The 144,179-nt window shown below is 33.3% G+C and overlaps 13 protein-coding genes, 1 long non-coding RNA gene and 2 other non-coding genes across 25 annotated transcripts; 12 read left to right on the top strand and 4 right to left on the bottom strand.

Annotated features, from left to right (window-relative positions):
* The first annotated feature begins 8,145 nt into the window (after window positions 1-8,145).
* Window positions 8,146-8,685, top strand: LOC123922498 (agamous-like MADS-box protein AGL80). Its single transcript, XM_045975214.1, has one exon. The coding sequence runs from the start codon at window positions 8,197-8,199 to the stop codon at window positions 8,683-8,685; it is 489 nt and encodes a 162-aa protein (XP_045831170.1). The 5' UTR covers window positions 8,146-8,196.
* A 6,900-nt stretch (window positions 8,686-15,585) lies between these two features.
* On the top strand, window positions 15,586-22,011 carry LOC123882027 (trafficking protein particle complex subunit 4-like). 6 transcript variants are annotated; one of them, XM_045930809.1, is made up of 5 exons: window positions 16,850-16,866; window positions 17,107-17,273; window positions 18,564-18,644; window positions 19,228-19,396; window positions 21,675-22,011. In XM_045930809.1, the coding sequence occupies exons 3-5, from the start codon at window positions 18,585-18,587 to the stop codon at window positions 21,869-21,871; spliced, it is 426 nt and encodes a 141-aa protein (XP_045786765.1). In that variant the 5' UTR covers window positions 16,850-16,866; window positions 17,107-17,273; window positions 18,564-18,584; the 3' UTR covers window positions 21,872-22,011. The 6 variants fall into 6 exon arrangements, with proteins under 6 accessions (XP_045786760.1, XP_045786765.1, XP_045786764.1 ...); XM_045930804.1 differs by lacking the exons at window positions 16,850-16,866; window positions 17,107-17,273 and adding an exon at window positions 15,586-15,735; XM_045930808.1 differs by lacking the exon at window positions 16,850-16,866 and having other exon boundaries at window positions 17,119-17,252.
* Window positions 22,012-25,921: 3,910 nt separating this feature from the next.
* On the top strand, window positions 25,922-28,466 carry LOC123921808 (expansin-A8-like). The gene is made up of 3 exons (XM_045974490.1): window positions 25,922-26,110; window positions 26,582-26,894; window positions 27,995-28,466. The coding sequence occupies exons 1-3, from the start codon at window positions 25,972-25,974 to the stop codon at window positions 28,296-28,298; spliced, it is 756 nt and encodes a 251-aa protein (XP_045830446.1). The 5' UTR covers window positions 25,922-25,971; the 3' UTR covers window positions 28,299-28,466.
* A 2,219-nt stretch (window positions 28,467-30,685) lies between these two features.
* LOC123881962 (agamous-like MADS-box protein AGL80) lies at window positions 30,686-31,283 on the top strand. The gene has a single exon (XM_045930736.1). The coding sequence runs from the start codon at window positions 30,732-30,734 to the stop codon at window positions 31,239-31,241; it is 510 nt and encodes a 169-aa protein (XP_045786692.1). The 5' UTR covers window positions 30,686-30,731; the 3' UTR covers window positions 31,242-31,283.
* A 3,220-nt stretch (window positions 31,284-34,503) lies between these two features.
* On the top strand, window positions 34,504-37,861 carry LOC123921068. 2 transcript variants are annotated; one of them, XR_006813908.1, is made up of 4 exons: window positions 34,504-34,741; window positions 35,482-35,798; window positions 36,099-36,705; window positions 37,467-37,861. It is a non-coding gene; the product is annotated as an uncharacterized LOC123921068 (long non-coding RNA). The 2 variants fall into 2 exon arrangements; XR_006813907.1 differs by having other exon boundaries at window positions 35,482-36,705; window positions 37,467-37,625.
* A 1,293-nt stretch (window positions 37,862-39,154) lies between these two features.
* LOC123921067 lies at window positions 39,155-52,314 on the top strand. Of its 2 annotated transcripts, none has more exons than XM_045973463.1 (9): window positions 39,155-39,817; window positions 42,862-43,047; window positions 43,189-43,281; window positions 43,511-43,693; window positions 43,818-43,920; window positions 43,995-44,177; window positions 48,933-49,852; window positions 50,086-50,522; window positions 50,681-51,267. In XM_045973463.1, exons 1-9 carry the CDS (start codon window positions 39,569-39,571, stop codon window positions 50,739-50,741), a joined length of 2,415 nt encoding a protein of 804 aa, XP_045829419.1. In that variant the 5' UTR covers window positions 39,155-39,568; the 3' UTR covers window positions 50,742-51,267. The 2 variants fall into 2 exon arrangements, with proteins under 2 accessions (XP_045829419.1, XP_045829420.1); XM_045973464.1 differs by lacking the exon at window positions 50,681-51,267 and adding an exon at window positions 52,004-52,314 and having other exon boundaries at window positions 39,189-39,817.
* Window positions 52,315-54,978: 2,664 nt separating this feature from the next.
* On the bottom strand, window positions 54,979-56,762 carry LOC123922497. Its single transcript, XM_045975213.1, has 2 exons — window positions 56,414-56,762; window positions 54,979-55,166 (listed from the first exon to the last, which is right to left on the bottom strand). The coding sequence occupies exons 1-2, from the start codon at window positions 56,760-56,762 to the stop codon at window positions 54,979-54,981; spliced, it is 537 nt and encodes a 178-aa protein (XP_045831169.1).
* A 4,027-nt stretch (window positions 56,763-60,789) lies between these two features.
* TRNAG-GCC lies at window positions 60,790-60,860 on the top strand. The gene has a single exon. It is a non-coding gene; the product is annotated as a tRNA-Gly (tRNA).
* Window positions 60,861-60,867: 7 nt separating this feature from the next.
* On the top strand, window positions 60,868-60,954 carry LOC123882585. The gene has a single exon (XR_006799909.1). It is a non-coding gene; the product is annotated as a small nucleolar RNA snoR114 (small nucleolar RNA).
* Window positions 60,955-83,152: 22,198 nt separating this feature from the next.
* On the top strand, window positions 83,153-87,480 carry LOC123921142 (probable serine/threonine-protein kinase WNK4). Its single transcript, XM_045973556.1, has 7 exons — window positions 83,153-84,092; window positions 84,620-84,885; window positions 84,979-85,202; window positions 85,358-85,515; window positions 85,596-85,899; window positions 85,979-86,308; window positions 86,811-87,480. The coding sequence occupies exons 1-7, from the start codon at window positions 84,009-84,011 to the stop codon at window positions 87,218-87,220; spliced, it is 1,776 nt and encodes a 591-aa protein (XP_045829512.1). The 5' UTR covers window positions 83,153-84,008; the 3' UTR covers window positions 87,221-87,480.
* Window positions 87,481-91,705: 4,225 nt separating this feature from the next.
* On the bottom strand, window positions 91,706-92,942 carry LOC123921143 (transcription repressor OFP3-like). The gene has a single exon (XM_045973557.1). The coding sequence runs from the start codon at window positions 92,848-92,850 to the stop codon at window positions 91,804-91,806; it is 1,047 nt and encodes a 348-aa protein (XP_045829513.1). The 5' UTR covers window positions 92,851-92,942; the 3' UTR covers window positions 91,706-91,803.
* A 6,847-nt stretch (window positions 92,943-99,789) lies between these two features.
* LOC123882156 (transcription repressor OFP17-like) lies at window positions 99,790-100,978 on the top strand. The gene has a single exon (XM_045930965.1). It carries the CDS (start codon window positions 100,202-100,204, stop codon window positions 100,748-100,750), a length of 549 nt encoding a protein of 182 aa, XP_045786921.1. The 5' UTR covers window positions 99,790-100,201; the 3' UTR covers window positions 100,751-100,978.
* A 400-nt stretch (window positions 100,979-101,378) lies between these two features.
* LOC123922496 (protein GRAVITROPIC IN THE LIGHT 1-like) lies at window positions 101,379-102,713 on the bottom strand. Its single transcript, XM_045975212.1, has one exon. It carries the CDS (start codon window positions 102,711-102,713, stop codon window positions 101,379-101,381), a length of 1,335 nt encoding a protein of 444 aa, XP_045831168.1.
* An 8,392-nt stretch (window positions 102,714-111,105) lies between these two features.
* LOC123922495 lies at window positions 111,106-113,458 on the top strand. The gene is made up of 2 exons (XM_045975211.1): window positions 111,106-111,111; window positions 112,238-113,458. The coding sequence occupies exons 1-2, from the start codon at window positions 111,106-111,108 to the stop codon at window positions 113,456-113,458; spliced, it is 1,227 nt and encodes a 408-aa protein (XP_045831167.1).
* Window positions 113,459-113,730: 272 nt separating this feature from the next.
* On the bottom strand, window positions 113,731-114,937 carry LOC123923300. 2 transcript variants are annotated; one of them, XM_045975988.1, is made up of 2 exons: window positions 113,989-114,937; window positions 113,731-113,864 (listed from the first exon to the last, which is right to left on the bottom strand). In XM_045975988.1, the coding sequence occupies exon 1, from the start codon at window positions 114,848-114,850 to the stop codon at window positions 113,999-114,001; it is 852 nt and encodes a 283-aa protein (XP_045831944.1). In that variant the 5' UTR covers window positions 114,851-114,937; the 3' UTR covers window positions 113,731-113,864; window positions 113,989-113,998. The 2 variants fall into 2 exon arrangements, with proteins under 2 accessions (XP_045831944.1, XP_045831943.1); XM_045975987.1 differs by having other exon boundaries at window positions 113,731-113,869; window positions 113,989-114,935.
* A 19,712-nt stretch (window positions 114,938-134,649) lies between these two features.
* Window positions 134,650-137,502, top strand: LOC123882477 (EPIDERMAL PATTERNING FACTOR-like protein 5). Of its 2 annotated transcripts, XM_045931335.1 has the most exons (4): window positions 134,655-134,873; window positions 135,361-135,466; window positions 135,599-135,642; window positions 137,067-137,502. In XM_045931335.1, the coding sequence occupies exons 1-4, from the start codon at window positions 134,871-134,873 to the stop codon at window positions 137,307-137,309; spliced, it is 396 nt and encodes a 131-aa protein (XP_045787291.1). In that variant the 5' UTR covers window positions 134,655-134,870; the 3' UTR covers window positions 137,310-137,502. The 2 variants fall into 2 exon arrangements, with proteins under 2 accessions (XP_045787292.1, XP_045787291.1); XM_045931336.1 differs by having other exon boundaries at window positions 134,650-135,466.
* The last annotated feature ends 6,677 nt before the right edge of the window (window positions 137,503-144,179 follow it).

Genomic DNA, 144,179 nt, shown 5'->3' with positions numbered 1-144,179 from the left:
GTTGTGGGACCTATATTTTCACATACGATTGCCTATTTTTTTAATAATTTTTACGTGACTATATTTATACTCATATATTAATACATTGACATAAGTTTTTTGGTCATTTTTACAAGACCTATGTTTTTACTAATATATTAATAAGGTAGCCTATTTTTTTCATAATTTTGACATTATCTATATTTATATTCCTATATTAATACGAGACCTAAGATTTTTTGGTGATGATTTTACCATTGTTCTTTTTCTATTTTTTTTACCAAATATTATATCCCTTCTATTTTTTTTTATATTTTAATCTACTTTCCAATGAATTTCATCTTACCAAATGAGGAGCGGCAACGCCGCGACTCCCGTGCGAACGCACGGGTGTCATGCTAGTTTTATTTATATCCTACCACCAAAAAACAAATATAGTTTTTTTTTTTTTTTAAGAAAAATATAGGTTCTTTATGAAATTTTTAAATTAGGCATCGAAACTAGTATATCATTTTTTTAAAAAAAAAAAAATATTCATGAAGGGTATATGCCTGTGTGTGTACTGTGTAGTATATATGGGGTATGTAAAAACAAAAATTGTATTTTTTTTATTGAGAAAGAGTAATATTTATAATGAAGGACCAACAAAAATGAGATCAATTTTTTTTTTGGTACATAAAATGAGATCAATTTAATGGAGTTTTTTTTTAATAAAATTGGTGCTATTATTAATGGGTAATGGAGTTGTCATTTGAACAATTTAAATTATTTTTAAAGTATGGTTTTTTTATTTTTTTATGTTAGTTTTTTTCTCCTTTGCCAAGATTTGAACTTCGGACCTCCTGCTCTTTATCTCTTAGATCAACTTGTTTAATCAGCTGAGCTACTCATCTCACCCGATTTTTTTTATCTTTAATTATTTGTCTTAATAATGTAGTTTTATTTATTATAATTATATAAAAAAATTATAAAGACGTACCTTAGTTTTTCTAAAAATGATGTATGTTGTACCAATACATGTACATACGGTTGGAAATGAGTTGAGCTCATTCGAACTCGCTTAAGCTCGACTAGAGTCGGGATCCGTTGACACCAGGTGTCAAATTAAAGTTTGACACCAAATATTAACCATTGATTTCTTGTAATCTAATGGCTAATATATGATCGCTTAAAATATCAAATGCGTTTAATTCATCGAATCACTCTTTTATTATTATTATTATTATTATTATTATTATTATTATTATTATTATTATTAGTGGCTAGACGAACACGTTCCGTGCACATCTGTCTGATCCGATTTTATGAAAATAAAAACATGTTAAAAAACGTGAAAGGTTTGATGAAAACAAAAAAGTATACAAGTTATTTTTTGTTTGAGAGAAGAAGTTTTAAGATAGAATTATTAAAATAGAAGTTATAAAAAAAAAATAGAAGTTAAAGAAGAGTTTAAAAAAAATTGTTAGAATATTGTGGGAATTAAAAAAAAATGACTACATCAAAACTTAAGTATTCTCGTATAGATTATTATTATTTTCCAAACATCAAGATTTCATCCTTTCTCATCGGCAGAGATTGATGACCGACAAGAATTACGAGAGGAGTTTTCTACCGATAATTCATTTCAATTGATTAATCTCTTGGTAAATTCTAATATGGACCACTTCATCAAGTGATCCATGGTGGACCAGTCACAAATAACATTATAACGAATACGAATTTTACAAAATCCACCGTTGGATTGAAAGTTTAGATCATATAGATCATCCATAGAAAAATTTAGAAAAACTGAAAACCAATTGATATGTTATTGAAACACGTCAAGATTAACGGTTTATTAAATAACGTAAATCTTGATGGGTCTCAATAACAAATCAAATGATTTTAAAAAAAATTAAAATGCGATATAAACTTTCAATTCAATAGTGAATTTTGTAAAATTCATATTCGGTAGATCACTTGTTCACGGTGGACCACTTGTAAAGGTGATCCACAATAGCACTAGCCTTAATCTCCTCCCCCTTAATTCAGTGTCTCATTCCTCTAAAAGTCAATTGTTTATCTTTTTTAGGAGATGAAACATTCCTATTGATAATTCTTTGGGAGATTATTGCACCATATACCGTCCAATATCTTTTAAAAAATTGAAGATTTAACTAAGAAGATACACAAGTTATGGTGTTAGATGAATGTTAACCGTTAAACTTATTGTTAACAGATTCTAATTCATATATATGGTGGATTTTAAGATGGGAGCAATTAAGTTCCTCACCGGTGTACCATTAAAATTAACCCTTAGATTAAATTAGGTTACATAATAATATTTTTCACTGCCACACATAATTATTAATCACTCTAACTTCAATCTTCCTGTTCATCGGCTTCTCCCTTAACACCAAACCCAATTGTTTTTGTCATGGTGGTTCTCCACCACCATCTCCAACCCTCTAAAACATCTACCAATGACTCTAACCAGAGAATAATTAAAACAAGGAAAAACAACTTTATGAAAAAGAAAGTTGAACCTTCTCTCATCCTTTTCAACATACAAACATCAACACCAAGTCTAAAATCTAATAATTCATCATAGATGTCCAGTTTCCATTGCCGAAAAGTCCAATTCTTTTCCTCAATTGTGTTCATCTTTTTTTTTTCTATTTCCAATACAAATCCATGGAAAGCGTTACTTTAGGGAGAATTTTGGTCATCCATTTTTTTCCAAACAAATTATGTTAATAAAGCAAGGAATTCAATTTTATTAAAGAACCCTAATTATTAAAGACACGGTCCGATATAAAAAATGGAAGTCAGAGTTAATGACTTTTCATGTGGAAGATGAACCCCACTTATTATCTTTCACCTTGAAGTCTCGTTGGTGGCTATTTGACCATCAAATTAATGTGCAATTTTAGGGGTAATATCAAGGTTGTCAGAACCGGACCGGTCATCTAACCGGCGAGCTCACCGGTTCAAGGTTCAATTGGTCGGACCGGGTTCAATCGGGGTCGAACCGTTTTTAATTAAATATATTTTTTAATTAATATATAAATAAAAATATATGAATAATTGCTCAATATTTCATAATTTCACACATTAAAAAAATAAAATATCACAAGTCAAAATAAAATAAAATTTATAATTCAAACCAAATGAAAAATAGATAAAAAACAAAAACCTTTCTTATTCTTACGACGTCGTTGTTTTGTTTCAGATTTTTTTTTAAAAAAAAAAAAGTTAAAACGACGTCGTTTTGCTCTGTTTTTTTTAAAAAAAATAAAAAATCTGCAAAACCGCTTGAACCGTCCGGCCGGTTCGCCGGTTCAACCCAGTTCGACCCCGGTTCATGCGTTTTTTTGCCGGTCGGTTTCCTATCCGTTTTTTGCTCAAAACCGAACCGTTTTTATGACCGGTTCACAGTCCGACCGGCCGGTCCGGTCCGGTTTTGATAACCTTGGGTAATATATTTACGCTGTGATGGAAAAAATGTAGCCAGAGCGATGGTATGATTCTGGTGTAGCGACAAAGAGAGAGATCTGGGTGGAGAGAAAGAAATTGAAGTCTTATACAATATAAGTTTTTTTTAAAAAAAAATAAAAGAAGGCTATAAAATCGGGTGTGATAATGAAAAAATGGACCATTTAATCTAATGGTGAAATTGTGTGGTACACCGGTGAGAGACTTAGTTGCTCCACCTTAGACGCCACACACACACACACACACACACACACACACACACACACACACACATATATATATATATATATATAAAGGTGAGTTTGGGCTGGATTTTTTATATTGTCCAAATTACCCTTCATTTTAAATTCAAATAACACAATGGTTCTTTTTTATTAAGGTCTTCCAACTATCACAATTCTTGCAGAAATTTAAATAAGGTACATTTTTTAATTGCAAAACTTTATTAATCTTTGATTTTTAATTTCATAACATAAGAGTTTTTTTTTTTGACATAAGTTAGACACAGGCAGGCGCGGAACGCGCCTGTCTGGCCCGCTAGTATATATAGGGGAGATATTAAATTACACCAGTGTAACATTTGAGTGATGTTACACCGTTCAATAACGCTTTAACGAAAACAAATTTTGCAAAATTAACCGTTGGATTGAAATTTTATATCTTATAGATTATCCATGTTAAATTTTACAAAAATCTAAAATTATTTGATATGTCATTAAGATTGATCAATATTAACGGTATTTAATAAAAACGTATAATCCGTTAATTTTGACGAGTCTAAAATACTTAACATTTAATGATACAAAATATTTAATACGTAAAGAATTGAATTCACAAACATAACATTTAATGTTTACCACGTTTATCTTCTTAACATGTGCTATATATATATATATATATATATATATATATATATATATATATATATATATATATATATATATATATATATATACATAAAATCAAAAATATATAAATAAAAATTTATTTCTAACCCCTTCTTGTATTTTTCTCACTTTTAGATATAAGAAGAAATGAACGGTTATGAAACCACTTTTATTTTATTTTTTTTATTCAAAAATATGTACAATAATGATGTGGCGTGTTGATGTATTTTGATTGACTGTCAATGTAGAAGTAACAGTACACTGACAGTGAATATCTAGTGCGTTATTTCAATTTATCTCACAATAAAGAAATCTACTAAAGTCTTTACAAAAAAAAAAAGAAAAAGAAATCTGCTAAAGATATATTTTAATATGGAAATCCAATGAATTTACTTGCTCATATTACATAAATTCACAATTGGAATATTTCTACCAAAAAAAATTCACAATTGGAATAGATATCTGATTTCATATAAATATCTAATCTTTTATATTATAAGCTTGTATACACAAGCAAACCCTAAACCCTAATTTGTTTTCTCTGCTTTCCCTCCATTTTATCTTGCAATTTTTATTAAAAAATAATACAATTTTGTCTTGACTAGGATTCGAACCCGCAACCCTTCAGTGCAAAGCAATATTTCCAACCACTATGGCAAGTATACCAATTGAGATTAAAATTATGTGCACTAATTGATAAGCACCATCAATTTTAAAAGTATATCATATCGAAATTATTGTTGACTATATTATTCATCACGAAATATTTTTATGTTTTTCCTAATCAATGATTTTTTTTTTCTACCGGGTCATAAATTTAGAGAATAATTATCATGTGAGATTTGGAAAGTTATTATCACGTGTGATTTGGAAAGTTATTATCAAACTCAATTCTGCTAAATCAATTTTTTTTTGCAATACAACCAAACACAACCATAGTCATGTCACTAATCACATTCATTACTTTGATTTTAACATTGCAGATTTAATATTAATCGATGATCAATTGATACAATATGCACTAGCAGATATTGAGATGATGTTACGTAGTTGTGGGAAGAGTTTAAAAGATTATCCTCCAAAGCCTAGAGCAGACACATCATTAGTTCCTGATATACAAAATAGTTTAATACACGATGAATTGAATTATAACAGACAATCATTAGCTGAGGAACATGTTAGATTGATGTCAACTATGACTTCAGAGCAACGTAAAGTATATGACACAATCGTGACAAGAGTTAACGAAAACAAATCTGGTGTGTTTTTTCGTTATGGTTATGGCGGTACATGGAAGACATTTATCTGGAGGGTTATGTCAGCCGCATTACGCTCAAAAGGTGAGATAGTTTTAACAGTTGCCTCAAGTGGGATCGCTGCATTGCTTATACCTGGCGGTAGAACAACACATTCAAGGTTTTGTATTCCTCTAAATGTTGACGAGTTTTCAACATGTATCATAGTTCCTAAAAGCCCTTTGGCGCTATTAATACAAAAAGCAAAGCTCATTATATGGGATGAAGCACCAATGATGCACAAACACTGTTTCAAAGCTGTTGATCGAACTTTAAAAGATATTCTCAAGTCTGTTGATGAAAAAAATAAACACATTCTCTTCAGTGGAAAAGTTGTTTTTGACGGAGATTTTAGACAAATTCAACCATTAATACCCAAAGGTACAAGGACAAAAGTTGTTCATGCTACTATTAATTCTTCAGTTCTTTGTAATTTTTGTGAAGTTTTAACATTGAGTAAAAACATGAGGCTTCTCGGTGGTGCTTCGAGTGCAGACGTTGAACAAAGAAGATTGTTTTCTAAATGGGTTTTGGGTGTTGGCGATGGAGAAATTGGAGATGACAACGATGATGATTTAGAACTTGACATTCCATCAGATTTATTGATTCCAAATTCAGGTTATCCTCTTGCTTCTATCGTTGAAAGCACATATCCCCAACTTTTACAAAACATGAACGATATAACGTATTTCCAAAATAGAGTTATACTAGCTCCTAAAAATTCAATAGTCGACACAATAAATGATTATATGTTGGATTTAATTTCCTGGTGAAGAAAAAACATATTTGAGTTATGATACTCCACTCACACAAAATCTAGACGGTCAAACAGTGGATGATGTTCATACTCCCGAATTTTTGAACACGATTTCTACGTCGGGACTTTCAAATCACAAGTTGAAACTTAAAGTTGGAGTTCCAATTATGCTATTAAGGAATTTGAATAAAAAATTAGGATTATGCAATGGAACAAGATTTATTATTACGAGATTGGGAAAACGTGCTCTTGAAGGAAAAATTATTTCAGGAAGTAATATTGGTGATCAGGTTTTCATACCTAGATTTTCTCTGACACCATGAGAATTCATTTTAAATTTTAACGGAGACAATTTCCTATAATGATTTCTTTTGCGATGACTATTAATAAGAGTCAAGGACAATCTTTAAAGCATGTTGGGATATATCTCCCGTTGCCAGTGTTTTCACATGGTCAGTTATATGTTGCAATTTCAAGAGTTACTTCTAGAAAAGGATTAAAAATATTGATCATCGATGACGACGATGAAGATACGAATAAGACTTCGAATGTGGTCTATAAGGAAGTTTTCCGTAATATAATATAATTTTCTTTGTATGAATATTTATCCAAAATTATTGTTGAACTATCGTTTAATGTTATTCAACGTTTTTCATATACCTTACATTATTGAAATTATCATATCTTATTTAATCATTATATATCTTACAGCTAATCAGACCCGCGCACCGCACGGGTCGACGTTCTAGTTTAATATTGAATAAACTCACAATATAGAAATCTAATAAAAAGATATTTTAGTATGGAAATCCGTTAAATTGATTTCTCATATTGCATAAATTCACAGTTGGAATATATATCTCATTTCGTATATATATTTGATGGGTCTTGTTAACTGTGCCTTAAGGGCACATGTTAAGAATCCAAAAGTAGAAATATTTTTTTAAATTTTGTATAATTTTTTTTTTTAACAAAAAGAGGAGAAGCAAAGAGCTACCTCCTCAAACCATAAATTTTGTATAATTAATTTGTAATCTGATTTAAAAAGTAAAGTAAATACATTAATTATGATAATTTTTTTTTTTTTGAATCAGTAATGTGTGTCCTTTGGACACATTTTAGTTTTTCCCTTATTTGATTTCATATTGCATAAACTCATAATTAAAAAATCTAATAAAAATAAATTTTAATATGGAAATTCATTGAATTGGGTGCTCATATTGCATAAATTCATAGTTGGAATAGATATTTTGATTTAGTATATATTTATCCTTTATGGTAAAATATTAATCTTTGAATTTTTCCTAAAAAATACTCATTTCATTTTTTACAGATCTTCATCATCATTTTCTTTAGTAAAAAATAAAAATAACAACCAATGAGATAAAATTTAATTTTGATTTAAGTGTAAAATTTGATTGTTGTGAATGAAAGTAGAGGATCTAAGTTCTATTTTTTTTGTTTCTTTACAAGTTTTTTTGTTAAAACTTGATTAAACTAAGAGTAACAAAAATTTAATTTTTCAATAAAAGTAGTATGAATATAAAGTTAACTCAAATTAAATTATTTCCTTCCAATGATTCTATATAAATTAAGAAAATATCTCTAGAAGCTAAATAAATCAAAACTAATACTTTTCACCAAATTTGCTTTTTGGTAATAAAATTATAATTATATATCTCCCTAATGGCCCTATAAATTAAGAATAAATCTCTAGATGCTAATCACAACAAATAATTTTCACCCAATTTTCTTCTTGCTCATAATAAAGTTTTACTTTTTTTTTTTCTTTCTTCATACCACCATGGGTAAGAAGGTGAAGCTTGCATTCATAACCAGGGACACAGCCAGAAAAGCAACATACAAGAAAAGGGTAAAAGGTTTGATGAAGAAGCTCAATGAAATCACAACTCTATGTGAAATTAAGGCATGTGCTATAGTGTTCAATCCTGAGGATCTTGAACCACAAATTTGGCCATCCATTCAAGGAGTTCAAAGTGTGCTGACCCAATTCTTGCATGTCCCCGAATTCGTTCGGCATCGAAAGATGTTAAACCATGAGAGTTACTTGAAGGAAAAGACTCAAAAGCTGAATGAGAAGCTAAAGAAACAAATGAAGGAGAATAGGGAGATGAAGATGATTCTTCAAATGTATCACTACCTTGAGAAATGGAACATTCCTGAGGATTTAAGTATTGTTGATCATAATGATCTCACATATGTGATTGATGAGAAAATGAAGGAAATTAATATGAAGATGATGGAAATGGACATCAATGATCAAAGGGTATAGAGAGGTTTGTGAGTGGTAGTTAAAAATATGTCATTTTCATGTTCTTGATGAATGTTGGGTGGGATCAATTAAATGAGTCATGTGTTCTTGTATCTTATGTGTTCAATTTTACTTTGAGTGCGAACTAGTTAATTTCTTTAAGTTTTTTTAGATGTTGGTCATTTTATTAGTTCTCAAATTGGATAAGATGATCTTTGAGCCGGATAGTGAGTCTTAGAAAAGAAATCTTTGTGGGATTTTGTCCTCTAATTGTCCTTGTGAGGGCACATGATTCTCTTGTAAACTCATAATTCCTATAATAAACCATCATATATATCTTTAGTCTCCACGTTTTCATTTCCTATTTTCAAGATGAAGTGTTTCAAACCCACTTGGGGTTAGTCGAGTGGTGTTGGTTTGGGCCCTTGGAGTATGCTCCTCTCAAGGTCTCAGGTTCGATTTCCACTGGTGTCAATTTCGGTGGGCTAAGTCCATACAGAGCCAAAAAAAACTCTGGCTTTAAATGGGGCCCCCGCAAGTGGGCGGTGAGGATTGGTCTCCTTGGATTAGTCGGTCCTAAGGCCGGATACCAAGTTTTCAAAAAAAAAAAAATGAATTGTTTCATTGAAATTTTTTGAGCATATATTTAATCTCCAATAGATTTAAAATTATTTTGGACCAGACATATCACCAAAATAATTTAGAGAATAGGAGGTTTGAGGCTCATTTTAATTTCGGGCTCACTTTGATAAAATAAGTATTTTTCAAGGATTTATTCATGTTAAAGATAAATTATCTAGGTCAAATATATCTCTATATCAACGAGGGCAAGTCAAAATTCAACCTAGTAATAGTACACATGAGCTTGTCAAGCAACGGTAAAAATTACGACACAAATATTCAACCATATGTGATTTCATAAATACCGACTTAGTGAGATATGATCCATATATAATAGTACAACAAACGACCCGACTTAGTGAGATATGATCCATAATAGTGCAACAAACAAATATATATATATTTTTGAAAAATTTGGGCATTTTTTGGTAAAAAAATAAGAGTCAAAGTTCGTTGACTCCATATATTAAAATTTAGTTTGACACTGAATTTCATCCATTCATTTGCTTATTCTAAATATTTGCATTTATTCGTTTAATCATTAATTTTAGTCTAACTAAAAATAAAAATAATTAGACATATTCGTTATAATTTTGGTCACATACATTCGATTAATATCAACAATATTAGAAGTGGTGTTTTTTATATACTAAAATACTTCAATAATAATCATCCTCTTTTCTTTTTTTTTTTGTAGAAATAAAGAAATCTTTATCCGCAACAATCCCAAAAGTGATATATAATATATTGAATTTAGGGCCCGTTTGGTGCACATGATAAGAGACAGGATAGGATAACTGTATCATATCCTGCCGCAATCCAGTGTTTGGTGATACAGCAGGATATGATAAGTTAATCCTGAAGCTTATCCTATCATGTCTCTCTAGTTATAATTCTTATCCTGAATTTGAGCTGGGTTACCAGCAGGATAGGATAAGAAGAAAAAAAAAATTACTGATTTATTTTATAAAATATATTTAAAATACATAAAATAAAATTAATAAAATATAAATAATTAAATAATTAATTTTTAAATATATATGTGATTTTCTCATAGGGGTAATTTTGTAATTTATATATTCTAAAAAATCAAAATTTTACTAAAATTACAATATTTTAAAGTAAAATGATTATTAAAAAATTGACAAATAGGGATATTAATTTAAATTTTATAAAAAATTAAATATAATCCTTTTGCAATAATAGTTTTATTATTTACGTATGAGATATATCATATATTTATTTGGCTTATCTAACATGTATATATTATTGAGTTATTTATTTGATCATGATTCATATAAAAAATTAAACTTGATTATTTTCTCATGATTTTTATTTTGAATTATATAAAGTTATTTGATTATTTATTTATATTTTTTATTTATAAAATTCAAAGTATTACAAAATAATTTTAAAAAAATAACAATTGTTTTACAAGAGTAATTTTGTCAATTAAATATGTTATATATCTTATCATATTATTATGAGCAAGTATGTATTAAAAACAAAATATAATAGTTATTATGTTTGTTATCCTTTGTGCACCAAACATAGGATATGATAACTGAGTATAACTGTTATCCTGCTGTTATCCTATCCTATCCTTATCCTGGTTTATATCCTATCCTGTCACTATGCTATCCTGCGCACCAAACGGGCCCTTAGTGTTGATGTGTTAAGTGGGACTATAGCTGTAAAAAGGGCCTTAAGGGGCCGGCCCTTTAAGGAGCGGACCCACTTATTCCTGATTATTAATTTTATTTAAATTTTAAACAATTTCTCTAGTGTCGTGAACTTATTCTCGTTTTCTTCAATCAGCACTGTCCACGATCGGCACCATAAAAAAACTGTGTTTAAAATTTAAATAAAATTAATAATCAGGAATAAGTGGGTCCGCCCCTTAAAGGGCCGGCCCCTTAAGGCCCTTTTTACAGCTCTAAGTGGGAGTCATAAGTTTCATATTAGACCATATACAATGACAAACCAAATTCAACACCACTTTTTCACTTCACAACACTCCACATCATTTTCTCTTTCTTCCACATAATCATTCAACATTTATTCAACTTTTACCCTCTCCAATAGTTTTTTCATTCAACACTCTACCCCACCACTTTTTCTACCCCACCACTTTTTATTTCATATTATTATTTAAATTTATAGTTTTGTTTTTATGATTACATAAAATTACAATTATCGATTAAAATTAAATTAAAATAATTAACACTTAACGATTTATTTTTTAATTTTTTTGTAATAAAAACAAAATTTATTTAATGAAATTATACGTAATATTGTTGGGATCCATTTCACTAAAAAAAGATTAAAACTTCAAAAGAAAGACTAATTAGAAAGATAATAATAGATTAAGATAGTGAAAAACTTGGTTTTTTTTTCTGTGTCCAAATGAAATGAACGAAGTCTCTATTTGTAGAGAAAAAAAATCACGAATTTTGGTAAAAAAATAAAAAATTAATTTGCAATGAGATAATTGAGTTCAAAGGATAAAAATTAAAAAAAAAATCCAGCGAACCAATCAGCAGCTGACAAGTGGCACCCTTTTATATAAAAAACACATTATCTCTCCGCCCTCTGCCACACACGCGCCCTGTCCGCGCGTATGACACACGCGCCTGGCTGCGGAAATGAAGAATAGCCACGCGTCCCCCTTTATGCAGTTTCAACATGTTGAATTCTTTCATCATCTCCCTCCTCCACATAACATTAAACACCCCTCCTCCAATGATTTCAACATGTTGACCTTCATTCAACACCCCAAATTCAACACCACTACACATGGTCTTAGATGAAAGAGTTTATGTTGAACAATATATAATTATTCAGAAGATTCATACATGTATTAACATTTTGGATAAAAATGTGGTGTTCAAACTCACTTGTGTAGTTGGTCTTAGTCCAATCCAATGTATAGAGCCACCTCAATGTTGCTCACTAGAAAGTTCCAACTTTGATACTATACCCAGGTCAACTTGTTGGAGGAACATATGAGTGGTTCCTTGTGATGAATCAAGAACACAGAGAGTTTCAGACTTGATGGAGAGATATTGACGTGTCAAATTTGAGTTGTAAGTCCCCCAATGCATGAACCCATACACTTAATATTGTTTTAGGTGAAGATATGGTCTACAGACTCACTTGTATCAATCGGTCCGTTAATATTATTATGGTTGTTAGTTCCTCTTGCCTGGGCATGTGTTTCCCTTATGAACTCACAACATCCCTATAATAATATTGCAACTTCCACTCTTTTTTTTTATAAGCAATAATAATATAAGGGAGTACAAGGGGTACTCAATCCCTTGTACAACAAAGCAAAGAATCATATGCTTTGGAGACATGCCAAATGATCAAAACACCAATTAGAAAAAGAAATACAAGATTTATGACCATACCGGCCACTAACCCATGCCCAAGATACAACTTTGATGTCGTCCAAAAGAGAAGAAGTAGAGGGAATGACTCCATTAAAAATCACATTATTACGAAGCTTCCAAATATTCCACGTTGTTGCCAACCAAATCACCTGCCTAACACGCTCGCCATTTTTCATTTTAACCAACTCACCAAATAGTTTAAAATGGTGTCGGCCTTCAGCCCCTATCGACAAACTCTTCCCAATCCAATTAAAGATCACTTCCCATACCTTTATAGTAAAAGGAAAGTGGAAAAAAAGATGGGCACAATCCTCGTGAGAAGAAAAAAAAGCAAAAAACACGAGGCAAATCATGCGAATTAATCAAAATACCTCTATGGTTGAGCGTCGTCCTTGTGGGTAACCTTTTTAGTAATAATCTCCATCCGAAACACAAGACTTTGGACGGTATGTCATTCCTCCAAAGTTGTCTTATGGGTGTCAACAAATTAGGATCCAAAACCTCAGAATGTCGCTTTTCTAGAAGAACATTATAACAAGGCTTGACGGAAAAAAGTCCGGTTGAATCAGGCGTCCAACGCCATTTATCAGGATTGACAGGATGTAAAGAAATTCCTACCAACAGCTCTGAAAGGTTTGTTGCTTGTTGTATTTCACTATTTGACAAATGGTTAATCCACTCAAAACCACTAATCCTATCGATTATCATAACATTCGGCTGCACCTCTTTAGTAAATAGATTAGGATATAAATCTCTAAAAGGTTGATTCCCAAGCCACCTAAATTTCCAAAACCCCGATGTTATCACCATTACCGACTCACCCTCTCACATTCATCTTAAACAAATCTTCATCAGCAAATAGAAGATTTAGCTCCGTGCATTAAAAAATTCCCGCCCAGCAAATGTGTGGGTAAATGACTATATCTGAACCGTAATAACTCAGCCCACATTGCTTCATTGTCAGACAAAAATCTCCATTTTGATTTGCACAACAATGCCATGTTAAACAGTTCTAAATTATTTACCCCAAGTCCACCTTTCTCTTTGGGTAAAGAAATTTGATCCCATTTAACCCACCATAATTTTTTATCTTCTAACCCCCCTCCCCATAAGAAATTTCTTTGGATTCTCACTAATTGTTTCAAAATGCAGCTAGGAACCTTGAAAAAGGAAAAAAATAAATAAAGAGGGAGACTAGATAGTACTGAGTTAATGAGAGTAATCCGCCCTCCGAAAGATAAATGATGACTATTCCAAGTACTAAGTCTTTTAGTCATAGCATCGACCAACGGTTTCCAAGTCTCTCGCCTTCTTGGGTTAACACCAACCGGGATGCCCAAAAATTTGAACGGAATAGCTTCTGATCTACAAGACAGAACAGAGGAACCTGCTTCCAGAAGTCGAGGATTAACATTTATGCCATATATCTTGCCCTTCACAAAGTTAATTTTAAGGCCTAAGACCGTTTCGAAGCTTCTGAGTAGTGTTTTAATAGTCCAAATATTATCCCATGTACCTTCACCCATCAAAATAGTATCATCCGCAAATTGGAGTATCTGAAACTGGAGGTTGTTTTTAATCTGATACCCCTTGAATTTACCTAACTCAACTGCTCTTCTCATTAGACCTGCTTTTCTTAATTTTTGTTAGGCTAAATTACACTTTTGCCTCCCTAACTATCATAAACTTGCAATTTTTCCCTCTAATTTTCATAATAACACTTTTAACCACATAATTGCAAATCATTTTGCAAAAGGCTGACCACCACTGATTTTGACAAAGTCAACACACACGTGGGCAGTGGATCATATGTCATGTGTGCATTAACTTGTCAAAATCAGTGGGGGGTTAGCTTTTGTAAAATGGGCTAAAGTTAAGGGGCCGAGAGTCTATTATGAAAGTTAGGGGACCAAAATCACAAATTTGTGAAAATTAGGGTTCCAAAAATACAATTTGACCTTGTTTTAATATACCATCATATCTTTAGTCTCCACACTGTCATTTCCTAGTTTCAAATGAAGTGTTTCATTGATTTGTTTTGAGCATATTTAATCTCCAGTGAATTTAAAATTATGTAGGATAACACATATCACAAAATTAATTTAGAGAATAGAAGGTTTGAGGCTCATTTATATTCAAGTTCACTTTGATAAAGATCTTATGGATTTATTCAAGTTAAAGATAAACTTATCAGGTCAAATCTCTATCTTGATGAGACCAAGTCAAAATAAAGTTGAGTAATAGTACACGTGAGTTTATTGAGCGACCGTAAAGAAAGTGACACAAATTTGGTCCCCTGAAATGCTCCTATACCCCCCAAAATCCAAAAATACTCTCAATCTGGTTTGAGTTTTGTTTGGAACCTACGAACCAAAAATAGGCGATTTCGGAACCTACGTTCCGAAATGGTCTTACATGACCAATGTGCAGGAACCTAGCACCAGTTACGTTTTGGCTCGGTTTGCTCATAAGGAAACATGGTTAAAAACTGATTTCGGAATCTATGATACAAACATGCATAATTTCAAAATCTAGCTTTCGAAATTAAAAAAAAAAAAAAAAAAAACTATCATTTCGGAACCTATGTTTCGAAATTATGCGTGTTTGTATCCTAGGATATGAAATAACCTAAAGGGTAATTTCGTAAGTTTGAGGGTCTGAAAGTAATATAGAGAATCACAAGAGTGATTTTCTTTGATCACATCTCATTTCATAAACATCGACATAGTGAGATATGATCCATAATAGTGCAACAAACAAATAGAGTGTCTCTTTATTTCTCTATTTTTGAAAAGAATGAAGACTCGAAATAGATGATCGAAGAATGCGTTAAAACTCTGATGGATTTCTTACAAAAGAAATTGTGTGAGAACTTTATAGAGAGAAATGACAAATATACCCCTGCTTACCTTTTTTCCCCCCTCCCATCTCCAACTCGTGAGAAACAGAGCACGCGGATACACAAACGACTGAACAAGCGACCTAACACCACTGTGATCGCACCACCACTACCACCACCGATCAAGGACCCTTCGATTTCATTCTTGTTCTTCCGGTACTTCTTCTTTCCATTTTCCTTTTATTCCTTTTCAATAACCACTTTGCAACATTTAGGTTTAGTTTCTTACAGTAGATTTATGCACTATACATTTCAATCTCATAGAGTTTCTAATTTCGAGTGTTTAAATTAACTCTGAAACGATAACAATCATTATCAATATAGTTTAATTTGAACACTAGTTAGGTTTTGTTCTTGAATCTTGAGTTGTTAATGTTAACATTGTTAAGGTTGTAAAATTGTTAAGGTTGTATGTACACTTGTTCCTAAATGATTTTTGAATCCTAGAGAGTGTTTAGGTTGTAAAATTGGCTAAAAGGAGTCAAGTGGTGGCAACAATGTTCAACCCTCATGCTCTGATAAATAGCTGGGTGTGTGCTGTCTTGGTTATTTGTGTATATCAGTCAAGGGGCAAATTTAGGAGCTGGTGTTTGTGTTTGCTGGTGTAGCGGATTTAGAGCTTAAGTTAGCATGGACTCAGCTTAAGTTAGAGCTTAATTTTGTTGATGATCAACTTTAACTTTATGCTTATTAGTTGTTACAACTTAATTTTTTGGTATATAATATAATTTGCATTTTTGATTTATAAATTAATTTTTTTTACGGCCCCCCCCACTACTTTTGGCTAGCTCCGCCACTGAGAAGGTCACTAATCTAATCTGGTTGTTGAATCGGATTTGTTACGTAATTACTTAACTAATAAAAATCGGCGAAAAACCACGGGTTTATTTTTATTTATTTATTTATTTTTTCTAATTCAAAACACGCCGTTTTTTTTATGAGTTGGGACAGTGAAGTAGTATATACGAGGCTCAGAACTCGATCCCTACAATGTTGTCAAAAACTCCCTTCGGTTCCTATTAGGAGTATAAGAAAAATTTCACTTTTTAAGTTGATTGAATAATTGATGCCAGATACACAAGTTATTCAAAGAACCTGAAAAACGAATTTTTTCTTATAATAGATACCGGAGGGAGTAGTTGTTATAGGAGTGCAGTACTGCTATAGCATGGTGGAATTTGAACAAAATATTATTGTCCTGCGATAGGCTATTTAGGGCTGATATGGATGGGCTTATTTGAGCTTATCTACTGATATAAGTTTGTGAGGCTGTTTGGGAGAACTTATTAAACTAGCTTATGACATAACTTATGACATTGTTCATAAGCTGTTTTCAGCATATTTTTGTAAGTCCTCCAGTATAGCTTATGAAACAACTTATAGCTTATACTAAATTTAGTCAGGGGTGGAGCTGCATATGGGCTGGGCAGTGCTGCGGCCCGCCCCATTTTTAAATTTTTTAGAGGTAATTACTATAATACCGTTACTAAATATTGGGTAATTACAAAAAGCCCCTAAAAATCCTATCCTGTCTCTCAGATTCTCTCTCGTCTCAACCTCGTTCTCACCACCAGCTCTTCTCTTGCATCTCACCTCGCTCTGCCGCTCACCATCACCGATTCGCTTCGAGTTCGATAACAGCCGCCAGACTCTTCATTCTTGATTTGATTTATGTGAGGTTATTGATTTCTGAGGTTGATTGATTGTGAGGTTTGAATTTGATTTGATTTATTTTTACTGTTTTGTTTGATATATTTTCTTTGTTTTGGTAGCTTTCGTTCATAAGTTTATAAGAAATTTACACTTTATGATTAGTTTTCTGATTTTTATTGTCAATTATTTGCCAATGAAAAATTCGATAGAATTTGTAGTACTACTTTAATTGGAATTTTAATCAGAGATCTTAATTTCACTATTGGATGGAATGGTATAAAATAAAATATAGTGAAATAAGCTCAAGAGTGAATGGAAGATGATACAGCAGAGAAAGATGGAAGAAATACTTCACATATTGCACTCATTTTCATTCAGCCAGCCCTTGTTTGTATCCATGGGTTTCATTGTAATCGCAAACTTGCTGATTTTTCATGAATAGAGTCTATCTATACCTTAAAACAGGACTACAATTAAATTTAATGTGGAATATATCATAATTAAATTTAATAGGGTAGTCGAACTTTGGAAATTGGGGTTAATGACAAAAAACCGAGGCTTTGATTGTGGATAATGCTGTCATTGCCAGTGACATAGTTCACTATCTAATATGTAAACAAAAGGTTTGAAGGGGGATATAGACTATAGTTCTCAAGTTGGATATCAATAAGGTGTATGATCATCTGTGTTGAAATTATCTTGTTGAGATCATGTTTAATCTTGGTTTTGCCACTCAATTGGGTTAAAGTTTAATAGTAGATTTAGTGACCAAGCAATGAATTTTAAGGTGTTTTAAATCATGTAGTTTCATTCCAAAAAAAAATAAAAATCATGTAGTTTAAATTTTTGATGATCAAGTATGTGCTTATTACAACTTAATTTTTTTGTAGTACAATATTATTTGAATATTTGATTTGGTGGCCCGCCCGAATTTTATAGTCTAGCTCCGCTACTGGTCGCAGTACTAAAGTGTTGTCAAATAGTGATTATTCAACCAGTTTGGCATTGTAGCATAGTGGAATATGAACAAACTGCTATTTTTTGTGATCTCCGATTGACAACATTGGATACCCAATACTAACAAATCTCTCTCCCCTGCAAATTAACCTATAATTTGTCTATAAAAGAATTGTATTCATTGTAGTATCATGAACCAACTAACTACAATTGATTATACAAAATTTGTGTTTCTATGTTTTTTTAGAAGTAATTGTTAGAATAGTTTTTTATGCTTGCATGTATCAATGTGATGTAGCTGAAGCAGGGACAATTGGCCCATCAAGTTTTGCAACAGAATTTTAATGAAGTTCTCAATTGTTTATGGATTTCAGATTCTAGCAAAGGCTTTTGGAATGGCAGCGATTTATAGTCTTTACATCATCAACAAGTCTGGTGGATTGATCTACTATAAGGTTCCATTATTTCCTACTATGTACTTGAAATTCTCTTTTATTTTGTTTCACGAATGATATATTTTACTCAAAGTTGGTATCTTTGTTTTATGCGTGTGTTGGGTTGTTATTCAGGTCACATTGTAGAGTGAAATTCAGCTGATAATAAATTTTATTAAACATGACTAAGACACCTTTGTATCCATTGGTTTCTCAGTATATATTAGTGGTGTTAAGCTACGTGTCTCTTAGAGATTTCAGTATATTTATTTAAGAAATTTGTTGAATCGTACGATAATTAGGATATTACTTCACTTAGCACGATGGAAATAATGATGATTCAATCCTCCTACTTTGTATTAAACAATAGTAGTAATTTTAGTTATATTGGCAGACTTGCCGCAATTTTTTAGTTATCTTTGAAAAGCCCAACAAAGACTTGAAAAAACTGTAATAGCCGTTAGACAAATCATAATGGCATCATTTAATCCGTATATGTTAACTAAAAATAAAGCTTTGTTGTTGTTGCACTGTTGAGTTAGGGTAATATTTTTTCTTTTTAATTGAAAACTATGAATAATTTGTTAAACTCTTTGATATTTAGGATTATGGGTCAGCTGGACGAATGGATACCAATGATACCTTACGGGTGGCTAGCTTATGGCATTCAATGCATGCCATCTCTCAGCAGCTATCACCTGTGTCAGGTTGTTCAGGAATTGAACTACTACAAGCTGATACATTTGATCTTCATTGCTTCCAATCACTAACAGGTATTATTTTAAATTAAATAACTAATTATTATGTTAGGCAGTCACATTGTGAATAAAATGAAGAATGAATGCCAAACATAATGTGCATATTGATAAATGATATATCATACATCGAATAGCAACATTTGATTTTTACCCACACTGGTATATATGCAGCCTTGCGAGTACTTAGTGTAGCCAGGTTTTAGTGAAAGATGGTTTAGTAATATAAATATATCGGAAGATCTTGAATATAGATAATTTTTTGTGACACAAGTCTTACTCATTTATGGTGCTATGGAATTTCACCTATAGAATTACATTGTTATCTTCCAGGTTTTGACATGCTCTGCTAAGCTGCAAACACTTTGACATAGTTGTATATTTTATAAAGTTATATATCCTTATTTCAAGGAGGCTGGGACATAAAACTTGAGTGAAAAATTGTATTTGAATATGTAGGAAAAGGAGGCTTCAAATAAATAATTTTGTATGTAATGTCATTTTTCAGATAGAGGAATGCTAGGGTCACACTCACACTCACTAACACACCCCTTTAAACACACTCCAATATATTCATGCCATGTCACCCTTTATATAAACTTTACCTGATGACCGGATTGGCAAGTGAGAGACTATTTTATATTTTTTATTTGTATTATTAATCGGATTGAATTTTTCATCTTCTAGATCCAGATTTACAAGGTCAGAGAGACAATTTCATTTCTCTAGCTACGAGCTCTCTTTACATTGCCGCCAACTGTGTTCTTTGTTAGAATCAGATATACAAAGTAGAGAGAATAGAAACCATGACGGCTAGGGTTTTAATAATATGACAATGCTATTGATTAACTTGTCAAAAGCTTACAAAGCAATATATAATAATACTTAATGGGCTACTAACCTAAAAGCTCAATAACATAAGTTCTATTATCTAACACTTTCCCACAAACTCACGATGAGTCAACATGACATATCGAGAGTTTGTCAAACAAAAAAACGAAGAACATACTTAATGATAAAAAAATTTTAAACTTATTATTTTAATATTCTTCACTTGCTTGTTCTTTGCTAGAGAGAGCGATTGAGAAAAATGAGTAATAACCAAGTTGAATGCAGTTGTTATCTCCACCTTGTTATCTTGTTCTTCCTTATTGTTACGGTGGTTGTGCGGGTGGAAGTTCTGAACAGTGTGACTTGTTCACCGGAACTTGGATGGTGGACGAATCATATATATCTGTTGTATAAACCGGCTGCGTGTTTGGTAACCACTACAAGGAAGTTCATTTTTTTATTTTAAATTCTGCAAATTTTCTCATGAAGGAAGTTCAATTTGAAGACATTATTCAAAGTAAAGATTTGGATCGGAGTTGTTCGTTCACATTACAGATTTTCCATTTGTTGTCTTGGAAAACAAAATAGATGTTGAGCGAGTAGTTATTTCTGAAAAGAAAGCAAAGGCCTAGTGTCTTTTGACATGCATTAACCAAGAGACCAGGTGATAGAGACCAAATCTGCAGAGATATTGGTACAAGACTTGGAGGAGAGAGTGAAGGTGGAAGATGAGAAGTTCAATCCAAATAATCCAAATAATAATTTAAAAAAAAAAGTAAACTCTCTCCACATGCAAATCCGGTAATCAGGTAAAACTTAAAAAAAAAAGAGTGATGTGTCATAAATATATTGGAGTGTGTGGGTGTGACCCTAGCATTCCTCTATCAGATATTATACTAAGCACTCACTGCATAGTACAAATTTTCTGAATTCCTTGTTGAGATAAAAGAATTTTTTTTTCTTCTTTTGTTAAAATTATCAGATATTATACTAAGCGCTCATTGCACAGTATAAATTTTTTGAATTCCCTGTTGAGACAAAATAACTTTTTTCTTCTTTTGTTAAAATAAAGACAAGTATATGTTTGATTATATATTCAAGACAAGAGAAAATAAATTTATCTACACAATATATGACTTTCCTAGTCTATGTAAAGTTTGTAAACTAAAGTAAAGGTTGCAGGCATGTGCTTCTTCTGATTTTAATGATGATGAACTTGATAGTTTAGATATTTCTAGATGTTTGGCTTCTGTACTAGTTGTTACAACTTGCAGTTGAATTTTATGTAGCGCTGTCATCTTAATTGGCTCTTTCCATTCATGGTGATGAAGTACTATTCAGTTTAATATCAGTGGCAAATTGAAGCACTATTTACTAATTTCCTATTCCATACCCTTGTTTAGATTTTAGATTTTGATATAACTTGTTAATCATGCCATATGAAATTAATTCTTCTCTCTAACAGGGACGAAGTTTTTCGCAGTATGTGAGCCTGGCACTCAACAAATAGAAAGTTTATTGAAATACATATATGAATTGTATACTGATTATGTTTTGAAGAACCCCTTCTATGAGATAGAGATGCCTATTCGATGTGAGCTCTTTGATATCAACCTAACTCAGTCAGTACAAAAGGATCGTGTTGCACTGTTGGGTCAATAAATCGCTGCCCTAGGCCAAGTGTTGTTGATGACTGTCTTGTAAGAGATGCTACTCTGTTTTATTGTACCTGTACTATGTATTTTTTACAGAAAAACTTTTTATGATTCAAATTCAAATATATGATATTCTTCATTTCCTACCATGTTTTTCCCATACAAATTATCTGTATCACTACCTATTTGGTCATATTTTTTAACCATATGCAATTTGTTATCGATGTGATGGTAATGGTACATATTAGGTGAATAAAAGTAGTTTGGCAGTCAGTTAGTTAGATACAAGGTTAGATGGTTAGATTGTTGTTCAATATGGTGAATTAATTTAGTAAAACTAGTTTGTTAGTCAGTTAGTAATTGAGCCCCAAAGCTTATTAGGATTGTGATTTAAGTTCCAAACATCCTTAGCAAGAAGAGAAATATTGTTGGCTCTAGTAAAATGAATACCAAGACATCCCTGACCAGTGACCTTCTATGCCAAGTTAATCTATCTGGCATAGACTTGCTTATTGTTATTCCTGTATTTTTTTTCTTTCTTCTATGCCAGTTACTCTTATTGTTGGCTCTAAGAGTAACTGTTTACCAATTCACCCATTGGCTAGACTTGCTTACCCGAATAAACTGTGTTGCACTTCTGTCAATCTGACCAGTGACCACAAACACTTGTTTACAGCCACATATTCTGCATAGATTGAACTGGCATAGACGTGATGGCAAACTTGGCAATGGTCAATCTGCTATGGGCTTAGAGTCAACTTATCATTTCAAAATTATACATTTGTTTATCTATGAAGGTTATTCTGACATGGTTTCAAATTGGTCTATGGGCTTAGAGTCAACTTGTCTAAGAGTAAACTTATTGGGAGGTGAACGTGGATGACTCATTCCTCGTGATGACATTTATTTTTCCGAACTGCAAGACAGGTTGGTGCTAATTTGCAGCAGACATCTACTTGGAAGCCAATGCTAACTTAATTCTGTCATTAATTATATACATATCTTCTACATCTCTAAGTGAAAGAGGCGAGTCTTGGTGGATAAGTCTTCCGTATGAAAGGATGTGTTGGTGGCCAAATAAAAGGTTTAGGGATTGGTGGGAGTCATTACAGTTTAGGCATTCCTATATCTATCTCCTCTATTTGATAGAAAGATACTTGTTGGTTGGGACTGGCTTTAGGTGGGGAGGTGGACTGTGGATTGGTGCTTTGTGCGCGTGTATCCAAGAAGGTTGGGAATGGTAGCTCTATTTCTTTTTGGCAAGATATGTGATTGTCTGGCAGCCCACTAAAAATTTGCTTTCCCAAGATTAATTATTTGCATTTTCTGAGCAGATTTGGAAACTGAATAGATGAGTGAGGTATGGGTTTGGTAGTTTAGGTGGCAAATGCGCCTTTGTTTGGGAATAGGCTCTGTTGGACAATTTCCTCCATTTCTTGTCTCCAACCCATATATCTCAAGTAGAGGATGTCTGGTGTCAGTATTGTAAGGCTTAGGGATGTTTTTAGTTAAATCTAAGTAGAAGGTGTCTGCCTGATAAACTCCCTGTGTTGAGGGTCACATCTTTTGGGGTTCCCCTTACTCTTTGTAAAATTATTGTCTAGTTTTGCTCCCTCAAAGGTGATTACGTTTTCCTGAAAACTGTTATAGAAGTTGCTACCTACTGTGTCATTAACATGCATGTGGTTGAGTTTTGTGAAGGGAGAAGTCCCTTTATTTGGGCGTGTGATTTTTCTTCCTTTGTTAGGTATTTAACATGAAGCTTTTTTGTTGTCTTACCGACCATGTGCATGACTTGGCAAATCTCTTCTCTTTGTTTATAGAGTTGGGGGAGTCTTGAGAAGCGAGAAGTAGGGTTTTCTGGTTGGACACTCTGGTGTGGGCTATTAAGAAATAAGAAATAGGTTCATTTTCTCCAAAGTTGGCAATTGTTGATAGTTTCAATGTATTATCTTGTAGGTATTTTTTGCATAAGTCAATCTTCTCATTGTATGTTCTGTTTTATGAATGGTCAGTAGATCCTCTGGAGTGCATGCATAGAAAGAAGCTATGGGTGTTTCTGGCTTAGGGTCTTGCTTATAATTTTGGGATACTTTTAATTTGGTTTTTGCCCACTTCTCTCTTTCTGTTATACTTTGGCTAGTACTTCCTTTCTTCCATCTTATTGTTACATATTTTGTTGTTTTAATTATGATAAAAGTAACATTTTGGCTTATTCTAACATAATGAATAGTACAAATTTTGATAATTTTCTGTTTTTTTTAACCCAATAGTTTTCAGGGGAATGAGGTCACGGTAATCCAAAGTTTGACCGTGAGATAAGTAAAGGCTGGCCAATAATTGTTCCCACTGGAAATCGAATTCGGGTTCTCCTGAATGATTCGTTTTAGGAGAACTCGATAATCATTTACGCCCAATGTTCCGGTTAATAATTTTGTTTAGCATATGAATACAAATTGCAATATACTTCCTCTGATTTTAAATATAAGCAAAAATCAATTTTCGAATGAGTTTATAGTTCAGATACATGTTTTATTCAATGAACCTTTTTTTTTCTTCTTATATTCAAAATTGTAGTATATTTTTTTTTCTGATGAATTTAATTGCGAACACTTGAAGTTGATAATTACATATTTGAATCTACGTGATTTCATCTCTTGTATTAGTTTCAGACATTTGAGTTATAATCTTTGTATCAAGCATGTTGAATAATAATAATTTATTTGAAAGCTCATGCAATATATTTTCAAGACAACAAATTGTATGACTCCACATGGTTTATCCACATGCATTTTGGTTGTCATATAAATACATGAGTAGTAATCGAGTTTGATATTATGCAACAACTAATTTCCACAATATCTAATTAACAAAAAGATTAGTTAATAAGCAATGATTATATTTTCACACGCATGGGAATACCATAGGGCCACCGTGCACATTTCATCTTTGTAACATGCACAGACTGGACTGGAGGCATTAAATTATGATTATCATTCCAGCACTTTAATTATAGAAGAATGTTAACTTGTGCCCTTAAGGGCACATGTTAAGAAGATAAATGTGGAAAAAATTTATTGAACTTGTGGTGTATTCAATTATCTAAACATTAAATTCTTTGTAACATTAAATGCTATATTTCTATTTTTAAGTAGCTTAACATGTGCCCTTAGGACACAAGTTAACATGACCCTTAATTATATTCAAGAGCCACACAAACACATATACTAAAAGATATTATGCTCCTTTACATTACAATTTTTATGTTGAAAAAGTTGAGCATATATGATGCAAATGCCGTTTGTTGTTCCTGCTTTTGATTGCACAGATAAGATAGATACTCTTTCATGTGCTAAGATAATACTACTTAATTAAGACTCTACCCTATTCTTAAATCCAATATAGTGTAGAATTTTAAAATAACAAGCAATGAATTTGGATTCTAAACATTCACGCGATCTCACAGACGCTGATCAGGATTGTCGGATCAACAATCCATACACATGTTTCACTCTTGTATTTTTGACCTGTTTCCTAAAATGAGAATGTGAACCGTCTATTATTGATTAATGCAATCTACAGTCGCTAATCAAGACTCTCACATTAAGATTTCATGGCTCATGTTTCGCTTTATATATTGGACTTATTCACCAAAATGAGAATATAAACCGTCCAATTTTGATTCGACGGTCTGGATCATATAAATAACTCAAATGCATCCAAATCCCACATAATGATAGCTGGGTTGTTAACATTTTTTTAGAAGAGAAAGAAAGGATAAACAAACTCCTAAAGTAGTGCCTATACAAATAAAAAGTATATTTAAAATGTTAGTCTATAAAGTTAAAGATGGATAATTAGGGTTTGCATGTGCAGGGGTCTTGACCTAAAAGATTTTCGGTTAGGAATCCCAACAAGAACCAGCGCATGTGCACTTGATTTGTCACTTGTTCTATGACTTTAAGGAAAAAAAAGTCCCACCAATGTATGTTTATGTTATATTCACCAAATGATGCTTATAAATAGAGGCCCTCTAATTGCATTAAACCTCACATTAGAGCAAAACAAAAACTACACATTCTCTTGTCTCAAAAGGAAAAACATTCAATGGCTTGTTCTACTTTGCTAGTTACTATGTTCATTCTCTTCATTGAAATGCATTTTCATGGTGTTGCGGCTAACTATGGCGGTTGGCAGAGTGGTCATGCCACTTTCTATGGTGGTGGTGATGCTGCTGCCACAATGGGTAAGTTTAGCTTATGTATTTTAATCTCAATGTATTAGTAATAGCAACCGTGTCACCATGATTTTATGGTCTGAAACAGCAATTGCATCTGTATTTTACTGCAATATAAAAATTTAGTGTGACCACAAATTTAGTGTGTCACGATCCTTGATATTTTGAAGAATTCCGGTTAAATGCGACTGAGCAATCACACATATCTTGAAATTTTTTAATATTGTTGTTCAGATCGATGTCATAGACCATTTTTTTATGGAGTTGAGGATCGAATTCAAGACATCTAGCATACTACCCAAACTCATCACCACTAGACCAAACCTAGTGGTTTCGATGTCATAGACCTTTGTTCAATATTGGTTTGTTTATAAGAGAATAGGGTTATTTATTACTATTAATAATACTTATACTTATTTTGTGCTTTAAAAAAAATGATTGTGCTAATTACATATGGTTCTGTTTGATATATACATATAGGAGGTGCATGTGGTTATGGAAATTTGTACAATCAAGGATATGGAACCAACACTGCAGCTTTAAGCACATCTTTGTTCAACAATGGCTTGAGTTGTGGAGCTTGTTATGAAATGAGATGTGTTGGTGACACAAAATGGTGTAAGCTTAGCACCATTGTTGTTACTGCCACAAACTTTTGTCCACCAAACATGGCTTTGCCAAACAATAATGGTGGTTGGTGTAATCCTCCTCTACAACACTTTGATATGGCAGAACCAGCATTCCTTCAAATTGCACAATATAAAGCTGGAATTGTGCCTATAGCATTTAGAAGGTATGTGAGTGTGAAGCCATCAATTTGGTAAGGTTTTCAATTTCAAGGTTCTATATAAAGGTCTTATTGATTAATTCCCTTACATCTCTATAAATTATATATGAATCATCAATTCCTAGCCTCATTTGAGACATATAATAATCAAGAACCTTACCGTTAGCTAACTAGGAGTTACATAAGAACTAACTTGATTAACGCTTTGAAAAGTTAGAAACTGTTTAGTAATTTTAATAAAGTTGGTGATTGCGCTGAAATTTTCGTATAACTTGGGGACAAATTTGAATATTTTTTACTATTAATTCTTTTATAACAAATGAAATGAACTTTTCATCAAAAACTTATCTTCTTTATTATGCTTATTTTTGTAATTCTCATTTTCATTTATATAAGTTGAATAACATGACTGATATCTTTCCATTTAATAAATAAGATGTACCATCCTTTGTGATTTTTAATAACAAGAATGTCAAATTTGAGTATTGGAATTAAGATTGAAAAAGACAAAATTTATTACTCTTTCTATCTTATATGTCTTGTTTGGAATAATTGGGCGTCTCAAATTATTTATTATTTTATAAAATTGGATGTAATTGCTGATATATTTTTTTTAATATAATAATTGATGATTTTCATAAGGCATGTGCATTATTTTAAATGATATTTAATATGAAACAAAGTATGTAATCGGTACATCTAAAAAATAACAGTAAGCAAAAATTAAAGAATTCTACATTTTGATTTTATGCAAAAGTATGAAAATAAAAAGATTACAATAGAACAGCCTATAAAAAAATAAAGTGTAAAATAAAATAATATTTTATTTTATTTTTTCCTAAAATAAAATAATATTTTATTTTATTTTATTTTTTCCTAAAAACTTATAAGATATTAAATAGAACATACTACAGTATAATATTTTGTTGTGTCAAATGCTAATTAAATAGTTAAATTATGATATTTAAAGATGTCATGAATTTAACAATTATGTTAAAGTAAATTTCTTTTTAAATAATTTCTACACTTGAGATTTTTTTTCAATTTGTTGTTGTAATTTTCAACAAACTTAATGAATTTTATTTTTCTTATTTTGTTGATTGAAGAGTGTCATGTATAAAAAAGGGAGGAATAAGGTTCACAATCAATGGCCACTCTTACTTCAATTTGGTTTTGATCACCAACGTCGCGGGTGCAGGAGATGTCCATGCAGTCTCAATCAAAGGGTCCAAAACTAGTTGGCAAACCATGTCAAGAAATTGGGGACAAAATTGGCAAAGCAATTCTTATCTCAATGGACAAAGCCTCTCTTTTAAAGTCACCACCGGTGACGGTAGAACGGTGACAAGCTACAATGTGGCACCGGCTGATTGGCAATTTGGTCGGACCTTTCAAGGGGGTCGGTTTTAGACACTGTGGGGGTAGGTTAGTGAAAATGTTTGTAATTTTTCGTAGATTGTTTTAATAGAAAGTCTACGATAGATTAATATTTGAAACTCTACTCTAAATATTTTTATGATTGAGACAATGTTTTTATCAATTTGACAACAATACAAGAAATAAATGGCAGTACCTCAAAACTTAATTCGGAGTACTAGTTGTAAATTCGTTAAAATCACGCTAATAATACTTTATGTATGGAGCAAATTAATCAAACAACCAATATCAACCGGGAATGACAATTATAATCGCAAGCAAAAGATAAAACAGTGAGGAAAGAAAGAAACAAGCACACACAATATTGTTTATCCAGTTCGGTACAAAGATGACCTACGTTTTGGGGAGAGGGCAAAATTCCGTTCCACTAATCAAAGAGAGTAACTTTACAAAAAGATGTTCCAAGGGTTACAAGAACTAGCCTTCAACCTGACTCTATTCTTATACTAAATAGACTATAATATACTCTCTCCGGACACAAATATAAGAAAAAATAACCGTTTATGCAGTGTTTAAGAAATTTAGTTAAGTGTAGTTAATTTTCTTGATTTAATGGAAAACATGAGTTAAGTTTACTATATTACCCTTTGAAAACTGATTTATGCCTTGGAAATCACATAAACTTTTGAAAAGTGAAATGATTAAATAATGGTATATTAGGAATAGTAGTATTAATTAGTTTAAAAGTAGTTGACTTTTGCTTATATTTGTGTCCAAATTTTGAAGTTTTTTTTCTTCTTATATTTGTATCCAGAAGGAGTATGAGTTTTGCAAATGTATATCCACTTATTTTTTAGAAGGTATGTTTTAGCAATTCATAACTAAAAGGTGGTTAAATGCATCTTAAGGTGAATGTTGTTACTACACTCCTTCTAAACAATAAGTGGGTGTAAGTTTGCAACTCCTATAAACATTCTCTAGAATACACCAATTAATATTTATGAGAGTGAATGTTGCTAAAACCCACCTCCTCCATATGCGATCCAATATCAACCAATGGGTTCAAATTGAATTTTGATTTAACAGTTGAAATTTGATTGTTGTGAATGATATGAATCTAATAAGTTCTATTTATTTGATTCTGTATAAGCTTTTCAGTAAAAACTAAGAGTAACAAAAATTTAGTTTTACTATAGAAGTAGTTTGGATATAATGTTAACTTAAATTAAATTATTCTCTCCAATGACTCTATATAAATAAGTAATATCTCTAGAAGCTAAGTAAATAAAAGGAGAAAAAAAAAAAAAAAAAAAACACTACATGTACTGTCAATGAAGAAGCAACATTACATTGACGATGAATATCCAGTGCATTATTATTAGGATCTATCTCACAATAAAGTAATCTAATAAAGAGATATTTTAATATGAAAATCCATTTAATTGCTTTCTTATATTGCAAAAACATTATTTGTATATATTTTTCTTTTATGGTAGAACGTTAATTTCTTAATTTTTCCTATAAAAATACTCATCTCAATTTTTACAAGCTGGGATCTTCATCATCATTTTCTTTAGTCATAACAAATATCAACCAACAGGTCTGAATTGAATTTTTATTTAACTGTTGTAATTTGATTGTTGCGAATGAAAGACTATAAAGGATCAAGTTCTTGCTTCTTTTTTTTTTCTTTATATGCTTTTCAGTAAAAACTAAGAGTAACAAAAATTCAATTTTACAATAGAAGTAGCATGAATATAATGTTAACTCAAATTAAATTATTTCCCTCCGTCTCTATATAAATTAAGAAAGTATCTCTAGAAGGTAAGTAAATCTCAACTAATACCTTTCACCGAATGTCCTTTCTGAGGTAACCAAAAAAAAAAGTCCTTTCTAATTTTAATTTTGCTTTACTTTTTTTTTTGAGATACTACTTCGTGTAGTGTTTAAGTTTATAGCTTATTGTGTGTTAAATTTTTACTCACTTTTCTAAGATATATTTTTTCTACTCTTGTTATCTTAATTGAAAAAAATTGAATATTAATTAAAAACATATATTCAATTATTCATGTCATTTTATATTTATCAAGTTAATCGAATCACTAATATTATTTTTTTTTGTCAAAAAAAATGATAATCGAATCACTAATTTCACTGCAAATTTAATTTGTTAGTTTATCCACTTTTAAGTTCACCCGTTAACCGTTAGCTGTCATCTACTACTTTTTTTACAAAACAAATTATTAGTAAAAACAGAGAACTTAATTAATTTTTACCATAAAACTATGAATATTATATAGAGGTAATATGAATAAAATATTAATTAAATTAAATTCTATCTCCCCCAATGGCTCTATAAATTAAGAAGAAATCTCTAGATGTTAATCAAATCACAACAAATAATTTTCACCCAATTTTTTCTTGCTCAAAATATAGTTTTACTTTTTTATCTTCCTCAATACCACCATGGGTGGAAAGAAAGTGAAACTTGCATTCATAACCAAGGACACAACAAGGAAAGCAACATATAAAAAAAGGGTAAAAGGTTTGATGAAGAAGCTCAATGAAATCACAACTCTATGTGAAATTAAGGCATGTGCTATAGTGTTCAATCCTGAAATTGTTGAACCACAAATTTGGCCATCCATCGAAGGAGTTCAAAGTGTGCTGAACCAATTCATCCATGTTCCAAAATTTGATCGAGGCCGAAAGATGTTGAACCATGAGAGTTACTTGAAGGAAAAGATCGAAAAGTTGAGTGAGAAGTTGACGAAAAAAACGAAGGAGAATAGGAAGATGAAGATGACTATTCAAATGTATCACTTTCTTGAGAAAGGGAACATTGAGGGTTTAAGTACCGTTGATCATGATGACCTCACATATGTGATTGATGAGAAAATGGAGGAAATTAATATGAAGATGATGGAAATGGAGATCAATGATCAAAGGGCTCCAAGGTTTGTGAATGGTAGCTAAAAATAAGTCATTTTTTGTGATGTCAATCTCCAAAAGTTCTTTTATCACATGTGTTCAATTTTTCTTTAAGTGTGTGTTTGAACTAGCTACTCTCTTTATGTTTGAACTTTCTTGTAATTTTCTACTTTTATTAATATTAATATTATGGTTGTGTAGGCATGCGATTTCCTTAAAAACTAATTTGGTTGTCATCTTCTTTTAAAAATTAGTTTATATATACCTATTTTCAAAACTATTTTTAAGAATAAAAAAATGTCTGGTAGTCCTAACTTTTAAAATTGTTTTAGCGATGAGAAAATGAAATATATATTGTTTGGCAAGTTGTTTTTAAATATGTTTTAAAAATTAAAATTATAAAAACTTGGTTGATAATTATTTTTAAAAATTGTATTTCAAGTGAATTGTCAATAAAATGCAAATCAATTAAATTACAATGTGATAAAAAGATATAATATAATGCCCCATATTAAATTGTTTATAGAATATAAAAGGGTTATATATATACATTAAAATTACAACATAAATTTTGTTCAATGAGTCTTGCACAAGGCAGTACAAATCAATAATCCATAAGCATGGTCAGCTTGCTCCAGAGAGTTTTTACCATGAGCAACCTATTTATCTGACATCAATAAATCATGGGAAAAGACTTCTAAAGTCTCAGTTAGTTCCAACTACCGCAACTAATTGGTGGCTACAAGGGATTTATAACCGGTTAGTTGATCATCAATATAATTTTTTTTTACATGATTTACATAAATTAAAGGTGTATAACACGCACATTACTTTACGATAGGGTTGCACTTGCAAGTCTTCGACTATGTGCCCCGCGCACAGGAGCATCCGTCCCGCGCAAACAACAGACCCTCACCTGCAAAAAAACACCCAAAAAATTCCAAAAAGTCCAATTTTCATGATTTAGCAACATTGTTCATCATCAAACATTCCCAATCTAATCTAAGTCTAATCCATTTAAAGACAATTTATTTATGTTCTAAGACATTTGGGTATTAAACTTATTCGCACTAAAATCAATTACTATGAAGATTGAATCATTACTTCTTTTCATGGAGAGTATAAATGGATAAAGGGAAAAAAAAAAAAACTCTTACATGCATAGTAACGTAGTTGAGTCTAAGAATTGGAGAATGGAATTGCAAGTTATTACCTTGTTCTGAATGACTTTAGAATAATAAGGAATGAATTGCATGCTTGATTTGGTCAAGAGAATTGGTGGTTGATATTGGAGTTGATGGTGGTGGTGTAGTTGAGTGTGTTAGAGCATCTCCAATATATTGTTCCTTATTTTAGGTTCTTTAAATTTTTTGAGTGGCTCCCTCAAGTCACAACAGATAACTTATAAGCAACGCAGATTTATTTCACTCCAATGCAATGATTATTAAAATAAATCTCTAAAGTGTAACTCATATGTCGTACAATATTTACGCTTAAATTTTATTTGAAATTAAAATATTAATTGAATGATTTATTATTTTAACTGCTAATTTTTAATAGGTAGTTCTTAACATTATATTCCATAAAACATAAAAAAATTAAGCATCATAAAACATAATTTTATCCCTTTTTGCATAATTTGTATAACACATAATTTTAGAACTACATAATTTTCACCTCTTGCACAATTTTCATAACTCAAGTATTCAAAACTACATAAGCGCTAACTCATTCCTAATGACATCACAGCTAATTTCTTGATTTTTGAGTTCCATTTCATTCATCTTAGATGTATCCTTCATGAGAATTTTATACAACTTTAATTTGGTATGCTCTATGTACCCCATGATTTGCTTCTATCATCTTTGCCTCAGCTACTCTTGACATAGCCTTAGTTCTTTCTCTTGACGCGTTCTCCATAAATGCCAAATAATCAACAAATGTTGAGGCTTTTTTTTTGTTTCTCTTTTGTCCCATTGGGCAGTCCATTGGTTCTCTTATAAGAAAATAGCACTCCAGACCAATATAATGTCTTAAAATACTCATTAGCATTTCTATTTTATTATTAGTAAGGTTTAACATTGAGAATCAACATGTTGAGACCTGATCGTGCTGACCAGGAGAGAGCGACTGCGCCGACGTTGATGATGGCAAAGCCCCTGTTGAAGCGGAGGGGGGTTGTGTACCTGCAGGCACTCCGACGCTCAAGTCAGTTTAGAGTGTAGAGTGAAGGTTTTCTTAGCTAGAATATGCGTACCTTGTGAATGAAGTGGAGTCACATATATAGCTCCCAGCGCAAGGCCAAGGCCCTTGATGGCATTAATGGCCATCAAGTGGCTGCGAGAAAACGGCTTGGAAGCCTTGATGTGCAGTAAATGCCCATTCCAGTTTACGGCCGTTACGATACGTGAGAGTATCAGACCGTTGGAGAGTCGAGCAAGGCTCGCGGGCTCTTCATGATAAGCTAGCTCGGGATGTTATTGTTCGACATCCTTCTCTGCTCGAGCATCTGTGCTCGGCCCAGAACAAGACCTATTAAGTGTGAGTAAAAAGTTTCACACTAGATGGAATAGTTGAGATTAAGCAACATATAAATGTGAGGATCCATAAACGCAATGTCTTAAGGTTTTGAGCGAAAAGTGTGATGTCAAAGTCACTTGTATGATTGCTCAATGCCAAATGTGCTGATCCAATCCAGTGAAATTTCTCCATCACGGCCCAACAGTGGTATTAGAATCCGATTAGGGAACAATAAGTGAGTGTTGATGGATCGCGAACATGAAGAGACTCACACTTGAGTAACTTATGATGATGAAAAATGGGGTTCGCAGGGAAATGGATGTGTTGGATGAGGGCGTGCATTTTTAACAGTTCAATGTCGGTTTTGGTAAATGGCAGACCGACAGAGGATTTTAATGTGGGAAAAGGATTACGACAAGGGGATCCGCTGTCTCATTTTTTGATTCTGATTGCGACTGAAGGCTTATCGGGAATGGTTAATAAAGAGGTAGATATTGGAAAGTTTGCTGGTTTCAAAGTGGACAATTCAATTCATTTTCAGATTTTACAATTTGCAGATGATGATGAGATCTTCATCAGTCGCTATTTTTAGAGTCTTTTTAATAAGTTCTTAATATCATTTTATTAATTTAGTGTTTAATTTAGAGTCATTTTAAATAAATTGCAATTTTTGGTTTATTGAGTCAATTAAGTGTTTTTCTCGATTAAAACAATATTTTGGGTAGTTTTATTTTGTTGGTTGAACTTAATAGATTTATGGTTAGATGTGGTGCAAATAGTAAAAGAAGAGAAAGACATTTGACCATGCTAGCCCAATTAAAGAAAGATACATGTGGGCTTTTCCTCTATTCTTCCAATGAGGTGTGGACATGTGTTTAAAAAGAGAAAACACCACATGAAATGAAGGTGGGGCTGGCTGCGCAAGAAAGGAACGGAGACAGGAACAGGAGCGGCAGCAGGGGAATAGAGAAAGAAAGGAAGGGAGCACTACATGGATAGAAGAAGAGGAATGCCTACGAGATAAAGTAACACCATCATGTTCCTCTTTGGTTTTATTTTCTTTTTCCCCTTTTGTTTTTATTTTACTATGAGTTTCTAGTTTTCTTTTGATTGGGTTTTTGTAAGATGAACTTGTATGAATCTATGGGTTTCATATGTTAGGCCTTTGATCTAATACTCTTTTGATTAATTCAATTGGCTATTCAATTAATATTTATGTTCAATGTTTTATGTGTATTGATAAATGTTCATGTAATGATTTAGATTCATATTGATTAAGAGATTAATCATATGAATTAGACCTAAATTGATTGTTCAATCTTAAAATTGTTCTAGAAATAGGGAATTGGAGGTTGTGACTTATTGTTTAACGTTCAATGTTTGCCTATTTTAACTATTCAATTGGCCTAAGATATTAGGGGATTATAGTGTAAAATAGTGAGTTATACACCATGAGAATGGGTATAGTGGCTTAGTTAAACCGTCGTGGTAATTGAATTGATCATCACAAGGGTATTAGACGCTAACATCCATAGTGAAATACGAGGGATTCGAAATAAACCCAATCAGTTTCTTTAATTGTTGAATTTGAACCTTTTTACTTTTAAGTGTTAATCATATGCTATGCAAATCCCCCCAAATGTCATTTTATTTTCTCCTAAGTATTAAGCAAATTGTTTTAGTTTAAGTTAATCTCAATCCCTGTGGATTCGATACTTTTTATATTACTTGACGAACATTTGGTACACTTGCCAAAATTTATCAGATGACATTGTTTTATTGGGAAGAAGCTTCATGGGATAAAGTTAGGAATATCAAAACTATATATCTTGAGAGGCTTTGAGTTAGTATCGGGCTTGAAGATCAATTTTATTAAAAGCAAGATGTACGGTATTAACGTGGATGACAACTTTATCGCTGCGGCTGCAAGCTTCCTATCTTGTAGTTTTGATTCCATTCCTTTCAAATTTTTGGGTATTCCGGTAGGTGCAAACCCGAGGAGACAAGAATCTTGGCAACCGATTGTAGAGTCAATGATAAAGAGACTATCTAGCTGGAGTGGTCGTAATCTCTCGATTGGAGGTAGAGTCACTTTAATTAACTCTGTGTTATCGAGACTTCCGTTATATTTTTTCCCTTTTTATAAGGCTCCTCGTTGTATTATTAATAAATTGGTGAGGATCCAAAGGAACTTTCTTTGGGGGGAGGCTTGGAAGATAAAAAACTTTGCTAGATTAAGTGGGAACAAGTACGTTTACCTAAGGACAAGGGTGACTTAGGTGTTAAAGATTTGGAGTTGTTAAACACGACATTGTTGTGTAAATGAAAATGGCGATGCTTAAATGAGAATGATGCTTTCTGGTATGATCTTCTTTGTTACAGGTATGGGCCGCTGTCCTCTAAATTTCTAAGTTGGGAAGCGGTAGCAACCAACACTAAGGACTCGCTGTGGTGGAGAGACGTGGTGGGAGTCGGTGGGAAGGATGGTGATTGTTGGTTTCCTTTAAATCTTAGTAGCATATTGGGTAATGGTGACTCTATATGCTTTTGGAAAGAGAAATGGTTTGGTGCTGCTCCTTTAAGGGATTTATTTCCTCACTTATATGATAAGGATCTTCATAAAGACTGCATGGTTTCAGACTTAATTCATGCCGACACTTCAGTGTTGCATTGGAACTCAGACTGGGTAGACACTTTATCGCAAGAGGAAGCTGCTGAAATGGCTGATTTGGAGCAGCTCTTGACTGGTCTGGATCGGCACGTGGATAGGGAAGATAGATGACGTTGGGCGTTGAATGATTCAGGCCTTTTTAGTGTCAAATCTGTCTATATTTTTTGCAACCGTGGTTGGATTCACTTAGTTTAGAATCAGATTTACTTCATGCTTTGCACAAATTGTGGAAGAATGGTGTTCCATCAAAAGTGGGAGTCTTTGGTTGGCGTTTGCTTCTTGAGATGATCCCTACTCACGCCGCTTTAGCATCTAAAGGTATTTTATCAAATCCTCATGATTTACCTTGTGTTTTCTGTTTTCAAGATGTGAAAGATTGCAACCATGTACTCCCTCCGTCCCATTTTATAAGACCTTGTTTGACTAAATGCACTATTCATATGTCTTGTTTTGACCGTATTTTTCTAACAATATATAAATGTAAATATTATCATATAAGATCTTGTTTGATTTATTTCGATGAGTATTTTTAAAATATCAAATTTCTATAATTTTTACTAATAAAGAATTAAGAATATTCGTAATCGAAATTATGTATTGACATACGTGTAGTGGTCAAAAAGTCTTATATTTTGGGTCGGAGGGAGTATTTTTTAGTTGTTATAAAACCTAAGAAGTTTGGAAGCATGTTTTTTTGTGGCTGGGCTTTGATTACAGCCACCGGGAAGGGGGTTGGAAACATTTTCTGAGTTTTGGATCTTTAGTCAAAGTGAAGAAGGGGATGAAAGTTAGACATTTGATTTGGTTGACCACTACTTGGTGTATATAGCGCAAGAGGAATAATATCTTGTTTAGAGGAGAGATGGCGGACTACTCGACATTGGTTGATTTCATTAAATTCATTTCATTTTAGTGGTAGAGCAGGTCGCAAGGCGGATCATATGTTTTATAATTGGTGTATTAATCCCCTTTATTGTCTTCAAAGTATATGAGGGTTTGTAAGGTTTTGAAGATTGGATGATCAAGTCTTTGTTGTGCATGATGTGCTTGGGTCTGTGTATCACTTTGTTAGTGTGCAGGTACTATTTTATTGCTCTAGTGGGATTGTCATCGTGTACTTGCTTTGGCTTGGAGGATGATGTTTTCACTTGGTTGATTTGGTACTGGTGGCATGAAGTTAATTTGGGTGCATTTGATTGTTAGCAGGTTATAGCACTGTCAAAATAGTGTTTTTTTTTTTTTATTATTATTTTTTTATATTTTTTTATATTTTAGTTGTAATCATGTAGCTTGTTTGCATTGTTGGTTTTTGTTCGATTTTCGAGCACATGATTTGTCGGAACTCTGCAACCCTTCATAGAAGGTGGGTAGTTTCTCTTGCTATGATGCTGGGTTCGGACCTCTCATTTTATATATGGGTTAAAGTATCCCTTGTAATCTCTTTAATAATATTATTTTGCTTATAAAAAAAAAAGGCACACTTGAGTAACTTATTTTATTAAATTTTCTACCTCTACATTAGAGGTTAGTTTTTATATGAAAAATGGATTAATAACATTTAAATAAACTATTAAATGAAAAGAAAATTACATTGCTTTTCTGTTATAAATTATAATGTATATTTTGATGAAATAAAAATTACATGTCAAGTAACAATTCATTTAGACAAATTATATCATCAACCAAGTTGTCATATTAACTATCACTTCACTTATCAATTACCGTATCAATAAAATTCCGCGTGAAAATGTTCGAATTAGTCATCTTGAAAATTATAAAACTAAAACCATGGATATAATAATTTATTATAATTTGACCAAATCATTTTAATATAATTGCTACTTTTATAATTTCAAAATCATAAACAAGAGCTCTACTCAGTGAACAAGCTTAAATTATTAATCGTAGTAAGCTCACATATTTATCGTGAAGGTAACTTTCATGCAAATAAAATAGTTAATTATGGTCATTCGTTAACAAATACTTTCTGGTGGGACTCTTTGCCTAATCTTATTAGAGATGAATTTCTTTGCGATAAACTCGGGCTTTCTTGTTATCGTTTAGCTTAGTTTATCATATTATTAGGCTTCTTTCTTGTTTTGGGGGTAAGGCTCAGGGCCGGTCCCGAGTATTTGGAGGCCCTGTTTGAAAATTTAAGATAGATCTTTAATAAAAATATAATTTTTTTTAAAAGTCATTCTCTATTTAAATTGTAAATAATATAAAAAATAGTTATCATAGTAAATAACATCTAAAAGCGACATATTTTAATCAATGACATTAAAATACATCTTCAATCTAATATCATTATCAACTTTACATTTTCTTGGGGAAAAAAAACTTTCCTCTAATGTTGCTTCTTTTTTTACAATCAACTGCAAGTTATTTATAAAATTAAGAGTGTATTTATTAAATATTTTAATTTTTGAGTTATAAAATATTTTTAGTAGTAACAAAGTCATTAATTTTTTTTTACATATATAAATTTTTTAATAGACCGATATAAACAATTAGACACCCTAAGTATTTGAGGCCCTGTGCGGTGGCTCACTTTGCACACCCACAGGGCCGGCCCTGGGCTTAGTCCCCCTCATGTACATATATATTTTTTCCTTCTATTTCTAATATATTATTATGAGTTAGGCGTGACAATATAGTTCGATGTCTACTCGCTCTCGAATATATAGATATTCTTAATTTATAAAAAATAATAATTTTAATTAGATTTTATTTATTTTTCAACAAACTCTGAGACCGAATAATAATTAAAAAGAAAAAGAAAAATATTAGAAACAGGTGCCACCGTTTGTATTTGACTGGGCAAGTACTTAGAAGAAATAGCCCTAATTTTCATTTTCCATTTTCCTCTTACATAATCCGCCACCTTCTTCTCTCTTTCATTCTCTCTCATTTTATTTATTTTATTTTCACTTTCCCCCCTTATCTTTCTCTTTTTACCCTTTTACCACCACCGTCTTCAAAAAGACAAAAACAAAACTTGCTTCGTTTCCCTTTCATCTTTTTCGCATTCCCCATTCACGCGCCACCACTTTCCACCTTCACCGAACCCTCTCTCTTTTCGTAATATTTTTTTTCTTCCTTTTTTACCCCGGGCTCCGATTCCGGGGTGTGGTCCCCATTAAACCATTTTTCTCCTTTGCTGATACGCGTCGTTATCATCATGGGCGATCTTCATCTAAACGGTGTCGTTTTCGGGGAGGATCGCCCTTACTCCTCCTCACCGCCTTCGCCGCCGCTTCCTGTATTGAATCCTGATCCGTCGGTTGTTATGGAGGAGGCTTGGTCGGCGGCTGAGGAAACTACCGCCGAGATTCTCCGCCGGATTCAACCTACTCTCGCCGCCGATAGAAGGAGGAGAGAGGTTGTTGATTATGTTCAGAGACTGATTCGTTTTGGTGCTCGTTGCGAGGTGATTTTGCTCATTCTTCGATTTTTAGGTTAATTCCTTTGGTTTCTGTTTTTTTTTTTGTTGTTGCTGCTTTGTTTGATATTTTTGAATTGATTTTATATGATTAAGCTTTTCGATGATGCTAGCTCTTTTTTTTTGTGTTGTAAATTTGGTGATGGTTGATTGATTATGAAGATTTTGGTATGAATTTGGAGTTGCGTGTGTTGTTGTGATAGTGTTTTATTACGTTTTTTAGTGATCAACTTCGTCATTCGGAATGTATGTGTTGCGTGGTGTTTCTATGGTTTGCTTTTGAGCTTGAAGAATAATAATGTCTTATAGCTCGATAATGAAGATTAAGTCAGCTGAATATGCGAAAAAAGTAGGGTATTGTTGGTCACGTGATTTGTATGGCTGAGGAAATCACCGCTGAACTGTTGGAGATATGGTGAATTTGAATGAATAATTGATTCGATGAGGGAATCTTGTTTTCGGAATCTGTCTAGGGTTGACGTAGTATAATCCTAAACCTTCACTCAAACAATTGAGTATATTAAACTTATTAGATTATTAGTATATGTAAGAGTTGTGAGGTGTGAAACATAATTCGCTTTTAAACTGTTTGTGGTACTTTTGCAAACCAATTCCTGTTAATTCTCCATGTAATGTTTAGAAGAGATGAACTGGTGGTGAAGATGGAAGCCAGGTAGAGATGTTGATCATGATTTTACTTTGGTTGGAATTAGATATGTGAACATGAATGTTGGATGGGCAGACGATAGGAGCCTGATGAAATGAATGGAGAAAGCTAGATTTTGAAGCCGAGAGTTTTTCATAGTTGGGAAGGTAACGAAAGATGAAGTATTTCTCTTTAAGTGGGAGAGAGGAAGAAGTGATCAAAGGGTGTTATTATAGTGTTAACCCCTTGTGTAAAATGACAAAATTTCAAAAGCCGTTGCCAAATGTTTGGAGCAAGCTTGAATGGAGAAAGCGGTGATTAAAGGGTTGCTCTATTAGTGTTGTTAATTCCCTGTGGAGAAAGCTTGAGTTTGAAGTGAGAGTCTTTGAGAATTTGGAAGGTAACAGAAGATGAAGTGTTCCCTCTTTACATGGGAGCGAGAAAGCAGTGATTAAAGGGTTTCTCTGTTAGTTTTAAGTTTTAACCCCTTGTGGAAAACGAAAAAAATGGCAAAAGCCGTTGCCAAATGCTTTGTGAAAGAAATATTATCTCTAGACAAATCTTTTTGTTTAGGTAAATTAAAGTGGAATTTGATTGAATTAAATGCAAAGTTTTTTCCATTACCTTTCCATGATTTTTTTTTTTGTTTTTTTTGTTTCACATTATATTATGAAAAGATTAAACTGATGTCCAATCACTTCATTTTTATTCATGATATTTTATATTTCACAATATGTAGTTTAATAGTTTTTTGTCAGATACTATTTTAAGTATCCGTGCCACAAACTGAAAAATATTGTGAACTTGGTAACCATGATTGTGAATAATGGTCCACTCTTTTTTTGTTAGAAGCCTCCCTTGTTTTCCAGGGTTGGTGAGATGTCAATCATTTTATCAGCTTGTACTTATATTAATTGGTCTTTAAATATTTTCTTGTGAAATCAATAATCAATGAAATGTTCGACAAATTAGGTTGGGTATTATTGAGATCCCACATCAACTCAATATATGACCCAAATAGTCCTTATAATGCTTGAGCTACCCTTGACTCTTTGTCGCAACTTTTGGGGTTGAGTTTAGATTTAAGTTTAAATTCTAAGAAGGTATCAAAGCCTATTATAGATTTGTTACTGGGCCACCTGTATCTGCCATGTTTTAGATGTTTCATTCGGTGTTTAACTTGGGACAGACGTATTTGTCGACGCCGTAGATGCTTATTCGTATGTACGGGGGAGTGTGTTGAGATCACACATTGACTAGAGATATTATTTTGCATTAAATTTCCGCATGTGGTCTGGACATACTACATTGACAACTTTCTTGTTTGTGAAATAATTCCAGTATCCTTTATTTTATGCACTGCTTTTCTACCCCCAACATCCTTTGTTTGAGGAATCACACATACTTCCGTGAGTGGACCTTATACAAATCCCCCTTGAAAGTGACAGAAAAGGAAGCAAGTGGAATTTTGCAAACAAGGTTATCTGTGTATTCTGTTGTAATGTCATGTTTCCCCTCTAAGGTAATCAGGTTTGTTGATAGCTGCCTTAATGATCCTAATGCTCTTTAAGGTTACAGCATGAAGAGCTGTAATTGTGGGCTATATCAGGACTTTTAGGTTCATTGTCTCTCACAAACTAATTTAGGAATCAGAGACAACTTGAAAAAGCATCACTGAGAGCCACTGTTTGTTTACTTGTCTGTGCTCCTTTTTATTTTATGAATTGTTTTGATCCATAAAATAAGATTGATCTTTGGAAGTTATTTTTATTGAAAATATTTGTTTCAGAAAGTTATATTATAGCAATTGACTTTGATTCTGAAAATTATTTTAGTTGTTCACAAAATAAAGTTCATTCAAAATTGGATGAATTTGAGTAGATTTGATTTGATCTGAGTTTTATTGTTCAGAATTTTCTACCCCCATGAGCATCGTATTATTTAGCTAGATAGATGGCTGAGGTTTTTGGGTTATTTTATAGTTATCAATAAATTGCTAAAAGCATACCTCACACGACACTGGCATGCACTTCACCAAAGGGAATCATCATAGTCTTTAATAAGTACCGAATTGCTGACCCTAGTGCCTTGTGGTGTCTGCCTTTGAGTACTCTGGCTTTTCTGTTGTGGGTTGTGGTTTCTTGTTTCTATATTAATCCTTTTGAATTAAATGTCTATATTTGGCCATATAAATTGAGGTAGACTGTTTATGCCACAAAAACAATCCGCTGTGTCTTTATTTCTTCTAAAGTGCTTATTCAATTCAGTGCTGCTGATTGATATTTAAATTTGATGAATAAATTTTCATGACTGTAGGTAGGTACTGATGTTAGGATTGTTTCTAAGGTGATATAACATACCCAATTTTTCCTTTTCTATATTTCAGGTTTTTCCATATGGGTCAGTTCCATTAAAAACATATCTTCCGGATGGAGATATTGATCTAACTGCACTTAGTTGTCAAAACATCGAGGATGGCTTAGTATCTGATGTTCATGCTGTTCTTCGGGGAGAGGAAAATAATGAAGCTGCTGAATATGAAGTAAAGGATGTTCGTTTCATTGATGCAGAGGTTCTTTTTATTCTCTTCCTTGATAGCACTTCTCTTCTTTTTACTGAAAGTTCTAAATGTGTGTTTTTGGCGGGTTATTTGCAATAGCACTTCTCTTATTTGATTTTATAATTGATTATATTGGCTGTTCTTTTTCGGCAGGTTAAGCTTGTAAAATGTCTTGTACAGAATATTGTTGTAGACATCTCTTTCAATCAGTTAGGAGGACTTAGTACATTATGTTTTCTTGAGAAGGTATTATTGAATGGCCTCTTAAGACCGCTGATAACTTTTTGTAACAAACTGTTTTAAAAGTACTTTGCTCTATCTTTACTTAACACTTCCAAAGGATGATTTGTCTTTTAATATTTTCTTCATTTTATATGATTCTCTTGAAACAAGTGTTTTGCATTTCCTTTTATGTTGTATTATACGGTTTCTATTGTATTTGCTGTTAACTGTATTCTGAATTTATATGTTGTAGGTTGACCGCCTTGTAGCCAAGGATCATATCTTCAAACGTAGTATTATCCTGATAAAAGCATGGTGCTACTATGAGAGTCGTATTCTTGGTGCCCACCATGGGCTGATCTCTACATATGCTTTAGAAACACTGGTTCTGTATATTTTCCATCGATTTCATATGTCCTTAGATGGTCCTCTAGCAGTAAGTTCTGCATTTAATCTACTTGGATCATACATTTTAAGGAAAAAGAAAGAAAAGAAATCTGCATCATATACTGGTGATGCATCCTTTCAATAAGCATTTTATGCACTCTGCCCTTTTCCAGGTTCTCTACAGATTTTTGGACTATTTCAGCAAATTTGATTGGGACAATTATTGTGTAAGTTTGAAGGGACCAGTTGGCAAATCTTCTCCTCCTGATGTAGTAGGTATGTAAAGTATTCTTGGTATCATCAAGTAGCTTTATCTCGGTTGTTTTTTGATTCTTTGTTGTTGCGTGAAGCTGATGCACTGGAAAATGTGGGAAATACTCTGCTGACTGATGAATTCATCAGAAGCTGTGTGGAATCATTCTCGGTACCTCCAAGGGGGATTGATCTAAATTTGCGTGCATTTCCCCATAAACATCTGAACATCATTGATCCATTAAAGGAAAACAACAACCTTGGCCGTAGTGTCAATAAAGGTATGAAGTGTTTTTCCTTTTAGTCTATGAGACTGTTGAATTGTAGTTTTAATGTTTTGTGGCTATGTTGTAATATGTGATAGGAACTGGATCAGATTGGAATGAAAAGATGTATTATTATTGAATGAACATTAAGAACGTATAAATTCCTAGATATTTGAGAAAGCCAAACTCTCCCAATTATAGTTTCACCAATTGCCCAACTCCATCTCACCCCTATTTATTTTTAAAGGAAACATGCCTAATTGGGTCTAACTAACTCCCTAATTAAGTGATTTTTCAACAGAGAAGTTACAGGGTTTGTTCTAGACTGGATACATGCCCATTCATGGTCCGACTGGTCCGGTTTTTATTACATTGCTTCGAATAATATCCTGAGAGGAATTGCCTATGACAATGATGTTATGTACATAATTCAGAATGTTGAGACAGCAACCATTCTAATGAAGAATGAGAAGAGAGGGATGGCGCTTACTTTGGACAAACCCAAAATTGACCAAGGTCATAAGCCTGTTCTGCCAGGCTTTTAGGGCCTGCATGAGCCCATAAATGGTTTTATGCCTCATCTGCTGATTGAAACCCAGGGGAATGAGTTATGTAGACATCCTTTTCCAAAATCCCATTTTGGAAAACATTGTTTACATCAATTTGTTGGAGAGGTCACATATAAAAGAGGGCAATGGTGGACACAATCTAAACTCGGACAGGCTTAATTGTCTGAAAAACCACAACCATGCTGCTGTTGTAATCCTTTAGCCCGGCTTTATACTTATCAAATGTACCAGCGGGATTTAAATATGATGCGGAAGACCCACTTACATCCAAATGTTGATGTGCCTGTTTGAAGTGGCACTAAACATTTACGTCCAAATCCTGTTAGTACTAGTAGGAGGTATGGGCAGTAACTGAGGCTGGAGACTACCAGATTTTGATCTGGTTTGCATGGGATGCACATTTTGAGGAGGAGGAGGAGAGAAAATAGAGGAAGAACTATCAGGATTTATGGTGCTGGATGCAGTTGAAGATGGAGAGTCAAAGAAGGATGAGGCCGAATAATATAAACAAAATGGACATGGGTTGTGCAAATAGAGAGAGAGAGAGGAGAAGACCAAGAGGGAAAGGGGGCAGGGGAGGTAAACTAAGGACATAGATGGTTTATCTCACAGAGGGAAACTTGGACCCGTGGAAGAGTGCATCCTTGGAAATTTATTTGTTAAAAGCCTTGGTTTCTGAAAGAACTGCTTTCCAACTGATGAACCATTGGTTTTCACCGATTCTTCTGGTTCTCCCAGTTTCTTGCAATGTTTGTTTTGTGCTTGGTTTGGACTTTGGACTGGATCTCAACCTTGGTTTCTGAAAGAACCACTTCAAAGTTCAAACTGATTAACTGTCGGTTTTCACCGAGCTTTCACTTCAAAGTTCAAACCTTGGTTCCAATGGTTTACTCCCTGTTTTTTGCAATGTTAGTTTTGTGCTTGGTTTGGACTGGATCTCAACCTTGGTTTCTGAAAGATCCACTTCAAAGTTCAAACTGATTAACTGTCGGTTTTCACCGATTTTTCCGGTTTAAGGCCGGTTTCAACGGTTTATTGCCGTTTTTTTACAATTTTGGTTTTGTGGTTGTTTTGGACTGGATCTCAGGCTGGTTCAAGGTCCAACGAGTTGAACCATCTGGTCTGGTTTTTAAGCCTTGGTTCAAAGAGACTTGGTATCCTCAATACCAAACCACTCAAACTTACTATTGTTAGTATATAGAAATTGAACTAGTAATCCTTGCATGTCTTATTGCTTTTGAATTGGACTGATAAATCAATATATTTTAGGAGTTAGTCAACAATAGTCTTGATATGTTTCATAAACTCTTGAACAGAACGATCACCTTTCGTAGTGGTCTTGAATTCATTTTGCATCTGACATGCCTTTGCCTTGATGCGCGCCTCACAATGGCCTCAAATAATGGCAACCTATGAACTTAAGGTTGAAAACAAAGTGGTAAGATCGGAGCCACAATAGCAAGCATTGGTCTTGCAACTCCTAAATAGTATAAATAATACTCTCTATATCTGCTACACAATCATTTTCAAAAGGGAATAATAGCAATAGGCGAAAGTAGAGAGAATTGTAAAATCAATTCTTCCTATATTCATGAAAATGAAAACTGAACTGAGAAGTTCAGATTGCAATGATTCATATGAGCTTATCCTACTCTCATATTGGAGTTAACATACACTTCCCAAACTAACTCAGATAATTTGAGGCAAGTCTGACACCTATGTGTCTTGACTCTGGTTGCCTGAAGAGGAAGTGCCAACTTGTTGGGATGTAACTGGATGATGTGAACCAGCTGGTTCAGTTGTCTAGTCATTGGTTAGCTGAAGGTCAGAACTGAAAGGTCAAGTGGAAGTCATCTATCGATTTTGGAGACAAGAGTTATCGCCATCTGGCAGATAACCTCTGCTGTGTCAGGCGAGTAAAGTGCACGAGCTGAATTGCCCACTGGTAACCCGTGCAGGGAGAGAGGTTGTTGTGTTGTGGAAGGGAAGAAATGCATACCTAAATTCTGAGTGCCAGCTAAATAGCGGATGAAGCGTTTGACTTTGACTGCCAGTGAATTTTCAAGGGATGAGCCATGAACTGGGAGACCTTGTTGATAGAGTAACCAAGTTATATCCTTGTAATAGTAGCATACTGAAGGGCATCCACAACTGGGTAATATAGAGTGACATCTCAAAAAGAAGTAGGTCCAGTTTAGGTTAAATTTGAATGGCCATTGGTGTGGCAATGGAATTGGTATCATGCATGTTTGTTCTGTATCATGCATGGCTTTTTTTACTTAACGAGGTTCAGAATGGGTAAGGAAGACTGAGGGAGAAAGTTGTGCTGGAACAATTGTCATATTTGGAAGAGGTTTGCATAGGATGGGTATTGGTTGGGAAAGGGGGAACCACTGGAGTGGGATGAAGCAGGGGCAGATGGTTCGGAGGAAGGAACAAAAATAGAAGAGCTTGTTGCAGAATAATTTTTAGGAGAGACCGGGTCAGCACCCTGAGAGGGTGAGGAAACCACACTTGTATTGCAGTGAATGATTGATAGAGAGCGAGGGAGGAAAGGACACAAAGGATGGGAGAAAAAGAAACAGAGAAGGAGGGAGTTTTGGGAGAGGCCGGATAATCTCTACTTCAATAAGCACTCAAGTTATTTATCCAAACAGGCAAAGTGTTTTTAATCAACTATCCCAATATCTTAAGTTGTTTGATGACGACATACTAGGGATTTTATATATAACACACCGTCTCATGTATCAAGCCCTTTTGGCTTGAAGCATGGGCAATGTGGAGGCCTACTTGTGCACAAATCTAATTTTTCTATCAGAAGAATTTGAGCGGCAATAATCAGAATATCGACTGGTTGATCATGGAGAATTGGATACCATGTTGTGGACCACCTATCCTTTGAAATATCTATATTTTTTTGATCTGTGGTTACTTCTTTAGGGCATAGCATACTCCTTCAGCTCTCGATACTAAATTTCTATCCCATTTGTGGCCCAGTCATTTTTGGTATTTGACTTTATGATTGTTGACCACTCATTTTTGGTAAGAAAGCTCTGTTTGGTAAAAAATAGCGGATAGCTGATAAGCTAGCTTATAGCGAATAACTTATAAGCTAGCTTTTAGCTTATAGCGAATAAGCTAGCTGATTGAATTTGTAGTGTTTGATAAAATTAGCGGTTGAACTAGCTTATAAGTATGAAATGACATAAAAAAGATATGTTTAATTAATATTTAATTTTATTCAAGTAAGATGATAGGGGTAAAATTGGAAGAAACATGATAATCTATAAGCTATAAGCTCATAAGCTACTTGAAATAGCGTTTGAAAAATAAGCTATAAGCTCTTTTCTAAAAACTGTTACCAAACAGAGCTTTTAGCTTATAAGCTAAAAGCTATAAGTTATAAGCTAGCTTATTGGCCTTCCCAAACAGAGCCAAAGGCTATCTAAATGCCCCCCCAGCACCGTATTATGGACAGAGGCCTCATACTAACCAGGAATGGCTTCCTAGAATGTATGTTTTTAGCTTGTATATTCCCCCATAAAATTGCAACTATAGACAATAATTCTAAACCCTCTCACCAGCCTCTCCTAAAAGGAAATGGTGGTTGGTAAAGTTCAGTACATTCAAGATATTACTTGAAATTGTCTTAGAAATTGATAAAAGCAAAGAAGCTTAAAGTTGTCATTCTTCATCTTGATGAGCCTACATTGCACTGCGTATTTCGTATGTGCTTGTATTTCTACTTCTCGTTAATTTGTTTGTTTTTGTTTTCTATGAACTGTAGGACTAAGAACAGTTATGGGTGAAATTTTTTTTTGTTGGTTTGTTTTAAATTTATAATGTCCTTAACTATTTGCTAAGCTATGCTTAGATCAAGAGCATAATAACTAAACCACCTTTTATTTATCTGTAAAAATGCTGCTGTGGATCGGTTAATTTCTCTCCTTTCCTTCCCTACATGATTACACTCACAATAGTGTATTTTCTTACTATAACTAGTAGCATTTGTCTACTGCCTTTACATACATTACCACTGTAGCAGTGCTGCTGTTTTGCGTAATTTATTTGTTTTTGTGTACACTATCCATGGACCAGACGGCATAAAAGAATTAGTTATAAGTGCCTTGGTTTTGTCTAATGATTCATTCATGTTGTCTAATGTCATATTACAATGGTGGTATTCATTTATTTCTTTCAGGTAATTTCTATCGAATACGTAGTGCATTTAAGTATGGTGCCCGTAAACTTGGCTGGATTCTTATGTTATCGGAAGATAGAATAGCGGATGAGCTTAATAGGTTCTTTGCAAACACTTTGGATAGGCATGGAAGCAACCAAGGGAATGAGGACAATTCATTTTTGTGTTTATCTAGTGGATCCAAGGATATGATGACTGGAAATCAACATAATTATGAAATTAGAAATGAAAGAGAAAGATATGTAGTAAAAGATGTCTCTTCTATGTCAGGGCCATCATTTGAATCCTCTGGGGATGGAAATTCAGTAGCAACTTACAAACTTGGTGAAGATTCTAAAAATGTTGCAACATCCGAAGTCTTGGGTATTGCAAGCACTAATGGTTTGCCATATTGTTCAAATGGGAAGGCTGAACATATTACTTGTAGCGACACAGATGTAAATTCTGTTTTTGATGATGAGAAAGAGAAGCATGGTATGGTAAGCAATTCTGTCAGATCACATACTGTTGAAAAGAATATGGCATCTAATGGTTCAACAGTTGAAAATGATTTGTTTCATAGTGATAGATACAATCCTAGTGTTCCTGGGGGACATGAAGCTTCGAAATCATTGTTAGACCTTGCTGGGGATTATGACAGTCACATTGCAAACCTACAATATGGCCAGATGTGCAATGGTTATCCTGTCTCTCCTGTTGTGGTCCCTAGTCCTCCTAGGTCTCCCAAGTTTCATAATCGGAACCCCTGGGAAACTGTTCGTCAATGTCTACAGATGAACCATGGCATTCATCCTCAGACAAACTCAAATTGTGTTGTGGGACAACTTTACCTCGTAAACCATCCTACTCTACCAATGACCTCTTTCGGTGCAGAAGAAAAGAGAAAGCCACGAGGAACAGGCGCATACTTCCCTAATATGGTATCTATATTGTTATTCAAATTAAACGCATATATATATATATATATATATATATATATATATATATATATATATATATATATATATATATATATATATATATATATATATATATATATATATATATATATATATATATTTTAGAAATATATATATATATTTCTAAAATATTTGATATATGACTTTTTCAATAATGCAGTCATCACTTAACGGTTAATCTTATAATTTTGCAGAATTCTCGCCCATTCAGGGATAATAGGCCAATGCCAGGTAGGGGAAGGGGTCAAGCACCGGGTGCCCATGGGCATTTACAGAGATACCCTCATAACAATGGGTTTGCCCTAGCTTCACAAGAGTTAAATTTGCCTGTGGAAGGAAGTTTTGAACCTGCTGTAGAAGGATATCATGCTCTTAGCAATGGTAGAGCCAGATCTTCAGAAGCCTATTTCTCTCAACCTTCCACATGGGGAGCACGCCTTGCTAATGGTTTTCCTCACTCATCTGACAAACATGAGTCTGGCTCTGTGAGCCCTCAGCTTCGTGGATCCCCAAGACCTGAAGTGAGCAATCACCCAGACACTGGCATTTCTACTTCTAGGGCATCTGTGCCTAACACGGGGATAGTGACAGAGGAGAGGTCTGATTCATTGTCTGTAGCGGATCCCAAAAGGTAAAATATTTTTTCCTTTGATGCTTAATCATTGTTGCAGAGATTCCTTATGATGTTAAATCACTGGAAACTTTCTTTAGAGCTTAAATCACTACGATTACAGTTTGTACTCCTAGTTTTCCTTTGCTTTAAGGGGGTGTCTATGGTTTGAGATTCAGGATTGAAGTGCAAGGTTATCATTTGAAGGATGAAGATGACTTTCCTCCGCTTTCCACCTGAGTGCCAGTGAAGGATGGTGAAATATGTAATTGCACTAACAATAATGGTCAATACATGGAAAATATTATGACTTGCCTACCTTTCAGCTGGTTCTACCAAAGGATGGCGATTTTGTAAGAATTAAGAAGTAAGATCAATGTGCATTCGTCTCAAAATGCAGATAGCTTCCATCAACTCTGGGTTTCTTCTAGAGATTGATGAATGATAGAAATGAGAGTACCAAATACGTAGAAAAATGTCGGTAGTAGCCATAGATGCTAACAAACTAGACTAAACTAGGTTGAGTGTTGTGTTATCCTTATTTCGGTGTTTCTTGCTCCAATTGGTATTTTGTACCAAAGTGCATGTATATTGTGGTAATTTTTTTTCTCTCTTACATGCCTTTTTATTGTTCAATATTTAGGGATGTATATATCAGGTGATTTCCTGAAGTTGAGTTTATACTTATTATCTGTTTGTAGCTTTGAAGTGTAAAATAGAAATAATTTAGATATTTTACTGGAATGGATACCCTAAGTTGTGACAATTTAGTGTTTTCCTTGTAATGGGGTGTTCTCTCATGATTATATATTTATGTCCTTGCTTGATGTGCTCTGAATTGAAGAAACTCTACAATATTTGATATGCTTTCTCAGTGAGGAGAGGCAACCGGAGAAATCAGCGATACACATTGTTTACTTGCTGTGTCCTGTATGCTGCCTGATGAACTTTGATAACATTCCTACCAAATAGAATAAACGACGGGGTTTTGAATTATGGGGAATTTATTGAATATGGCATAGTTGCCATATTGACAGTGTTTTGTTTGTTTTTTTGGTCATTAGACTGATTTAACATTTTGGGCATAGGAGGTAATAAGTAATGCTGGTGGTGTACAGGTTAAGTACTTACTGAGGAAAGTTTGATTGAATCTTGCTTTAGATAGTCTAGTCAATATAGAAGAATTGGTTACAAGAGGAGAACTAGGGAGAAGATCATCAAAGAAAACTTTAGATAGTCTATATGATCATTTTCATAAATATAATTCGTCGAAAGTACAGCAATGACATGGCTTGATTCATGTTGTCATCAGAATAATGATTAGTGAGATTTGTTTTTAGTTGTTGTGTCTGAAATACTGATTTTTGAAGTGAAAAACTGATCAATGTTCCATGCTTGAATGTTCTTTTGTCAAGCAATGCGAATTCTCTTCATTTAAATTGAAAATTAGGTAACTTTGTTCCTTTTATGTGATATTTTTTCCCTATTTTTCTTAATGACAGCATTATCTCTGGTGGAGTCCATGGCTATTCAAAATTGCCTTGATCATGCCCCTGAGTAACGTGTATGGTAGTTTACATCATGTGTAACTTTTTTATGTAATAGATCCAGTCTTGATTGAACCTAATTCAGTGAAAGCAGGATTGAAAATGAAAAACAAAAAACATGCTTCATTGTTTAATAGAAGTTGTATCATATATTACTAATATAGCACTAATCATTGTACACGAAAATACAGGGACTTGTTAGTAGACCTATTTTCCTGGTTTGAGTCACAGGTAGACAAAATAGATGGGTTGATTTTCTTTTGTTTTCTTGTTTCACATTTTTTATCACAACTAATTTAATGTATTTTTTAAAAAACTTATTTGCTTTGGTTTAAAATCACTTTTTTTTAAGCCACTAGGATTGGTCTAGTGGTGAGGGGTTTGGATAGTACGCTATAGGTCTTGAGTTCGATCCCCAGCTCATTGTAAATAAAAAAAAAAATCATTTTTTTTTTTGTGTACAAGATTCAGAGTACTTGTCTTTTTGCATTGAGTTTTTAGAAGAAAAGAACGTTAGTTATACCTTTGTTTTTTATTTTATTTAAAGGTTTGTTTACTAAGAATTTTAGGGTTAGTTATAATTTTTTTCTTTTACAGAAAAGAGTTAGTTTTTTTTTTTTATATAAAGAAAAGAGTTAGTTATACTTTTCTTTTGTGTTAACCTTCCTTAAGAGAAAGGAGTCTTGATAATCTGTAATTTGGCCGCGAAGTAAAATTTGAAAAAAAAAATGATTTTTTCAAGAAATCAAACTGTTTTTTTTTTTTTAAAAAAAAATTAGCTATACTTTTGAGTTGTGTCAATTCCTAATATATCCGTATCACAATTGTGTGATTCAGTTTCTGTCTCCATTGTGAGAATCCAATCCCAATTGTTATAATTTGATCTTTTGTGTAATCTTTTTTAATATTGGGAGTGATAGGATTCAATTTAGTAAGAAAACGGCAGAAATAGGGAAATTGACTGAATATTATTTCTGTAAAACCAATTAGAGTTCAAATGGGATCTAATTGTGAAGTACAATGGAATAGTAAGAAAAATAACAATGAATGAAAACATAAATTGAGTAATTCGAGCTACTTAGGGTCTCCACATACATAGTAGCATCTAAAATTCAGACATGACTGACTCCAATGACGAGTACATCATAAATAGTGCTCAGATCTTCTTTCTCTCTCTGTCATATGCATCATCAATAGTATTAATAGTGGTCAATTATGTTTTCTCTCTCTACCATCTGCATCATTAATCGTGGTCAACTGTTCTCTCTCTGCTATTTGTCCCTCACACCCTTTATTCACTGCAACATAATATTCTCCTACATTATTCTTGCCATGTCTCCTAGTAAAAACTCTATCGAAACTATCAACCCACACCCCCCCCCCCCCCCTCAAAACTCTCCTAGACCCCAAGGAGAAATTCTGGATAATCTTTCCTCAATTTATCTGCTAATTCCCAAGAATTTTCAAAGCCTGGAAGACCCTTCCACTTCACCATTCATTCCTTCCGGTATCCATAGCGTCTTCAGGTTCTGGTGCTAACTTCCAGTCCTCCTTCATACAACTAGGTAGGGGTTGAGGTTCAACATTTGGAGCTACAACTTTCTTTAGTAATGAAACATGGAAAACTGGACGGACTTTACTATCTTCTGGTAGCTTTAACTTATAAGCTATTGCCCTATCTTCTGCAAAATCTCATAAGGCCCATAATATCTAGGACTTAGTTTCTGATTAAACCTCTTGGCCAATTTCTGCAACTTGTAAGGTTGAATTTTTAGATACACCATATCACCAATATGAAATTCAACCTCTCTTCTATGCTTATTGGCTTGGCTTCTCATCATATCTTGAGCCTTAAGCAACTGCTCTTGCATCTCTTTCAAAACTACATTCCTCTCAGTAGTTAACCTGTTAACCTCCTCTACTGCAGATAGTTGCACATCACCTTTCACCAACATTGGTGGACTTCTGCCATAAAGAGCCTCAAAAGGAGTGGATTTAAGTGAAGCATGATAATTGGTGTTATACCAATATTCTGCCCAAGATAGCCACTTAGGCCATTGTTTTGGTTGTCTTCCAGTTAAGCATCTCAAATATGTCTCTACACATCTATTTACCATATCAGTTTGGCCATCTGACTGAGGATGGTAAGCACTGCTGTACTCCATTTTTGTACCAACCTGTTTAAATAATTCTGCCTAAAATGTGCTAAAAAAAACTCTGTCCCTATCTGACACTATGGATTTTGGGAATCCATGCAATTTCACTACTTTTTTAATAAAGATCTCAGCTATGTCCTTAGCAGTATAAGGATGACTAACTTAAATAAAGTGAGCATATTTTGTTAACCTGTCCACAACTACCATAATAGTATCAATCCCATGTACCTTAGGAAGTCCTCCAATAAAGTCCATGGAGATGTCTGACCACACCCGTGTAGGGATGGGTAAGGGTTGCAACAGTCCTCCTAGGCTTAATGTTTAGTATTTGTTTCTCTAGCATATCTCACAAGCATTGACATAGTCTTGAATTCTTTTCCTCATGCCTTCCTAAAACACAATGCTGGGTAGCTTCTTATAGGTCCTCAGAAACCCAGAATGTCCACCGGGAGATGAATCACTACTCTGCCATCATGATACAACCTACCAGCTTTCAATTTAAAACCAAAATGGCTGAGAGGGTATGCAATCAAGGCTTGTACCATTCCCTTCAATTTATCATCTTGCTGTACTTCTTCTTCTAAACCTTTCCAAGCTCCACATTATTTTCTTTCCCTGGTTTGTATTTAATTTCAAAGTCAAAGCCAAGTAATTTTGCAATCCATTTATGTTGTTCCTCCCCCATACTCTTCTGCTCAGTGATATATTTCAAACTCTTCTGATCGGTGTGGATTTGAAAATGTCTTCCAAGTAAATATGGTCTCTATTTCTGCACTAGAAGGTTGATGGAGCATTGGTAAGGCCAAAAGGCATAACCAAATACTCATAGTGACCTTCATGAGTTCGAAAAGAAGTTTTGGCAATATCTTCATCCTTCATCCTAATTTGATGGTATCCAGACTTAAGGTCTAACTTTGAAAAAATTACTGCACCATTGAGTTCATCCAACAATTCATCTATCACTGGAATTGGAAATTTATTTGGGACAGTTACCCTGTTTAAGGCTTTATAATCAGTACAAAATCTCCACCCTCAATCTTTCTTTTTCACCAGTAAAATTGGGCTTGAAAATGAACTTGTACTATGCCTTATGATCCTAGATTACATCATCTCTTTCACAATCTTTTCTATCTCATTCTTCTGGTAGTATGGGTACCTATATGGCCTCAAATTAGGAATATTAGCATTTGTTGGAACAAAATTGATTTAAAAATATTTGCCCCTAAATCTATTAAGGTTTTGATGATAACAAAGTATTAATATACAATTGGAGGTGCTAAAAATTTATTTTAAGTGTGCAGAACTTAGTTACAGACAAGCTCTGAAGAAGAATCTTCAGAAGTTACATGCATCAGAGGATGAAGACATCAGAACTTGCTAAAGTCTGAAGTTAATCAAACTCTGATGTATATCTTGGATTGTGTGAAGATTCGTTTTTGAAGGTCAACTCTTTTATCAATGAAGAAAAGGACTTCTCAACCTTGATCAGAACAGCTACTTACATTTTGTCTGTCCACAAGGGAGAACGTGACATATCTGACTTCTTAGCTGAATAAGGAAAGTCTTCTCTGCACATGGTCAAAGTTACTGAAACTCTTACTCTGTTTTGGAAACGACCAAACTGCATCAAGACAAGTTGCTTGAAGACAAAGGTTATCTTCATCAACGGTCATCTTTGCAACGACTCTTCCTTAGTCCTATATATACTAGAAGAATTAGTTTGCAAGATATCAAGTATTACACACGCGCTCGAACAATTTCATATTTGCGAATACAAACTCTGAACCTCTGAACAAGTGTTTTTAACTCTTAGTCCAAATACTGTGTAGTTTTATATACTCATTGTATTTGATCCTGAAGGTTCTCTTAAGAGCAGTTGTATTACAATCAACGAACTTTATTTACTTTGTTACTCTGTGAAGTCTTAAGCTTGTGTGCTTAAGCATTGTGGTGAAGTCTCTTGCTTGTGTGCTTGAGCAATTGTAATCTTGTGTGATTATAGTGAAATCCCTTGGAAGTGCAAGGGGACTGGACTACTCTCGTTTTGTGAGAGGAACCAGTATAAATTGGTTGTCTGCTTTTCTCTCTCTCTGTTCTTGTTATTACTTTGTGTTGTTTATCCGCTGCTAACTTAGTTAAGTTAAGAACTTTGAAAAAGTTTTAACTTGGCTAAAACACAATTCAACCCCCCGTTCTTGTGTTTTCACACCTTCAGCATTTGGTTTGAGCAGAATAGCATGATCATGCTCCTTTATCGGTGGTAAACCAGAGGACTTATTAAACACTTCAGCAAATTCCTCAATTATCTTCTCCCATTCATACACATCTTCGTTTGTTGAGGGTACGATTTTGACCTCCATTAATGTATGGATATAGAATCCTATACCCTCATTTGACAGAGCCTTAATCATTGCCTTCCAAGTAGCTTGGTTGTTACACATAGTTGGATCCCCTTGAATGGTGTACTTCTGGCCATCTACTTCACATTTCAAGCACAAGTCTCCAAAATTAGCTTCTACGTTTCCCAAACTAGCCAACCAATCCATTCTAAGTACCATTTCTGAATCACTTAGCTCAATTAGGAAAAATTGTTGTTTGAAATTTACCCCTTGAATTTGGAATTGCAGCCCTTCACACACACCTTAATTCTTCACCTTCTCACCATTGCCTACTTCAACAACATAAGTAGGTGTGTTCCTCAGATTCAGTCGTAACTCCTCCACCAATCTGGTTGCTATGATGTTGCTAGTAGCACCAGAATAAATCAATGTGAGGACCCTTCTGTTACCGATCATCACAAAGACTTTGAAAGACTTGTTTGAAGTAAGTCCTTCCTTGCTATGTAATGATAGCTTCAGAGTCTTTTATTCCACCTCCACTTCATTATTCTTCTCTTCCTCCTCTATCGTAGGTACTTCTTCATCACTACTCCAATCACACAACCTCAAATTCATATGCTTGAATTTGCACATGTGATCTCTACCTCTATTTCTCACCACATTTGAAACATAACCTTCTCTCGTGTTTGTCTTCAAGCACAGCCGAACTCAAGCTCTTTCCTTTCCATTTATAACCACTACCAATTCCACTCCTCTCCACCTCCTTCTTAGCTCCACCAAAATCCCCAAGATCTCTAAACTTGGTGGTACTGCTTCTATCCTTCCCTCCAGCCTTTTCTCTACCTCCAATACCTCTCTTCAACAATGCTTCATTTTTTCCTCCAATAGTAAAGCACGATCCATGAATTCAGCTAAGTCCTGACACTCAAATAGTTTCAATTAAACTTGTATCTCTTCCTTTAATCCATTCCGAAAAATGTTATCCAACATCACCCTTTCTTCCCTTCTAATGGGTGCAACCAACATCTCAAAATTTTCTCTATATTCCATAACTGTCCCTCTCTGTTTCAGATTCCATCCCTGGTTGAAATCGTCGTATAAGGCGATTTTGAACTCATCCCACGCTCGCGATGAAGTTTGCTCCTCCCACCATTGAAACTAGTTAAGAGCTTTCTCCTCCAAGGCAATCACTGCAACATCTAACTTCTCATGCACCCTTACTCCATTCAGACGAAAATACCTCTCAATACGTACTAGCCACCCATACGCATCATCACCTTTGAAAATTGAAATATCCAACTTCCTCCGATTTCCCTGATACCGATGCGTGTGGCTAAAACCACCTCGCGACGCTGTATTCTGGTCGCTATCATCATCCTCTGTCCGTGGTGACCCCCGACGTTGAGGTCGTCCTCGCCGGTGTCGTGGGCGTGTTTGTTGATCCACCAACATTGCACGAATCTGTTCCATGGTCGCTTCCAACGATCCAAGTCTCTGCTCGACTTAATCTGATCCAACGCCTTCCATTTCGCAAATGGATCAACTAGCTCTGATACCAAATTGATAGGATTCAATTTAGTAATCTAACCAAAATCAGTAAGAAAACGGCAGAAATAGTGAAATTGACTGAATATTATTTATGTAAAACCAATTAGAGTTCAAATGGGATCTAATTGTGAAGTACAATGGAATAGTAAGAAAAATAACAATGAATGAAAACATAAACTGAGTAATTCGAGCTACTCAGGGTCTCCACATGCATAGTAGCATCTAAAATTCAAACATGGCTTACTCCAATGATGAGTCCATCATAAATAGTGCTCATATCTCCTTTCTCTCTCTGCCATTTGCATCATCAATAGTATTAATAGTGGTTAATTATGTTTTCTCTCTCTACCATCTGCATTATTAATAGTGGTCAAGTGTTCTCTCTCTGCTATCTGTCCCTCAGACCCCTTATTCACTGCAACAGAATATTCTCCTACATTATTCTTGCCACGTCTCCTAGTAAAAACTCTATCGAAACTATCAGGGAGCTTCTATGACCATTATTACTTTGAGATTGTGCTGACTTTAGCTGATGCGGTAAAAATGACTAATATTACTTTTTTAATACTAGGAGCCTTTGTGACCAATATTACATTGAGAATGAGATAACTTCAATGGCGAGGCTTGAGGAAATTGCGGTAGCGATTCGTTTCAAGTACGATGGATCACGTTGAGGGAGGTACCTGCAAAAAAAGTTATCACTACAACGCTCAAGTCAGTAGTGGAAAGCATGGACCCGCAACCTGACTCGAAGTCGACATAATTACCAACATATGAAAGCACTCGGTCGGGTGCGGGTCGGGTCTCGAGACAACAATTGTTAAAATCAGCCATGAACCGTTGTATAGAGGCAGGTGTGGGTCTCTAAAAATTCATCTCTTCATAATCAAAATATTGTTGTATCATTTGTTGCATTATGTATGAAATATTGAACTATTTGAAGAATATGAATTTTTTTATCAATGAAGTTTTGGATGTAACAACAAAGTTCCAAGCTAACCCGTTAAAACAAACCCATTATACTCGTCACCCGAATGACTCGACACTTAAACAAACCAAAGTTATAGATGGTGGGAATTGGGTCTAAATTAAGAGGTTGTTGTTTTTATTTGTTTGGCAATTTTCGACCCGAACTCGGCTGATGGTCAGCAGTACAAGTCAGTATAGGATCAAGGAGGAGTGAAGAGTGATCGAATTCTGTATCTTGACGCCGAAGCCTTGTCGTCCTTATATAGAGAAAGATAGTTATAACTGCCTATGACAATTGGCAAGAACTGGCATAGAGTGAGAGGAGTAGTTGAAATGTATCTAACGGTCTTGTAAGTGTTTCGTGGACAATATTCGTTATAGGGTGGAGGATGTATATGATCAATGGCGTACGCAAAGTTACCGGATATATGTGGATTTGGACTGGACCTAGGAGGATTAGGCTTAGGGATGGAAATGAGTCGAGTCGAACTTGCTTAAGCTCGACTCGACTCATCTCATTTATTTAACGAGCTTAATTTTCAACTCAAGTTCGACTCATTTGGTTCATGAACTTAGTTCAACGAGTTAATTATCGAATCGAGTCTCGGACTATTTTCGAGTTGGTTCGGTTCATCGCCAGTCCTAGTATAAACATACTATCATATATGAAATAGTGGTTTGATACTTAGATCAACCAACCAATGCTTTCATTTTGTGTGATAAAGTTGTAGTGTTATATTGTGTTTCATTTAGATAATATTGAAATGTGGATTTGAATTGTCCACATATATTAATATATGATACTCACTAATCACTATGAAAAAACATATACATTGTGTATAAGAGCTATCTCTTATAACAACTTTTTATTGGTCTCATATACAAAAAAACTTACTATTATATATATTGAGTTACTATTATATATATATTGATTAAATTGATCATATTTAATCAATGCATCATTAAATAAAAATTCAAGTCTATTACCTAAATTATCCTTTACAACTAATAAATTTAGTATTTGAAGTTTATCTAGCTCAACTAACAATATCAATATCTTTACACTCCAATTAGGTTTGAATCAAAAGTTTCACAGCTGTGTTGTGTGTGAGTTTCATATAGCGTTTTCCACTTCGTCTACAAAAAGAAGAAAAAGAATTAGTCTTTAGAAATATTTTTTTGTTAGAAACCAACTTAGTGCATTTTATTCATGAAAAGTCTCGCAAGACAAGGCAGGTCAAAATAAAATATAGTGCTACTAGCAATTGATCGAAACGTCATAAACTCATACTCCTTCCGGACACATTTATAAGCAAATTTGACTTATAAATGTGTCTGGAGGAAGTAGCTAAGAAGTGAACAACTCAATTGACTTGTCTCCTAATAAAACTAACTTTAACAATAATTCCTTGCTGATTATGAGAGGCATTTTAGAGATACCATCAAAATTAAGTACTAGTATATAAAATTTAATTTTACTTGTCAAAAAAAAAAAATTAAAGTTGTTTTTTTTTTTTTTAAAAAAGACTATTAAAAATGATTTAAAGTAGATAATAAAAAAAGTTGATAATAAAAAAAGTGAGTTAATATTTTTTTATTGCTAAAAAAAGAGAGTTAACTTCACTATATTTATGTTAGAAAGTGTAACTCCTCCTTACATGTTTATTTTTGCAATAACTCCAATCGAGCACTGAATATATGAATACAGGCGTACTCAGTAAGCATCAAAGCACCAGTGGTCTAGTGGTAGAATAGTACCCTGCCACGGTACAGACCCGGGTTCGATTCCCGGCTGGTGCAAAATTTTGAGCGGTGATGAAATTTGTGCTTAAATGTAGTGACGGGATCACTGCTATCGTTTACTTAGGTTGCGAAAATTGGCACATTTGAGCTCTTTTTTTCCTTAATATTTTTCATCATCATTATTCTTCTCTTATCAAACTTTGTTTTATTCTTTAGCTATCATAAGTTCATTTTTCATCATCATTATTTGATTACACTTATCCCCAATAATTAAAGAGTGTTGCGTAATTTTTCACAACCCACCTTTCAACAAATGTGCATGCTTAGTTGGTTGAATTCGAGACAGGATCCTCTCCTGTTTAAATTGCACTAGAGGTGGTCCAGTTTAATCCACACCTTCCAATTTGTTTTATTTGAATGAACAGTAGACGGCAAACAATAAATGGAAGGCTAAGATTCAACAGGAGGAAAATTGGACTTGAGAGGATCTCCTTTCGTTGAATTCCATATACATATATAAAGGAGTTAAGATCCTCTCAATTTCTAATTTTTTCCATGCAAAAGTGTGACATTAAGTAAGTCCTTTAAAAAGTATCCAAGTCGTTAGCATTTTCCATTATATAATTATAAACATATGTCGTCATTGGTCCTCTTAAGAAAACTAATTTTCAAATATCTTTTTATTTATCAATAGAAAAATATGTTCTACTCATAGATTATATATTAATTAGAGTATCTTAGGTAGACTGATGTGAATTCGATTAAAATATCACACCAATAATCTTGATGTGTGGAGCAAATATGATTAAGCAACCAAATACGTGAGAACGACAATAGTAATCAAACCAAAAGATAAAACGGCGAAGAAATTCAATATGAAAAGTGTTTCCCAAAGTGACGAATCAATTCCAACCCTAGTGTTAGCCCAAGAGAAGTTCTCTTTTAACCCTACTCTTTTGTTGGCTTTAGAAACCCTAAAATCCCTTTAAAAAGTCAGAAAATGCACAACCTATATTTAGGCTCGCGCGCTGTACCTGGGCGCGACCTCCCTCGTTTGGGCGTGAACAGGCAGAATTGAGCCAAGCTTTGCACGCCTAGGCGCCATATCCCACGCCTGGGCGTAATCTAGTGGCGCCTAGGCGTAATCTGGCAGAATCTCCCCAAAACATGATTTTCCGATTTTTACGATTTCAAGGCAATATTCAAAATAGACCTCTTTTTTCTTGTTTTTGCATGGCTAGAACTTAAAATATCCCGTTTACTTTTTTCCACGTTTGTTGGATCGAGAACTCTCATTCTCCTCATGCACTTCCTTCTCTCCATCTCAATTTCTTTTGTTTCTTATTTCTCTTCCCCTCTTTCTTTTAACCCAAGATTAGAAAGAGAGTCAAAAGTAAGTTTCTAGAGAGAGATGCTCTCCATTCTCTCTAGAAATTAGGGTATTTGGTTACACAATGTTTGAGCGCCGCGTCCCCTCTAGTAGGGATCTCTCCTCCCGCCATCGGAGTTGATCCTCTCCATAATGGAGTTTGCCCCCTCCCCAGTGGAGATTCCTCTCCCATGTATGTGGTTTTTTTTCTTCTTTCTTTGTTTCTCTTGTTACTTCTTCATCTCTATTGTCTCTATTCCTTGTTTCACCACCAACATCCATAAGGTTCAAGCCTCCCTCCAAGAACAACCACCACTCTATCCTTGCACGAATCAATCACTGTGATGTGCTTTCAAATCGAAACCCAGCCTCACTAGCCAATCATTCGGAGCTCTGTGGCTATGGGAGAAGGCCACCACCGGAGCCACTGCCATCAGAAGAAATGAAATTTCTGAGAGTTTGTGTTTTTGGATCTGTTGTTTTCATTGTGGTGTATTATTTTTATGTATTCTGTATTGTGTGTTTAAGTATAGTCAATTTTAAGATTGCTCTCATGGTGTTTGATGTAAAGCCTCAAAGAAGAATGAATGTAATGGAAAATATTTTGAGCAAGGATCTAATAGTGGCAGCAGCAAACCGGTCTCTTTTCTTCTCCACTCAACAAATGAATCCTTCACATATGGTGAGTTTAACCAATTTTGAGAACCCGTATAGTCGATCTACGCATCCACAAGTCAAAGAAATGATCCGTAATTGGATAGATTTAAAGACTGTGGTTCTTCAACCCACTTATCACTTGTTGAAGAAATTTGTTTGGGTGCTTGGATTAAGTTATTGGCTTGGTAATGCTCTATTGGTTTATATTTTCTCATAGTTTATTGATACTTAAATCTTAGTTGGCTTAATTGTTTGTGTTGTTTTTAGAATGTGGTTGAGGAATGTCCTAACACATTGTTTCTCTCTATGTTTTTTTTTTACTTCATTTATTTTATCTAATGCAAAATGATATTTCTGGCAAAAAAAAAAAAATTAGAAAGAGAAATCTTGTGTTTCTATATATTTTTTTTTTTTGGATGTACTTCAATTAGAAAGAGAAATGACAAATGTGGGTGTGAGATATTTGTTGGTGATATTGACTAGTATGCGTATGCTACTTATTGAAAGGTTCATGCAGTAATTTTTCTAATAATTATTCTTCTCATAAAATTTATTTATCTTAATTTGTACTATTCTCTAATCTATCCTAAAGATTTGTCAATTAATTATCATGTAAAATGATAAACTTTAACATACAAATATGAGTCATTTTAATTTTAGCACTTGTAATTTTTATTTATTTATTTATTTATTTATACCCTTGTAATTTTAGAAAACATGTGATAATTTTTTTATAATAAAAAATGTTGAGGTGTTTAACTTTCATTGACATGTCACGTCATGGCCGTATTAGTCATGCTGATTGTGCAATATTTATTATTAATTTTTTTAAAGAAATTACTGAATCATTTAATCATTTAGAAATCCGAAGTTCAAACTTTTATCTCAAATTCATAACAAAAAAAAGTCATCACAAACCTTCAGGAATGAAATAATGAGGTTCAATTCAAGAATGTGTTTAATTTGCTTTAATACATTTCCAATTTTGAATCACCCTTCATAAACCTTCAAAAGCATGGTTCAACAACAAAATGAAATACAACAACATATCTAAATTGATTCTTCATTTTCACCACTAGAACGAACAATAACTTGAAATGACTAAAAAAAAAAATCAAAATTAAAATTGGGGAGAAAAATGAACCCTAAAGAATGGAAACAACTCTTAAATATGTTTGGATCTCATCCCCAAAAGTTAGCTCAAAGGGTGAGGTTGCCCTCACATATTTATACACTTAATCGTCCGGGAACCTAAGCAATGTGAGACTTTAAACAAACTCCAACAACACAACAACATATTCAACAACAATAACTTCTTTGAATTTCTTAGGTAAATCTTCAATCAATTCCTTCTCTTCTTTCAATCAACTTCCGCAGACAAGATTAATTAAAGTTTTTATTGTTATATTGTAGTAGCTAATTATAATTATACACGGTGGCATTCTACTTTTCATACTCTTCTAAAACAAAACACTGTAGTATCTAAGACCGTTAAATCTAATTAAAAGGTAAGAGATTTTTTTTTTGAAGTGAGTGAAAATATATGTGTAACAATATATTACGAATAAAAATAATATTATAGGCTTTGAAGTAAGTTAAATATTATTTTGGCTTAAATATGAAAAAGGTCCCTGCACTTACGGGTCATTTGAGTTTTAGTCCTTGCAATTTAAAATCATTTCATTTTGTCACTGCACTTTCATTTTACTTTAAAAATGGTCCCTGAACCCATTTTTTGTTAAAGTGACACATTTTTTTATGATGTGTCGATTTTATTTTACTTTTAAAAAATTACTTATTTAAGGGTATTTTGATTGATTCACTGCAAAATTAAATGAGTCATCAACTCTAAAGTCCAGTCAACAGTGACAGATCAGCAAAAATGTGTCATTTCAACAAACAAAAAAAGGTCTGGGGACCATTTTTAAAGTAAAATGAAAGTGCAGTGGCAAAATGAAATGTTTTTAAAATGCAGGGACTAAAACTCAAATGACTCGTAAGTGCAGGGACCTTTTACATATTTAACCCTATTATTTTTCAACCTAAATATATAATATTATTCTCATAAGTGTGATACTAGACGCTTACCCGTGCGATGCACGGATCTTATGCACTGTTTTATAATATATAACGTCAAAATATTATTTGCATAAATTGAAACAATATATATAAAAATGGCTCAAATGTTTTAACTTGATTAGTCCACCAAAAAATTTAATTAGTCCACTAAAATAATAAAATAATTAGTCCACGAAATATTTCCTCTATTTTAAATTTGTTGTTCTAGCTATTGTGTATTAGGATAAATTCTACTATGGACACAATCTCAAATCTTTTACATATAGGGGCACACACATCAAACATTAAAAATAAATTATAAATAATTTTGTCACATCAAGCAATATCAATTAATCTTTTTATCTTTAAATTTTATTTAAGTATGTATGTGTGCCTAAATTTAAATACTTTTTAGTTATACCTATAGAAGTGTTCCTCTTCGTATTAGAAAGCATGTTTTCAAATAGTGATTTTCTTTTCAGGTAAAAACTAAACATAGTAGAAAACTATATATGCATAAATCACTAACAATATGAATTACATTAGCATCTGCATGTAAAACAATTTATTTGTAGAGTTTAGTAAATATCATGCAATCCACTGGAAAAAAAATCACAAATAAAAGAATAAAAATGCATAGGAAAAAAAATAAAACTTGAATATTAGAGAAAAAAGCTCACCTCCAATTTTTCCAACAATATGAATTATATTTGTTTCTCAAACAATTTATTTGTACAGTTTCATATATATCATGCAATCGACTGAAAAAAAAAAACACAATTGAGAGAATAAATATACAAAGAAAAAAAAATAAAACTTGAATATTAGAGAAAATTGCACATAAATGAATATTAGAGAAAAAAGCATACCTCCAAGGTGTCTAACAATATGAATTACATTTGCATCTCTCAAACAATTTATTTGTAGAGTTTCATAAATATCATACAACCCAATGCAAAAAATCACAAATAAGAGAATAAAAATGCAAAGAAAAACAATAAAACTTGAATACAAAAGGCAAAGAAATGAATAAATAAGGATGTGAATGAGGTTTATGGAGAGAAGGATTGACTATGATGTGGTATTTAAATGGAATAGAGAGAGTATGAGCATCAATATATGTAACTTACGGGTAATGAAAAGAATAGAAAAGAGTGAAGAATTATAACCATAAGAATTTATTGAGAGGTGGTACACTTAGAGCAATTATATTGGCTTCAAAAATATGAAAGCATTTAAGCATTTAAAATTGTTACAATTAATTTTAAATAGAAGAGAATAATTTAAAGGCTATGATTGGTTGATACAATTAGGGTTAGAATAGTGGTAGGAGAACTATCTAGGATTTATATTATAATTTTGAAAAATCATTCGTATAAATTGAAACAATAAGTATTATGAAAATTATAATAACAACATCAACAACAACAAAATAATAATAATAAAAACAGTGATGTAAATATAAGATAAATATTAAAAATGTGTTTATACATTTCGAAAAGATTACAATGGATCCTATTGCATCTACCAAAATAAGTTGGTAATCCATAAATTGTCATGCCACTATGAAAACGGTTTGTGGTCATACTCATACACTGTGCATTTGATTCTTAATTGGACGCTATAATTCAATATATAGTATAAAAGATTAATTAGTGCGTATAATTTAGTAAAAAATATTATTATTAGTTAAGTGAGTGTATAATGAAAAATCATAGGTATATAAATGTAGACATATGAAAAAGTGTATAGAGATGACAAAGATGTAAGTAAAAGTGATGTGACATTATTGAGTGGTTTAATTGGATATAAGTGGCTGACGTGAATTAGGGTTAGATTAATGGTTGCACAACTATCTAGGAATTATATATATAGATGTTTATACATTTAAAAAACTTATTTATACATCACATTTGAAGTTACTTTGGTATATTCTTCATTAACATTGATTAGCAATATCTTTAACTCATTCTTCAAAATAACTATGGAAATGACAACATATAATTAACAATGGAAAACAATCGATGTTCAAACATAAGTTTTTATTTATATTATAAATCTCATTGGAGGATTCTGAGTTGGATAAACTACTTCATTATCTCTTACCAAAAAACTACTGTATTATCGAATTTTACATTTATATTAATTTGAAACTTATTGGAGCAAAGATAAACCAACTTAACTCATACTCAAATATCGAATATGATAAAAATCATACAGGACATAACAACCATTAGTAAATTTTATTTTATCTATTTTTTGTTACCAACATTAGAAAGTAGTGCTGACAATCGACCAACTCCTTATATTTACAAAGATTGAACAAAAGATCATTAACAAAACATTAACTTTTTTGAAAAAAAATAAAATAAAATACACAAAATAATAAAATGAACAAAAAAATTTAAAATGAATAATAACCCAAAACAATAATAATAATAATAATAATAATAATAACAATAATAATAATAATAATAATAATAATAATAATAATAATAATAATAATTACAATTAGTACCCCACATTAAATGGATGTAAGTGGATGATGTGGTTAAATGAAAGATTTTCATTGGTTTGTGAATTAGGGTTAGATTAATGGTTGCACAACTATCTAGGAATTATATATATAGATATATCTGAATTGGACGTTACAATAATGCTTCTAAAATTAAAAGAAAAAAAGATAATGTAAATAACATTCTTTGTTGTTGTACCATCATCTTAAAATACAATATCATAAATGCAAGGTTCACAAAATTGGAAAAAGAAAAAAAATTATTAGGTACCGTTACAATAACTAACCATTTTACAAAATTATGGCTCTAAATCCCATTTCCACACCCACTTACATTCGTGATCAACACACTTATGAATATAATACTCATTCCAAATGTTTGTACAATCAGCATCACTTGCACAGAAAATATGTTCTGAAATGAAAAAATATAATAAAATAATGTTACTAAAATATTATAAAAGATTTTCTACAAAATATGAAGTAAATAAGGAAAATTGAAAATGATGAAAGAAAGGCTTACCACCACCAACTTTTATTGCGACAAGGAACAAAAGAAATAGAATCATAGCATAAATAAATTTGAGAACTTCAGTCATATTTTTTCTTCTTTGCATGTAAGAAAATAGAATATGAATTGATCTTTTTATAGTGTTTAAAGTAATATTCAAGCTCTCCTAAAAACAATTAAATAGTTTTTAGCACATACAAAATTGTAAATACCTTTCATAAAGTTATAATCATTATAATGTATCTTTAAAATATATCAGTGTATTTTGTTTGTCTCCTTAGCACATCTAGTAAGGAGTTCACATAATAGTAAAGATAATTTTTAACCTTTCACTACAGTAGAAGGAATTTTATTTTTTTAACCTTTCATTACTCCTAACTTTTCATGATAGTAAGGGAAAAAGTTTCTTTTTGGACCATGGTAAAGTTGTTGTTGGAATAAAGCACCATGGGGTGAGATGATATTTGAACCGGTCGTTCAAAAATGATTTGTCTTAATTAGTGATGGTTCGGTTAAAATGAGCTGCTGAAGATGATGATGGGATGGTTTTTCGGTCTTTATCGCGGAAAAGATACCTGCAAGATTGTTAGCACTCCAACGTTCAAGTCAATAATTAATTGAAAGAGGTAAAAAGGAGTGAGTAATTGGAGGCACAAATATTTCATACCTAGGATTGATGTATGAATGCTTATATATATATATATATATATATATATATATATATATATATATATATATATATATATATATATATATGAGAATATTAGAGTTTTACAATATAGTGGGACCCCCGTGTGTAAAGGATCAGCCACATATAATACCTGAATTGTCCTTTGCATGGAGCACGTTGGGAAGTTATGGGTGTTTGGCCTCTATCCGTGCTCGTTGTTTTAGTTCCGTGGTCGTTGCGCCACATGATTGATCTTATCCCATTTTGACGGGCCTTCAAGTGTGTTGGGCTTTTAGCCGATCCGGAACAGTTGCCCCCCAAGTCTTTGTTATGGGGATAGTAATGAGTTGAATCTTCGTCCGTTGTAATTCTTTCTGTGCTTCATCATGGTCCTATAGATATTTCAGAGAATATATAAGTATAAGGTTTTCGAATAAGTCGTTCGTCATAATTAGTAGCTCAATTGGTAGTGGAAATGAATTGAACATGTACTTGAACCCTAGGGTATGTGGTTCGTTTCCCTCAAAAGAAAAAAAACTCTACTAGAGAGGGGGTGGAGAAGATCGTGACGTAAAGCTAAATTTTTTTAAAAAGATACTAATATCTTAGCGTCTGTCATTATTAGACTCAGACACTCTTTCTCTTTCACTCTTTTATTTTCCTTTTCTCAATCTCAAAATCTTTCTTTCTCAATCACAATTTCATCTTTAGTTTCTCACAAACCCATGTTCTTAACCCGTATTTGTTGTAATTTATTTTCCTTTTATAACACAAAAACCCTAAAACCTATTCCATTTCACCAAACCCATATATGTTGGACGCAACTGTTTAGCTTTAGACATTTAAGCATCAACTCTATTTAGACACTAAACCATTGCTAACTACTTTGTAGCGTTTGTTTTTGGCTATTTAGCGTCCGCTTGTGTCCGATGCTCCAAAGAAGTTTGGTTGTAGTGAGAAATGTTTCCATGTATCAATTAAAATAATTCTATGGCAAACCATATGAGCCAAAAAATGAATTAAATGTCATACATTAAAAGTATAAAATCTGTCCACAAGCCCTAGTTCATCAATTGACAAAAATGCGAAAATTGTTAGGTTGGACGTTATGATTGGGGTTTGAACCCCGACTTCTTCACTTGTGTGTGTGTGAGTTTAATGACTTTGTCATTTCATCTATCTACCATAAAATGTTATAAAATATCTTTGCAATGAAAGAAATTAAGCAATTATTTCAACAATTTAACCAAACCATTAAAATACACAAAAATATATTTGTATGTGAAAGAGAAATTTTCCCTATATGAGATTATATATTTTCTGCACTCTTTTTTTTCTTGGTTTATAACCCTCTGGTTCCTAGGGGGAAAGGGTCCTAGTAGTTCAGAGTTCGGTCGCGAGGTAAGTAAAGTCTGGCCAAGAAATTGTTCCACCCAGGAATCGAACTCGGGTTCTCCCGGAATCCATTATTTTTAGTGAAGCTCATTAACCACTTGAGTCCAATGACTTGATTATTTTATGCACTCTTTTGAAAACAAGAATCTTCATGAAACTTTGTAAGTATTAACATGCAGTGCATAAATTGCATCAATGTAAATTGCTAATTAAATTAAAGAGTTAAGAGATTATAAAGAACGACACCGAATTTATAGTTTCTTCTGAATATGCAATTTTATAGTTTATGGGGCATGTTACCTACCGAATCTACCGTATACAAATAAAACGACTTGTCCACAAATTTTAGCTCAACTGACAGAAATATCGAAATTATTAGTGTCGAACGTCATGACCGGAGTTTGAAACCAGGTCACTCCACTTTGTGTGCGTGAGTTTTCAATGGCTTTGCCATTCGTCTATCAACAAACGACTCCACCAATAGAATAACCTCAAAAGAATCAGATTCCGTAAACAACATTGAGGAAGAATGGAGGGAAAAGCCTACTGAGGTAATAAAATTTGCTTAGAAAAATAAAAGCAGCACAACAGGCAATGTCACAAAATGTTTGCCGGAGTGAACAAATATAGGTACGTATATTTTGTGACAAATATGTTAAAGTAAGACGTACCGAAACGTGTACGGGTTCAAGAAAAAGGATCTCATGAATATTGGGTAGCTTTCATTAAACCCAACAAAATACTTTATGAAATGGGAGGGGTCCCTAAAAATATAGCTATAATTAAGGCTATTTCAATAGCGGCATCCAAAATGCCTATACGAACAAACTCAATATTTCATAATAATCATTAGAACGAAAGAGATCTTTAGTTTGAAAAAAATGACAATTGTTGTTTTTTTTTTAAGACTGAATATTTTTTATTTCAACATTTTGACCTAAAGATAAAAAAAAAAAATAATGATTCAACGTCAAACTTATTTAGTATTTAATTAATAAAATTGAATTTTATTATCATTTTTTATTTATTTTTGCATTTGTACTTTCTTTTAATAGAAAGACCTTATTTTGTGAAAATATTATCCTTGTTTTTGTTTATGTTTTAGACTGGAACAAATTACTATAATTCAACCTCGCTTACCGATCAATCGACATTTTTTACAAATTTTACGATTAGAGGCTCTTACTTTCATTATTTGAACTCCTTAACTTAAACTTAATGCTGAATCTATTTACTAGAAAGAAAATAGGGTTTCCTAAATTTTTAAGTTATAATTGTTTTTCCTAAAAAAATATGTTAAAGTTAATTAAAAAATAGTCTAATTAAATTAAGTGACTCATACTTCTATTTTTTCCTTTACTAGTCGTATACATAAAATACGTCGATTTTTTTTTTGAAACATAGACTAGAATCTCATTTTTATTCTACTTCTCAAAAGCAACCTGGAACATACCCTCAAAAGTGATTCAGTAATTAATTAAATGAAATCTTCATGAATTTTGATTTCTATTTTAGTTAAATCCTCTTCACACATTCACTAATTAATGTATCGAGAGTAATATTAGAAATTTGTTTTTTCTCTACTCCATTCACAATAGTGTGTATAAGTTTTTCATAGAATTTGAATATCGGCAAAATAATCATTTTCATATATATATATATATATAACATAAACTTCTCGCCCGATTCTTTTTAATCTAACCTATCGATCTGTCATTATATACCCCCAGAAGTAGAAAGAATTACAATTCCCATTTCTCCTAAAATTCTCGGAATTTGTTGATAGTTAGAATAAATTCAAAATCCTATATTTATTACTCTTGGGATGAGTAACATGTAGGTCAAAATTCATGGGTGTATTAAATACTCCCTAAGCGAATTAATCTATGGTCAATTCAGTACAAATAAATATTTATTTATAACTGTGTGTATCTTATTTATAATCTATGGTCAATTCAGTACAAATAAATATTTTTGTTGATATGGTAACATATTGAAATTTTTTTTTCTACCCCTACATTTATCTCTTTACCCCAACATATTTTAAAATATTCTCATTTTACCCTTATCTTACTCTAGTAAATTTTACCGAAACACTTATACCAAGTATTCCGGTTTATTAACTTTGTTTTCAAGTTGCAACTTTTGTCGCTGTCATAGCTTTCCATTCTTACGTCACTACATTTCATCTTCTCAAATGAAACAACATCTTATACTTCTACTTCTTCCTCCTCTGTTTTGTCCTCTGTTTTTTCTTCTTTAGTATCATGTCCAATATTTTAATTTTCATGTATGATACCATCATCAATGTCACCACCATCTTCTTCTTGTTCTTCTTCTAGGTCAAATTTTTTAGTAGTTTGATTTGTCAAAAAACATAGGTGAAGATTGTCATGGCTTTTATGAGCTTGATGTGTTTTGAGAGATATTTGAAAGAGCATCAAGGAAGTTCCAAGTTTCTAACCACCATTGTTGGGCTTGTTTTGAAAAGTTTTTGTTTTGTTGATGTTTTCTTCATGATGATTGGCTTTAATGTTTGAATGACGGAAATCATATTCGAAGGCTAAGGAATGTATTTCGCAAACAAGAGATGTTGGGAGATAGTTATGTGGCGAGCTTCGTCGCGAATGCTTTCGTCACCGGACGACAGTGCTTGGAGGAAGATGGTGGTGGTGGAGTGGTGGGAGAAGACGGTCTTGTTGTTGTTATGAGGGAAGGATTGAGGCGGATGGGATTGGGGGAAGAGAGAATAAGTGGTGTTGAGGGAGAGGTGAAAATTAAAATGGTTGCACATGTTGTGAAACAGAGGTGTTGTTGAAGAAACACTCAAGGAAACCAACAAACCGGAACATTTAGTTAAAGTTGTCCGGTAAATATAAACAACCCAGAAAAGTTGCATACCGGAACAATTGGTTTGAAGTGTTCCGATATGCAAATTAATTTAAAAACTAAAAAACTTACCGGCACACTTTCATATGAGTGTTCCGGTTTGAAATTGTTACAGGCACACTTTTGTATGAGTTTTCCGGTAACAATTTTAAACCGGAACACTCATATGAAAGTGTGTTGGTATGCATTTCGACACTTACTTTCTTTTTTTTCCTTTTCTCACATCGGCACACTTTTTCTGAAATGGGTAGAATTATTTTTATTTTTTTATAGTTTTACTTTCTATATGAGGACATATTCGTCCTTTCCATTTTAAATGTTGGGATATAAAGATAAATGTTGGGGTAGGAAAAAAAAATTCTATAAATATTTTGGTGGCCCAGTCCAATCTCCCCACACAATGTGAGATGGTTTGTTCTATGAGGAGTGCTAGGGACACACCCACCAGCACACTCCTTTCAACACACTCCTTCCTATTGGACCACATCACCACCTCCTTTAAACTCATTACCGGTTAGCACACTCCTTTAACTTTTTTATTATTTTTTTATTATTATTATTATTATTATTATTATTATTATTATTATTATTATTATTATTATTATTATTATTATTATTATTTGGATACACTCATCTCCTCACCTTCCACATTCACTCTCTTCTCACGGAAACTACTCATCTTCTCCACTCTCCATTGAAGTTGTTTTTCATCCTTCATCTTCCACACACCTAGTGCAGTACCTGATTCTTCTATTAAAAGAAGCCATAGCTCACACTTATTAAGGTAACTATGTTTTTTATTTTCTTTCTATGTTCTTTGAACTTTCTTAAAGCAATTTTTTTTTTTTTTACTAAAACGCGACTTCATTTTATGTCTATAAGAACATGCATTTTAGTGTCTCATTGCTCAAACTTACAGTTTTTATTTTCACACATTTATATTTTTTTGAAATATTAGGAATTAATGGAAGTTGTTGATGAGAATGAACAACTTATTATTGAAGGAAACAGAGAGCATGTAGTTGTTTCACATGTTACCAATGATTCACATCTTAGTGACTCAAATGCTAATGAAAGTCAACAACCTTACATTGGAATGGAATTTGAGTCACAAGAAAATGCTTATTCATTCTAGGCTCACTATGCCAAAGTGATTGGGTTTGGTATTTCCATCAAAACTAGTCGTTGTTCAAAGGTTTCTAGAGAATTTATTGATGTAAAATATGCTTGCACGAGGTATGGGAAAAAGCGAGAATCCAATGCAATTAACCCACGTCCTTGTTTTCGGTTTTCTCTTTCTTTCTTTCTTTTTTATTTTTTTCTTGCAGGAAACGTTGGTTTTTTGTTAACCGGCTATAGTGGTCATCAGGTAAATGTTTTAAAAGAGGTGGTGATGTGGTCCAATAAGAAAGAGTGTGTTGAAAGGAGTGTGATAGTGGGTGTGTTCCTAGCATTGCTCTTGTTCTATATTCACTATATGATTGAAGAGGAGTGCTAGCAACACACTCCAACACACTCTCTTTTATTGGTTAAAATTTATATGGGTCCCATAAAAGTTATATGGGTCCACATTTTTTTATGGGACCCATGTGAATTTCAACCAATAAAAGAGAGTGTGTTGGAGTGTGTTTGTTAAAGAGTGTGTTGCTAGCATTATTCATGATTGAATATTGTTAGAAGACAACAAGAAACTCCTTCATCCCTATGATCTTAAACACCTTCTCAATCAATTACCTTCAATTTCTTTTGAATCTTGATAGAGTTAGACTAATTAATTAAATATTTTCTTCAATAGAATTTATCTTTATTGATAGTTGAATTTTTATTTGAAATGTTGGGTTTCTTATAGCCTTTGAACCTTTTAGTCTTAATTATTTAGTTGGGCTTCTTTTAGCCCATTTAGGTTGTTTACTTGTTATCCATTTATGAGCACTATATATAATGGGATTTTCTTTTCACGCCTCCTGAAATTTCTTACGCACCTCCTGAAATTACCTAACTAACCCCCTCGTTTTCTAGGATGCGAGTATTTTTCGCACTCTAAGTAGACAGTGGCAATATTTTTAATTTTTAATTCAAACCCAGCGTCTACACCCCCTTAGACGAAAAAAGAGAGTTCGCATTCTAGAAAGCGAACCCAGAGTTCTATCTAGAAAACAAATTCTTTTTTGGTTTAACTACACATTTTGTCCCTTACGTTTATTTTAGGTTTCAATTTGGTCCCTTACGTTTAAAAAGTATCAAATTGGTCCCTTACGTTTATTTTAAGTTTCAAGTTAGTTTTTTCCGTCAATTTTGTCATCTAGGGGTGCAGACGTTGAGTTTGAGTAAAAAATATTGTCACTCGCTATGTAGAGTGTGAACTGAAACACGATTCGCTATTTAGAGTGCGAACTCAGTTTACACTTTAACTAGTGTACCTTATAAAAATGTGGTCACTATCTTATATCATATTTTAATTTGCCACTGCAGCGGTTGTGACATTATCGATCAATCACAAACACCGTAAATAGCTATACTGAATTGTTACTTTATTTGATATGACCAGTTTACATTTATACTTGCAATAGACATGTATCAAAGCTACAAGAGTTGATAAGTTTGATAGCAAATAGAAAATTAGGTACATGAATGGTTCACTGATAGATTATTGGCAAGTGCACCAATTATCGTCAAACAGTAAAATATCGATCCACGGAGATTGACTTACTTTACACAACAGAACTGAACCGATGACTTACTAATAAAATTCGTAACATGATTGGGGGAGAAATAGTTCATAGATGTTTTTATCAAACTTTGGATATTAGATTTTGGTTTAACAAAAGATGAAAAGTGATTGATACTCCTAGAATCCATGAATTTCATAGTAATTGGTAACAAGATGACTTCTAATGAATTAATCCTTTGTGCTAAAGATAGGTTAATCACAATGATGAAACCCAATCTCTTGGTAATTTCATCCTCTCTATCAATCATGAATTCCAAATCTCTAAGGTAATTTCATGATTGATTGAGGTTTTAAGATCATTAATCTCAACATCACAACCAATTAACTTCAAATCTCTATGAAACTAATCAATTTCTCAAACAACCTAGATCAAGATCCAATTTCAATTCTCAAAGTAAATTGCATCATAAATCATCTCAAATGTAAAAATATAAGAGAAGCATTAAACTCAAAGTTATTTGATTAACACAAATTCTCAATTCATTACAAAATCAAAGACAAGCTACATGGTTCAATTACAAGGAAAAAGCTTCATCATAGAGAATCAATCAACAAGAATTTAGTTCCTCATTCTTACACTTGAAGGTGAAATCATGATAGAAATTGATTCCATGGAGAAGAATTGGAAAGATCCTAACTCAACCTTGCATCCAGAATCCAAGGAAGAATAGCCCCAAGATTCCATAATACTCTTTCTCTTCAATTCTTGCACCAAAATTCGTAACCCTTTTCCATTGGAATGATTCGCCTTTTATAGATCTCGAAAACAGAGCTGAAATGGGTCACTTGATAGCAAATTTCACCCCAGGCGCAGGTTTTTCTGCCCTAGGCGTAGAAATTTCACCCCAGGCGCAGATACAACAGCTTCAGCTTTCTGACAGCAAAAATTTCCCCCCAACCGCTGAAAATTTCGCCCCAAGCGAAATTATAGACTTTCACCCAATTTTGATCCATTTTTCTTCCTTTTCAAGTAGCTTCAATAACCATGTAATTATCATTTATTCCAAAGCTTAAAACCATCAAATTGTCCTTCAAAGTCTCTTGAATTAAGTCACTTTTAATGTGTAATAACAGAGTTATCATTCACACTTTAACTTGCGAACTATGTTTCATTCAAAGTTATTTCATGGAAGATGAGAGAAGAATGAAGAGGACAAAAAAAATTGATTTTTATACGGTAAATTTGGAGTTTGTAGTTTGCTATCTAGAAAGTGAACTCTTTTTTCCCCAACTTTTTCTTTTTACACACTCAATTTTTAAGTAGCGAGAGAGGTAAATTTGGATTATCGAGGGCGGGCAAGTAAGCCGAAGGTGTGAAAAGTAAAACTTATATATAATATATATGTAGTGTTTGTGACCTTTCAATCGAACAATGAAATCCAATATTTTTTTTTCTTTATTTCCCTTTCTCTATATCATCACACCAAATTTTGCTTTATTATTTAGCTATTACTATTTTTATTTTGAACGGATTTAGCTATTACCATCGACAACAACAATAGTAGCTTCTAATCTTGTGAACTGTGATGTTAAGTTCATTATGAGACAAACAAATGAAATTGCTCATAAGTTTGTCGGGACGGCTACATCTCTAGCTAGTTTTCATAATCTTATTGTTATATCATCTTGTATTTACAATATTATTATTAATGAAATGAGATAAGCATTTTTCCGTAAAAAAAACAATAGTAATTAGTTGAAATTTGAAAACAATAACTCACACATCATCATCATAATCATGATCATTATCATCATGAATGTTTTGCCAGGTATGTAATTCTCCCATCGAAGCAGGCAACCACATATTTTATTTTTTGGGTCCTCCACTAAATAAAATACAGTATGCAAACCAAGTGCTTATGAGAGTTATTTGCTTGCATAGCTGGTGTCTTTTCTTTTCGGTGCATCACAATGCTATTAAATCTTTCTTTGTCTGCACTGAATCTTTTAAGAATTTTTAATAAAGAAAACAAAATTTGTCATCTCTCTCTATATATTTTTTAGAAATCCTCATTGAGTATGGTCTTTGGCTGGCCAATAAATATTCTAGAGTGTTTATACAATTTCATCTCTTTGAACTGACTACAAGACCAAGTCTCGTCTTCATCACATAGGCACACAAAGAAATGAAAGAACAATCCATTGAATTCAATTACTTCTCAATTAAAATGCTTCCTAATAAATGAACTTAGATTCTCATTTTAGGAATAAAACAGCATATTCACTCGAATCACTTAATAAATTCCCAGTAACATCTGGATGCAAAACAAATTTTGTAGGATTCAAATGAGTGACAAACTCGTTAAAAAGTTTAACATTGTTGCTAGAGGAGGACTGACATAGAGAAATAATGTGACTATAGTCACACTAGAATTTTCAATTTTTAACATGTATATATACATGGATGCAGATTGAGTGCAGTCAGTAAGATGTTGACTGTTCGATTGAGATTAGATGAGGTTTTCAATACCGTTAATTTTAATGGATCTTGATCACATATTAAATTTGAACTGAGGCGTTCTGAAATGTTAGCAAGCGCGCATCTGTCATACCCTGAGATTGAGATTGATGTATGAATGCTTATATAGAATAATATTAAGGGTTTAATGTAGTGAGGTCCCCATGTGTAAAGGATCAACTATACATATCACATGGAGTGTCGTTTATCCAATGTGTACCTTTGGTCCATGCTAGAACTGTTATCGGAAGGGGGTTGAAACCACTTGATGCTAGAACTGATCCCCGAATCAGATTAGACGATACAGTTGACCGGATATTTGTGGTGAAAAAAAAAACTATACTTCTTTCTTCTTCTTTTTTGGATAGATTTTTTTTTGTACAAGGATAGATTTTAACTATACTTTTTTGTTTTGGTGATAACTATACTTTATTCTTGATATAGGAATTAGGAAACAATAATTTAAATTAATTTTCACTATTAGTATTCTGTAGGTTCACCATATCTATTAATAAACTATCGACACCGAAGCACAACAAAACTCAAGCACCAGAATTTTCTATTGCTATCGGAAAACTAGAAAAAGGAAGGAGGTTGATAAAGTCAAATTTGTAGCTTCGGCATATAATTTGTACTCCATTCGTCCTAAAATATAAGCAAATGGTCAATAAAAATTGATGAATTTGGTTTTAAATTTAGTCCAGATACATTCACTTTTGTTGACCTTTTTTGTTTATATTTTGAGACGGAGGGAGTAGTTTATAAGCTCATTTTACTTAAATAGATCACTAACTTATAAAAAAAATAGAGCACCTATTTTATAATTGTTTCGGACTCTTAAAAAAAAATTGTTTCGACTGATCCAAGCCCAAATATACGTGGCCTAACCGCTCTAGATTCGATCAAAAAATCACTCCTTCACGGAGGCTTTTTATGCAAGCCACCGGTAAAGGACACAATAATTATTGTACACTTCCTACGTATCGTGAATATGCACTCTTACACATTTACGGGATGTTAGATTCATCTCAACGGTTATCATCTTCTTTAAATTCATCTTAGTACACAATTAATTCACTTTTTACTTTCGCTCCACATTGATCATATATTGACCTAAACGTTAAAGTGTTGTAACATATTTTGCCGGTACTTTATCGACCGTACCTAAATTCAATCACCATTGTAACGGTTTTGGATCTCACCATCGAAGTCATCTGATTTTGCCTGGTGTAGATCGATAACAATTTTTTCACGAGTTTATTATTTTAGCAATTTTTTATATTTCAAGTAGCATTTTAATCTTATACTGTAATAACTAATGGTTTATAATTTGTTTTCTCACCTCTGAATATAAAATGCGATGTCCTTTAATAACTAGGCTAATTATCACGAGGACAATTAAAAAAAACAATTCTGTATTTTTTTAGTAAATTCAACCACTAATTTATAACACTCAGTGACCACTACCGTTGGCGCTTACCAACCACAAACTGTGAGTATGTTAAACAAAACATCAAATACATGCAATTTTTTCTATTTCATGACTCATACTTTTTTTTTTTATAAAACAAATACATGCATTTATCTGTCTTATAGGCTTGATTAACTATTATTTTTTTGAAAGTAGGTTTGATTTATTTTATAGTACACACTAACAAGTTATTAGTCAACAAAATGATAAAGACACTATTATCACCATAAATAATAAGATTCCAGGAACCTAAATGGACCTCCTTGCAAAAGATGCGTGCTGATGAACATTGGAATAAAAAGTCAATAATAAATATAATTCCTTGGATAAGAGAGTAATAATGGAAAAGGACATTCATGGGACATTATTTTCAAAGTTTTCCATAAAACATTGTCCAAAAAAAAAAAAAAAACGAATTCATCAAATAAAGAAAGAAATACAGTGTCCCGAAACACAAGTTAAGCTTGTTAATAAGAAAATGTTTTTTGGAACTTGTGCATTATTCAACACCTTAAAAGTGTATAAGTTATTTTACAAACATTAATTTTATCTTTTCTTTCTATTTTAAATATGCTTACTAAGTGCTCTCAGGACACTGTTTATAAAATGACCCATAAAAAAATCTTCTAAACTTTCCGCTACTCTCTGATTAATATATTTTTAACAGGGCCGACCCTATATGGGTGTGCAAGGTGAGCCACCGCACAGGGCCTCAAACATTTAGGGCCTCTAATTGTTTATATCGGTCTATTAAAAAATTTATATATGTAAAAAAAATTAATGACTTTGTTACTACTAAAAATATTTTATAACTCAAAAAATAAAATATTTAATAAACACACTCTTAATTTTATAAATAACTTGCGGTTGATTATAAAAAAAGAAGCAACATTACAAGAAAGTTTTTTTCCCCCAAGAAAATGTAAAGTTGATAATGATATTATGTATTTTAATGTCATTGATTAAAATATGTCGCTTTTAGATGTTATTTACTATGATGACTATTTTTTATGTTATTTACAATTTAAATAGAGAATAACTTTTAAAAAAAAATATTTTTATTAAAGATCCATTTTAAACTTCAAACAGGCCTCCAAATACTCGGGGCCGTCCTGAATTTTAATATTCATGATTATAAATAATTTCAAAAACCAAACCTTTTTTTTTTGGAAACAAAGGGGCCTAAGCCCACAAAAGCCAAACTATACTAATTTGTAATCTAGAATCTAGATTCTAGAATGGTAATAATACTAGCCACTCAAGGGCTACATAGGGTTTTATACTTATTAAAATTGAAACCATGAAGATTTTTTTGAAGTTTATTTAGTTAAAAATGTGACATAAAAATCATTTTAGGTTTGATAAAACTATTTAATAAATACGAAAACAATAAAATTTTATTAATTTGTTTTTTGAGAAAAACTTTTGAGAAATCACTACAAAAAAAATGCTATTTAGCCGCGGTCAAAATCGTAGCTAGAAGTGTCATTGACCGTGGCTAATAAAGTTTACCACGTAAATTTTGAGGGTGATCTATGTTGGCGTTGCAAAATTTAGCCACGGCTAACTTTGGTTTTTGCCACGGTCTTATAAAGTGTTGTACGTAACAATTTTACAGCCAGAGTTAATTATCAATTAGTCACGGTTTACCTATGGCAAAACAATGCCTAGGAGAATTAAAAGAATTGGTTTAATCGATGATGATATCTTAGTTCAAAACAGAAAAAACCTTAAAACTCTTAAAACATTTACAAATATAATTATTATATGTAAAATGTTAACATATATTTTTATGTCACATGTTAATGAAACAAATGTGAAATATTATTTAGAAATTTGTGTATTCAACTATTTAAACCTTAAATATTTTGTATTATTAAATATAAAAATACAATATGTAAATATTTTAATATGTAACACATGTTAATATGACTCTAATTATACTTACCTTTCTCCAAAAAAATATTAGCGTGGTTCAAACCCATAACCCTCGTAAATCTATAGACCTATATATCTTTTTATCATTATATCAAATCTTAGAATTAATTTTATGAATATTTAACTGTACTTATATTCACTCTTGAAATAGCTTTCTCCATCCTTGTATATAAAATTTACTAGTCTTACTTCTTTTATTATAATAGAATATATCATTAAATTAAATAAATGTGTGCTTTCATTCTCTAATGACTGTATTTTTGGATTTCATGCAACATAACATGAATGGCACAGCCACAAAGCTCTTCATTATCGATGTTTACTCACTAATTAGATTGTTTTTATCCATAAATTGGCCCCACCTTCTATGTACATGACATGGCACAACCACAACCTCTTCAATGCCAAAGATGAAGTCACCGTAGGTTCCACCACCAACCCCACAATGTTGACAAAAATTGATATCTTCTCATTTTATTACTTTTATTAATTTAGTAGCTAAATGCATGCATGTCCAATATTTTAAGTTTTAACTAGTGGTGGTAATAGAATCACCATTCTTAATGAATTACATTTAAATGTATAGTTGATGTAGTTTATACTTAAAACAAAGATTGTACGGACACTAGACACCAGTATGTTATGAATTATGATGCGAGTTCCAAATAACAATTTTTTATTTTTTTGGTTGATATAATAACAATTCTTTCTTAAATGTGTAAGTTATGTCATTAGACTCTTTAAAATAAAATAAAAAACTTTTAAAACTATGATATCACAAATCATATCATAATCACATTTTTGTTTTATCATAGACGAAGTGACAAATATCTCTAAAATTCACGCACACAACTGCGATGTATAAATTCAAATATGAGTAAACAAATCGGTGGTTTTCCTTGTTTTGCTTAAATGAGGAACTTATTTTACAGCAGCTTTAAATTAGCCACCAATTGTGTAATGTTCCTAAAATCATTGTCGTTATTGGAGAACGCTACAGAATTTTTGGGTGAAGGTCAATACAGATGGAAGGCAGAGTTCTTCAGAGATAAATTATACATGTCTTGTTATAGATTTATTTAGTTTACCACTCCTTTCTTTCTTTTGAGTGAGGTCTAGTTCCCTTTATAAACATTATTTTCCATTTTATTAATATATATGAGATGAGATATAGGCGAGGTAGTTAGGGTTGCTAACATAGTTTAATGTGTATTTTCCATTTTCCTCTTTATGTCTACATAATCATTATTTTAATTTAGATAAATCAAAGTATTTCCGCTCGCAAGTACGGAGACTATATCCGATGACAAGTCATATCTCACACATACCTTAAATTAAAACTATGTTCAAGGGTACTATATATTCCCTTTGTCCCAAAATAGTATAAGAACTATTTAACTACTGCATGTACACCGATGCATAATTTTGATTACGAATATTTTTAATTGTTTATTAGTAAAAATTATAAAAATTTAATAAATTAAAAATACTCGTCGAAATAAATCAAACAAGATCTTATATGATAATATTTATATTTATATATTTTTAGAAAAATACTTCAAAACAAGACATATGAATAGTACATTTTGTCAAATTAGGTATTATAAAATGGGACGGAGGGAGTATAAAATAAGCCACACATGCATGATAAATTGATAAATGTCATGTTGCCATTCATTTTCATTATTAAAAAGATGCTACAATCACTTAAACTACGTACACCAAATGCTACCTCCTCAAGTTAATTTCTTCAAATTACACTTCTATTCTTCTAAGTTTTGTTATTCTCCGTTCACCTCCCCTCATTTACTTTTGCCGCGTTCTTCTTCTTCTTCTTTTTTTTTTTTGGTTTTGTAGATTAGATTTTCCTTTTCCACCCAAAAATGATTACTATTACTACTACACCCACCAAAGCGTGTCCATAGATTCTTCAAGTGCCGTGCATTATTGTTTTTCCCATATTCATTCTTTCTAAATGACCAAAACAACCCTACCCTTTACACTTATCATCCCTAAAATCCCTTAAAATATAAAGGGTATTAACGGAAACTCATTAATTTCCAAGTCAAATAGTATTTATCTATCTATATACCAATTATTCCCATGTCATGTCAAACTTTGAGCTAGTGCAAGCCTTTCATGTGTAGCTTTCGTTTCCAAATAGAACAAGAAAAAAAATAAGTAAAACAAACAAATAAAAACTTCAAATGCTTGTGACTTGTGACTTATTATAAGCACTTAACTATGGTTGGTTTTAAACATGTGTAAAAGAATCAAAAGCATTGACCATATAAAGGATATCCTTAATATGAGAAAATCAAATTTTAGATAGAACTTTCATCTTCAAATAATTTCATATAAATTGAATTGTTTCTTATTTTTATTTTTATTTTTATTTATGTTTATGTTATCTCAATGCAATTGAGATTGAGGCCGCATCAATTATATTTGACTGTAATTATCTGCAATATCAAGAATCGTGGCGCCAACGATAATATAGTAGGTGATTATTAAGTTGATGTGTATATATCTAACAATTAGACATGTTTTGTAAAAGAGAAAATATGGAGGATTTCAAGGAAGAGAATTGTTATGTGGAAACTGACCCAACTGGTCGCTATGGCAGGGTAAGTTCTAAAATGCTCTGTTTTCCTCTGTTTTGCTCTGTTTTTTCCTCTGTTTCTTGTGGCATATTTTATATCATTCAAGTTTTAGCTTATTATTTGTGTCACATAAGTATGTTAATTTAGAAAAGACATGTTTTTCTTGTCAATTTTGTACACATTTTTAGTGTGGTAAGAAATCTTAAGCCATATAAATTGCTATTAGGTTTAGTAAGATAGGTTATTAAGACATTAAAAACTATATGTTGCTATACTAATCTCTTATCTTTTATTGAAAATCATAATTAAGATGATTAATCTCCTAAAATTTAGATAGTTGAGTAAAAATTTGGTGTTTTTGTTACTTCGTTATCTATCAAGTGAATATGATTAAGAAATAGTCTCCCTTATAATCAAGGTGTTAGTTCAGAGGTAAGAGTTTGACATTGTAACTTTAAGGGACGTAGTTCAAATTTCCTCGGAGATGGTTGTAAAATGGTCATGTGTGCCACTTTAATTAATAATAATTGCAATTTTTTGTGATTGATTAGTTTGGAGATGTTCTTGGGAAAGGAGCAATGAAAACGGTATACAAAGCAATTGATGAGGTTCTTGGAATAGAGGTAGCATGGAACCAAGTTAGACTCAATGAAGTACTTAATACACCCGATGATTTGCAGCGCCTTTACTCGGAGGTTCATCTCCTAAGTACCCTCAAACACCGATCAATCATGCGATTCTACACATCTTGGATTGATATTGATAACAAGAACTTCAACTTTATTACAGAAATGTTCACATCAGGATCACTTAGAGAGTAATTAACTTTCTTTCTATATATATATATGGTCTTCAACTTTGTTACTTCTTTGAAGAATGAAAATAATTGATAATTTTCGAACACTTGTAGATACCGGAAGAAATATAAACGAGTAAGCTTACAAGCAATAAAGAGTTGGGCGCGCCAAATCTTACAAGGCCTAGTTTTTCTTCATGGCCATGATCCACCTGTAATTCATAGAGACCTAAAATGTGATAACATATTTGTCAATGGCCATCTTGGACAAGTGAAAATTGGTGATCTTGGATTAGCTGCAATTCTTCAAGGTTCTCAATCAGCTCATAGTGTTATAGGTAAGTACTTTTTCGCTTTTTAATGTTGCAAACTAATTGTCGGTATATTAGTTGTTTTGTTACTATTTTTTATTCACGGGGTTTGAACTCTGGTCCCTGAACTTTTTTAACCGTTAGCTCAAACTGATTAACCTAATTTTCTAATTTTGTGATAGGTACACCGGAATTCATGGCACCGGAAATGTACGAAGAAGAATACAATGAACTTGCTGATGTGTACTCATTCGGCATGTGTGTATTAGAAATGCTCACATCTGATTATCCATATAGTGAATGTACTAATCCAGCACAGATTTATAAGAAAGTGACATCGGTAAATTCGAATTCTGGTATTATAAATTTCAGGATATCCGTAAAATTTGATGCTTTATTGAACGACGTTTAATATTTCAGGGAAGGCTACCAATGTCATTCTTCCGCATTGAAGATACTGAAGCGCGGAGGTTCATTGGAAAATGTTTAGAGCCTGCAGCAAAGAGACCGTCTGCAAAAGATTTGTTGCTTGAGCCCTTTCTTTTAGCCGATGATTCGTCGTCAGACAAGAAGTTAGCAATTCAGAAGCCATTTTTGAATGACAGTGAGATGGAAAAATTTCAATTAAGAGATGAATTTTCTAAGACTCAAATGAAAGTAATTGGAAAGTTGAATCCTGAAGATGATACTATCTTTCTCAAAGTGCAAATTTCTGATAAAAATTGTATGTAGTAATAATCTTCTGAATGCATTTTAGTCTTTAATTTGATGTGACGATAATTGTCTGCTTCATATTCGTGCAGGTTCGGTTAGGAATGTATATTTTCCCTTCGATATTCTAACCGACACGCCAATTGATGTTGCTATGGAGATGGTAAAAGAATTGGAGATTTCTGATTGGGATCCTTATGATATTGCAAATATGATTAATAGAGAGATATCTGCTTTGGTACCACATAGATGGAAAAGTGATTGTTCAGATTCCTTCCATACATTCAATTATCAAGATGATGATGTCGATGAAAATCGTCTGCATTTCCGCTCGTTCTCTTCTAGTTCATCTTTACAAGAATTGATACCGGATTTAGTCAGTAAAAACGAGGAAATATCACACGGATATTATTTGCTCCATGGTATGTCTTCTTTCTTCATGAATCATTTCTTTCCTTCTCTAATAGGCCTATTGGAAGGTTTCGAAAAGCATTATAGTTTTAGTAGTTTGCATAACCGAATTCAATCGTAATTGTGATTGTGAACGTATCAACCACATTTGCTTGCAGCGTCAAGAATCGCAACATAATAGCAAAGTACTTAAAAGGGACAACAAAAACAAAATTCGTTCGTTTTTAGTCTCTATAAAATACAAAATTATGTATTTTGATCGCGACTTTTGTATTTTACAGTGGCTAAAACTAAATAAAAACATATTTTACATTTTCTTTAATTCTAATGTCTGTGATGCATTTATAAGGAAGTCTTATTGAAAAACCTAACACTATTACAAATATCGTACGCTTAATTACACATTTGGTCTCTTATGTTTATTTTAGATTTCAAGTTGGTCCCTTATGCTTTAAGAGTTTCAAAGTGGTCCTTTGTATTTTAGACGTTTCAAGTTGTTCCCTTTTGATGCAGATGATTTACATGATGATAACAGTTCAAGATGCTCTTCACAAGGGACATATTCAAATTGGAACTACTATTCTATGGATGATTATGAACACAATGCAGCTTCAATCCGAAAAGATCCTAAACTTCCTTTAATAAAGAATCACAATAAAGGCACAAGGTTTTGTCCTGGTGAAGAGTTGAACAATTGTAACCAGTATAGAGTTTCAGGAGGATCACAGAATCCTTCACCTAGTAAAGGTAAGATGATGATGGAAAACCGAAAACTGACACGGAACAGGTCATTGATCGATACGCGGAGCCAATTGCTACACAAATCACTTGTTGATGAGTTGAACAAAAGGAGGCAATTCAAGACAGTTGGTTCTGTGGAGAATATTGGATTTCAGTCACCTTATGATGATTCTACAAAATAGTCACAGATTATATCTATTGCCTTAATAAGAACACTTAAAAAGTAGTGTGGTATGGTAGAAAAAAATTTAAGATATATTGTAATGTTTAGAAATGAGTGTTTCTTGAACATTGAAAGTTAAATAGATTAAATGTATAGTCTTTTGTGTTATGGACTTGAGAAAGTTATCCCGTTTATTTGTTATGATATGTTCAAATTTAAGGCATGTCCGGTGTTCAATACATGTCAATGTCCATGAGAATCGATGTTTTGGTGCCTGCACACTATGATACTTTACTCGGATTTTTTTGGTTTGTCGTTCATAAGTAGCCCTTTCCAACCACCGACAACCAGCTCTGATACCATTTATAAGAATCCAAATATTTGGAGAACTTCACCTAGTATTTTTGCACCTTATCTTCCTATTATACCTTAATTTTAATCCTTCAATACATTCATATTTTTTTGCACACACTTTCTCTTTCCAATAAATTTAATGTATTATGTCAAAAAAACAAAATTTAATATGTTATGTGTACCAAGTTTTCCAAATATATAACATTAATTAGTTTTATTGAAAAAGATAAAAGTAATTGAAGATGGGTATAAGCTATCAAGTGAGAAGAAACAAGTGATGTAAATTTTTCATAGAACATTTCATACTACTCAATGTGGGACGCTAGGACTAGTGCAAGGGCCGGTCTACATATTGTGATATCTAAAAGTGAATATTAAAATGAGGTCTATAAAATAAAAAAATCTAGAATAAAAATGTTATTATAAAAAAAAGTTATATAAAATGTTAACCTTTTAGTTATTAGTAAAGTTTTTTTTTTTTAAACTCGATATCCAGTTGAAAGATAGAGTAATTTGGGAAACCAATTTCACCGTCCACTAATAGAGGCCTAATTGAAGCTAGAATATATGAAGCCCTGCTCTGCATGTAATAACGAATGCAATATAGAAATTGGTTTCAAAGAATTTGTACATGAGACAAATAAATTAAAATGTATTGATTATTTATATGTATTAAGATTGGTATATATGTTTTTAACAATCTTTTTTTTTTAAAATAGTTTTTAACAATTCTTTTATACTATGGTATAGGCTTTTTATTTTATTGGATTAGTATGTATATACGACATTTTAATATTGAAATAAATAACATGTCTTGAACCCATGACTTTAGACTAAGATTACAGCATATAAAATCAGTTGAACTGGACACGCCTTGTTCCATACGAGGCATTTCTTTTGTATTAATAATTGTGGCCTAAAGCCCTAACTTTAGTAGCTTTGGACTTGGACCGGCCCTGGTCTTTCACAATGCAGCGAACTAATGTTCGAATCTCTATTGACAGATGTCCTCACAATTTGATATTCGACATTATTCGAAAATGATTACTTCTAGTAGTAGAGGAAACTTGTGGAAAAGGGAGGAAAAAAAAAGTATATACATAGATGAGTGTTGATAAAAAATGAAGGAAAATGTTAAACAGTGCCTCCGGGCACTGGTTAAGGAGCAAAAATAGTAATTTGGCATTGGAGTTTGTGCAATCAACTCCTCAAAAGTTTAAAATGTGTTATTTTCTATTCAAAACTTTCTTTTTTTGATTTTCTTAACCAGTGCTCTGGAGACACCGATTAGCATGACCCAAAAATGAATTGTCAATTATAAAGACTCAAGGACCATGTGGCTAAACCTCTAAAGTAAACAAAGTCCGGTATAGTTGGTTTGTGTGCATTTTACGGTGACATGAATTTCCTCCATAGCAATCAATTATTGATGTATTAGATTTGATGGTTTCTAAATTTGGCTAAGCATTCCAAACAATTATTTAGGGTGTACATGTACCTTACCTAGTTTCACGAGTAAAGTTTATAGAGTTTCCTTTTGCACTATTTCAAGTTGGACCTTATTGCACCTATGGGGAGTCAAAATATCAACAAATCATCGAGTTTTGAATCCAAAGGTATCATTTGTTTTTATCCATGTTATTAATTGGCACGAAATACTCACCGGTTTTGCGGTGACTAATTTCAGTCAAAAAATCTGATTGGTCATTTATAGATACAATCTCTTCTTTCAACTGCATTTTTTTAATTCACAAAGTTTGAATCTCGGAAATTTACATAAATGATCCATTTCCATTTTCACTCGGACTAAAATTTGTTTATAGTAATGAATCCTTATTATTTAGGAAAGGTGTCGCTTGCATCACTAGGTCTAAGTCTCTCTCATCATTTAAATGCACGTCCTTAATTTTTAGGCCATAATACTGCTTATCCCTTCATTTTGAAGCATAGTGATATTGAATCTTTTTGGAATCATGATGCTTTATGGTCTTAAAGTAAACTATATTATAAGAACATTTAGTGACAAGAAATTTTTTGTATGCTACTATAATTGTGAAACACAAATTTATAAATTTCAACCTTATAGGACTAGAAAATACAAAATTGAGGTGGAGCTAGCTAGAATCTGCACTGTGTCCATAGTAGATTTTTGAAAGGAACATGACTTGATCAACTTGAATAAAAAAAATTCTGTATGTAAAGTGACTTATCAACTGTGTAATTATGTGGAGGTTTCCCAATAATATAAAATACAGTATATAGTTGGACCAATGAACTGTTTTCTTCAATTATATTGTGGTCCTTAATTTCCTTTAATATTTCTAGTTTCAACAGCCTGTTTTGGGTTATGAATTGTAATTATCTATCTTATGGTTATTGCTAAAAATTCTAGCTCCATTCCTTTTTTATGAACACAAACTTGTCATCTGTTTAGAGTCTTTATAACACATTAATTGATATGAAATGATAGTATGTTTTAACAAGTGTTTTAACTAAGGACCTAAGTTCGATCTTTGATTTGGGCATGTAGTAGAGTTAAAACTCTTCGAAAGAGTTTGCCGTTCATTTAGATCCCAAAAGACTCGAGAGATTAGTCTCTACAGTTGCACGCAAAGGATACTTAATTTACGCTAAAAAGACTAGTCTCGAGAGATTAGTCTCTTTGATCATATTATTTTACTATTTAATACCCACACTATAGTGTAGCGAAAATTTACTCTCTAGTTAATACTAGCGTTGATACTTTTATTTTTTCGTTGGTAGTCTCGCCGCTTGCTGTGAATCATCAACGGGTGACGTGTTCCCGACCAGTAGACGATTTTGTTTGCCTTAATGTGGAAGGGAGTTTGTTGGGTTCGAATAACACTGCATAATATGGTGGACTGTTACGAAACATAGGTGGTGAGTTTATTTGGGGGTTTTTAGGGAGCCGTTGCGATTCAAATTAAAATATTTTTTATGCTGAGATTATGGCGATATGGTACGGCTCGAAGTTATGTTGGGAATGCGATTTTCGTAAGGTGTTTTGTTGCTCGCATTCTTTACTCTCTGTTAATTTAACCAAGGAAGGGGTCACAATACATCACCGTTTTGCGAATGACATTCTTTGTATTCAAAAGCTACTAGCAAATGATTGAGAAGTCATTCTTTCACATGCTCTTCGTGAGGGAAATCCGTGTGCGGATGTGTTAGTTAAATTCCTTTGTAGCTTTTTTCTTTTTTCTCTTATGTAACAAAAAAAAACATGAAATAAGTTTTCATAAAGGACCGTAATTAAAAAATACAACTATTTTGGATTAGATTAAGAAAAAATTAACCGTTAGTACTAGTAATTAAAATTCTAAATAAGTGTTTAAAAAAAAAACATCTAAATAAGTGAATTTAACTTAAATATTGTTTGCATATAACGGGCCGAGACCGGGGGAGTACTATGTTAGATTAGAGTAGAGTAGCTAAAAAATGAGAGCTAAATCATGAAGACTTTTGGCTTAATTAAGTTGCTTTCATCAATTCATGTGACATCAAAAGCAAAGTTTCAAACACATCAAGGTACCGTTTGTAGTGACAATGTAGGTGATATTTTTATTTTTAGGAATTGGCTATAGACTATAGTCCTAATTCATGACATCTCAACTACAACTCTAATTGAAGTTGTTACAACTTCCAACACTACTTTAACTAATTGGCTCAATTTGCAAACCCTTTAACATAATTTGTGTTGCATCCTCTTTTCCAAGTTTGATGTACTTAATATATCTCATTCTAAATATAGATCATCTTTCACATTTGTATTTGGCTAATAGTGAGTTTATACTTAAAACTTGATATATAACGGACAAATTTCCCCTGTTTTTACATGTCAAATTTTCTACTAATCTTCAATGTAAGACATTTAATTTACATTTGATATTGTAGAAAAATTCAAACAACTTGAATAGTTGCAAACTTAATTCAGCTAGAGATTTTGGCTCAAACTAGAGAAACTTATCAAATTCCATAACAAAATTCTTAAGCAAGTGTGGAAATTAATTTATTTATTTATTTATGACACCATATTAATTCCATATATTGCCATGCATATTTAAACTTGTCAAAAGTTGGAAGAAAAAAAAACTAAAAAATCACGAGGATACCAAATATGTAATGCTGATAATTTAGAAGAATCAAAGAAGTTTGATCCATAGAGTAGTAGTAGTAGTAAATGGTAATTACAAGACTATAAACATACATTGAAAAATATTAATTTCTTTACATTCTAAGTTGAGCCATGTCATACCAAATTTGCTCAAAAGCTTTAACAATAACATCATGATATTCACTTGAATTAAGAGAAAGATAACAAGCAAGTAAATTCTCCAAATCCTTTGATCCTCTTATATTATTCTCCACAATCATTTCCACCATTGATTCCTTAAAATCACTTATTGGATCAATTGAAGACTTAACAACTGCAAATCCATCTACAAACCCTCCATCATTCCTTGAAACTTTGCTTCCACTTGATAATGATGATGAAACACTCTTTCTTCCATAAGCTTGAATTTTTTTGTTAACAAGTTTTGGAGAATTCACTCTAAGCTTAATACCTTGAGAATTTGGAGAACCTTTTTTACCTATTTGACTTTTTTTCCTCCTTCTTTGAGTTCTATTAATATTTTCTTCGGATTCGGTTGAACTTCGAGATTCGATCTTATCATCAAACTTAACTTGCTTTGTCAATATTGGAGCTAAACCATGTTGTGAAAATGCATCAAAACCATCTAAATATTTAGAATTTCCTTGAAAAGATTCATTGTTCATGTCTATGATTATATCATTAGTTGAAGAGCTAACTCTACAACTACAATTAAGCAAATCCGGAACCGAAAAGCTATCACAAAATTCAGATTCAGAAGAAACACATTGATTATGATAAGACTCGGAAGAAGAATTTTCAATTGAAGACAAATCATCATCATCATGTTGAGAAGGCTTGTAAATAGTTTTTCTTCTAGTCTTTCTCTTTGAAGACTTTCTTGGTGAATCATTGAATGGAAGGTTCAAATCTTTGGTGTGAATTGGTGAGTTCAATATTTTATTATAAGCTTTTGTTTGTTCATTTGAGAAATGATGTGAAGAATACCTTGAATATTGTTGTGACCTTTGAGATGTTGTTGGTGAAGTCATTACTTTGTTCTTCATAACATGATGAGATTGTGAACCATTTCTTTTCCTTGATGATTTGCTCATATCTTTAAGCTTGTAAAACCATGCATTTGGTATCATATCTGAAAATTTGAACTTATTGTTTCCCATAAGAGATTATTATATATTGATCTAAGCACACACACACAAACACACTTTTGGTATCTCAATTTCAATGAAAGATGTATAAGGCTAGAGAAATTAGTTTATAACATGAAAAATATATAGTAAATTAGTGGTCCATTACAAAAGTTATAAAAAGAAAGTTAAGGGACCAAGTTTGTCTACCTAATGAATTTCTCTCATCATTGCTACCAGCAAACATTACATTACTATGACATTATTATGCTAAATAATTAATCTCATATATAGTAACATAAGTGTGATATAGTTGTGCATGAAACTTTTCCTAATTTATACTATTTATTTACCATTATGCAATTAAAGGACATGACAAAAAGAAAAGATTTGGAGGATTAAATCCTTGGTAAAGATTTTCAACTAAAAATTAAAGATAAAATTGATAGGTGTACGTATTAGAGTTAATAAAACAACATGAAGGTGAAATTAAGGACACTCAAGTATGATAGTGTAATCCTCTTGAAAAGTTGCATGCTAAAAGCATGTATATATACACATTGAGGATCATAGTTGTTAATTTCACTGTGGGACTACTCTCTTGGACTAGAAGGTCAAAGTCTGAGGAAATCTCTAGAAGATATTACTATGCAACATCATTTTTACCTAATTTTTATTTTTATCGAGGATAAAAAACCGCGTATGTTGGAAGAGATCAGTTAACGGAAAGAGTAAAAGTGTATCAAGTTTTTGTAATAAAGGATAAGTGTTATAATTAGTTAAAAAATTTAAGAACTTATTTGTTATCAAAAAAACATAATTGTTATAGACGTAAAACTTAAAGGATTATTAAATGCATTTGCTCTAAAAAAAATAATTTATACACTATTTGTTTTATAATAAGCATAATATCCCCTCTCAACCGAATTTTGTCGGTACGCATGAGTCAGAAATCGAACTTCTGACCACATGTTTAAGTTGATCAAGATCCTTATCACTTGGACCAATTCATTGTTGGTATTTTTATTCGTCTTACTTTTTATATTTTATAATTTATACACATTTCTTAAATACATATAAAATTCAAATGACTTAAAAAAATATAGGTAAATTTTGATCTGGAACTTATTTAAAGAAATTTTTAAGAAATGTCAGAGTTTCTTAAATAAGTTTTTAAGTTCAAAATTTGACTAAAAAAAATAGATAGAAATATCAGAAATGTGATTTGTGTGATTTTCACTAGTTAAAAAATAATTAAAAAGTACCCGTGATTTTAGCTAAATTCGTAAGGATATCACATTCTATATGTAAGAACTGGAGTTCAAAGTTCGAACCCAAGACACTTCTCTTATTCACCTTTACGATGAAATTTCTTATTATCGGATTACATGACAAAATAAGTTAAAAAGCGAAGTAATAAGGAGGTCAAGAATTCGATATCCGCTTCCAACATATACTAACAAAACAAATTAACATCGACCTTTTAAGAAAGAAAAAAAAAGTTTAGTATCATGTTCTATGTTTCAATATGTTCCATTGAATAGTGAAATTAGATTGCATTTCTTGTTTGCTTACGTATTGTATCTTTGTTTTGTCTGGACTGCACACTGCATCTCAATATATTTGCTGGCAGTTGAAGGATTGAAATTCATAATATGGTTCTCCACGCTGTGTCTCATGAATTAATGTATGTATATATTTGACCTTAAACAAATAATCATTGAGACCCATTTATTCCACAATTCTTGGCTTTATGAATCATAGATATTCTTTGCCTTTTTATCCAGAATACCCCCACATGCTTAGTGCTTCCTTAACCATCTCTCAAAGTATTAGATTCGTTTTCGTCTTTTCATTTTTTTTTCTTTTTCCATTTTCAATCTATCGTTTTTGGTCTTCATTTTTTTTTCCTATTATGATATAGGTACAAAATTTTGTTGGGGAGTCCTGTGGAGCTAGAGAGAAACAATGAGGTCAACTCCACCCAAAATTTTAAGGCATTAGGTTAATGGGTCACCTCTCTTATAAATTCAACATTCTTCTTATATATAGTTAATGTGAGACTTAACCACTCTCACTTGAAACCCAACAAATTTCACCATTGTTAACAATAATTAATTTTTGTTGGAGAACCTATAGAACACACAAGTGCTCTTCCAATAAAAGAATCAAATCTGTGACAGTCAAGACCCTTATCAATGTTGGTTTTTTCTATTTTATTTTACAATGAAATACTATTTGCTTTTTGCTAATTAAGAAATGAGAAATGTTATTTAGAGACATATTTTGAGACAAAAATACAACATTTATGAGCAATTTTGTCATCTCATATCCTCTCTTCCACCCCCATCTTTTCTTCTCTATCAATTTCTCCTTTTTTTATTAGGAAAATGACAAAATTGCCCCATGATATTGTATTTTTGTCTTAAAAGTTGTGTCTAAATAACATTTCTCTTAAGAAACAGTACATCTTTAAAATTGTAGAGTACTAGATTAAAAAGTGTTTACATTAACTTTTAACGTTAGAAAATATGACATGACACGTGAATCAAATATAGATTCCTTCCACTTTGATCTCAGTCCTCAAGTCATTGTTAACATCAATAAACGAAGATATTTAATTCAAGTGGTTAATGAGTTACGACGAATCGAACAGATCCCTATTTATTATGGGACTTATTTTTTCACCCTACTGATTTTCTCGCACGCACTACGTATTTACAAAAACACCCCTGTCCGCTACTTAGGTAGCAGAACATCCAACCAGCTTTTTTTATAACGTCCGTTATATAACTAACCGACGACATTTTTCGAAATTTTATGATTTTTATAACATTCGCTACTTAAGTAACGAAAGCGTATAAATGAAAATGCGTAAGGTACATGAGAAATAGATATGGTGATAGAAGAATATCTCATTTATTAGAGGTGATTGCTAGACTTTTTTTTTGAACAGCAAATATAGGTTTATTAATAATCAGGTATTTGCACAAGACGAACAAATACCCGTAAAAGAGGACTACAAAAACAAAGACATCGTATATAAGCGGAATACCAATGAATATACCAAAATAGATACCACCTAAACAGAGATCCACCTCTAATCTCATTCTTGGAAGGACACTCTGAAGTTTCCAGACCACCAGAGAAGACATCATCCAACCTAAAAAGATGCTACTAGATGTTAACTCCCGATCTCGAATCAAAAGTGACCGGCCCATCAGAATCCAAAAAGCAGCTCTAAGAGCCAAAGATGATGGGCACGGTAGAAAGAAAACCTAGGCAGATAAATCTCAGCTCGCAGTCCGACTCCAAACAGTCAACACCAATGCGGTAAGGGTCAACCAGATACAAAAAAACCTGCAAATCCCAACGGATTTTGAAACCAACAGTGACTCGAAACGAATCCTACAAACCTCAACAGATTTGGACGCGGTCAGAGAATCGAGTATCAAAGCAGACCCAACAACACACATGACATCAATCATACACCGGCGGAGCCTAAACCAACCACCACCCGATCAACACCTCAACATCACAACACCCCGTCATCACCACCCCACCCCAAACAGCCAACAAAACCGTTTCACCAAAACAGAGTATTTGATAAACACGTCCCAGGTTGGAAGTTTGAAGATTTCAATAATTCCTCTTCTACTCCTTTTGATACGTTAGTGCATGATGATTCTTAAATCCTCAAGCACCACAACCACCACCCCCAACCCAAATACCCATTAATAAGATGATTCTTATTAATTGGATGTTTTATCTCCCCACCCCTGTGAATCTTTGATTTCCCTGAATTTCTAATTTTACCCTTGAAAAAAAATTCGGTTTGTAGAAATCGAAGTTTTTTTTTGCCTTGAAAATAAATTTCGATTTCTAAAAACCGAAATTTACTCTGAATTTGCACTAGTAAAAATTCGGTTTCTGTGAACCGAATTTTTCTGCAAGGCAAAATTTGAATATTGAGGGTATAAAATATTTACGGGGGTGGGGAGAGAAAACATCTATTATTAATTGTGGTTTTGTATTGTATATCTATTTGTGGACTCCTACTTATAACTTATTGGGCCTCCTTTCTAGAATAAAATGAATTTCCTATTTTTAGCTTTAGACTTCTCTAATTCCCTATAGATCCACCAATGATAGATATATCCCCACACTTACTTAACATACCTACTATATTTTCATAACTACTCCTCTCCAGCTTTTACATTTCTCAAGTGGTAAGCACGATAAATCTGCCATAAAATTGAAGTTTACTGTAAGCCAATGTGATATTTGAAACACAAAAAAAAAAAAAAAAGAGTAATATTTTTTCTTCGACGAATGTGAAAATATTTTTCAATGTAAACATAATACTTATGGTACATTACTATGAAAAAAATTATGTTAAACAACATTTTTGAATTTCTTCAACAAATTATAACTCATAGTAAAAAAAATTAAACCATAAACTACGCGTATCTCGTGAAAACATCAAATTTATTCTTATCATATTCTTTGAAATTGTACAAAGTCAAATTCTTATTATTGAACTGATACTGTACTTCTTAAACAATTTACATTAAAAAAATGTGGCGGCGTTAGATGTTAAACAAGAAATAGTGAATACCGAATAATATTATGAAAATATTAAGAAATTGTGGGAATATATAATATTAGTAGGTATGTGGTATACCTATCATGGCTTTAAATATGTACTTAGAATCCAACCTGAACGGTATGTTGTTTTCTAGCTCTCAATTAGCATCATGGTTAGCAACAATTTTCTTAATGTACAAAATTGCTTAAATTAATATTTGCAGAAAATGTCCTAGCCCTACTTAACCCACCCAACTTAACCTTCTTATAATATAAAAAAGAGCAGGAGAAACCCATTTAGAAAAGAAGAAGATCAATTAGATTAGCAACATTGTTTCATAAAATAAAAAGGCACCTAACACTCGCATTATTGCCTTAAGACTAAAAATATTGAATAATAATGTGATATAAAATACTAATCAAATTAAGTTTTAGCTCAATCGACAAATACTACAATTATTAGGTCGGATATTTGTAGTGTCCATGGTTCGAATTCAAGATCCCCTATTTATTTTGGTAAATTTTATGTAGTATTTACCTACCATTCCGTCTAAAATAACTAATCAAATCAAAATTATGAAAGTCATGCGATTCTTTAGAAAAAGAGTGAAGACCATAAAACTGGTTACTGTGCAAAATAATAGTATTATTGTAAATGGTTAGTGCGCCCTATATATCTTATATTGTCAAGTCTCATATTTTTTAACAGATCAAACGCACTCTTAAACTAGAAAACCTTTTAATTTACTATACATTTTTCTAAGAGAGAAAAATTAACTTTCTATACTCTCTAAACTCCTAACCCTCCTTTACTACGATCTAAACAAACAGTGTCCCATATGAGCCTCATCCCCCAAAAAGTAATCAATTTTAAAAATGATATTTGAAGGAGAGTCTTCAGGAAGTAAAATTGGTAGGAAAGACAAAGCACATTTGAATAGAACAAGATAATCACCTATAGATTATAAGTTTAGATATGTTAAGCCTAATTTTTTATTTTTTTTTCATTTGAAAGATATAGCTCAGACAATGTTAATATTGTTATCTTAGACATCTTTATCTAAGTTTAAATTCAAAATTTCACTGTTGTATTTGTAAATTTCAGGTGAACATTGTCACTTCGTCTACATAAAAAAAAACTTTGTTTCTATTTAATTTAACACGTAATATATTATTTTACACAGTTCTGCTAAAAAGCAATCTTTGTAGTTAATTAATTAAATATAATTTTTTAATCAAAATTAATTAAATAAATATAGAATTTAATTTGTATACATCATACAATTTTTTTTACACATGCACTAATCAAATCACTTCATGATACTATATGTTTTTTTTAAGTTACTTCCTAAATATTTCTACATATTGAAGAATTTAATTGATATGTACTGACGGTGTAAAATAGTTTTACACGATCGTCCAATAAATAACCATCATTTTGTCATGTCATGTCAAGAAAGTGGGGTGAAGTGGAGTAATGTGGCGGAAAACATGATTAGTATTGGTTGACAGTGTAAAATTATTTTATACTACATATCAATTAAATCCTTTATTGAATACATGCGTAAATAAATTATAAGAAATTAATCTCTTAAATATAATAATTGTTTCACTTGTCTCGTATATAATATATTATACTATATTATCTTTTTGTACCATCAGCAACATGCCATGACAAAAATTAACAAGAGAGACAATACTCAAGACAAAACAGAAGTTCCTTTTAGTCACCAACTCCACTACTAATTATAATGTCCCTAAATTTAATGATCGATCCTTCTTATAAAAGCTAAATAAATATATATCCCTTGTTCATTTTAAAAGAAAATCATGGATGACTCAAAAAAAAAATTATAGAAGATTATCCAAACAAACACACTCATAGAATAATGCTGAATCAATTGAGGTTCTGCATATACTCATACTACATAGAGAATGGTGACCCAAAAAACTAAAGTTTTCCACACAAAACCTACATAGACTAATAATCATCCAAACAATTGACATATGATTCGTTTAAGGGTTGACCTCTCCCAATAAATATTTTCCATACACTGATCAGAGATCAAACTCTGAACCAAATGATTAAAAGACTCAAATAACTACCAATTGTGTTGAAAAAAAATACTTTATTGTGTAAAAAAAATGCTTTTATAAATCAAATTTTCATTTTTTTTTTGTTTAATCTAATTCGAAGGTGAGTTTTTACATCAAGTGGTTCCAGCTCCTCCGATCGCTTTTATAAATCAAATTTGTTTGTCACATTACAGCTAAATACAGGCCTGCTTCTCTTAACGCGTGCAATGTGTTGAAATGAAATGTCCATGCCATTTCCATTCCAATTCCATCACTCAAAAACGTGAAACCCACACTCACCAACTTATATTCCTACATAACAAACACAACTTATTAAATACCACACTTCCTTTCAATCAACACATCATCATACTCCCCCCTCTCTAACTAACATCACAATCTCTCCCTCCCTCTCTCTCTACTAGATTCCCCGCAACAAGCGAAACCCTAAGTCGTCTGATTTCAGTTGTTCAATCTTCATCAAACGACTTGCATATAAACTCAAACAAACCAATATTAAAAACTTGGCTAGATTTCAATCGTCTGACCGTCAGACGATTGAGATTTGCAATTGCATAAGATCCATTTTGCACTTTCCACTTTCTTTCCATCTACAACAACTTTGGTCTCAACAAAGATCCTAGTACAAGCAACAAAGCCACCATCCTACAAAAGTACTAAACTTTCTTCAACAATACTCTCCTTTACTTATTAGATAGAGATGAAAGTGAAAGCATTGAGTATCTTTAAATCCAAGTTTCTCAAACCATGCAAAAAACTAATCTTTTTCTTCAAACTCAAACCCAAGAAACTTGTATTTAAACGAGCTCTCAGAAAATCTAAATCCCAGAAACCCTCTTCCCCATTGAAACCAATGTCTTCTTTCTTATCTGTGTTTTGTTCTCCGAAGAAATCCAAAGACTATGTCACATTGCCAAGCCTCAAGAGTCCCTCCAACGTGCATGAAACTCCAATCTTTCCATCACCACTTACGCCAGCTCGTGTAAGGACAAACAAAAAGGAAGCTTCGAAAAGTGAAGCTTCAAGCGAAGAAGTGGAAGATGCATGCAGGAGTTTCGAGAACTATTTGGCGGAAATGATCGTGGAAGAAGGGAAGCCTAAGGATTTGATGGATGTTGAAGAACTTCTATATTGTTGGAAGAATCTTAAGTGTCCTGTCTTCATTGGTTTAGTTTCTAGATTTTATGGTGAGCTTTGCAAGGACCTGTTTTCTCCAGATAATGAGGAATATGACAAGCTTAAGAAGTAAGGAGACAATATAAATAGATTATCACTTAAAAAAGAATACTTTTTACACAAGTTTTCAGTTTTGCAGTTGCAAGAAATTGGAAGTAAGCAAATTTTTTTAGAATAAGGTTTGTAAGGAACATTTTTTTAGAATGAGTTTAGTAATGTGGTTCTGTACTGGATTTAATTTATACACACTGACAGTGTAATTTTTTGTTACAGTACAATGCATCCAATCAAATCACGTCAAGTAGATTTCTGTTTAGAGATTTGAAGAACTATGTTATAAAAATGACAATATAGTGTAATTTGATTGGATTAATGTGTAAAAAAGGTTTACACTGAGAGTGTATAGCAATTAATCTCTTCTGTAATATACATTAAAATGAAATCATTGATGAGTGATGACCACAAAATAAATTAAAATGAAATCATCATAGAAAGTTTAGTTAAACATCTATTTACATTTGATAGAGACATTTGAAAGGGATTAAAAGAAAATACAGGGAAGTAATTAAAGTTAACTAAACACACAACAGGTATTAAGGTCTTCAAGATTACAAAATAAAGAGCTTGTGGATCGATTTTCTAGCATATCCTAGTAGTCATTGTTATGTTGACTAACTAAGGTAAAATATTAAAACACAAAGTTATGTGGTTCTATAAGCCGAATTACCAGTTAAAGTGGCCACCATTGAGCTTGAACGATGTTGAGAAGCATAAACTTGAGACTTAACAATGATCGATCCAATTTTAAACCCTGGCATGATCATAAACTGAACTTTATAAGTAGCTTGTTCTTCATCCGAAAGAATTGCGAACTCGTTTTCTTTCTCAACAGATTCCATGTACAAGTTTGAGAACATGCTTCCTTTGCTCACAGAAAACATTGTTGCATTAGGATCGATTGTGACAGCTGATCTTAATAAAACCCAAATCCATTTCGCCATTTTCACAAATAGTTGATAGAATTCTGTTCTCGGGTGCTTGCCGCTCATTACGAATTTGTGGTAATCCAAATTGCCAAAGAACGACTCTTCCATTTCGGGTGGAACAACCAGAAGATACTTCGTTTGACAAAATTTCGCAAAATCTGAATATGGATTCTCCATTAGTGCGTCAAACGGATCATCGAACTTCATAACATCACTCACGTCATAGGAAGTTAATGCAATACTGTGAAACATTCTTCGTGCAATGTAGGCCTCGAAAGCATATTTCTTGTCACATTTTTTCGAATAAACAGCATCGCTTTCAATCGACTTTGTTGCCATATCAAGATCCCAACCTGAAGCTTTCATCAAGCTAATCAACGGTTTTGCAAAATCATGGATAGATTTCGAAGCAGCCTTAAAAACATCTTGAAACTTAGCAACAGTCAAAACACTTTCTTTTTTCCTATGCTCTAACCTAATCTGTCTGAGTTTCTCATTCAGATTTTCATTCCCTATTTCCAAATCATTAAGCAAGTGTCGCAACCGAAGAATCTTAGAATCTTTCGCACTTTTTCGAGACTTAAGCTTCCCTAAAAAGTCCTCCTTCGCCACAATTTCATTCATCAAAAGATCAGATAGTTCAACATTGATAATCGCCTTCTTAGATTGTTTCTCCTTATACTCACTCTTGAACTTGCAAAGCTTCTCAATCTCAGCAACAACAATATCATCAGCAGCAACAATCTTCTTCGGATCATACGGAATGTGAGCTTTTTGTAGCTCAAGATATGCAAATTTCAAATCCAAAACAGCATCAAATATATTATTCAAGATCACCAAATCACCACAAGATTCCTCTTTGGTTTTCACTTCAATCTTGTGACTCTGAGGATGAACTTTTTCGACATTGCATTTGATTTCCTCATTGCTATTTCCACTCAGAAGAGACTCATTGAAAATGGGTCTATGCAAATGTTGAAGATTGGGGTTTTCAGAAGTGAAAACCCCAATAGATTTCAATTTACAAACTTTGGCAAATTTGTAAACCATTTCTGATATGTTTGAGTTGGGTTTCACTTGTTTAGTGTTTGTTGATAATTCCATTGTAAAAAAGTTCAAATTTTGAACTTGAACACATCAATCTAAAAGTGACCCTTGATCTTCACTTCAACAAAAATGCAAAAAATAAAAAATGCAAAATCATGCAAAATAGTACATTTGATGAAATGGGTTTTCTTACCTAAACAAAAATTAATTAAAAATGTACCCTTTTTGGAAAAAAAAGATATAAAGGTTAGATTTTTATCACTATTTAGGGAACAATGTTACACTTCAACACTCAATGAAACAAGCCATTGTTGCATTCAAACATAGCAACATTAAAAAAACATCATCATCATCATCATCAACAATAACAACAATAACAAAAGAGAACAAAAACTAAGGTTTAGTTTAGAGCAAGGGAACAACAATGTATGGTAAAATCTCACCGGTAAGAGAAAGTGAAGAGATGAACAAGAAGTGAGAAGCAGGAGAACGTTGGATGGAGTTGAGATTGAGTGGTGGTGTTTGGCATGTTGTTCTGCTTTTCTGACATTTGAAAGTTTAGAATATTTTTTTTTTTGGTACAAAATAAACCCTCTCGTTTTTTGGGAATGGATCTGGTAATTTAAACTTCGATTGTAAAATTTTATTAAAATTACTTTTATAAAAAATTAAATTCAAGTTATTTCGAACAATTCATTTCATCGAGCTTATTATTGACCTAGTTTCGTCAAGTAGTTTCAGTCCTCTTTCATTGAAAAGAGATGGAACCATATTTCTCTCTATTAAATTTAGCGTCATTAAGTCAATTACAATCGAACCAACTAACGTCGATAAAAATTAGCAGAACTTTGAGTGAATGTAAGGAACAGTAACTCCGTGAAATGTGAGAATTATTTAATAAAGTATTAATTGCGTTAATTTATTGTTTTGTTGACGTTGGTGTTGTTTTGGACTTTTGGGTGTTTGGGAAAAAGAGTTGAATCGGGAATCTCAATATGAGTGGTGTGTTGTTTCAAAACTGAAAAGTTATTTTATCAACAGAGACAGAGAGAGAGAGAGTATGCAGTTGCAGGAAAAAACGTGCAAAGTGTAGCACCTAAACTAAACTATGGAAGGATTTAAAATTTAAAGGAGAATGTTAACTTGTGTCCTTAAGGCACATGTTAAGGAAGTAAAAATAGAAATTATTAAATGTTAATTTATGTATTTTAACTTTTGAAACATTAAATTTTTTATAACATTAAATATTGAGTTTCTATATTGAGATATCTTAACAAGACCCAAATTTAAATTATTAAAGACTCAGTAGTACACTGTACATCAATGAAGCGAAATGATAAAAAAAATAAAATAAAAAATTTAAGTTTAGCCATTTTTATTAAATTTTTAGTTCTATAAAATTTTTCTTACACGTAATTTTAACTTCTGCTAAAATCAAATTTGTTTACTTATCTTTAAACTTTTAAATTTTAATTTGAACGGTTTTTATAGATGTTTAAAATCTATTACTAATATATTAAAATCGATTACCCCAAAGTTATTAATTTATCCTTATTATTTTTAACTACGTTGCAAATTTTATATCCTTCATTATAATTTTAATAAAAAAAAACTAAAAACTATATAGAAAAAATATAAGATATATACAAAAAAAATGATATACTAAAAAATAGGAACAAAATAAATTATATATAGAAACAAAACATAACAATTTATGCGCCTAAAAATAGGGGGAAAAACAATAAAAACATTATAGAAAGTTTAGTCAATAAAAAAATTATAGAAAAAATATAGAAAAATAAGAAGAAACCGCATAAAAATAAGAATATATAAATAATTATAAAAAAAATACCCTATAAAAAACAAAAGAAACATAAACAATTTTTTCATTAAAAAAAAGAAAAGAAACATAAACATTATTACTAAAAAATGTTGACAACTAACCACTAATAATAATAATAATAATAATAATAATAATAATAATAATAATAATAATAATAATACTAATAATGTTAATTAGTATCAATCTTACTACATTACCGTAAATATTCCTAATAAATGTTAATGTCATGCGAGTTGGAAGTCTTGATAATAATAACCCCCATCAAAAAATGCTCACTTTGGATGGAACATCATTTAACCATAATTGTTGTAGAGTTTTTACTACGTTTATATCAATAGCCACAACAACTTCGTGAAAGTGAAGGAACTCGTACGTCGAATTCACCGAAAAAATACCTGATTGAGTAAGTCCCCATCATCTGTTATCTGCACCATTGCTCACATTAGTCCTAAACCACGCATCATTCTCAATTCCCCCAATCTTCATAATATCACGCCACCAAAGATTGACCTTTGACATTGCTAAGATTAGAGTGCAAAAAATTATCAGCCAAACTCTCATCTCTATGCTCTAATAGTTTGGTACATAAAGTATTATGATCACACAAACCTCTCCACTTTCATTTACAAAGTAAAGCTTGGTTGAAAAAATTTAGATTCTTTAAACCCCAAACCACCTTTATCTTTTGGGAGTAAGCAAGGTAAAACTAATTAGTTCTTTTGAGCATCTAAAAGGTGGTTTTCTAGTTCTTAATAATTCATGAAAGTGTAGTGCTAGCAAAAAAATGATTGTTGTATTTTGAAGTGTATTAGCTATATGAGACCGGCCAACTTCACCGGATAAGTGATCTATAGTGGTGAAATACTCCTAAGTTTAGTACATTTTAACGCTTCAGTCAAATTAAATAAGTTTTTCGTATTCTTTATTTAAATATATTATTAGTCATTTTTTTTAACATTTCTCGTTAATTTATTATTTGATATAATTCTATGTCGAATTTTGTACATAGGTTTTTAATTCAAAAGAACACCGTAAAACAAATATATGTTAAAGTTCTCATCATCACTGTGGGGCATTGTTACCTTAACTTTATTCCTCTCGATTAGAGACTTTACTATTTTGAAGAAGTTTCAATGTCTCCATTCACCATTCAATCAATACTGTGATCAAAGAAGTTCTTTGGAAGCCCCCTTTGATTAACTGGTTAAAATGCAATATTGACAGGGCTATAAAAGGGAGCACTGGTTTGGCTTCTTGTGGCGATATATTTAGGAATCATGTGGCATATTTGATCTATTGTTTTGCATAACCTTTAGGTACTGCATCAGCTTTTCAAGCTGGGCTATGTGGTGCAATGAGGGCAATTGAAGTGTCTCACAACAGGAATTGGAAAAACATTTGGTTGGAAACTGATTCAATATCAGTGGTGTTAGCTTTCAAAATTTTTAATTCTAACCAAATGACTGGTCTTAGCTTTACATTGTGTCATCTGTGTCTAAAGAGGATCTTTACATTGGGTCATCTGTTTCTTGAAAACCTTGAGTTTGTTAGGAAAATTAGTGATGCAACTTCATCCATATGCATATTTTAAACTTATTAATTTATTTGTCTATTAAATTGTGCTGTCACAAAAAAAGTCCTAAACAACGATGTTCATCAATCAACAAAATTCATCATATGGAGAAATGTTACTCTACTCGCTATGAGAAGGAGTTTAGGGTTTATAGTTTTTACATTAATATTAAGAAATATAATAAATTTGTTAATAGTTTATAAATATAGTTTTTTTTTTTTTTTTTTTTGGTCAGGTAGCCTAGTGGCTTGAAATTCCACCTTTAAAGATGGATAAGTGGAGTGTCCAGGATTCGAACCCTGGCTCCTGCATATAAAATGCTGATGTCCCAACCAATTGAGCTAAGCTCATGGGGACACTGCACCGGTTGCAAATCTATAATTATATTTGTATAAACAAATTTTTATATCATGATATGATAACATCGATCTGATATTTTGAAAACACATGTATATTCAAAATAACAACATTGATGTAGTATTTCTATATAAAAATAATATATGTGAAAATCCATTAAAATATTTGAACCGTGTTTGTGGATTTTATGTGCTTATAGTTGCATCGGAGTACTCATTTTAAATTTGAAAACCATGAAATTTAAAATAACAACATTAATGAAATATTTTTATAATGTTTTCTGGATATGGTTTGACCCTCCTATTTTGTATATATTTTCTCCTCTTTTTTTAAAAAAATTATATATGAGCTAGAGGCATGACTTTAATGTCTTTATGTTCTTAATTAAAAAAAAAAAAATTGAAAGAAAATAACAACATTAATGAGAAATTGAAAGAGAATAAAAAAAGATTAAAAGTTGAAAGAAAAAAGAAAGTAATAAAAAATTAAAGAGAGAGTGCAAATAAAATATTAAAATTTAAAATTTAAAGTAAGAAATAGAAGATTAGTAGAATTGCATAAAAAAAAAAGTAGAAGAAAGAGAAAATATATTAAAATTAAAATAAGAAAGATAACGACAAAGAAAAAATAATAAAAAATAAGTTAAATGTTAAAAAGGCTGATCTACCCTCAAGAGGAAAATAAATCAAAGAGTTTTCAAAATCCTTTTGAAACATTTGATAAATCTATATCATTATATTTTGAGTTGTTTTTTTTTACCGATAAATATATTATTAATAAAAATCAAATATTTGTACAAGACGAACAAATTATATTATATTTTGAGATCATAACAAATACAACTCCGAAATTTTGATAGAGGAGACAAAATGTAGTGGTAGAGGAGGCAAAAAGATTGTGGCAAAAAAAATATTATATACCAAATTGTAAACATGTCATTTGTGTTTTTGTTATTCAACTAATAGTTAATCATAAGTTGGAAATGAGTATGGATAATTGTATGGTTACAAAACAGAAAGACATGGTATAGTAAAGGCTAAAGGATCAAATCTCCCCAGCCATTAACTCATTCGATTTGAGATTCTTCTAAAAAATAAAATTTCATTTTCCATTGTTGGGCTTGGGCCGGCCTAAGCATATAGCTCAAATTACTATAGTTTTATCAATTAAAGGACTTGAACAAAAGAGTAAGTTATAATCTCATTTTTTGAAAGATGCTTAAATTATATTCTCCTACTCTCTTTCCTTAAAAGCTTATGTCAAGGGGGATGACTCTAATTTACTTTAAACAAAAACATATGTGTCAAGGCCTGCCCATGCCCAAGAGGGAGGCAAGTGAGGCAGGCAGCCTTCTTGAGCCTCACATTTTCTTAGGCCTTAAATTTATAATATTAATTGAATAAATAATATAATTTTATTAATTATAATTTTTTTTGTCACATGGTATAAATTTACTCATTAATTTTATTACTAGTTCATTTACAAAAATAAGCCAAACACCCTGAGGCTCATACAATATGTAGACCAATCTATGGGATAAACATATTGAAAAGACAATGTTATCCTTTGAAATTGAAGAAGCGTGCTGATAAACCATAATTTTTGTATATAAATTAATAAATTTTAGCTTCAATTACCACGGAACCAATTGCGATTGGGAAGGGGATGAAACCACATGATAATATAACTGATCCTCGGAGCATGGTGGTGAAAGCCAAGAAAAAGAAAACTCATGAATAGCTGGCATAGTAAACATTATGAGAGTAGATCCTTTCCGGTAAAAAATTTCTCATGTGAAATCTTTGGCCTAGTTAAAAACAAAAAAAAATATATAAAAACAAAAAGTTCGAAAAGGGTGAATATTCACCGACCAAGATTGCCTGCAGTTGAAATATCATGCTGTTTTAAATCACATTCATTTATCAGAGATCTGACGGTTTAAGACTTTAAGTTACTTACAAATAAAATCAACTGAATATAATATCAGTCGTTGATCTCAAATTAGACAGCTTAGACCAATAACCGAGTGACGCAGTTACCGCGAGAAATCTAAATCCGAATATTGACTGCGCTATCTCTAATGAATATCACAATTGAGAGTATCTAATTCAAGACATTATCTATTTGAACAAGAGTAAATAAATTCATATATCACATGATTAAATTTCTTATGTCAAAATCAAAAAAGTTAATGACAAAAGAAAGAAGAAAGAAAGTGTCAGCTTTATTCATATTAGTTGAATAATTGAGAAAAATGAGGACCTAAAAGGTACAATTGCCTGCACATTTTCACCCCTCACATTTCCAATATCACTATCAAAGCTCCATATGTGGTGGGACAAAGGATCAAATTTAAGGTCTTGAAAAAGTGTACACATCAAGGGAAGTGTCGGAGACAATGATAACTTTGCTTTTATAACAATTGCAGGCCTCAAAAATATAGAGAATAGTATAGAAAGGCATTGAAGGACATTGCATGAGAACAAGAGGATGAAAACAACTAAGTTACAAAGGTTTTTCTTATCTACACATGTTGTACTACATTGACCAATTCTCATTTGTTTCATTGATCACAAGCATGATAAAGAGAACATTTATGGTAGGACTTAAACATACGAGAAGAGCCCGGGGTAAGAAATCCCTAATAATACCACCACAATCAGATATCCCAAGACTACCGAGTGTTGCACCATCAATACTACACTTAATCAAGTAACTTTGGAGGATGCCAATAAACTTTTTTAATCATTGGGGCCTTGTGAAGGTACGTGAACTTTGACGGAAAAAGATTTAAGGATTTGAAAATCTTGCATATAATTCAATTAGTATCGATGATATTAACAATTAATGGGTGCGAGCACAACCTCTTTGCATCGATGAGACCAACCACGATCACACTAGTTCAAAATTACTGTCAGTACTATATAATATATAATTGACTTGCATTTGTAGAATAGAACCAACCCATAGCCATGAGTAAACCTACAATCAAGAAAAAGATTATGACTAGCATCCGAGTTAGTACAACATAATTAACATTTGTAAGCTAAATTGCAACCTCTAGCCATTACATTATAGGCCATATGATTTTAGGCCAATGTATTTGTTGATCAAGAGGAACAAAATGCAAGTGAGATTTTATGAAAGACCAAATGGAAGAGTCAATATGATAAGTAATGTGGCCATTACCTATTTTGGTACGAGCCCTCAAAAGAGTAGTCCAATGTTGATCAGAAGTGAATAATTTCAAGTGAATCGAAGCATAACATCTTTATTAATATTTTTGATGGACCTAAGATTAGGGGTGTGCAAAAAATTTGGCTATCCAAATTACTAACCAATCCATATCCAATCTTAGTTTGCAAAATCCATTTAAAAAAAAAACCACACCACTCCAATAAAAAATAAGGATGATCATTTTAATTATACGTTTCTCAGTGTCGATTGACTAGACAAAATTACGAATTCATTTATCAACTTCAGATAGCAAGATCGTCGGCCCATTGATATATATTATATACCTCTTTGACAATTGAAAAAACAAACATCTTTACCGTTATGAAGAGTTTACCACCAGAATGCAAATTAGTTTTTAACCAATTGCATAACTTTTAATTTAATAAAATTTTAGTAGCCTTTCCAAAAAAAAATAAATCAGTAATTACAAAATGATTCTTTTGTTCAAACTTCATCTTGGGTTGCTACTTGCTAGTTTATTGTTGGCCCATTATATCGGATGTTTTCTCTTTAGGTCTCATGGTACTTTTTCTCTCTGGAATTTACTGTTTTGCCCTTCAATAAAAGTTTCGGTTGCTACGAACCGAATTTTTTTTGCCTTGAAAAAAAAAAATTCGGTTTCTGTTAACCGAATTTTTCCTGAATTTGAATTAGAAAAAACTTCGGTTTTTGCAAACCGAAGTTTTTAGTAAGGAAAAATTGGAATATTTGGGGATATAAAAGACACATGGGAGGCCTAGAGACAAAACATCATTATATTGGCCAAGGTACTATTCTTCTCAATATGGGCCCATAAAGAATTTATTTTCACTTTACTCACAAATGTTATCAACTATTCTTTGTCTATTACTCCTTCATGCATAAATATAAATATAAGATATAGTTTAACTAGTGCACGTATGTAAATGCACAATTTTGATTTTTAATATGTTTAATCGTTTATTAGTAAAAATAATAAAAATTTAATATTTTGAAAATACTCATCAAAATAAATTAAACAATATCTTATATGTTAATATTTACATCTATATATTAGTAATAATACGGTCAAAATAAGATAAATAAATAGTATATTTTAGTCAAAGTAGCTCTTACAAAAAGGGACGGAGAGAGTAGTTAGTAAAACTTAAAACTGACCTTTAAAATATAGATTGTAAATTTGTGACACGTGACCAATGGCGGCCGGTCCCCTATTTTTTTCACCAAAACATTTTATTAATATATATATATATATATATATATATATATATATATATATATATATATATATATATAGAGGTTTGCTAATTTACAACTATATAAAAACATTAAGGTGTAAAGTAACAATGCAGACCTTTTCATTTTGGACAAAAAAATTCCTATATTTATTATTTAAAACTAAGAAAATGAAGGTTAGATTGGTGAATTTAATTAAACACTACGCACTCATTACTAATTTACACCCAAATAATTATAAACATATATAATTTAAAAAAACCAATAACAACCTTATAAAAAAAAGGACCACCTAAGAAAACATGTTCAATTCAAATTTCAACTATAATTTTTTTTTCTCTCTAAGAAAACAAAAAAAAAAAATATCACTTCACTTTATTTTATCTTTTTTGGGTACAAAACTGCACTTTATATTAATCTAAAAAAATCACACTATTTAATCAATCATAATCACTACCGCCCAAAATCAAATAATAAGAAACAGAGAATGGAACATACAAACATACCGATACCTTTTACTAATGACTAGAGCTGTAAAAAGGGCCTTAAGGGGCCGGCCCTTTAAGGGGCGGACCCACGTATTCCTGATTATTAATTTTATTTAAATTTTAAACAATTTTTCTAGTGTCGTGAACTTATTCTCGTTTTCTTCAATCAGCACTGTCCACGATCGGCACCCTAAAAAAACTGTGTTTAAAATTTAAATAAAATTAATAATCAGGAATAAGTGGGTCCGCCCCTTAAAGGGCCGGTCCCTTAAGGCCCTTTTTACAGCTCTACTAATGACATTCATCGCCTACGTTTGTTACCACACTTCAAGAAAACCAACAGGAATCGTTAAATCAATTCTCTGTCCCTATATATATATATATATATATATATATATATATATATATATATATATATATATATATATATATATATATATATATATATATATATATATATATATTTGTGGAGATCAATCCTCACCTTTTGTTGCAATCGGTGATGTGGATACAAATTTACAAATGGGGGAAATAATGGTTCTAAAGCACATGATGATCCCAATGCATCACATGCTTTGGAGAAATTTTTTGTGGCAAAATTACCAGTCCCTGATTGTGAAGGTTTCAACAGCAAACAAAAACTATCTTTTGCTCAAGCCTTAAACAATGTTTGTGATGTACCTCTTAACCATCTTCGAAAACCTTGCTTAAAAGGAGATGATATGATATTGCTATTAAAATACCTCAAGAAGAGTATAAGGCAAGTTTGGAGGATTGTTAAAATCATCTTCACGGTCGACTGTTATTATCAAAGGGTGATCTACCTTTCACACTTCATGACTTGCGTGCCAAATTGACCAATATTTGGAAGCCTTTAGGAAGATGGGGCATTGTTTCTCTAGGAAATGGATTCTATGAATTTAAATTCTCTTCGATAGAAGACCTTCGAAGTGTTCGTGCAGTGTCTTCTTGGAGCCTTAAACCCGGGTTTCTGAAATTATTTGCTTGGTCTCCGAATTACAATCCAAATTATTATAAGCCAACAACCACTCAATGTTGGGTTCGTTTCTTGAGTCTTCCTCAAGAATATTGGCGTCCAAAGATTCTTTTTGCTATTGCTAATAGTCTTGGAACTCCGGTCAGTCTCGATGCTTTTACAAGTAAGAGTTTCTTTTATAGATCTTTTGGTCATTTTGCACGAGTTCTAATTGATATTGATCTATCTACTAAAATAAGAAATAGAATTTGGGTTGAAAGAGAAGGTTATGCTTTTCTTGTTAATGTTGAATATGAGAATCTTCCACTCTTTTGTACACATTTTCAGTGTATTGGACATAGTTTTTCTTCTAAATATATTCCTATTCAAAAAGAGGTTTTGGCTACTCGAAATAAGAATCAAATTGATCAAGCTGAAGTTATTATCGATGATTCTATTGATCAATTTGCCGTGCATGGAATAAATAATGTGGCTACTCACAAATGTGTTGATAATAACCCTCTTTTAGGATTTGTGGATTCTAATACACTGAGAACTATTGTTGATGGGGAGGTTATTAGCATTGATAAGGTACAACCAGAAGATAGGTGTCCTCCAATAATTGATAATATGGAAGGAGCGGTTACTCATGAGGAAATTGCTACTCCTGAACATATTCATGAGACTCTTGCAAATCATGAGGACCATGGAAATAGAAATCATAAGGATCATGGGACTCAGAAGCAACAAGCAAATACAGGTAGTCAACAGCCTATTCATGAAAATGAGAGTTTGTTGGTTCCTAAAATGCAGTTGGAAGAAACATCTATTGCACAACCTACACCAAATCACGAGGTAAATCATGGGAGTGGTGTGGAGGGCAACTTGCACCAGGTTGATTTAGACTCTTACACTGTTTCTGTAACACAATTGCGACATGTGGTAATCGATGATATGAAGAAAATAAAACAAGCTTGGGCGCCAACAGGGAAAGTTAAGGATGTGAGAAAGGTGCGTCTTTCACACCTTACATCTCCAAGAAAGCTAAAATATAACTAAGGCTTGCTAGCAAGGTTTTAAATTGCGGTTGCGGTCGTGGATGCGGTTGCGGTTGCAGGTGTTGCGATTGCGGCTAATGCAGACACTGCGATGCAATTGCGGTCGTTGCAGCGTGAAATAATTTTTTATCCGCACAAACACAAAAAAAATACTATAATGATTGTAATTCCTTATATATCTTTTACTTATAATTCTATGTCAATTTTAATTCATTTTTAAGACATTGTGTCTTATTTATGAATAATATAACCTTGACTCGAATGGAAGAAACATTAACATAAATAACATTCATAATTGTTTATGCAAATACTAATACAATTAATACATCACAAATAGATAAATGCACTAAGTTGCAATTTTGACTTTGAAAAGCAACATCATATTTGTCTCCATATAAATATATGGTCTTCGCTGCAAAAAAAAAGAAAGAAAAATTAATAATCAAATATCTTAATAACTCAAGAGTATTTATATTTCCCATCATAAAAATTAACTGAATATAAATTTAAATTTTTTAAAATATAACTTACATGATACTTTTTACCACATGGTGGAATGACGTGGAGGAGCATTACTTGTACTTTCACTCTGGCTATCATCTTGTGTAGCTCCTTGCCCAAAGACATAACCAAAAAATCCACCACTTGATTGTTCATAATAAGGATCTTGATAATTCATTGCTTGTTGGTAGTTGGAAGGAGCTTGATCACTTGCATATTGGTTATATGAGTTGAAATAAGGATATTGATAAATAGGCGGATAAGATTGTTGACTATTTTGAGAAGAATCACCAATCCCAAAGTCACTAAAACTTTGAGCAATACTAGAAGAAGAAGAATCTTCAAGTGGAACATTTTGTTTCCTTTTACCTCTTCTTGATCTAGAATGTGACACATCTCCTCCACTGTTAAGTAGTGAACCATCAGAACGATCCATATCAGTCAAATTTCTATAACGCCTATAAATAGGTGGTGTTTCACCGTATGGATCATGGTCTTCTGGTGCATCTTCTTCATCATCACCACCACCACCACCACCACCACCTTCGCCAACTTCTTCATTACCACCCCCATTACCACTGTTACCGCTTGGTGGACTTAAACCACCATCATTTGATCCATTGTTATCATCATCAACTTCCACAATCTCATCATCTGTATCTTCTATATGCAACCATTCTGCATTTTGAACTCCATCCAATAATGGATTTTCTCTCTCTTCTATCCATTCAGATAAAGGATCTTCTTGAAATATATAGTTAAGATTTATAGGATCAAAACTTGTTTCTATTTCTTCTTGACTTCTCCTCATTTCTTGTCTCATTTTCAGCTTCATGTTGTAATGTGTGAAGACAAGTTTATGTAACTTTCTATACTTCAATCTATTCCTCATCTTTGTGTGAATATAACTAAATGTAGCTCACTACCAATTTTTACTCCACTTCCATTCTTTCCCCCACTATATTTTTGTTTCCCCCCCAATTTTTTCTTCACTTTCATTCTTCCCCCCACCCCCACTAAAATAAAATAATTATAATTATTATAATAATTAAACCTTTCTATTTATTATTAAAAAAAAACAAAAAAATCATTCTCTCTGTTCTTGCGTTCTGGAGAGCGTTCTGGAGAACTCTTCCGTATTTCTTCCTCACTCTCTCTCAGAACCTATCTCTTCCTCACTCTCAAAACCACAAATCCCAAATTTTCTCTTCTCTATCTCCTTCCTCACTCTCTCCTGCTATTTATCTGAATCATCTCATTCTCACCCACTCACACAAACACCCAAAGAAACACAAAACCTAGAATTAGAAATCAAATTTCCAAATAACACCCAAAAAGCCAGAAATAGGAAAGAACAGACTTAAATAAGTAGTTAACAATAACAATATCATACCTTGAGAGATATCACATAGCATATGAGACCGATTGGAAAGAGGAAAGGAAGGGAGGACACAATCAGAGGAACGATAAAATTGCAACTCTTCACAGCAGCACCAAGTCTATGATTTACAGGAAAAGGAGATTCTAAAATGAATTGAATTGACTTAAAGGAAAAAAAGTAAGTTTATTCTGATTCCCTTTCGTTTGTTTTGTTCTGTTTTTTTGCCTTTCCTCTGTTTTGTTCTGTTTTTTTACTTTTCGTTTGTTTTCTTGTGTTTTCTGAAATTGATTCTAAGATTCTCTGATTTTAGTTTTACCTTTTTTCCTTGATTTGGGGCATAAATGACTGTTGCGGTAAATGCGGTCAAAACGCCGTTGCGTTGCGGAAAAACACCGTTGCGTTGCGGTTGCGATGCGGCATCACTTGTGATTTGAGTTCACACCGCAATTGCGGTCCGATGCGGTTGCAGTGCCTACCGCATCCGCAATATTGCGGCCGCATCAAGTGATGCGGTACGCAATTTAAAACCTTGCTTGCTAGTAATGCTGGAAATTACCAAACTCGTTCCTAAGGTCCACTTCCTACTTAGACATCGGATGGATTGGGAAAAGCATAACATGCTTGGTTTTAATTAATTTGCTTCTTTTCCTTTTTTTTTATGCTTTCTTTTTTACGGGTTTGGTTTGGTCCCCCCATTTTGTAATTATTATTTTTCCTTTATATATATATATATATATTACGAGTACTTGGCAGAGGATTAGGGTCTATGAAGGGTGTCAACCTAGTTGGGATGCTTTCTAGGCTCTTTAATGTCATTATGCTCTTAATTCACAAAAAAAAAAACATATATTTGTGAGATATTGTCGCAAGATTAATAGAACCTACATATCACCATTCAAGTGTACGTCGATTTTAGTCTCCTCATAATATTTTTATGAGTATTATCAATTGTATTCAATCAATTATTTATGAATGAAATGTCATAAGATTGTTTGAGTCAACACAATTATATTACTTCGCTAAGGACATTCAAAGTCTCAAAAACGGTCATACAAATGACGGCTATAATTTGTGGTGAATGGGGTATTATTTTTTTCACTACTAGTATTCGGTTCACTGGACCACGTAATCTGGTTCGGAGTCAATTATTGCATCAGGTGGTTTCAGTCTCCTCCCAATCGCAGTTGCAAGAGATCGAACTGTAATTCTTCATACTAAGTTCAACATCAATCACTATTAAAGAACCTAACTATTCATGTGAATGGAGTATTTTAGTAGAAGCTGAAAACCAACTACCACAAATTTTAAATTTCAAATCCCTACTAAATAAATATAAATTGAATGAAACATAACTACATGTGATATTCGAATAGCTGTGTCATAAATTGTGGTATTTAGTAAGCTGTAACCCGACCAAGACCAAATAATATTTAACATGAGAAGTGAGAACAAAGATATGGCCCTTGTGAGATTTCATATACTAGTGGACCAATCACTATTTTTGATGTGGACATTTGTATTAGTCATGCTTGTCTTCAGCTACTTTTTTCCTCAACACTCACGTGTTAATGTCCTAAAATTAGCTATGACATAATTATAAGCATACAAATTCAATTCAAAATTATGAAATTAGATCTAGTTCATAGTTAAAACAAGAATGGAAAAATTATATGTTGCCTAAAGAAGAAAAGAAATGCAAATTAATTAGAGATGGTTAATGTATTTGATCTTAACTGTTGATCAAAACAGGTAGAAGGCCAGCTGGAAGTCCGTTGAGCAGGTGGTAGGCAGCAATCCGAGCAGATGGTCCACGGAGGGGGGGGGGGGGGGGTTGTACCTGCAGGTGCTCCGATGCCTAAGTCAGTAAAGGTAGAGAGCAAAAGAGATACTAGAGAGAAGTTAGAGAGAGAGAGTAATTGTGATAATGAATAGTGTTCTACCTTGCTCTCCCATGAGGGAGAGTATTTATAGCCCCCAGCTCTGGGCCAAAGGTCCTCTTAATGGGCTGGACTAGCCAAGGCCCATTAAGAGGGACTGCCAAGATATTACCCTTAGATAGTGGGTAGAGTAGTAATTTTACCCTATCTTGGTGGAGAGGTTGTGCCATGCTGACATGGAGGTGGTTGGGCAAGCCATGTGGACTTTGTGAGGGTCTAGGTGGACTAGCATTAGTCTAGTCCAGAACAGGAGCCCCCCAAGTCGTTGCTCCTAGGCATAGGAGTGATGACTTTTAGATGTGTGCCCAATTGCAGAAGGAAATCTCCTTGCAACCTCTCTTGAACAAATGTGGACGAGGAAGGTGCTCGTCAAAGCTTTGCTCGTAGCAAGTACTTGCAATGTTTTGCTCAAATGTGTTGCTCGTATCTCCTGCGAGGAGATACTGTACAAGATGGAATAGCTGCTCGTATCTCCTGCGAGGAAATATTGCACAAGATGGAATAATTGCTCGTTGCCATGGCGAAGAGATAACAACGAGAAGTATACCTGCTCGCGACTATGACGAGGAGATAATATCAATTGTTGCTCGTTGCTGCACCTAAGAAGTTAGCAACGAGGAGGTTTTTGTAAATATAGCCCTTTTGCTTGAGGGCTTGCTCGAGTGAAATTCGAGGAGCTTTATTCGTTGGGAATGTGAAAGGGTGCATTTACTGCTTTGATTTTTACGAGGGAGTGTAAGGACCATTGGATCAAAGCGTCTCTTCACTTTCCTGGCTTGGTCTATATAATAGAGGAGAGTGAATTTCATTTTTACTTTTCACTCTCTCTCTACAATTGTGATTCTCTCTGAAGTTCCAATTTACTAGTCAAATCGTTCTTCAGATTTTCTTCATATTCAAGGTAATTCTTTCAAATTTTGCTCTTTAGATCCATTTTTGTTGTTCCTGCCCAGTTTTGGGTGTTTTTACATGAAGATTGCATGAATTTATGAACATTAAGATGAATGTGCCGGGCACCATATGAATTTAGTGCCGAGGAGCTTTCCTCCCCTTTAAAACTTTAGGTTAGATGACTAGCGACGGGGAGCCTATCTCCCCGTTTCAAACTTTGGATAGTTTATTACGTGACGGGGAGCCTATCTCCCCCTTTTTTAACTTGGAGAATTTTGCTGAGAATTTTGTTGTTAAAATTTCAACCGGGGAGCTTACCTCCCCGTCTTCAATTTAAGAATTCTCATGAAATTCGTTGTTTAAATTTCATGCCGGGGAGCTTACCTCCCCGTCTTTAACTTAGAAGTTTTTGAGGAAGTTTCGTTATACAACCTTAGTGCCGGGGAGCTTACCTCCCCGTTTTTGCCTACCTTACCCTCCTCGGTTTGCTTTTGATTGCCATTTGAAAAGGGCTTTGGTCGGGGACAGCGTCCTCGTCCTATCTTGCGCCCTTTCACTTGAATTGCGGTGAAAGGGTGGATTTGGTCATCGAATTCACTTTGTTTTTACTGCATTTCAGGTTTTAAAATGTCAGAATCCGAGGAGGTTGTGGAAAGCCAGGGTGCGGAGAAGTATACGCTGGTCGACTGTATAACTGATCCTGCATTGGATTGGGTTGCTCCTGAGCCCCGGGGAATAGCTTCGGCGCTTACTTCCAAGGATCCTAGATTATATACCACGGTCGAGCAGAGGAGAGCGAACGAGCCCCAACACTGGTCGATCCGTTTACCCGGGGAGAATGAACGGGTGTGCTCGTCTTTTGCCGGGCATGATTTCGCTATGTATGAGTTTGTCTTCAAGGAGATGGGGCTTAGGCTGCCGTTCAGCCCTTTTGCGGCCAGTGTTCTTAAAGCCTTGCAAGTGGCTCCGTCACAGCTGCACCCGAACTCTTGGTCTTTTATAATGGCGTTCGAGCACCTCTGCGTATATAGAGGTGTTCGTCCCAGCCTTCCCCTCTTTTTTCGGATCTTCAAGATTCAGCGCAAGCCGACGAAGGAGGTAGGACGAGCAAGTCGTCAAAATTGGGTTTCGTTGAAGCATCACGAGGATGTTAAACTTTTCAAGATGTTTGTGGATTCCGTCAAGGATTTCAAGGAGAGGTACTACGTCGTCCGGCCAGAGTCTCCATCTGCCCGGGATAGTTTAATGGAGCTGGAGGAAGATAGGGACGAGCAAGGTGTTGCTCGTAAGGATGCCAGCGGGCAAGTTATAGTTCGGGCAGTTCCTAAGTTCCCGTTAAGCTGGTCGTACACCCACTTCCAGAAGGAGCCCAAGGAATATACGACCGGGGACGCAGATTTGTCTCCCGAGGACATGGTCGCTTTCGAGGATTTGAAGGCCTTTGTGGCCGGTTTTACTCCCGGGGTCTGGACGACTCGTAAGGGAGTTACAATAAGAGATGAACACGGGGTGCCTAAGGCCTCTCCTCGTCTTATTAATACTAGGACCCTCCTTAAGTGCAGAAATGCCGGGGAGGTCAAATTGTGTTTGGGTATTGTTTCCTTTCTTTTTAACTTAGAAAAATTTCTGTTATTTTTGTATGTATTCTTCCTTTTTTATTAACTTGCTCATCACTTGTTTGCAGACGAAATGGAAACTATTGCCGAGCGCATGTTGAAGGCCAAGCAGGATGAGAAGGCGAGCAGGTCTGGCCGAGGAAAAAAGAAGATTGTTGCCAGAGCTTCCCAGGAAGTGAGGCCGGGGACCCCTTCCGTGCAGGTTATTGGGACTTCGGTGGGCGGTTCGGGCACCCCTACCTCAGCTCCCCGGCCTCCTCCAGCGAAGAGGACAAGAGAAGAAGATCCCCCGGTTGAGGAGTCGGGCATGGGTGCATGCAGCAAGTTTCCTGTTCCTCGGTGCTTTACCGTGGACAGATTTTTTGAGAAATATCCTCCGGAGGTCTTTGAAGCTGAAAGGGCTGCTATTCTCAACCAAGAGCCTGAGGTCCGTAAGGAGCAGCATGCTCGTGACATGGCTGCTGTGGTGCGAATGATCTCGAGCTCCCTAGTTCTCGGTGACGAGCGGGAATCCTTAGTCGAGCAGCTGAACACTGCCCAGGCCAGGCACGAGCGGGCCAAAGGTCGGATCAACCAGCTGAAGATTGTTGTGGATGACCTCAAGGAGAAGCAAAAACGCTGGGGTGACCAGCTGGATGAGCACCGTAAAAGGGGAGAAGAGTTGGATGCTGCTCGGGCTGAAATTGAAAGGCTTAGTGCTGCCATGGCTCCGGGCGAGAATGAGCACAAGGCTGCAGAGGGGTTGACCACCCGAGCAGACTTGGTCAAGGTGATTGCTCAGCTGTCCCATGACTTTGTAGAGGGCACTGAGTACGCCTTTGAGAATGCCGTGCAGCAAATCAAGTGCCTTAATCCTGACGTGGAGCTGGTGACCCGGGGAATGCATGTGAACGGGCAGGTCAAGGATGGCCAGATTGTTATCCCGGCTGGCCTGGCCGACTCTGATGAAGAGGAGGAAGATGCTGAGGTGGCGCACGAGGAAGATCATGGAGACGAGGAGGGTGATGGGCATGAGCAGGAAGATAGGTGCGAGGAGTAGATGTCCCTGGCTTTTGCATTGTAATTTTATTTTGTCTTTTTGAATTTTTGGGGCCTTTGAGCCATGGTTTGTAATTTTGGAACAAGTGGGCTTCTGTCCCCGTTTTACTTTTATGACAATTCCGGGCAAGTGCCCGTTTATTTATCTATGCTTGTTTATAACTGCTCGTCTATATCTGCTCGTATATATGTTTACATTTTTTAACTTAGAAAATTTTACGAAATTTTGTTGTTTAAAATTTCAATCGGGGAGCCTCCCCGTCTAATAACTTAGAAAATTTTTGATGAAATTTTGTTGTTTAAAATTTCAACCGGGGAGGTCTGGTCCCTACTTTTAACTTAGCCAAATTTTATGCTAATTTCTTGCTCAAAATCTGAGCCGGGGAGCTTGTCCCTATTTTAAACTTAACGAAATTTTGCTGTTAAAACTTTCGTGCCGGGGAGTTTACTTCCCTGTTATTGAGGTGCTCGTCTGGGCATGCTGGTATGCTTATTCGAGCAAGTTGGTGTGCTAAGTTTTGCCTGTTTTGTATACTTATCATATTTTTGCATGTATGAATGCTGCGCTCGTTGTTATTTTGTCGGGGAGGTTTCCCCTGCTTGATACTGAGCATGTTTTATTGAGGGTAGTCTCCTCTGTTTTGACTTAAACAGTTTAGGGAACTGTATAAGCACTTAGAGTTGTTTCTAAGTTACGCGAATACAAGCACGCTAGTGTACCCTTCTTCGCAACCTGAACCTCCCACCGCGAGCTGGGTGCTAGGTCGTGGCACGGGGACGATGGGCTCGTTTCAAGAGTTATCCTCGTCTAGCGGGAGTTCCATTTCCCTTATGGTGAATTAGTTCCCCTGCTATGGTTTTAGATGAGCACGTGTGCCATGGTGCCCTCCGTTGTTTAAGGTGCTCGATTCGTTGTGTTCTGAAATGCGAGCAGCCTTTTAGTGTGGCAATAACTTAGCTGTAATATTGTTTCAATTTCTGGGCATTCCAAGGTCGAGGAAGTTTCCTTCCTCGAAGGTCCTCGAGATAGTATGCACCATTTTCTGTTTTGTCAATGACGCGGTATGGTCCTTCCCAATTGGGTGCAAGTTTGCCATCCTGGGAGTCTGCATTGCGTCTTAGGACGAGGCTGCCCACCTCGAACTCTCTTTTGATGACTTTGGTGTCATGACGGGCAGCTATTTTCTGCTTCAGGGTGGCCTCCTTTAAAGAAGCTCCTGTTCGAATTTCTTCGACGAGGTCAAGCTCCTCTCGAAGTGCTTCATCATTTTGCTCCTCGTCAAGAGGCTGCTCAGTCCGACGAGATGGTTCCCCAATCTCTACGGGGATAACTGCCTCCGTTCCATATACCATTCGGAATGGGGTTTCTCCAGTTGTGGAGTGTGGGGTTGTTCGATAGGCCCAGAGTACATTGTCAAGCTCTTCGACCCATTTCTTTTTGTTTTGGTCAAGTCTTCTTCGTAACCCTCTCAGGATCACTCTGTTGGCTGCTTCAGCTTGGCCGTTGGTTTGGGGGTGCTCGACCGATGTGAAGTGCTGCTTGGTGCCCAGGGCAACAAGGAATGCTTGAAAATCTTTGTCTGTAAACTGTGTTCCGTTGTCTGTGACTACCACCTGTGGTATGCCGAATCTAGCTAGCACATTTCTTTTGAAGAAGCGCAGGACTCTGAGTGATGTGATGTCGGAGAGGGGTTTGGCTTCCACCCACTTCGTGAAGTAGTCCACTACTACTATTAGGTAGCGATTTTGATAAAGTCCTTTGGTAAAAGGACCAAGTAAGTCCATGCCCCACCAGGCGAAGGGCCAGGGGGAAGACAAAGATTTTAGCTCTCGAGGGGGAGCTAAGTGCATATCCCCATGCCTTTGGCATTTGTCACATTTTTTTACGTGGTCTTTGGCGTCCTGTTGCATAGTAGGCCAATAGTACCCTGCTCGTAGAGCTTTCCTGGCAAGTGACCTTCCTCCCAGGTGTTGGGCGTTAATGCCCTCATGGACTTCGCGCAGGATGTAATCTGCTGTGTCCTCGTCCACACATTTTAGGAGAGGAATGGAAAATCCTCTCCTGTATAATTTTTCATCAAGGATGACATAGGAGCAGGCTCTTCGTCTGACTACAGCTGCTTGTTTCTGGTCGTCAGGGAGAGTTCCGTGCTCGAGGAAGTTGTATACTGGAGTCATCCAGCAGTCTTTGTCGCCAATGACGTTTATGTCCACAACCTTGCTTGGTTTTTCTATGCTTGGACGAGGGAGTATCTCTTGGATGACAAATTTGTTTCCGCCCTTCCTTTTTGTGCTTGCCAGCTTGGACAGGATATCTGCCCTTTTGTTATGCTCGCGGGGAACATGTAATATTTCAACAGAGTTGAACTTGGTGATCTTTTCCTTTACTAGCACTAGGTATTCAGAGAGGTTATCATTCTTGGTCTGATACTCTCCTAGCACCTGTGAGGCGACCAGTTGCGAATCTGTGTAGATTTTTATCTCCTTGGCTTGCAAGTCCTCGGCCAAACGTAGTCCAGCGAGGAATGCTTCATACTCTGCTTGGTTGTTTGAAGTTGGGAAGGATAGTGCTAGGGAGACCTCGATTAGTAAGCCATTCTCATTTTCAAGAATGATGCCTGCACCTGCTCCTGTAGCGCTTGATGCTCCGTCTACAAAGATTGTCCATTTATCTGCTCCGTCCACTGTAGGGGAGGAGCTCGTCATCTCTGCGACGAAGTCAGCTAGGACTTGGGCTTTTAGAGCTTTTCTGCTCTCGTAACGAATGTCGAATTCTGAGAGTTCGAGGGACCATTTGAGCATTCTGCCCGCCATATCTGGTCGACCAAGCAAAGACTTAATTGGTTGGTCTGTTCGGACCACAATTGTATGGGCCAAGAAATAATGTCTTAGTCTCCTCGCAGCATAAACTAGTGCAAGGGCTATTTTTTCAATTTGTTGGTATCTTAGTTCAGGACCCTGCAAGGCTTTACTCGTAAAGTATACTGGTTTCTGCCCTTCGTTTGTCTCACGAATAAGAGCTGCACTTACAGCCTCTGAGGCGACGGAAAGGTACAGGTATAATACCTCCTCGTCACTTGGTCGTGAGAGGACAGGTGGCTCTGATAAGGCCTTTTTCAGATGTTGGAGAGCTTGCTCGCATTCATCTGTCCATTCGAAGACTGCTTCTTTCTTTAGTAGTTTGAAAAAGGGGAGTGCATGTTGTGCTGATTTGGATACAAATCTGGAAAGCGATGTTAGCATTCCATTAAGAGTTTGTATGGACTTCTTATCGCTCGGAGTGGGGAGCTCGGCAAAAGCTCTGCACTTGTCAGGGTTGGCTTCAATTCCTCGCTCGGTTAGGTAAAATCCCAGGAATTTACCTGCTCGGACCCCGAAGGTGCACTTCTCTGGGTTGAATCTCATGTTGTATTTCCTGGCCTGCTCGAACACCTTCCGAAGGTGCACGACATGGTCGAGTTCCTCGGGGGATTTTACGATCATGTCGTCCATGTATACCTCGAGCATGTCTCCTATTTGTCCTCGGAAGACTTTGTTCATCATTCGCTGGTATGTAGCTCCTGCATTTTTGAGACCGAAGGGCATTACGTTGTAGTAATAGTTGCCCGACTCGGTCATGAAAGCTGTTTTTTCTCTATCTGCTACTGCCATTGGAATTTGGTTATAACCTGAATAAGCATCCATAAAAGACAATAATTTAAAGCCAGAAGAATTATCAACAAGTCTATCAATGCAAGGTAAGGGATAAGAGTCTTTAGGGCAAGCCCTGTTAAGATCGGTATAGTCGCAACACATCCTCCATTTTCTATTAGATTTTTTGACGAGTACAACGTTGGACAGCCAGGTTGTATACCTGGCCTCCGAAATAAAATTTGCCTCTAGGAGGTCTTTTACACATTTTTCTGCAGCCTCCGATTTCTCAGGAGACTGCCTACGCCTACGTTGTACAATGGGAAGTGCAGTGGGATCAATAGTCAGCTGGTGACATGCTATGTTGGGGTCCAAGCCGGGCATCTCGGAAGCGTGCCAGGCGAACAGATCAGCATTTTCCTTCAAGCAGGCTTCAAGTTGCTTCCTAGCAAGTTCGGGGAGCCCGGTCCCAATCTTCACTGCCCTGCTCGGGTCTTCTCCGAAGGGCATCAGCTCGAACTCGCCGTCTGGAACTGGACGACGGTGCTCTTGGCTTGCCTCGTCGTCTTCCTTCTTCTCCTTGCGGAGCTTCTTCTCATCTTTGTTTTCCTGTTTGGAAAAGCGGCTGTCGAGGTCAATGGAGCTGATTTCTGGCAAGGGCAGGGAAGTTGTTGCCTTGGACTTCTTGGACTCGGGGAGCTGCCCGATATATTCATTTCCTTTGGAGGATGCATTGAAGACTCTCCTTGCAGCTTCAATGTCTCCATGCAGTGTCGCAACTTGGCCTTTATGAGTATAATACTTCATCTTGAGGTGGGCGGTTGAAGGGACAGCCATTAAGTCAGCAATAGCTGTTCGGCCCAGGATGCACTGGTAGAGAGAAGGGCAGTCTACTACCAGGAATTTCACTTTGATGGTTTTTGCAGTTTCTTCAGAGCAGTGTTTTAAAAACCGGACCGGACCGGCCGGTCGAACCGGTCGAACCGTGAACCGGAGGGGGGTCCGATCTGGTTCATATGTTGGATCGGCTATGCTATTAGACCGGTGGAAACCGCTAAAAACCGGAAAAATCGGAAAAACCGGTGAACCGGCCGGTTCGCCAAACCGCCGGTTCAATTGCACGCGTTTTTTTTTCGACGTCGTTTTAATTTTATTTTTTTTTTTTACAAAATTCGTTTTGTTATTATTAACTTATTATTATTAATTTTTTTGTTAAAAAAAAAAACTAGAAGAAGGTTACAGAAGAAACATGATGCAAATGATAGAAATAGAAAGGTTGAAGTGTTGAACTTGAAATAGAACTTGAAAAATTGTATAGATATTCTTGTATAATTTGCTCATTGAACCTCATGAAATTTTTATCTTGCACCCACCCAAGTACCCAAGAGAAGAAGAAATCACTTAAGAATGGAAATAGAGAAGCAAATTGATTGAGAAGATGCAGAAAATAAAAACATGGGAAACCAGTGCAATAACTCATAGAAAGAAAAGGGAAGCTGCGACTGCCAATACCCAACAAAAACATGATACTAGTGTTTTTAGGGTTTTCTTTTAAGTAATTAGCTTGGGCTTTTTACTATGTGCGGCCCAATTGTTTTCTTTTTTTGTTTAATTGCATTTAAAATAAACATAGTGTATCTTTAAAAAAAATAAAAAACATAGTGTAACTTATTAAAGAAAATTATAAGGTGTTTTATGGTTGAAATATAAAGTTTTATTTTAGTTAAAATCCATATATACTTTTTAAATACATGAATGATATTTTCCAACTCTAAAGAATATACATATACAATCAAATAAGTGTGTGCATGGTGACTTGTTTTATTTGTGCATCATAGATTTGACTTATAGACAACTATAAAATTAACTAACTACATAAAAAATTATAAAGTTAACTAACATTTTTTTTAAGGTAACCTTAGCTATTAATTTTGGTAGAACGTTTTTCTAGATTAATTTACTATTTTGGGTCATTTTTTGTGTAAATATTTTCTATTTTAACCATGTCAGTTTTAAGAAATTTTCAATAAAACTTTATCATTCAATAAAAAATTGCTAAAACCCCTGTTTCAGGTTCAATAAATATATAGTTTTATTATAGAGACCGGTTCAATTCTTCGGTTTAATCCGATTTAATCCGGTTTATCATGCGGTTCGACCAGTGACCCAGTGGTTCGACCAATGAACCAGTGACCCAGTGCCCTCGCCGGTTCGATGACCGGTCCGGTTTTTAAAACATTGCTTCAGAGCCAACGGTGACTAGCAGGTCTACATAGCCCCATGGCTTAGTTGTTGCTCCATTAAATCCGGAGAGATCAGATCCAAAATAAGGAGTGAGGTAGGTTTCATCTAGTTGCAGAGTCTTGAAAAGTTGGGAATACATGATATCACAGGAGCTTCCTTGGTCGACCAGCACCCTGCGGACGTCCATATTTGCCATGTCCACTCTGATGAGCAGGGGTATCTGGGAGTTTGCAGTTCCACCGGGCAGCTCTTCCATATAGAAGGCTAAGGGCTTTGATTGCCCTTTCGGTTTATCCAAAGTTGCACTCAGGTTGGAAGAGCCATCTATCAATTCTTCAAATTTTCTCTTGATGGATCCCACAGTCTGTTTGTCAAAACCTCCACCAGAGATAACCATAGCTTGGGCAAGTGCGTCCCATTTGTTCAGTGTAGGAGCAACATAGGTGTCGTCCAAGTAGTCAGGGACAAAGAAATCTTCAGGTCTGGAGATGGCAAGGGCAACTGGCTTGTGCCCGGATTTTTCTGGTGCAGCTTCTTCAGTGTTGCTGGTCTCAGCAGCTTCTGCCCGGGGAGCATTGCCCCTCTTCACGTATTGTTTGATTTGCCCATTTCTAATCAGAATTTCAATGGCGTCTTTTAATTGGATGCAGTCGTCAGTCAGATGGCCGTAACCTTTGTGGTACTTGCAGTACCTGCTCTTGTCTTGGCCAGGCTTTGTGGGTTGTTGTCTTGGAAATTTAATTCCTGCTTTAGTGAACTCAGCTGAGTTGCACTCTTTCCAAATTTCTTCCTGGGTTTTGCTAAGGGGAGTATAGTTGCTGAACGTGCTGGGAGGTCCACGGGGTTCCCTAGGCCTTTCGCCTCTTCGTCTTCCTCCTCCTCGGCTGGACTGTTCAGCATTTGAACGAGGAGCAGGTTGACTGTTTCCTGCTCGCCCATAACGGGCAGCATCTGCAGCTTGTTGCTCTTCATATTGGATGTAGGGTTGAGATTTGAGGAGGAGGTCGCTAAAGGTGCGCGGTTTTTCGATTCCAACGGCTTTTGCAAAGTCAGAATTTGGCCTAAGGCCCCTTTGGAGTAGGTATTTCTTCATATCATCAGTTGTTTCTACCTGGACGGCTTCTTTGTTGAACCTCTCTATGAAACTGCGGAGAGATTCATTATCAGCTTGGAAGATGGCATCCAGGACTGCCTCGGTTTTTGGTTGCTTGCGGGAAGCAGTGAAGTGCCTGCGGAATTGGTCGGACAGATCCATCCATGAGGTTATGGAGCGAGGAGCTAGGCTGTGGTACCAAGCCATAGCTCCCTTTCTCAGAGTAGTTGGGAATATTCTGCATCTAATTGCTCCGCTGACCCTTAAGAAGTTCAGGGTAGCATTGACTGATGCAATGTGTTCATCTGGGTCAGAAAGTCCATCATAAGCTGGGAGAGGAGGTGGTCGCTCACATCCCTTTGGAACGGGTGCTTGAAGTATGTCGTGAGATAAAGGGCAGCGGGGATCGTCCTCGTCACTCTCATGTGAGTTTAGGGGAGGTGAGCCCTCACGATCAGGAGTTGGGCTCCTGGAGAATTGGTCAGTGTGATGGCTGCGGCTTACTAGCTGCCCTTGTTTGGTCATCAAGCTGAGTCCCTGGGGAGAATGACGACGAGGAGGTGTTCGGTCCACAATTTTTCCTTTTTTCACATTTGGAGAAGATATACCCTCGCGGGGAGGGGAGACATGGTCTCTTTTCTTGCCAGGCTGCTCAATCCTCTCAAGGGCAGGTCGTCGTTGCCTGACAGTTTCCTGACGAGGAGGGGATTGAGAAGTAGGAGTTCTCCTCGGGGGAGAGTTGTTCCTTGAGAGTCGCTGATTCCTTTCCAAGCGATCTAGTCTCAGATTCTGCTCGTCCATTCGGCGATTTTGGCCTTGGAGGGCTTCGGTGGTTTGCTTCAGGGCAGCTATGAGTGCTGCTAGTTCAGCATTGGTAACTGAAGCAGTGGATAAGTCGGTCTCTGCTGATTTGCCCTGCTCGGACTGAGGGCGCTTCCCTGCCTGCTTCTCAGTCAAGACGACCAAGTCGCCATCCTCAGAAGTCCAGGAAGTTTCCTGCCCGTCTCTAGGGTCAGACTCGGGGAGGGCCTGGAGGTCAGTGATGAGAGCAGGAGACAGACGGGGAGAAGATGGAGGAGCAGCGTCCTCAACGTCATTGTTGAAATGAGATGAACTGGCCATGATGAAAAAGTGATTGATTGGTTTTGTTCTTTGGTTTTCTTGCTCGAAACAAAGAAGGGGAGAACTCAGGTTCCCACAGACGGCGCCACTGATCTTAACTGTTGATCAGAACAGGTAGAAGGCCAGCTGGAAGTCCGTTGAGCAGGTGGTAGGCAGCAATCCGAGCAGATGGTCCACGGAGGGGGGGGTTGTACCTGCAGGTGCTCCGATGCCTAAGTCAGTAAAGGTAGAGAGCAAAAGAGATACTAGAGAGAAGTTAGAGAGAGAGAGTAATTGTGATAATGAATAGTGTTCTACCTTGCTCTCCCATGAGGGAGAGTATTTATAGCCCCCAGCTCTGGGCCAAAGGTCCTCTTAATGGGCTGGACTAGCCAAGGCCCATTAAGAGGGACTGCCAAGATATTACCCTTAGATAGTGGGTAGAGTAGTAATTTTACCCTATCTTGGTGGAGAGGTTGTGCCATGCTGACATGGAGGTGGTTGGGCAAGCCATGTGGACTTTGTGAGGGTTTAGGTGGACTAGCATTAGTCTAGTCCAGAACAGTATTGTTGGAAATTCTTATCCAAAATGGATATGCCGTGAAAATCTTTCTAAAATCTTTAAATAGGAAAAGTTTGAAAATTGAGTCCAATTGTGCTTTGCAATTGAAGATTCTAAAGCAGTAATGAAATTTAGCTACTTGTCTATGATAAACCAACGTCGTTAATAATAAAGTTTAGATTTAAATGTAATTTTATCCTTTATTTTGAATAAATCGGAATTGTGCCTTCCTTATTTTAAAATTCGGAATTTTATCCCCCTATTTTAAAATCCTGAATTTTAACCTCTTATTTTATATTTTTTTGGATTTTGCCACCCTCCCCAAATTCTGCACAAAATCTGCTTCTGAGCCTCAACTTTAAAGTTTCGCACAGAACTCAATTTTGATCAATAATTCACCAAACTGGTATCGAAATGACCGTAATCAAGTTAGTTTTCCCCAGAATCAAACCCCACTAAATTTGGAATTACAAAGAGAGATTAATTGCCGTTTTAGTGAAGGTCTGTCACAATTAATTATCGTATGGACCTACTACTGATATTTTCGTCATGTCTCTCACCATGTAGCTCTGTTTTGAATAGTATTTACATGTCCGGAAATCTAACGAAATTAACCTTGTTGGCATTTCAATTTCATCAAATTTGGAGTTACGATGCGTTCGGTAGACGATGTTGAATTTGAAGGTCAGAAGCAGATTTATGCATAATAGTAATTTGACAGGTCTTCACTAAATCAATAAATACTCTTCCTATGTAACTCCAAATTTAGTGGGACTTAATTCTATGGAAAGTTAACTCGATTACGGTCATTTTGGCATCAATTTGGTAAATTATTGATTAAAATTGAGTTATGTGCGAAACTTTGAAGTTAAAGCTTAGAAGAAGATTTTTTTTTTTTGGGGGGGGGGGGGGGGGGGCAAAATCCAAAAAATTTTAAATAGGGGTAAAATTCCGGATTTTAAAATAGGGGGGGTAAATTCCGATTTATTCAAAATAGGGGGATAAAACTGTATTTAAGTCGAAAGTTTAATTTGGATTGTGTTTTAAAAAAATGGACATTGCATTATATATGCAAGGGGCCGAGGTTCGAATTTCGATAATTCTACTTATCCACTTAAGGATAAAATTTCTAATCACTAAACTACTTGACAAAAAAAATTGATTGCGGTTTTTTTTTTTATAAAAAAAATTGGATACATAATAATGTGTTTGCTCATGTTCAACCATTCAGAAGCCTGTATGTTCTTTTCTTGAAGAATAAGGATTGTTTTCAAGTTTATTTGGTTGATTTGAAGGGCTCGTAACAATTGCTACTTTAAAAATAATGTTTTTGTTATGGATTTCATGATCTTTCAAATTAAAATTCATGTTTGGTGACGGTTAAATGTGAAGTTTAAAGATTTCGATTGTGCTTTTGCTTTGTAGGTTTAGCAACCCATTACTTTGTTTGGGTTGACGAGATTTGTAACTTTTTACTTTTTTTGGTTAGCTTTTTATTTATCTATTGTATCTTAATTTTGATTAGCTTCTAAATTGTGCACACCTTGTGCAGATTTAGAGCACTTTTATTAATATAATTGTTTTTTTAGTTGATTTAAATTTTTTTTTTACACATTTCATTAAAAAAAAAAGTTACACAAAAATAGCATTTGGATAATATGTTAAGTTTAACTAGAAGTTTTGAGTTTGAATCTGACTTTAAGAACGTAACAGTGTTATATCTTTGATAAAAAAGCTATTTTGTAGTTATGCGTAGAAGATAACTACTTCTTTTGATTTGGTTCTTATTATAAAAAAAAAATGTTCATTGATGTTGTTGATCTACAACAGAGCAAAATATACTTAGACCATACCTTATGTAAGATGAATAACATAATATTCCCTGTCATAGAATCGACCATTTTTCTTACATGATAGTATTTGTTCATACCTTCTTGCTTTTGGAATCTTAAGCTAATTGATGAACTATTTAAACAGTCAATTTGACTCAATACATCATTTTCATTTCTATTATGTGTCAAATAAGATAATTGGTCGGAGAAAAATGGCTCGAGTGTTTCATAAGTCTCTGTCCTTAACACACAATATCATCCTCACACGTGCATTGCCAGATGATACTCTTATAAATACATGGACCATTCTGATTCATTCGTGTGAAACCTGGTCCACTCTAAAACAACGAAAGTTTATCCTATCCTATATAATAAAGATAAAGATAAATAAAAAAATTTAATTTCGCAGCCAAACTCTAAATTGTACGAGTTCCTTCCTCTAAAAATTAGAGAGTAATGTCTCCGACAATGCTCCTTAGCAAAAGGACCATTACTTATTTAACTTGTTGATAAAGATATAAATAAAATAGTCTTACATGTTTTTCATTATTTTTCTATTTATAGTGAATTCTGCAAGATTCAACTTATCTGTTGCTCTGTGTAAAAAAAAAAAACTTAACCATTGCTCTTTTATACCATGTTTTTCTAAATTAAATTTAATATAATAATTTATTGAACTAATTGTCAAATGTAATCATGGGTGATACAAAATTTATATCAAATTGTGCATTTTTAAAAAATATCATACTATTTCATATTTCATAAGCATGTAAAATTGAATTTTACTTTGCTTGGGAGAGAATGTTTGAAGAATTTTGGAGAATTAAATTTATATTTATATTTTAATTTTTTTTTTTTATATTTTAAAAAATCTGAATGCATAATATATTCTCTCTATTCCTTTTTAAGTGTCATTTGAGAATTGTCTGGACTATTCATATAACCTAATTTGACCATATTTTGTTATTGATATATAAAAAAAAAAATGTTACCATATAAGATATTGTTCAATTTATCTCGATGAGTATTTTTAAAATATAAAATGTATCATCCCATGGCTGATATACCTCCACATTTACTACAAGAAGTTCAAAATGTTCATATTAGAAGTTCAGAATGTTCGTACAAGAGTTCATAAGGTTCAACTAAAGGAATTACAAGAACATGAAGAATTATGAACATAAAAAGGTTCACAACAGAGTTCGTACAAAATTCAAAAGAAGTATGAAAATCAGAAAGTTCATGACAAATTTCAGAATCTTCAACCCAGAAATTCAAGAAGATTATGAACATCAGAAAGTTCAACAAAGAAAAGATGAACTTCAGAAAGTTCAAGATGAACCTCAGAAGGTTCAACCCAGAAAATGATGAACACCAGAAAGTTCATCATTGAGTTTAACCTAGAAAATCAAGAAAATATTGAACATCAGAATGTTCAACCTAGAAATTCAAGTAGAAGATGAACATCAAAATATTCAACACATAATTGTTCATCAAATTTTCAAAGCTAATTCAATGCATGGAACATTCAATGCACCAGGGACGGACCCAATGGGGGCAAGTAGGGGCTCCAACCCCCTCCTCCCCCATGCATATATGTTTAATATGTATAACTTTTAATGTATATGAGTTGTTAATGACACCTCTTAATTTACCCACTCTTGTTTTAGGTGTTTCTAAATAAATTATTGTGATTTTATCTTATAATTTTGAGTTAAATATATCTTTTGTCTTTATAAAATTAAGAGTTTTTAAGTTTTGTCCTTCAAAAAATTTACTTTTAGTCCATATTTGTATTTTATAGCAATTATTTTGAGGACTAAAAGTATCAATTTTTTGTAAAAATATTTGAAAATAGGAACTATTCTTATCAAACTACAAGATTTTAGAGGATATTTTCAGTTAAAATTTAATAGGACTAAACATAAAAACTCGTTATTTTATAAGGACAAAAAATATATTTAACTCTATTATTAATTATTAAAAAAAGAAATTCGGCCCTCGTATGATTGATTTTTGGATCCGTCCTTGCGTGAAGAACAAACATGCAACATACAATAATGGTTGTATTCATGGATCACAAAATTACCCATCATGTGTGTTTTGTTTATTAAAATATCCACCATAGTGGAAGTCAATATTAACGGTCACGATACAACAAGGTAATTGAGATTAACTGAAAAGGTAATAAAACAACAAGATAGAAATGTAAATGATATATTTTTTTACCTAAAAGACTTAACTATTATAAATATAAAACTTAAAGAACCTCTTAATATATTTGACTTAATTACCAAATGTTAGTTGGTTCAGTGGTGATTGGCGCTGAATTTGGTAGGGAGGACCACGGTTCGATCCCCCGCAACTGCATTTGGGAGAGGACTAGAACCACTTGATGTCAGAACTCGTCCCGAATTCTGGACTAGGGCTCCCTTCCCCTAGAAATCAGAAGGTGAAAGCCAAAAAGAAATATATATATTTGACTTAATTGAAATTTTGAAATTTTGTGTGTATCCAAATGATTTTTATTTATGGTTATGACAACCAACTATTACTCATACTTTAATAAGCAACAAGGGTATGGAGTACATTTTCAACATCTTGTACTTTTTCCATTCCCAAAAGATCCATGTGGAAACACCGTGAACCAAAACATTGTATTTATGTGAATTATTATTAAGTACATAATGAGTCTTTAATGCAAGTACCAAAATATTCCAAACCATTCCATCTCTCTATAGAAGTTGAAAGTTGAAACTGCAGTGTATACACATAAACAAAACTGTTTTAGCCTTTGGAACCAATTATTTTAATCCATCATGAAGAAAACCATGCAAATGCTTGGTTGAGAAGAGCTAAAAAACAAAAAGAAAGAAAAATAATGTTGAAGAACCACTCTAAAATAATGTGTGTCCTTTCATAAAGGGCTTAGTGGTTATGATGTATCCCATGCCAAACTGTTGCATCAATAATTTATAGGTAGTATCAAAGTTTTTAATTTAGTGGCACGACCGTCTTAATATTGTGGAGAATCGCATTATGTTAGAATAATTTCGATTTAAAATTGTAAATATCCGAAAATATAAACGGATTGAAATACACAATGTTGATAACAAAGTTCAGTCAATTGTATTTACGATATATCTAACAGTAGAGCTGTTGTCTCTTTCTATAATTTCAAAGTTAGGGTTTACATAGTACAACTCGTATATAAATACCACAGTATATTTACAAGATTACCCTAATTTGATGTGTGGTCTAGATTGTGGTAGATGATATTTTAGCATGACATTTTACTAAAAAATTAAATGAAAAATTAAAGAAATGACTATAGAAAAGGACATGCACTAGTTAAAAATATGAAGGTGGTTAAAATTTATAACATTTGCCAAAGTTGAAGCATGAGAACAAAAACTATATACAAAAAGAGAACATAAAAAGCAGGGGAAAACAGAGTGAGGGGGTGTGTGCAGTAAGAGCATGAGAGTGAAGGTTTTGAATTTTGATAGAGTTGTTTTAGTTTTTCTGGGTTTAGGAACCATTGAAAGACAGAGAACAAAGGCTGCAAGAGAATCAAAGACCTAAACATGGTAAAGCTTAGGAAGTAATGATCTTCAAAGATTCACCTTTATTTTATTTTTTCCCTTTATTTAACTTCTCTTCAAAGTACTATTCAAACCCCCCACTATCACAAGTCACAACCTACCATTCTTTCCAAAAAAAATTCACCTTTCTCTACTTTTTCTACTCTTTCTAGCTACCTACATAAAGTAGTGTGAGATTTGAAAAAAGGGTTGTGGAAAGTGAAGTGAAAAGAGTGATTTTTTCTATATTTCAAACAAAAGAGCTAAGTGTTAGGTATTTGTTTAGCTTAATACTTGCATGAAAATTGCAAAGTCTAAATATGTTGAAAAATTTCACTATTATTTCTTTTTATCTTGTAACATTACTTTTCATAGGGTCATAGCTAAGTAAATAAAGTGTGTGTACGTGTGACAATCATTTATATCTAGAATTACATAAGTGATTCTTTTACTTCTTTTTATTGAGGTTTAGTTTTTTCTTTTGTTCATGGAGAGGAAAAGAAAAACACATCTTTGTTACAATTTCTACTTTTTCATGCTCTCAATTTTCACAATGATGTTCATCAATACTTCTAATGCTTCAGCCATTAAATGTCTAGGTATGTAATTCTTCCTCATTTTTCAATTCTTCTTAACTTATAATAATTTTTCATTTCAAATGATAAATTATTAAACTTATTACTACATCTTCTTCATCTAATTCACACCTTCTAGTTCTTTCTTTTTTGCAGATTCTAGGTGTACCATATTTTTCAAATCTGATATAGATTTTCAGGTATAGCCACTAGTTCTTCTATTCTTGTCCATCTACATTATTTTCCATTACTAGTAATTTTTTCAATTACACTTGATAATCTTTAGTAGCATCAAATGAAAAACTACCTCATCAACAGTTTCTATGTATTATAATTTAGTTACCTTGGTCTAATTTTAACATGAGTAAAAAAAAGTTCCAACTCTAACATTATAGTAGTGTGAAGATTTAGAGTTTAGACTAACTTTTTAATTGAAATTATATTTTTAATTAAAAAATAAAGGTGTTATCTATATATCATTGTTTTAGTTTTTTTTTTTAGAAAGGTATAGTATAGTTGTTGTGTGCAAGTAAACTGTAAATGTGAAAATGTTACATATAAATTGAAATAAGGTTGGGAAGGTGATATAGTGTATGTCTGCTATTATGTTAGGTATATCAGAATCATAGTGATTCACCGTAATTTTCTAAAAATTACACTCTATAATTTTTGTAAAATTACGGTGAATCACTATGATACCAACGGGCATAGTCTACAAGTTTCACTCCTTACCTAGTGTTAGAGAAAATAATAAGGAAATATATTATTATTATTTTAAATAAATAATACTCTTTTCGGTTCTTTTTCTAGGAAATTGTTGATTTTTTAAGTTTATTGAATAACTGGTGTATCTAATTTATACTATAGATCAGATACATCAATTATTCAATAAACTTAAAAAATTAACTGTTTCTTATAAAAAAAAATATTGGAGTAATTTCTAAGGGTTGAAAAAATAATTTTTTGACAAAGGGTTGAAATAAGTTAGAAACAAATTATAGGGGGAAAACTGAAATAGGCTAATATGTGCCAGAATAGGATGCAGGGTATGTCTATGGACCCCTTGCAATGTGAGCTATCTTTCATGTGGAGTCCACTATATAATTAGGCAACACACACATTTTTTTTTTAACAGCAAGCAACACACATGTTGTGGTACACTGGTACTATGTGGAGTCCATAGTATTCAGAAGTTTATGTTACAGAATCTGTTGATAGCACTCTTCATAAAAAAATTATGGACAAATGTGATATAGTATGCAATGTAGTTATTAATAAGTCCAAAATTATATATTTACATGTTGTGGTTATAATTGCAGTTGCATATCGCAATTTAAAACTATGTCATGAATTTTATAAACATATGGTACCACTTCAAGATTATTGTTTTTATATGCTTTTTTCTTTTGATTTTTTGAATATTTATAACTTGTATATATTGTTTAATATGTTTGCATGTTACTATGAAGACATTAAGACATTGTGTTATTCAACTAATTGACTCTATCTAATGGTAAAAAAAAGTGTATTGATTCTTATTGTTGAGGAAGAAAATATAATATTTATATATAGTTAGTTATGTTATTCAAGCACTAATAGTTTATTATTTATGATTCTTTCAAAGAAAACTAAGGTGGAAATTGGACAAGGCATGGAATCTCAATCCAAATCAGAGATTTCTATAGATTGGCCAAGAAGGTTACTAGGTGGGCCCGGATCATTTCCACCGCGATGCAACGGCAAGTGTGGTAAATGTACACCTTGCAGACCGGTCCATGTGCCGGTGCCGCCAGGTACACCGGTGACGGCGGAGTACTATCCGGAGGCATGGAGATGCAAGTGTGGCAACAAGTTATACATGCCATGAATATTAAATCTTCCCTATGTGTGATTTATTTTTGTTTAGTTTACTATAAAGTTGATCACTTCATCTTAGTGACTATATGAAGACTCTTATCCTTTTATGGGTTGTTTTAGCCTTAGCTTGTGGTAGATGTTGAATATGAAAACATAGTACAGAACTTGATTAGACATATATAAAAGAATCTTGATTAGACCTATTAATTATGAATCTATTAATATAATATATACTTGAAAATGTGGTGTCTAAATTAAATGTATTGACTAATATATTAGAGAAGTAGAATTATGTTGTTTCATCATTTAGCAATCTATGAAGACATGTTCACTCAATAGGCCCATTTGCTGTGAATTGCCATATAGTTTGTTTTAGTCGTTAGTATTAGAATTTGTATTTAGGTTAGGTAGAACTTATAACTCAAAATTTACAAAATCAATTTATAAAATGAGTCACTCGTCATTTTTATTTAAATTTATTTCAAATAATATTTTTATTTGAATACCGGAACGAAGATAGAAGGGGAACTAATAGAAGCTACGATTTCTCTAAAAAAATTTATACTAGTATAAAATTTGGCATGAACTTTTTTTTTTTGAGCAAAAAGTTTGACATGAACTTAACTCTTACGAAACTAATTTTTTATAAATTCATCTTAAATCTTATCTCTATCGAATATTTTTTGAACATGAAATTGTTGATGGATTTGGTGGGTCATTTAGTTTTATTCTCTTAAGCTATATTTTATATTTAATTAAGGTATATATTTCGGGGTCAATTCTAACATGCACAAGTGCATCATGTCTTTCATGGTGAATTTGTGCATGATATCATTATAACGAATATGAATTTTACAAAATTCACCGTTGGATTGATAGTTTATATCATATAGATCATCCATGTCAAATTTTAAAGAAATTGGAAATCATATGATATGTCATTGAGACCCATTAAAATTGACGGTTTGTACGTTTTTATTAAATACCGTTAATTTTGATGGATCTCAATGAGCTGTCATATTATTTTCAATTTCTTTAAAATTTGACATAAATGATCTATATGATATAAACTATCAATCCAACGGTGAATTTTATAAAATTCGTATCGGTTATAATGATATCATGAACTTGTGCACCATGAAAGACATGATGCACTTGTTCATATTAGCCAAAGCTAATATTTCGGTACATAACATGACACCTTAATTTAATTTGTAGTCATTAAACCACAAAAGACTTTAGTTTAACAACAAAACAGAAATAGTGAATGGGGAACAATTAAAGGTTTCTGGTTGGAATATAATGCATACTTCACGTGCACCTGTTTGTCAAACGATATAATAGTTGATGGAATGTTATCAACATATATAATTGATATGAATCATGTTTGTTTGATAGTTTTTTTATGAAATGTTTGTTTGATAGATATTAAATATTTAGGTTAGTAGGTGTTTATGTTCTGTAATGTGAGCGAATTTTGGTTTATCCCATGTAATATATATTTTTTGAATTATCCTTTGTAATTCGAAGATTCTCTCGTCCAAATTAAGGGATAAACACCTATTAACCCAAATATTTTAATGCAAAAAAGTTATGATGTATATTTATTTTTTTTTGTCAAAAGTTTTGATGTATATGAATGAATAAAACTTAGGACATTTATAAATAGATGGATTATAGGGTGATCCATTTGAATTTGTGGTCCACACCAATGGTAGGAATAAGTGAAGATCGTGAATTCAAGGAAGAAAACTCTTAAAATTTTAAGTTGTATAAAATTGTTAAATATATGGATTTTATTTTTTCTAAAGAAGTATATAAACATATGACTCTTAATACACTTTCTTACGATCAAAATCATTAGGTTTAGTATACAAATATAAATAGTGGCTGCAGTATGACTTAAAATTTTGGGTTGATTCTACTTAATTCGTTTTTACAAAAGTTACGATTTATAAGGTAAAAATTATTCTCACTTAACTTATAAGTATATTCTTAAGATATTTATTATTTAACGTGAAACTCTTAATAAAAATCAATTTAATAAGCCGTAGAGTAGAGTAAATTCAATTTCCCCCATTACTCCATGATGACTTAAACATGATTTTATACTTTAAAATTATGGGAGGGAGATTAAAAGCACTATTAGAATAGAGCAAAATGTAATAGAGTTTTCATCTCTTTGAATATTTTACCAGGAAATTCATTTCACCATTGTATATACAAATGCATAAAAAATCCGGTCATGAGTTTGTTTAATAGTATCAACAATTTATGATATATGTTTTTTTTTCCTGCAAGAAGAAGATATATGCTAAACTGAGTTTTAACAATCTTCGGGTTTTTTTTTAACCATTTAGCTCTAAAAGGAAGAAATTCTTGTAATACGAAGTACGATTAAGAGGTAAGTAATTCCATCCAACAATCGAATTTGGGTTCTCAAACGATTTATCTTTTTTATACTTATATATGGTATTATTTTTTTCCTCTCTAAATCATAGTGGGGGCCTTAGCCCACACATAGGTCCGTCCTTGGGTTTGAGTATCCCCACACCCACCCTAATCTTCGACAAGTTTAAAAAATAGAACTCAAACCCGAATACCTCATCGGGTTTAAGTATCTCTGCCTTGTCTCATTCATGCATTAACTTGTATTGTATTTTGGTATTTTTTATTAAAAAGAAATAAAAAAATTCAAAACTACGCCATTTCAACAATATGATTTATTTTTTTACAGAACAATATGATTTTTTTTAAACAAAAACAAATGGAGGAAGTCGCTTGTAAAGGCTCACCTTAATAATAAAATAAATAGATGAATATGATCTAACCAGGGTTACATGTCTCAAACATTTGTAAGGGAGTCCATCTACTCGACCTAACCTAGGAAAAATAAATTACAAAGACAATAAAGAAAAAGAACCTTATTGGCCTTGGAGTTCCTTGGCCCTCCTAGCTCTCAATATTTTGGAATGAATAATAATGAAGGAGGAGGGTTCTATTTATAGTTTTTAAGCTGGATTTGACCTTTTTCTGTGCACCCATCGTGGCCACGATGGCGTGTAATTTTGCCTTATCGTGGCCACGATGGATCATATCGTGGTACGATAGAAGATCTTCTCCAGATTTTTTGTTTTTCTTCAACTGCCTTTATCGTGTCACGATAACAAGTAATCGTGGTACGATGAAAAAGATTTGTTGCAGATTTTCTTCAATTTAAACCGCTTTCTTATCGCGCCACGCTGGATCTCATCATAAGTACGATGACCTGCGTTGTTTATTACGTTTTTGTCTTTTTTTTATGCTTTTTCCACTTTTTTTTGCTTTTGGCCAAGTAACTTCATTTTTTCAGGTACTTGCTTGCTTTTGGGCTTCAATTCTATTAAAACCACCCTAAATTACTACTAAAAACATCATATAATTGATTGTCATCACCTACTCAAGGTAACTTATGAAATTCATTTATGAAATTTATCTATTTTACTTTCTTTTTTTTCTATACACACTATCATAGATGTAAGTTGTAACCACTTATTAAACATAGTTAAGAAATTCGAGTATACAGTACTTATACCACAACACATTGACAATATCAACATTTTTCATACTTACCTAAAAGAAGATTAGTTAATATTAGATTATGTAATTCATAAGCAAAAGCAACACAAAAAATATCATTAGAGAAATACTAAAGCATGCGTTTTTTTTTAATATTCCTATTCATTTGTCTCATAATAAACTCAACACATGAATAAACAAACTGTACTCCTTCGCTTGCTTCTCCAACACACAAATTACTGATATTTTTACCAAATTGTTGCATTAACCGTCGTTTTCATCTCGTGTCCAAGCTTGCTCTTTATGATATTCATAGTCAAGCTTGAGGGGGTGTAATAGTTTTCCAATTTGTATTTTATTATTTTAGCTTCTCTTAGTTAGTTTGGGTCCAGCCTTTTTTTCTTTTCATTTTGCCTATTGGGCCTAGTTTTGTCCATTTAGCTTAGTCCGACTATAGTAAGGGTCGGTGTGTTTTTTTTTGATCAAGTAGTTTTATCGTTAATTTTTTTTTAAGGTGAATAAATTGAAGTACCAATTATTTCAAAAAAAAGAAAAGAGTTGGAGTATCAGAATTCTCCATCCCAATCCCTAAATATTAGATATACTATATTTACCAATTGAATTATGTTTATGGGTCTGTGTGCATCCGGTGCGTGAATCATATTTTCTCTTTTCTTTTAACTATTGTACAATGTTTGACCAAAATAAAAAGGTTCATCCATGAAGTTTTTTCAAGGGTTTAAAATGTAAAATATATATAGGGAATATATTTATCATATTTTTAAAATGGGGAGGGATCAAATTACACCGGTGTAACATTTGAGTAATATTACACCGCTCAATAACGCTTTAACGAATACAAATTTTACAAAATCCACAGTTGGATTGAAAGCTTATATCGTATAGATCATCCATGTTAAATTTTACAAAAATCTAAAATTGTTTGATATGTTATTGAGACCGATGAAGATTAATGGTTTATGCGTTTTTATTGAATACCGTTAATTTTGATCTATCTCAAAAACATATCAAACGATTTTAGATTTTTATACAATTCAACATAGATGATATACGATATAAGTTTTCAATCCAACGGTGGATTTTGTAAAATTTGTATTCGTTAAAGCGTTATTGAGCGGTGTAACATTACTCAAATGTTACACCTGTGTAATTTGATCCCTCCCCTTTTAAAATATATACAGCGAATCTCACAAATGCCACTTGTTACAAATTAATTGACAAACATACCCTCTCCGTGTATAGTTATGTGGTGCTTTAAAAGTTTCGGGGGCTTGTTGTTGTTCTTGTTGGCTAGTTTTTAGTGTGGATTTCATCCTTTCTTTTATTTTGTTCGGTTGATAGGTGTTTGTATTTGGTTCTTCTTTTATTGTATATTTTATTTTTGTTATTTTTCTCAAGGTATATTGTGCTTACAATGAATAATTTATTAATGAAGTTTGTTTGATATCTTCAGGAAAAAAAATTATACTTATTTTGCAGAAGTTTTGGCCAAAAGATGCGTGTGTAGTTAATTGTCCCTACTACATCTTAGGGTTTTAAGCTTGGATCATCATATTTCTCTTCGTGTATTTATTTGAGTATGTGTTGGTTACTTGTAAAATATAAAACAGTTTGTAAAACAAAAAAAAAATATAAAACAGTTTGTTAATTAACATTAAATTAAAAATTTAGTAGCTAAAATTAGAATCAAATTTAAAAATCTCTACAAATTATCAAATTATACTTATAACTTCATGGCATAATAAACTATCTATTTTATTATTCTTCATATTTTGACCTCATTATTATTTGAACTTTATAGCTGTTACTATCACTTATTTAAAGTTCTTTTTGTCGATATAGATAAAGTTATCCGAATATGATAATGATTTAGAGTTATTAATACTTGCATTGCAAAATATCCAGGAGGACCATAATGGATTTGAACTTGTGTGGCTTAGCTATCTTTGTTAAGTTATTCAGAACTGATGTACCAAATAATTTAGCTAAATAAATTTGAATTGAAACTTGAAAATATCTAAAGACGATATCATTAGATATATGAACAAATATTGTGGTTCAGCATATTACTAGTAATTAAGATGATTGTTATGTTGTTTAAAGTAATGACTTAGTTTAATCTTTATGAATCCTTCGATAAAATAATCATTTAAGTCAATTTAAAGTTTTTTTTTTGACATTTCAATTTAAAGGATATTGAGATTATAGTATAATGATATAATTTTTTTTTCCCAAAAAAAGGCAACAAAATAAATAGATCAAATAGAGTTAAGCACAAGATGTGCTCAACTAAAGAGAGTTACAAAAGGTCAATCAAAATACATAATTAATCCAACAAAAACCTTTCACCCAAGTCTAATTCTTGAGGTAATGGGTTAGACCACCACATACTCAAATCATAATTAAATTACTAGATTTCAAACACCACCAAGCGGTAATTTTCACCTTATCACACAAAGCCTCCACTGATACTACACTGTAAGTAAAACAACTTTTATTTCTTTTGGTTCCAATAATAGTCCAGCAATAAATCAACCAAATTAAACCAATTGTAAACCCGACCGAACCTCCTTACAAAAAACATAAGCATTACAAAATTGTAAAGCATGAGTGTCAACAATATTTACTAAAGGCCCATGCACCTAACCAGAGCATAATGTTACACCAAATAGTCTGTGAAAAATAACATTCTAAAAATAAGTGATTAGAAGTTTCGACGACTTCACAACCACCAACACACAATAGAGAATTCAAATGCACCTGATCAAGTTGTCTTTTGATGGTAATCTAATATTTAGTAAGCGCGCGTTAGGCAAAAAGGGATCCGCCTTCAATGGGACAAAAGTGTTACAAATAATCTCTTTATGAACATCCACCTCTGCTGGAGCTATATGGGTTAACAACCGATAAGCTCCACGAAAAATATACCTTGAACCTGGATCAGGAACCCACTTCCAATGATCTGTGATCACATCAACCTGCAAGAAAAAGTGATTCAAAACATTGCAACATCTACAAATAATATTCCTCCTCCCAAACAAAAAAGCGTCGCCGCCACCTCCACCCCCTCTGCACATTTTCGCCATTGATGTATCTTTATCAATGGCTAAATAAAAAAGTCTATGATATTTTACACTAAGAGAGACATCGCCTACCCACTTAACTTTCCAAAAAATGTTTTTGCTCTCCATTGCACACCACCCTACTAATATATATTATTCTCAAACCACCGACACATACTTAACCCCTTCTCTAACATCACACATCTGTCCACCAAATAGACGCTCTTCTCCCACCTCTG

Source organism: Trifolium pratense, linkage group LG4 (genome assembly GCF_020283565.1).
Source record: "Trifolium pratense cultivar HEN17-A07 linkage group LG4, ARS_RC_1.1, whole genome shotgun sequence".
NCBI classification, from domain to species: Eukaryota; Viridiplantae; Streptophyta; class Magnoliopsida; order Fabales; family Fabaceae; genus Trifolium; species Trifolium pratense.
Note: the sequence above shows the minus strand (reverse complement) of the source record. Positions and strands in the feature narration are given on the sequence as shown.

Coding starts and splice junctions, on each gene's coding strand:
- LOC123921143 (XM_045973557.1), bottom strand. CDS start 92,850: ATGGGAAACAATAAGTTCAAATTTTCAGATATGATACCAAATGCATGG.
- LOC123922496 (XM_045975212.1), bottom strand. CDS start 102,713: ATGGTTTACAAATTTGCCAAAGTTTGTAAATTGAAATCTATTGGGGTT.
- LOC123882027 (XM_045930804.1), top strand. CDS start 18,585: ATGGCAGCGATTTATAGTCTTTACATCATCAACAAGTCTGGTGGATTG. Junction 18,645..19,227: donor GTGGATTGATCTACTATAAG/GTTCCATTATTT, acceptor TTTGATATTTAG/GATTATGGGTCAGCTGGACG. Junction 19,397..21,674: donor TTGCTTCCAATCACTAACAG/GTATTATTTTAA, acceptor TCTCTCTAACAG/GGACGAAGTTTTTCGCAGTA.
- LOC123921808 (XM_045974490.1), top strand. CDS start 25,972: ATGGCTTGTTCTACTTTGCTAGTTACTATGTTCATTCTCTTCATTGAA. Junction 26,111..26,581: donor TGATGCTGCTGCCACAATGG/GTAAGTTTAGCT, acceptor ATATACATATAG/GAGGTGCATGTGGTTATGGA. Junction 26,895..27,994: donor GTGCCTATAGCATTTAGAAG/GTATGTGAGTGT, acceptor TGTTGATTGAAG/AGTGTCATGTATAAAAAAGG.
- LOC123922498 (XM_045975214.1), top strand. CDS start 8,197: ATGGGTAAGAAGGTGAAGCTTGCATTCATAACCAGGGACACAGCCAGA.
- LOC123921067 (XM_045973463.1), top strand. CDS start 39,569: ATGGGCGATCTTCATCTAAACGGTGTCGTTTTCGGGGAGGATCGCCCT. Junction 43,282..43,510: donor CATTATGTTTTCTTGAGAAG/GTATTATTGAAT, acceptor TATATGTTGTAG/GTTGACCGCCTTGTAGCCAA. Junction 43,921..43,994: donor TTCTCCTCCTGATGTAGTAG/GTATGTAAAGTA, acceptor TGTTGCGTGAAG/CTGATGCACTGGAAAATGTG.
- LOC123921142 (XM_045973556.1), top strand. CDS start 84,009: ATGTTTTGTAAAAGAGAAAATATGGAGGATTTCAAGGAAGAGAATTGT. Junction 85,516..85,595: donor TTTATAAGAAAGTGACATCG/GTAAATTCGAAT, acceptor TTAATATTTCAG/GGAAGGCTACCAATGTCATT. Junction 85,900..85,978: donor GCAAATTTCTGATAAAAATT/GTATGTAGTAAT, acceptor ATATTCGTGCAG/GTTCGGTTAGGAATGTATAT.
- LOC123922497 (XM_045975213.1), bottom strand. CDS start 56,762: ATGGTACTTAGAATGGATTGGTTGGCTAGTTTGGGAAACGTAGAAGCT. Junction 55,167..56,413: donor GCTCAAACCAAATGCTGAAG/GTGTGAAAACAC, acceptor TTCCAATTCCAG/TGATAGATGAATTGTTGGAT.
- LOC123923300 (XM_045975988.1), bottom strand. CDS start 114,850: ATGAGGAATAGATTGAAGTATAGAAAGTTACATAAACTTGTCTTCACA.
- LOC123882477 (XM_045931336.1), top strand. CDS start 135,355: ATGGAGAGGAAAAGAAAAACACATCTTTGTTACAATTTCTACTTTTTC. Junction 135,467..135,598: donor TTCAGCCATTAAATGTCTAG/GTATGTAATTCT, acceptor TCTTTTTTGCAG/ATTCTAGGTGTACCATATTT. Junction 135,643..137,066: donor AATCTGATATAGATTTTCAG/GTATAGCCACTA, acceptor ATTCTTTCAAAG/AAAACTAAGGTGGAAATTGG.
- LOC123882156 (XM_045930965.1), top strand. CDS start 100,202: ATGAAAGTGAAAGCATTGAGTATCTTTAAATCCAAGTTTCTCAAACCA.
- LOC123881962 (XM_045930736.1), top strand. CDS start 30,732: ATGGGTGGAAAGAAAGTGAAACTTGCATTCATAACCAAGGACACAACA.